The 144,179-nt window shown below is 48.4% G+C and overlaps 2 protein-coding genes across 2 annotated transcripts in view; both read right to left on the bottom strand.

The window, feature by feature from the left end:
* The window catches only part of Crispld2 (cysteine rich secretory protein LCCL domain containing 2), a 55,889-nt gene extending 1,890 nt beyond the window's left edge, over positions 1-53,999 (bottom strand). The window contains exons 1-14 of the mRNA XM_036188218.1: positions 53,949-53,999; positions 39,063-39,379; positions 36,160-36,278; positions 34,261-34,393; positions 33,783-33,898; positions 30,835-30,935; positions 26,223-26,366; positions 24,782-24,842; positions 21,612-21,678; positions 21,072-21,202; positions 20,006-20,049; positions 19,085-19,157; positions 16,428-16,503; positions 9,624-9,757 (exon numbers count right to left, since the gene is read on the bottom strand). Of these exons, the coding sequence (XP_036044111.1) occupies positions 9,624-9,757; positions 16,428-16,503; positions 19,085-19,157; positions 20,006-20,049; positions 21,072-21,202; positions 21,612-21,678; positions 24,782-24,842; positions 26,223-26,366; positions 30,835-30,935; positions 33,783-33,898; positions 34,261-34,393; positions 36,160-36,278; positions 39,063-39,302 (1,439 nt within the window). The 5' untranslated portion in view covers positions 39,303-39,379; positions 53,949-53,999. The remainder of the gene's footprint in view (positions 1-9,623; positions 9,758-16,427; positions 16,504-19,084; positions 19,158-20,005; positions 20,050-21,071; positions 21,203-21,611; positions 21,679-24,781; positions 24,843-26,222; positions 26,367-30,834; positions 30,936-33,782; positions 33,899-34,260; positions 34,394-36,159; positions 36,279-39,062; positions 39,380-53,948) is intronic.
* Positions 54,000-84,067: 30,068 nt separating this feature from the next.
* Usp10 (ubiquitin specific peptidase 10) lies at positions 84,068-142,002 on the bottom strand. Its single transcript, XM_036187757.1, has 14 exons — positions 141,443-142,002; positions 121,867-121,935; positions 116,025-116,082; positions 110,574-111,602; positions 99,994-100,085; positions 99,361-99,470; positions 98,670-98,725; positions 98,351-98,454; positions 95,854-95,953; positions 94,154-94,331; positions 90,734-90,899; positions 87,340-87,484; positions 85,338-85,403; positions 84,068-85,043 (listed from the first exon to the last, which is right to left on the bottom strand). Exons 1-14 carry the CDS (start codon positions 141,461-141,463, stop codon positions 84,856-84,858), a joined length of 2,382 nt encoding a protein of 793 aa, XP_036043650.1. The 5' UTR covers positions 141,464-142,002; the 3' UTR covers positions 84,068-84,855.
* Between the last annotated feature and the right edge of the window lie 2,177 nt (positions 142,003-144,179).

Genomic DNA, 144,179 nt, shown 5'->3' with positions numbered 1-144,179 from the left:
ACCTCCTGAGTGCTACCACACCCAGTTTATGCAATGCTGGGGATTGAACCCAGGGCTTTGTGCACGCTAGGTAAGCACTCTGCCATTGAACTACAACCCTGGCCCCCAACCAGATTTTTACTTATTTATTTATTTTTATTTATTTATTTATTTATTTATTTATTTATTTATTTATTTATTTATTTTGGTTTTTCGAGACAGGGTTTCTCGGTGTCAAAATAGCCCTGGCTGCCTTGGAACTTTCTCTGTAGACCAGGATAGTTTACAACTCAGAGGTCCGCTGGTCTCTGCCTCCCGAGTGCTGGGATGAAAGGTGTGCACCACCACACGCAGCTCCTAGTCAGGCTTCTGCTGCCACATAGATTACTCTGAGCACATGAACACTTGGTATCTATTTTTCTTTCTTCTTTTAAGACTTCCTTATTTTTATTTTATGTGTGTTTCTGAGTGTTTATATGTGCACCATGTGCCTGCAGTGCCCATGAAGGATAGATGAGTCAGAACCTCTGGAACTGGAATTATAGGCTGTTGTGAGCCTCTCAATTTGGGTGCTGGGAACCAAACTTGGGGTCTTCTGCAAGAGTAGTGAGTGTTCTTAACCACTGAGCCATCTCTCTATCCCCCTTCTCTTCATTTTCTTAGTGGTGTCTTTTTGTTTTTTGTTTTCGAGACAGGGTTTCTCTGGGTAGTTTTGGTGTCTGTCCTGGATCTCACTCTGTAGACCAGGCTGGCCTCGAACTCAGAGATCCACCTGCCTCTGCCTCCCGAGTGCTGAGATTAAAGGTGTGTGCCACCACCATCTGGCAGTGGTGTCTTTTAAAATACAAAAGTTTACAATTACCCAATTCAGGGCTGGAGAGATGACTCAGCAGTTAAGAGCATTGATTGCTCTTCCAGAGGACCCAGGTTCAATTCCCAGCACACACATGGCAGCTCATGGTTGTCTATAACTCCAGTTTTAGGAGACCGGAAACTTTCACACAAACATACATAAAGGCAAAACACAAATGCACATAAAATAAAAAATAAATTAAAAAAATTATCCCATTCATCAATTTTTCACAATTTCACATACTTTTGGTGTTGTACTTAAGAAAGCAATACCTAGCTCATGCTCGTACAAGTTTGAGCTTACCTTCTTCTAAGAGCCTTTTAAGTGTTCCATCTTCCATCCATTTGAGTCTGTCTTTATACATAGTGGGAGGCTGGCCCCACTTCACAATTACCCTCTGAACTCCGTGTCCATACACTCACACCCACACCAACACACCCACACCCACCCCACACCCACACACCCACACACACCCACACACCCACACACACCCACACACACACACCCACACACACACACACACACACACACACACACACACACACACACACATACACGCACAACTATTTAAAGGAAAAAGCAAAGTCCTCGCTGTTTCGTGGGAAAGCCTGTACACAGCTATATACTGTAAAGGAGAGAAACCCTCCTTCCAGCCTTGCTGCTCTATGGTGAGCTCTGCTCCTCTAAGGCCTCTGCTGCTTAGGTTGCCACACCCACTACCTTCTACACAGACTTCTCATGGATGTGACCACACACACACACACACACACACACACACACACACACACACACACTGAGCCGAATCTTGCTTTCTTCACTTAATAACATAACTCGGAATTTTTTTATTTGTTTTTGGAGATGGGTTCTGGCTATGTAGCCCAGGTTGGCCACAAACTTGTGGCAAATCCTCCTATCTCAGGTTCCTGTGTACTGGGATTACAAGCATGGGCCACCATACTTTGCTAGAATGTCCATGTACTGTTTTCTCAGGTGCATAGTATTCTGATAGGTTTAGATTATATTTATCTGGGACTCTACATTGTCTAGAATTTTCATGCACCCACTTGTGAGTCCTGAAGCCCCTGGGAATGGAAATGCTGGATCAAAGTATGGATGTGAGCTGAATGTGGTGGTACATGCCCATAACCTAGAACTCGGGAGGCTAGGGCAGAAAGATCATAAATTCCAGGCTAGCACGGGCTACAGAGCAAGATTCTGTCTCCAAAGGGTAAAGGAAGCTTGAGTACTGGGCTCATGGCAACATAGCTAGTAACAAAGTGCTTACTTAGAATGTGCAAGGCTCTGGGTTCCATCCTCAGCACCACAAATAATAACAAAATGATAACGACAATAATAATAAAAGCCTGGGTGCATCTGAGATCTTGATAGCTGCCAAAATGTTTCTTGTAAACATTGCACTAATTGATACCTCCTGGAGGAGGCGTGCAGGGTGGCCAGTTAACCTTCGAGTTCTCAGTGAGGGAGGGCTTTCCATTCATAGTTACAGCATGCACACTACAGATTATGGAAATGCCCAAGCGTGATCTGAACAACCCAGCCATGATTTATCAATGCCATTTCCTGTAGGGTCTCTGCCGGGAGTAGGAGATCCCAGACTGGACCAAACCCCTAGAGCTGACAGCTGGCCAGGCCCTGGGCGGCCCAGGGAGCCCCAGTCCTGCGGGAACAGCTGCTTGGAATTCCTGCTTGTTTGTCTGCCTTCCTCGTGGCAGCCTCATGCTCTTGGCTACCCCAGGGTTGAACCCTGGAAAAGCATATCCGCTAAGCACGCTCGGTGACATGGTGCTGCACAAAGGTGTGAGACCAGGACATGGGGGGGGGGTGCTCCTAGAGGTTGCCAAGGCCAAGCAGAGGGAGACGGGCAGTTGCCCAAGGCCAGGCTTACCCAGCAGCTGGGCTGGTTTCTGAAAAGTGCCTTCTGCTCCTTGGGTTTCAGGCTGAAGAGCTCCCGGCTCCCGGGACTCTGTCCACTGAGTAGTAGCTGGGAGAGAACCACCCAGTGCCACGTGCTCCCTGCCTGCCCCGCACGTGAACAAGCCACGTGGGGGAAAGAACAAGGGAGCTGGGAAGGGTTCTGGTAGGATGCTGGGTGCTGGCACGCACAACCCTGACGAGAGAGCCCGAAGGCTGCCAACCAGGCCGGAGGCTCCAGGCTGGAGTACCTGACATCTTGCCTGGAACTATGGGGGCACTTCAGAGTAGTCTGGCCACCTTGCAGCAGGGAGCCCCGAGGGGGGTCCAGGTGAATGCTGGTCCCTCCATTCTCTTCCTGAAGCCATGACACTCACTGAGCAGGCCCGTTGCTCTCCAGCCCTGTGTGTCTGAGGAAGGTGTGTAGGGTGTGAAGGTCATAAAGTACTCTTCCCCCAGCCCTGCCTTTCTTACTCGACCCTCAGATGCTCTTTATGAGTCAGCTCATGACCCCCACACATGACTGGAGACAGTATAGACTTCCAGGTTGTTTCTATGTAACTGGGGAGGGGGAGGCGGGGGTTCGGGGGTGGGCAGGAACCAGAAGTTGACATCAGGTGTCTTCCTCAATTGTTCTCCACCTTACTTTTTGTTTGTTTGTTTGTTTTTGTTTTTTTGTTTTGTTTTGTTTTGCAGAACAGGGTTTCTCTATCTAGTCCTGGCTGTCCTGGAACTCTGTAGAACAGGCTGGCCTCAAACTCAGAGATCTACCTGCCTCTGCCTCCGGAGCACTAGGATTAAAGGGGTGTGCCACCACACCTGTCTCCACCTTACTTTTTTATACAAGGTCTTTCCCAGAAGCTGGAGTTAGCCCTTTTGGCAAGGCAAGGTGTTTAGCAAGCCTCCAGACTACATCTGTCTCCACCTTCTTTAGAACATGCACCACCATGCCCAGCTTGATGTGGGTGCCAGGGATCTGAACCTAGCTCTCATGCTTGCACATTTTACCAACCTAGCCATCTCTTCAGTCCTTGGGATAATTGGCTTTCATAAAAATAAAATATAGCCAGGCAGTGGTGACACACACCTTTAATTCTAGCACTGGGGAGGCAGAAGCAGGTGGATCTCTGAGAGTTTGAAGCCAGCCTGGTCTACAGAGCGAGATCCAGGACAGCCAGGGCTGTACAGAGAAACCCTGTCTCAAAAAACCCAAAACAAAACCAAAAAAAAAAAAAAAAAATTCAAAATAATTTGATAAAAGCCATCAGAAATCTCTCAGCTAGTTCCAAATGGCTTGCTAGACTGAACAGTTTATCTATCGTTCAACTACTGTTTACTGCGGACCTAGGACATGCTGGACTCTGGTTCAGTATGTTGTGGGTAGGAACAAAACAGATGGATTCTGGCCCTCAAGGAGCCTACACCAGACAAACAAGGAAATTCCACAGAGTGATGACTGAGGAAAGAAACAGGCAGACCGGACCTGAGGAGGGCAATGTCAGGAGGGAGGGGAATGTCTCCCAGGGAGGCAGCACGTGTCTTTAGATCTGATTGGCAGGAATGGTCAGCCACAGACACACAGGGAGTTGAGAAGAAGGCTCGGGGTCAGAAGACAGCAAGTGCAAAGGGCCTGGGGGAGAAATGGCCTCCGAATGTTCCAGAAACAGAAAAGACCACAAGGTGGAAGTGTGGTGTGAGGTGGCAGGTGGAGCAGGCCTGTCTGGGCACCAACAGGTGGGTTTTGGTCCCCGCACAGCAGGAAGCCATTGGTGGGAAGGGCTCCACAGGAGGTGGGTACAGACAGGAAGAAGGTGGCTGTGGTTGCTATCTATAAGGAAGTTACCCGAGGGACCTGCTGGGAGTGTGTGGGATTGCACAAAGATGTTTCTCACCGCTTAGTGCGGTGAGAACAAGGAAGGAAACAGCTGGATATGAGGCCATCCTGGTAAACAATGAGGCCATCCTGATAAGCAAACAGCTGTCTGTCCACAGCATGGTGAGTGCCCTGTGCCACCCATAAAGCAGGATGGTGAAGTATACCCACAGTGTGCTCAGCCATGCTGCCAGTGTGGTTCCCCATCATGGTGGCACACCCCTTTAATTCTAGCATTCCAGGGGCAGAGACAGGCAGATTTCTGAATATGAGGTTAGCTCGGTCTACACAGAGAGTTCTAGTCCAGCCAGGGCTACACAGTGAGACCCTGTCTAAAACATAAAAAGTGATTTTCACTACCAGAGCCCAGGAGATGAGTCAGCAGGTAAAAGAGCTTGCCACATGAGCCTGAAGACCTGAGGTTGATCCCTGGAACCCAACTTAAGAAGCCAAGGTGCTGGAACTCATCTATAACCCCAGCACTCCTACAGTTAGATGGAAGGTAGAGACAGGAATTCTCTGGAAGCTCACAGGCCAGCTAGTCTGGGGTATACTACTCAGCAGAAACAAGTGAGATCCTGGCTGAACAAGGTGGAAGGAGGGAACTGACTTTCCACATTTATTCTTTTAACACACACACACACACACACACACACACACACACACACACACACACACCACTATTTTTACTACCTCTTAAAAAACCTCTTGGATCCTCTGAAGGAGAAAAGAGGAGGTGGGAGGGGGCAGGGAGGCTCTCTTGAAGGCCAGGGCACAGCTGGTCAGGGGCTCTGCAGAGGCACTGGGAATCAGGCCTTCCTCAGGGCAGGCGGGGCAGCCCAGCAGAGCATCCTTCCACCAGGAAGAGCTCTTGCCATCTGGAACCTTCCAGCAGAGCCTGGAGTGAGAGAGGGAACAGCTGGTTCTGGAGCAGCACAGCCTGTGCCTCTACTGGTTAGCAGCTGGCCTCGGGGAGTCACGGAATCCTGGGATGCAGAGGGGTCCATGGCTCTGGCCATGGAAAGGAGGGGTTGTGAAGAGACACTGAAGTTGGGCCTGGTAGTACAGGCCTGTGTTCCCAGCTACTCGGGAGGCTGCAGCTGGAGGACCCTTGTCTCAAACCCTATCTGGTCTACACAGCATGTTCCAGCTCAGCCTGTAAAACTTAGTGAGATCCTGTCTTGAAATAAAATGCAAAAAGACGGGTTGGAGATGTGGGTCAGTTGTAAGAGTGCTGGCCTAACATGGCGAGACCCTGGGTTCAATAATAAGGAAGGGAAGGGAGGAAACCGTTGCTGACTCTAGGCACATACATGCAGCTCTCTCCCTGGGCAGACATGTGTGCCCAGGCCTGCTTTGCCAAGTCTCAATTCTGTACTGATGGAGACTGCCAGAGTGTACACTTGGGAGGCTGAGGCAAGAGGACCACGAGCTCAAGGCTAGCCTGGGCTACATAGTGAAGTCCCGCCTCAGGGGAAAATAACAAAATAAAAGAGGCAGACCCAGACTCCACCCCCATTTGGATCCCTTTGCCTGAGTCTGTTTCCACACTTGAAAATCCAGGTTTGCCCCAATACTCGCTCCTGAGAGACATTATAAGCACTGATCTTAAAATCAAATGCAAGCGACCATCTCTCTTCTTTATTTTTTGCTGTGGCTACTTACTAGTCCTGTGTGGCTCAGTGTGGATGTCTGTTGGCCCTTAGGATAGAGATTTTTATCTCTATTATGCATGCCTGTCCTCAGCCGCCAGGTCAGTGCCCAGAGTTGCTCATACTGAACAATTCCACAGCCAGGTGAAAACCCACCTGAATACACCCTCTGCCAAAGGCTTACTGTTCACAATGACTGGGAATGCTTCTGTCGCCATAGTCTAAGAAGAGCCCTGGCTGACAGGCATCTGTCTGGGTGTCTGCTCTCTCTGAGGATGTGGCATAGCCAATCTAGTCTGAGAGAGAACAGGCTGTCCTGGAGAGTCTCACTTCTACACACACCCACCTTTCACAACTTCCAGGAAACCTCCTTCTCTAAGAAACAGTTGTGAAATCAAAACTGCCACACCAGCCAGTGTGAGCAGCATCCCATGCCACTCAGGATTTAAAATACCAATTGCCTCCCTAGGAGTGGTGGTGGCATAGGCCTATATAATCCCAGGATTTGGGAAGGAGGGGCAGGAAGATTAGAAATTCAAGGACATCCTCAGCTACACAGTAAGCTGGAGGCCAGCCTGGTTTACCTGAGACCCTATCTCACGTAAACAAAATGAAAATAACAGGGACTAGGGAGATGGCTCAGCAGGTGAAGGCGCTTGCTGCCAAGCCTGATGAGAATTCCATCCCTGGGACTCACATGATGGAGGAGGGAACTGTCTCTTGCAAGTGGCCCCCCAACCTCCACATGCTGCTGTGGCACATGTGAGTATGTGTACACACACAACAAACATAAAAATAAATACAGTTATTTTAATTAGCAATAAAACGCTATTTGGAAAACACTGGCCATAGAATGTCCTATGCCTTAATGACCATTGGGACCATCTGTGACCCCTCCAAGTTCTCAGCAGCCTCTGGGAACTGATCCACTCTCCTGCTCTGACACTGGTTCCTGCAGCTCACTGGTCCGGTTATAGAGAGTCCCCAGCCACGTCACTTCATGCGTCAAGGGTGGCTGAGGCCTTCAGACACAAGAGGAGGCCAGAGCACTGCCACACTCAAAGAAAGTGTCTCTGCTGGAGTCTTGCTGCCAAGGAGGGCCCAGGCTTCTCATTCCTCCACAGCAGACCTGCTCTGCCCCTGGGTCTCACTTCTGTCTGTCTCTACCAGGTGTCCAGGCCTGCATCACAGGACAGAGGTCCAGCTTCATGCCCCCTTGCTGGATCCAGTGCCTGGGAATGTGAGGGCTTCCCATGGGGAGGAAGCCACAAGGGTGAGAAGGGACTAAAGAGCCCACTGGTAGCTGGGCGGTGGTGGCGCACATCTTTAATCCCAGCACTCAGGAAGCAGGGGCAGACAGATCTCTGTGAGTCTGAGGCCAGCCTGGTCTACAAATTGAGGTCTGGGACAGCAAGAGCTAAGCAGAAAAACCTTATCTTGAAAGGAAGAAAAAAAAAAAAAAAAAGCCCAAGTATGTGTAAGGGCTTTGTGCCACTCTGAGAGCCAATTCACATGGGTGTTTCCTGAACTAGAGACATCCGGCCCTGTGAAACGATCCAGTGCCTCAGGGTTCAGAACAGACTGGAGTAGCCAGGGGCCTTGGAGCCCATCATCCACTCACTAAGGGCCACTCTGCTGTAGCTTTTATTTCCCAATCAGAACTTTCTCTCCTGGAAGCAAGAAGGAGCCTCACAAGGCTTAGGAAGCTCCTGAGAGTTACAGGATTCACAAGACCCCTCCCACAGCCTGGGAGAAAGACAGGCCTGGGACACATGAAAACACAAGAAGCAACTAACTATCCATGGCCTCACAAGACAAGGAGTGTGCTCACACCTCTGTGGCCTCCAGAATCATGAGAAAGAAAGGTCATGGCAGCCAGAATGTAGTAATGTGAGCCAGGTCCTCAACTCTATCTGCCCCAGGGATAGAGTATCCCTCCCACCTTATAGGCCAAGGCTGGGTGGGGGTGGGGGTGGGGCGTCTCTGAAGTTAGTGCCCTCAAGAGGAAACCACAGGGGAAATGGGTCTTCGAAATCCATTTCCACGGAATAGGGTCACATGAACAAAACAGCCTGGCAGCCTGAAACAAAGGCTGTTCTGGAGAACATTCTAGAAAGCCATGATAAGGACTCCGAGGTCAGCAGGGGATCTGAGAGTACACCTGGGGGATGTGCCAGTGTCCCACAAGAAGGGTGCTTATCACTGTAGCTCAAGCCTCAAAGTGGAAACAGCCCTAGACCTCAGTGGTAAAGTGCCCAGAGCCATGTGCGCCTAACACTGCCCCATACTGCAGCCAACAGACACAGCAGAGGCAGGAAGTCAGGCCAGTGATTGCACAAGAGAAAACCCAGAACCGTCAGCATGGCCCTTACTTCCTGCCTGTCACCACCAGGCCCTCCCTGTCAGTGACTCTTATCATCAATCCTATGAGGTGGGGGAGGCTGGCAGAACTGCTGGGCATCACAATTACTTGGTCCTGTTATACTCACTTCACAGAGATAAAAAACAAACAAAAAACTTAGCAAGACCAGCTCCCAGGCTGAGGTGACAGGCCAGCCCCCAGGCTGAGGAGACAGGCCAGCCTCCATCAGGCAGGTATGGGTTACAGACAGGGCTGGAAATAGTGACAGTCCCCAGGGCGCTGCATTCGTGTGCAGCTTTCAGAGCTGTTGGGAAACTAGACCTGGGCGCCCTATGTCTCGTGGAATAAATATGCACACACACACACACCCTCACACACACACACATACACACACACACCCCTACATACCCATGCACATATGTGCACATATACACACAGACACACACATACACACACCCCTACATACCCATGCACATATGTACACATATACACACAGACACATATGCACATGCAGTGCACACATGAGGAGTAACTAGAAGCCCACACACCAAAAAAAAAACAAAAAAAAATGTGCAGCAATTTTCCTAGGTGATGGACAGCAGATGGATGTTTTGCTTTGGACATATCTAAAATTTCTACACTTTTCACAAAGTATGCATCAGAAATAGGAAAAGAAAACTTCTTGGAAAACAAAAGAGAATCGCCGGGCGGTGGTGGCGCACGCCTTTAATCCCAGCACTCGGGAGGCAGAGCCAGGCGGATCTCTATGAGTTCGAGGCCAGCCTGGTCTACAGAGTGAGATCCAGGACAGGCACCGAAACTACACGGGGAAACTCTGTCCTGAAAAACCAAAAGAGAGAGAGAGACAGAGAGAGAGAAAGAGAATCCCAGACTCGACCTGGACACTGTGGCAACCAAGACCAAACCAGCTTTGAAAAGTAAGGAGCCGCTGGGCCCGAGGGCCAGCCCTACCTCTCTGACTGCACCCCATTCCTGAGCGAGCCCACGTAGCTCTTCTTTTTGTCCACGGGCATCACATCTGCATAGCCACCACTCTCGTCGCTGATGACACCTGCATGCACGGCCGCCTTGCAAATGCTGGAAGTCTGCAAGGACAGGAGGCTGCGGTTAGTGCCAACACCTGGGCACCTGGTGCCGCCGACCGCACTGACTCCAGGAAACAGCCCGTACCACCTTGGCTCCTGAGTGCCCCTTAGAGAACTGCCACTGTCATCCACAAACTCCCCTCTCTTTCCACAAGCAGCTATCTGAGCAGCCACACGGTGCCTGACCCTGCGGGGTTTCACAGACCCACCAAGCGAAGACCCTGCTTCCATGGAGTCAAGGGAGCGAATAAACGCACAAGTGAGGTCGACGAGGAAAGTCAAGTTAGATTAGGGGAGGTGGCTGGCTGGAAGAAGCCGCTTTAGAGCAGCAGTGGGCAGGCTGGTGACAGAGAAGCTCCAGTCACAGCTGTGTGGCTATCGGTAAACATCACATTCTAGGCAGAGAGCGCAGACTGTGCAAAGGTCCTGAGGTAGGGGTGAACACATCATGTCCCAGGAGGAGAAAGGAGCCTAGGATGGCTGGGATGCAGTGAATCAGGGCAGTGTGGACACAGATGGGCACTCTCAGATGCCTAGGACACACTAGGGCTCAGGCTGGTATGGGGGTCTTCTGTTTTCTTTCTTTTTTTTTGGTTTTTCGAGACAGGGTTTCTCTGTAGCTTTGGAGCCTGTCCTGGACTAGCTCTGTAGACCAGGCTGGCCTCGAACTCACAGAGATCCACCTGCCTCTGCCTCCCGAGTGCTGGGATTACAGGCGTGCGCCACCACCGCCTGGTGGGTGTTCCGTTTTCTAGACCTCGGGTGACTTGGGGCTGGGTGATGAGGCTCTGAGTTCAAGGTCCATCGGGGTCTTGGCACATTGGATAGAAGACAGGCAGGACACATCTATCCACTTTTCATCCAGAGGCAGGACCATCCAAGGTGGTCCCAGCCAAGGGTCCATTAAGGCTGAGAACAGCCGCGTCACCTCCCTAGCCATGTCCACGGTGTTTTCCTCAGGCTGCAGCAGCCTTGTGGTTTAGATTGTGGATTCCACCTCTTCTCCCTATGTGCTCCATGGAGATGGAACCTGAAACCTTGCATGTGCCAACCAAGTACCCTGCCCCGGAACTGCACCCCAGACTGTGGTCTTTGTCTTGGCTGTACCACGAGACCAGCTGCAATCTTGTGGTGAAGATGATGCCCAGGGATCTTAACCTCCTTCCTGGAGGTCTCAGCTGCACACACTGAGGCTGAACTATCTCCTGCCTGGTGTGAACACACGCTAGCCCTGAGTGAATCTCAGTTCTGGCTGTGGCCTATGATCCCATTTGATCTAATGAGGCAGGTGGTAACCATTCTTCCCATTTCTCAGGCCAGCAAGCTGGGCACATGGGGTCAGTCACTTTGCCAAAGCCCCTTGAGAACTGTAGGCGCCAACTAAAGCCAGGGTGAGGGCAGGGTCTGCTTCTGTGGTCAGCAAAACAATGGTCCCCAGAGATGACCACAGCCTAATCCCCAGACCCATGAACCGCAGAAGGGGCTTTGCAGATGGGATTAAGTTAAGGGTGTTGGGATGGGAGATTACCGGACTTATCCCAGGGGCCCAGTAACATCGTGGAGTCCTGTAACAGGGCGGGGGCCCAGAGCTGGAGCACATAAGACTCCTCTGGCTTTGTTGATTTTGAATAGGCCGGGAGCCAAGGCATGTAGGTGGCCTGGAGAGACTAGTAGAAGCCAGGGCACTGGCTCTGTTGTCCTCTTGCCGCACTGAAAAATGGAGTCAGCAACACAACCCACAGTCTCCAGAGGTATGTGAGTGGAGGGTCACATCCTGGAGTTTGGCCTCCCAGAACTGTGACCAAGGACTCCTTGGAGACCCTTTTCCAGGCTGGGTGATGTCCATCCTCCAAAACATAGACTTCCAAGAGTCACTGATGCCTAAGAAGGTGTGTGGTCATTTCCTCCAGGTTGGATTGACCATGGCCATCTTCAGTCAGAGCAGCTGTGATCATTACATGAGACCCTCACATGATCTGGCCTGTGAACATTCCCAAATGAAGGGAAGGAGACTCCCAGGATCCTTCAAGAACCCCTGCTTCTTGAGGTTATTCAGAAGATAAAGAGTGGACTGGGAGGGGTCTCTTCCTGTATAATTGTGAGTCACCCAGGGGGACTCTTCACTAGTATGGCTGCCTAAACACCATCACTGTGACTTCCTGGTGATTCGTGAGTCACCCACAGTGCCATAAGTAACCCAAAAAAACCTCACTGGTTCACCAGGCTGAACCTAGATGTAATTCTTTCTTTGGTCTATGGGTGACCTCTCCATTTTGGGGAGTCAACATCACATGGTCTCTTCAGGAAAAGTCACCCTCCCTGCTGGCCAGTTCTGTAAAAAACTGAGCAGTCCAGGAGTCCCTCGGACACTCCCACATCCAACTCAAAAACCAAAGGCCCGGTCTTTAATACTGTGGAGATACTTCATGCCTTCTTCAGTCAAAAAATGGTGCAAACAGAACGGTTAGTCCCAAGTGGTCCTGGGAAGAAGCTTTGAGGCCAGGAAGAGCTGATTGGCGATTGGCAGGGTCTGGTTCCAATCCTGAACACGGCAGGACGGCCGGTCATCCTGTCTTCATGGAGAAGCATTTTTTATTTTCTTCCCTTGAAGAAGGATCCACAGCTTCCAAATCCCAAAGAGATTTGTGCTTTGAAAGGTTAAGAGGCAACAGACCACATTTGCCTCCAAAGGGACACTTGTGACATCAAGTCATTCAGTTTCAGAGTCCCCAGAAACTACTTCTCGGAGGCGGACATGAGTGGACACAAATCACTTATTGTGCCGACTGACAACGGCCAATCACTATGTCTCTCCCTCATTGATGCTCATCTTGTCTAGGGACTGCCATTTCCAGAAGCAAGGCGTCAGTTCTCACTGGGGCAAATGCCAGGAAAGGCCTCTTAGTATTCCCCAAGTCCCCTGGGGTTGCACACTTACCCCAAGGAGGCCAAGGGGCTATGGCTGCAGCCTCAGGGACAGCCCTTCACCCCCTCCCTGGAGGGTTCCAGATACCATGACGCCCACATTTCCTGGATGAAACATTCACGCATGGCAGGCTGTCCTCACATCGCACGCCTGGAGATGCTCACATCTCTGACTACTGATAGACAGACACATTCCCTCTTCTTCCCACTCCCCACATCTTTCCTGCCCCTGCCTTTCCCACCACATGTAGGGGGTGCTCACTATCTGCTTCAACAATAATTCTGGGCCATTTCATAACAACCCCTGTGAGCCTAGAGGCTCATCAGCCTGTCCTGGTATTTGGTAGCTGTGGGACCCAGGATGGCCTGTACCCATTGCTCACTGTGACACTGGAGCTGTGCCCAGCCTGTCACTTACTCTGACTTCATGGGCCCTCAAGGTAATGGTCTCAGCAGATGGGAGATGGAGGGCCAGGAGCTAAACAACCTCCCCACACTCACTCAAGAAGGACAGCAGAGCCATGATCCCACAGACATGGACAATAAAGAACAAAGGCTATGGTGTTCCTCAAAGCGAGGTTCAGGACTGCACATGACCAGGTGCACAGGAACTGCCATAGGCAAAGGACAGGAACTGCCAAGCCCATGGTCACCATCCCCAGGACCCCAAACTCTCAAGGACTATCCTTGACCACCAAGGACCTTCAGCAGCAAGCCATAACCACCAGCAGCCATGGCCCCTGGGAAGGTGTTCAAACACAGATTCTGCAGCTCTACTCAGGTCCACTGGATCAAGACAGCTGAGGAGGGGATGGGAGACCCATCTAAACACGGCTCCTCTCCGGGATCCTGATGCCCACACAGCAGGAGTTTGCTTGAGCAGTAGATGAGGCCAGAAGGATGGGTAAAGGAAACTGAGGCTCAGTGGGGAAAGACTGTGGAGAACTCCCCTGGCTGGGCCAGCTAGGGCCTCCAGACCTCGGCTCTGCTGTCTGAGCCACACCCGGACAATCCTGCCTGCAGCTCACCACAAAGGGAGCTGCCGCCAGGACAGGCACTCTGCAAAAGGCTGTATCCGTGGCACTCGGAGGCCCTTCAAAGGTCTGGAGACTACACTCCCAAAATAAATCTCTTAGCTAAACAGACATTTTCCAAGAGGCAGCATCATTTCCCAGAATACAAAGTGACCTAGAAACACAGGCCAGCAGAGCCTGGGGATGGAGCTGTTCTTCCTCCCTCCTGCCTGAAGCCCTCTCTCTGTCTTCACACACACACACACCCTTCCCTTACTACCTTCTTTTCAAAGGGTTTTTAGCATCAATGACTGCAGTATCTTTTTCTGTTGTTGTTTGATACCGAGCCATTACTGAGTGCTAGGCCAAGACAGAAGCCCCGCCGCTCCCAAGGCTCAAAGCCCAAGCAGATACTCATTAAAGGCTTCCCTCAGGTAGGTGCCTGCTCCTGCTGCTGGAGGTATGGGAAGCAGAAACAAGGCAGAATAGGAGGAGAGGGAGAGTGAGCACAAACCATCTCACTTTGCCATGTGTTCGTTCGAGGTGGGACTTGAGTCAGGCTGTTCGGAGCCTTATTTTCCCCCTTGGCAAAATGATAAGGATTCTTAAACAAAGTATTTAAAAAAAAAAAAAAAAAAGCTTGAAACACAGCAGGTACTGAATAAAAATCTTTGCAGCATTATCATCACACAGCCCCATGTACGGGAGAAGAGTGACGCACCCTTGCTTTGGATTTCTAACTTTTTTTTTTTTTTTGCTTTATGTGTTTAGTTGCTATGTTCTTTGGTCCCTACAGATTTGATTTTCATATCTTCATAAACTGCCTCTCTTGTGCTCTTGCATAAAGGATTATTTATTTGTTTGTTTATTTATTTTGTCGGAGCTGAGGACCAAACCCAGGGCCTTGCACTTGCTAGGCAAGCGCTCTACCACTGAGCTAAATCCCCAACCCTGAAGGATTGTTTTGTTCCATTCAGTATGTTTAAATCTGAGTTTTATTTTGTCAGCTAATAACATGGCAACTTTTTAAATGGTTTGTATCTGGTTGAAATAGTTTGCTCATTCTTTTATTTTGAAAACATTTTTAAAAATCACAATCTGGGGCTTATTTTGCTTTGTTTTCTCTTTTCTGTTTCTTTTCTTTTAGTTATGAGGATGGAACTCATAGCTTCATACTAGGTGAACTACAATAATCAACACACATTTTACGTCTACATAAAAATTCTAGCCTTTAGAACTTAATTTCAGCTAAACAGCTTTCCAGAAGTTTTTTTTTTTTTTAAAGCTCATAAAGAAAAAAGAAAAAAAGACAAGGGAAAAAGCTTAGTCATGAAGGCCACTCTGGCCTTATGGAACCAAGTGACTTCACAGTTACAGGAATCTGGGACAATTGAAGGCAGCTGGACGTAAAGATGGCGGTGATGGGAGCAAACCATTGACAGGCTGGGGAAAGTGTGAGCCATGCATTAGCTGGAGACAAATGATACGACCAGCTGACGTCACCTTTTAGCGCTAGAAGATGCCCTGGGCTGAGACAAGTCTGGCTGGCTCTAGGATTTCCACTCACAAAGAGGAAAAGAACTCAGAGGGATTACATAGCCTGTGGGCAGCCGGGGGTGGGGGGCTCGAACCTTCTGGGTCACTGTGTCCCTAAACCCTGGACACCAGAGGGAACAGGCTGAGCTCTGAAAGTCAACAAAGGAAAACTGAGCCTTTCCATCAAAGTTAGGAGAGAAGATGGGACAAAGGGGCCAACGAGCGTTCTAGGGTCTTGCCAGAGCAAATTTGTTGTTTGTTTTTTTCCTGTGGGCTTATAGTTCAGAGCCTGCAAGGCCAAACAAAACAGTGAGGGGCTAACCAACACCTATCAGAAGAGTACAGACAAAGGGAAAGGTGACTGAGGTGACTGTCCTGGCTAGTTGGCTGCCAACTTGACACAAGCCGGAGTCATCTGGGAAGAGGGGCCTCAGCTGAGAAGCTGTGGGCAAGTCTGGAGGGCATTTTCTTGGTCAATGATGGATGTGGGAGCGCCCAGCTCACTAGGGTCAGTGCCTGGCCCGGGCAGACGGTCCTGAGTTATATAAGAAAGCAAATGAGGGGCTGGAGAGATAGCTCAGAGGTTAAGAGCACTGAATGCTCTTCCAGAGGTCCTGAGTTCAATTCCCAGCACCCACATGGTGGCTCACAACCATCTGCAATGAGATCTGGTGCCCTCTTCTGTATACATAATAAATAAATAAATCTTAAAAAAAAAAAACAAAAAAAAAAAAAAAAAACCTTTAATGTAAAAAAAAAAAAAAAGAAAGAAAGCAAAGGAGCAAACCATGAAGCCTGTAAGTGGTAGTCAGTTGGCTCTTTCTCCAGATACCTGCCCTGACTTCCCTCTGTGACAGGGTGTGACCTGGGAGGTGTAAACTGAAATAAACCCTTTTTTCCCCAAGTTGCTTTGGGCAGCAATAGAAAGCCTAACTACCGTAATGATTAAATATCTGAGAAAGTAAAGTCTGTGGAACACAAAGACCTTCAAACCAGGAAAGACCTTTTCCATAAGAGGAGACGTGTGCTTGAGATGGGTGGGAGTCTGACCCGTCTGAAGGGGACACTGAGGCCATGGCTGCAGGGACAGGTGGGCTGCATGTAACCAGAGGCCGTGTCAGGGACTCTCAGGTCACGGCTTCCACACCTTGGGACTAGGTTTCTGAGGCGACGGCTGAGGAAGCTGGCCTACTCACATCAGCATAGATGTTGGTTCCGAACACAGGGGCCCAATAGGATGGCTCTTCTCCACAGCGTGCAGGACACTGGACTCTGGAAATGAGAAGCGATATAGGGAGTGAGGGCCAGCAGGAGATGGCTTCCTGGACTCACTCCTTGTCTGAGCTTTCAGACTCATGTCCTTTAAATGAGGAAACAAAACTACCATACTGTCTTGCTCTTTCTCTTCATCACATTTTTATTTGCTCTGTGTGTGTGTGTGTGTGTGTGTGTGTGTGTGTGTGTGTGTGTGTATTGTATGTATGTGTATATATGTGTGTGTGTATATGGGTGTATGGGTGTGTGTATGTGTGTGTATATATGTGTATGTATATGTGTGTGTTGTATGTATGTGTATATATGTGTGTGTGTATATGTGTGTGTATATGTTATGTGTGTGTATATGGGTGTATGGGTGTGTGTATGTGTGTGTATGTATGTGTATGTATATGTGTGTGTGTGTATGTGTTGTGTGTATATGTGTGTGTATGGGTGTGTGTATGTATGTGTGTGTGTGCTGTATGTATGTGTATATGTGTGTGTGTGTGTGTGTGTGTGTATGGGTGTATGGGTGTGTGTATGTGTGTGTATGTATGTGTATGTATATGTGTGTGTGTGTGTATGTGTTGTGTGTATATGTGTGTGTATGGGTGTGTGTGTGTGTGTGTGTGTGTGTGTGTGTGTGTGTGAGAGTGAACTCAAACATGCCATGACATATGTGTAGAGGCCAGAGGACAGCCCACAGGTGTCTGTTCTCCCACCACATGGGTCCTGGGGATCGAACTCAGGTTGTCAGACTTGGCGACAAGTGCCTTTACCCATTGAGCCATCTTGCTAGTCTCCAGCTTGCACTTTAGAAAAGACAGCACAGAGGCCTGGGAATCACAGCTCAGGGGTGAAGCATTTCCTCGCACATACAGGGCACAGGATCAAGCCCAGAAGGGAAGGAGACGACTGTCCCCACGGCAGCCATGGTAAACACATCCTTGTCTTTATTTAACCATGCATGTAGAACTTGAGAATCCCATAGAGAAGGTCACAGAGAAATAAAGCAGAGGAGTTAGGCCCCAGGAGAGGCGTGTTGGGCTATAGGATTGCACCTTCTTTCTCTGGGTGTTGGCGGGGTGTGCTGTGGGTGTAGAACACAGATCGTTATCAATGGAGTTTTTAAGGCCACTTCCCTATGTGGGGAAGGAAGAAGGGTGGAGGGCCCTCACCTCAGTGACTCCGAATATTCCCAGAAGGGCACAGATAACGTGAGGCAGAAAGGGTTAGATTTCCATGGCACTGGTGGCCTCAGCCCAACGGATGGCCCTCGGGGAATGAAGAGGGCTCCTCGGACTGGAAATGGGCGGGCCCAGGTGGCTGGCAAGCCCCATGCCAGAGAGAAAAGCATGAGCTTGGCCTAAGAAAAGGCCTTTTGTGTCTGTCTGCAACAGTTTACCACAGGCTGAGCCCAGGGACCAGGAAGCTAAGATGGCGGCTGAAAGCCACTTGGCCCAGAGACAGGCAGGATGCTTGGCAGGAAGGAAGCCAATCAGCCTGGCTGAGGCAGCTCCTGAGGAGAAAGGGAAGGAGCAGGCAGGGAAATTGTGTGTTTGGGGGTGTGTGGGGGTATGGGGTGTGTGGTGTGGAATGTATGGGGTATATGTTGTGTAAGTTTGTTTGTGGTATATGTAGTATGTGTTGTGTGTGTGCACACGGGGTGGGGTGGGGATGGGGGTGTAGATTTAAAAAACAGTTTGTGAGTCTAAGAACTCCCAATCCTGCCGACTCCTGGGGGTGTCAGGTCAGAAAGTTTCATGGACACATGATTTTCTTTATTTGTGTTTCCTGCCCTCTCCTTCTGTTTCTCTGTAACACTCAAGGAATCCACTAAATTGCTGTGATGTTTCCTTGACTGCTCGAGCCAGAATTGTCTCCCTAACAGCATCTTTGTAGGCTTTCCCCCTGTGCAGACCCAGAGGTGGGGGTAGGGAGATGCTCTATCCACTGTCCCTTCCAGAATCCAGTCTCCAGGCCCCAGGGCTCCTGGGACAGCATACTACCCTGCGCTAGAGGCAGCTGTCTATCTCAGGATGTTGGACACCACCACACTGTAGCTACTGTGGGGCTGAGTCCTGCTCTGGCTGGAGGTCATCCTCTCTTGGCTGTATTTTCTAACATGGAGCAACTTGTAACAAGCAGGTACATCCAGGCTCTGCTGAGTGGGGGGGGGGGGGGCGGGGCGGGGCATACATTTCTGTGTCCCTGTCCAAGGGACTCTGTGGGAACTTTAGAGATGTGAGTCCCCAGGACCAGGAGACCCCTTTCTGGTGAGTCAAGGCTCAGCCAGATACGGTTGCTTTCTGTTACGTTCACCAAAGCTGGGGTAGGGAGGCTCCCAAGCTGAAAGCTCTCTCCACTGAGGCTCTGGTGTCTGTGGAAGGCCCCGGTATTTAGTGATCTTAACCTGCCCCTCGTAAGGAGCAGGAAGACTTAGGGTGGGTGTTAGCTGTCTCCAGCTTAGATAAACAACTGAGTTCTAGGTACACTTCGGCACACAGCCTTCTACTCATGCCTGGCATAGACAGAGCCATACCCCAGGCAGACCTGTAGGAAGACACCTCAGGAGAGAGGCCTCAGTCCCTCTTACCTCGGGCAGTGGGTGGCCGGCTTCTCAAAGGGGCAGAGTTGTGCAACCGTGGTGTGGCAGTCCACACCCTTTTCTGAGAACAGGAGACAAAGTGTCAGGTCAACAGAGGTCACAGGTCAACAGAGCAGAGACAGCCCCACAGCCCAGGGTGTCTGCAGGTGCCTACATCTCTCCTGCTCTCTCCATGAGAGTCTCATACTTGCCATTTGAACACTGAATCTTGCTTGCGAAACCTGCCCCCTGCTCAGCCAACTTTGACCATCCCAAGTGTGATTCTGTGTCTACACGTGGAGAAACTGGGGGGTCCTAGTGGCCACAATGGCCTGATCGCTAGCTCCTGCCTCAGATTCTGACCTCCCTGATATCTATCCCTGCCAGGATAGTGATTCTGCCCATCGAGGACTTTAAACAGCAGACCTGACGCCAACCATGACTATGGTATTCATGTAGCTGCCATGCCCCGTGTTTCTGGCTCAGCCTTTTAGAGCCAGGTTCAAATCTAAATATGCTTAGAAACCAGTGAGAGACCAAGGGGTGGTGGAGGCAGAGCCAGGCAAATCTCTGAGTTCAAGGCCAGCCTGGTCTACAGAGTGAGTGCCAGGACAGCCAGGGCTACGCAGAGAAACCCTGTCTTGGAAAACCAAAAAAAATAAAAGAAAACAAAACAAAAAAAGGAAGGGAGGAAGGAAAGAAGGGAGGGAGGAAGGGAGAGAGGGAGGGAGGAAGGGAGGGAGAGAGGGAGGGAGGAAGGAAGGAAGGGAGAGAAATGGCCTCTCTGAAGCCTCCTGACAGAGCCTTCCTGGGAACCATGGCTCAAGCTGAAATAAGTACAAAGCACACACCAAAGGGAGGGAGATTCCCTGGGAAGTCCCAAGCACCCCCCACACATCATTCTACTCCCTCGGGGCCTGGCTTGCTTACCTTTCACTTTCGACACCGTGAAGGAGCTAGAAGGCTTGTATTTGCTGAAAAGAAAAACATGAGTCAGTGCATACAGGGTACTCCTACCAGCCCACATGCCTCACACTGCCCTGTCTGAAGCATGCATGGGAACGTGAAGAGCTTAGAGTATTCTAGAGTGGGACTGTATAATCCTTGTCACCAAGGACTCTTCCAGCAGTCTGGGGAAGGCTTCAGAACTCTTCTCTCTTTCCTATTTTTTTGTTTGTTTGTTTGTTTGTTTTTCAAAACACGGTTTCTCTGTGTAGCTTTGGCTGTCATGGAACTCGCTTTGTAGACCAATCTGGCCTTATTAACTCACAGAGATCCACCTGCCTCTGCCTCCCAAGTGCTGGGATTAAAGGTGTGCGCCACCACTGCCCGGCCAGAACCCTTCTTGGAATAATACATTTCTTTTCTGGTTTCTTGATATATGTTCCAGTAGGGTTGGAATGTATAGTGTGGGCTAGCCTCAAACTCATGGTGATCCTGCTTCAGACAGAATAAAGGTTTTTAAATGCATAAGACGAAGCAGAGCCAGTGGTCAGAAGGCTAGAGAAAGATCCAGAATGGAACAGGTGACCCAACTCTTGGAGACCTCAAGAGTTAGTCAACTATACCACATGGGTTGTCTTTTGTTTTCCCATTTCCTTAGATGATTCTCAAAGTTTCAGTAACATGTGTGTGGGGGGGGTGCATGCTTGTGGAGGGCGCACTTCTTAGTGTGTGCATATATATGTGAAGGCCAGAGGTTGGCCTCAGGCACCATCCACCCTTTAGGGGTGAGGGGTGGAGGGACAGGGTCTCGTACTTACCTGGAACTCAGCAGGTAGGCTAAGCTGCCCCTGAGCTCCGGAGACCCTCCTGTCTCTGCCTCCCCAGTGCCAGGATCACCAGTACATGCCCCCACACATGGTTTTTTACACAGATCCTGGGGATCAAACTCAGGTCCTTGTGTTTGCATGGGAAGCACTTTACCAATGTGACAGCTCCCTGGCTCTCTACACTAAGAGAACCCTGTCAGGAGCCCCACACACAGGACAGGTACCTCAGGGACTCCACGCCATTTTTTTGAGATTTGACAAAGAAGGGTACCATCCCGTTCCTGGTGACATCCACCAGGCCACCTCGATCATCAATGACGCCGTAGTGGACAGCAGCCCGACATAAGCTGGAAGACTAGAGAGCAGAAAAGAGACCACACGTGTACAGTGTTCCTCTCCCAGAACCATCCGAGACACTTGTCCCTGGCTAACCAAAAGCCAAAAAGTTGGACCAAAACACACCCCTACCCAACCATTCACTGCCGTCCTGAGCCACACCTTTGTTCATACACGGCTCAAGGGCTCAGCCTAGCTGCTTAAGCCCTTCTAGCCAAGCATGCTGACCCTAGTCCTGCAGCGACATTCAGTCCTGGTTCCCAGAAGTGGCTTCAGCAGCATTTGACCCACTAGTCCATGCGGGTCAGTCCATTCAGGCATTCCAGGTTGAACCAGGACAGAACACCCGTCTCTATGGATCTCATTCGCTGTAAGCCACCTGCTGGAGTTCCCCATATACCGTGTATAGTAACACTGGACACACTCACACTTTCATAAAACAGAGATCCAAAAACCTTCGCCTTGTTGTTCAGACAGCCTGCCGGGCACTGGTACCTGATGCGTGAATAAAGAAAAGCTCGCTGGTAAAATCGCCCAGTGACATTGCCGTGTTTCCTCACTAGCTTTCTTACCGAATTCAGAAATGCCACCGATGGATCCCACTGATATGAACAACTATGTGTGTTTCTGTGTGTATGTGTGGGTGCCTGCAGATGCCAGACAGCTGGTTAGATCCCTTGGAGAGGCAGTTACATGTGTTTGTGAGCCACCAGTATGCGTGCTGGGATTCAAACCCTGGTCTCCATGTACAGCAGCCATTCCTAATGCTGAACCATCCTCTCTCTAGCCCATCTGTTTGTTTTGGGACTGAGTCTTCCCTTGTGGCCCAGGCTGGCCTGAAACTCCTCAAATATGTGATGATCTCCTGCCTCTGCTCCTCAGGATTAGGATGACAGATGTACACTACCGTGTGTGTGTGTGTGTGTGTGTGTGTGTGTGTGTGTGTGTGTGTGTGTGTGGTGAGCGAGAATGGTAGCCAAAGGTCAATGCCAGATGTCTTCTTTGATCACTCTCCACCTTATTTTTTGGGACAAGTCTCTTTGAACCTGGGGCTCACCGGTTAGGTGGGAAGACTAGCTGGTAAATACTTGGAGTCCCCCTGCCTGTGCTTCCTCCCTCCAGCCCTGGGGTTACAGACCCACATCCAGCTTTCTCATGAGAACTCTGGTTCTCACACTTGCACAACAAGCCTTCACCTGTACTGAGCTGTTCCCCCAGTCCAAGGTTTGCTGTTTAATGAGGTTAACAAACAATGAGGCCCTGTTCACCACAGACCAAAAGCTAACCTACAGGAAAGCCTTCAAGTTCATGTCCACAGACCCTCCAACTTCCCTTGTAAAGATGTATAAGCCGAATAAAAAGTAAGCAAGTTTGCAGGCGGTGGTGGTGCACGCCTTTGATTCCAGAACTCGGGAGGCAGAGACTGGCGGATCTCTGTGAGTTCGAGGCCAGCCTGGGCTACAGAGTGAGTTCCAGGAAAGGAGCAAAGCTACACAGAGAAACCCTGTCTCGAAAAACAAAACAAAACCAAAAAAGTCAGCAAGTACCCAGCCGTACATCAAGTGTACCAGGACTTTAAGGACAAAGGCACAGCCAAACATAGCTTTGTGTCACCATGTGTCAGCTTGTTCAGTAGCTACTTACAGCGAAGGGTCTGAGGAATACTGGTGGACTTTGGAGAATGATCAGTGACCGCATGAACAGGACTGGCCTCAGCCATATAGATGGGGAGGGGGCATGCCAAGCTCAGGAGTGTTGGGGATGCTGGTTTTCTTTTTTTTTTTTCCTTTATGGATTATTATTTTCTGAATTATACAATGAGTTAAAATATATTTTAAAGCCAGGGGTTATGGGGAAGCCCAGTGGATGTTACTTCTACAGTAAGGCTGGGCTGCCACTGTTTGTGGTTGGGGTTGTGTTACCCTGGCTGACTGGAAGCCTCTGGAGCCTCTGTAGACAGATGCTCAGCTTCTTCCTGCCCAGGGAATGCAGCCTCATCTTCTGCTGAGCTTAGACAACTCCAGAGCTCTCATAAGATGTGGTCCAGGCGTACCTGCTCGCTACCCAGTTCACCCAGTGCAGACAGCAAATACCGCCTGGGGTTTGGGTGTGTCGTCCCACCACATCTGGCTTGTGTCACTAACGCTCAATGGTTTCCTCCCGGAGGACAGTACTGCAGAGACTTTCACAGCTGGGCAGGACACCCAGTGAGTGTGCCCCTGGGAAAGCCACATCCTGGCTACTGTTTCATGTCACTCCTTGTGTGAGTGAAGGACTCTCCCACAGAATGGACTTCAGGTCCATTGGGTGATATGGACCTTCTCCTTTCAATGGGTGCTTCAATTAACTCCCCTTAGCTCTTGACAGACTCAGACTGTGCCAGCACCCCTGGGCAGAGGCCTTGAGTGACACTCTCTAAATACTGCCCTAGATGAGACTAACACCCCTCAGGGAACAGGACTCATGTTCTGTGGGGGAGTCCCCCCCCCCATCCTTAGAGACTACAGGCTGCTGGCTAAACCTGGGTTGGCTTGAAGCCAGCCCCAAGGGCAGGATTCACACCAAGGGGTCAGCCACAAACTGAAGTGAGAGCTGGCTTGCGGGCATCCATCAGGATTGAGATACACTGGTGACAATAAGGGGTTTCATGTCTACTATTCCCATAATGCACTTCATGAGATCCCCTGCAGGGTGTAGCCCTTTCTGGGCCAGAGACAAAGCACTCGGCAGTAATGTGTGCCCAGCAGGGTTATTTTAGGATAGACTGGTTATTTTAGGATACTATCCCCAGTTTTGGTTATTCCCACTGGCATTTGATAGAGATCAAGGTGTTGGAGGTTGCTCAAAATTCCCTAATATACAGGGTATCCCACCTTAATGTCTCATGTACCCTAGGCATGACAGATGAAAAAAATCTGGTGACATGTGACAGAGATAGATCATTCGTCAGCCAAAGGCTCAATCTGAGGCGGTGACAGTGGGTGACAGTGGGTGTCATGGTTGGGGATAGCAGAATGCCATAGTGGGGGCGGGGGGGGAAGGGGGCGCAAGAAGTGTCAGGGTCAGTCTGGGTGCACACAGTAACTTCTAGCTCAATCTGGTGTGTGTTTGTGTGTTGTGCTAACGGTATGAGTACCATTGTCCCATGTTTCCAGGAGGCTCAGTGTAGGAAGCAAGGCTTTGGCAGATCATGTGACTGATTGTGTCTCAGGAGGGTCCCTAGGGCAGCTAGCCCAGCCCAGCCCAGCCCAGCTCAATCCAGCCCAGCCCAGCCCAGCCCAGCCCAGCCCAGCCCAATCCCAGCCCAGCCCAGCCCAGCCCAATCCAGCCCAGCCCAGCCCAGCCCAATCCAGCCCAGCCCAGCCCAATCCAGCCCAATCCAGCCCAGCCCAGCCCAGCCCAGCCCAGCCCAGCTCAGCCCAGCCTAGCTCAGCCCAGCCTAGCCCAGCTCAGCCCAGCCCAATCCAGCCCAGCCCAGCCCAGCCCAGCCCAACCCAATCCAGCCCAGCCCAGCCCAATCCAGCCCAGTCCAGCCCAATCCAGCCCAATCCAGCCCAGCCCAGCCCAGCCCTGCTCAGCCCAGCCCAGCCCTCCTCACCTGTTACACGTGGAACCCTTGCATGTATCCTTCATCTTGGTGTCACAGCGGACTACTTGGGCTAGGAGAGACATGGGAAGGGGGACCATGAGACCAGGAGAGTAAATCTGGGTTAGAAGACCGCTCCCCCATTCCAAAGGATATTCTGGAATGCTCTGGAATCCATACCATAACTAGAGCAAGAGCAGTATACCTCTTGGCTGTGGGCTTCCGTGGGAGGCTTGAACAGCAGAAATAAATAGATTTTATTTATATTTCTTTTTTTTTTTCCCTCGTCATTTTTAAAGACAGGTTTTCACTATTAGTCCAGGCTGGCCTCAAACTTGAAATCTTCCTGCCTCGGCCTCCAGTATGCTGGGATGACAGGCCTCCATCATTATAGAGCTCTAGAGGCACTGTGACCTTCATAAGTTATTTCCACTGAGATCCAACTACCACCCTTAAGCAGGGGAGACAGGGGCAATGTCCCCCCCCAAAAGGTTCTTGTGAGCATTAAATAAAAAAATCATGTGACCATGAAGGTTGCCTGATACACACTGAGTCCCCATAGCCCCACCTGGCTTACAAAGGTTGGGATATACAAGGGGCATGGCTTGTGGAGCACGGACTATACCCAGGGGTGGGGTCTAAATAAGGTCTAGGTGTAGGGGGTGGACTCCTAGGCAGCAGGGCCTGCAAGAGCCCTCATTGCAGCCTGGATACATGGATCCTGGGGATTGGGAGCAGTTTGCGCTGGTCTCAAAGTGCGGGAGCCGTTTGCTGACTCTGGGTGGCTCACTCATGGACCTCCAATCCATCTATTCGGTGAGCCCGTCACAGCTATCCCCCATATGGTGGATGAGTGAATGGAGCCTTAAAGAGTCAAGAAAGGGACTGATCTGAGAGGCAGAACCTGGGAAAGGATGCATGGACCATGCACCGACCTAGATGGCGCACTGATTTCTGAGTGGCCAGGATATCCAGGAGAAGCCCAGCTTCATCCAAGAGTTGAAAGACTCGGGGGGGGAAATACAGCATTAAAGTATGTGCCTTGGGGTGGGGTGTGTGGCTCAGTGGGTACAGCATTTGCCTTGCGTTCAGGAAGCCCTGAGTTATGTCCTAGGTACCACATAAGTGAGACGTGGTGGGTGTAGAAGAAGAATGAGGGGTTCAAGGTCACCCTTGTCTACATACCAAGTTCAAAAGCAGTCTGGGCCCCAGGAGACTCTGCCTTCAAACAAATAAACAAACAAAAACAACAACATCCTGCCTGGGGAAAAGCAGCAGCCTCCTGTTTGGTTTACTTCAGTGACTGAAAAGCATCATTTTCAAATAAGAATTGGTGTTGCACCCCAGCCAGCTCCGCCCCACCATCTACCTGTTGCCGGGTACACAGCTCCCCTTCTCCACCTAGCAAAGGTGGCTGGGGCAGGTACCCCAGAGGTTGGGAACATCGACTCACTCATGAAGTTGATGGTTGGGGTCTTCTTGGGCTTTGAGGGTCTGACCACCCTGGGCTGAACCCAGACGTGTGTTTCCTCAGGAGCAGGGGCCAATTCCACCTCGTTCATCTCATCCGCCTCCGGTTTCTGACTGTAAGGCTCTTCTGACAGAGGTAAGGGAGAAAGAGAACATTCTGGGTTCAACCAAGATGCTCTTGGGTTTGGTTTTGTTGTTAAGACTGGGTTTTGCTGTGTAGAGCAGGCTGGCCTCAAAGTCATAAAGATCCACTTGCCTCTGCCGCTCACATGCTAGGATTAAAGGTTTGCACTATCACCAATGGATGGATCCGTCTGTAAAATGCTCTTTGGAAAAAGCACCCTACAGACTAAGCTCTGAGATTTGGCTTCACAAAGAATCGTTTCAACTAGAGAGAGGAGGTTGTGCTGTGGACAGGCCTGCCCAGGTGGAATTCTACCAGCCATGTGAGGACGGATGGTCAGCTCACATCCATGTTTACTTTGGACCTTGGAGAAGTAGCCCTGGGTGGGGGTGGGGTGCAGCACCCACACCTGGATGCCAGAATGGTCACTTGTCTTACCTCCTCTTCCCCACAATCATCTGCCCCTGTCCCTAATCACAGCCTCAAAGCTGTAGCTGACTCTGAGGTCCCTCTGATTTCTGGTTTTGTTGGGGCACAGTCACAGAGACTGGCACCACACATCTACCCCTAGAGACAGGAACCACTCACCTGGCTCAAGCCTCAGTTCAGCAATGGAGATTTACTGTCTTAATGTTGGACCTGGCTAGATAGAGTGGCTCATGCCTGTAACCTCAGCATGCAGGAGGCTGAAGCAGGAGGATTGCTTCAAGTTCAAGGCCAGCCTGGCTATAAAGTAAGTAACATGACAATCTAGCCCACATTATGAGACCCTGTGCCCTAACTGGCTTTCTATTGATGTGATAAACACCCTGACCAAAAGTAGCTTAGGGAGGAGAGGATTTATTTGGCTGACAGTTCAGTGAGGGAAGCCAAAGCAAGAACCTGGAGGCAGGAGCTGATGCAGGGCCCATGGAGGAGTGTGGCTTACTGTCTTGCTCTCCATGGCTTGCTCAGCCTGCTTTCTTATACAACTCAAGACCACCAGTCCAGGGGTGGTACCATTCACAGTAGGCTGGGCCTTCCCACATCAATCATTAATCAAGAAAATGCCCCCACAGGCACACCTACTGGCCAAGCCGACAGAAGCATTTTCCCAATAGAGGTTCCCTCTTCCCAGGTTGTGTCAAGTTGACTAAAAACAAAAACAAAAAACCCTAACCAGTATACTCTATTTTAAAGAACTCCAAGGGAGGGACATGTGGCACAGACCTGCAATCTTCACATTACAGAGGCTGAGGAGGGAGAATTGTGAGTTCAAGGCAGCCTGGACTACATAACGAGATCCTGTCTCAAAAAGCATTAGACCAGGTACACAGAACTCTCCAAAGCCCCAGCCCCTTCCACACACCTCAAAGGAAGCTCCCTGACATCCAATAAACCCACTGAACACACCTCCCTCACTGCCTCTTTGCAGCTCAACCCACCCACCTTAACCTCGTTTATTAACACTCCTTCCATAGGCACGCTCCCGAAGCTGGCAGTCTCCTTCATAAGAAAATGTCATCTCTGGGGCAGAGTTGGATATCAGTGTATGTGCTTGGGCCAAGACTATTTCAAGGAGGGAAAACGAAGCACCCACAGGCCTCTCTGATTCCACAGAGGCCCATCATCCTCAAGGGCTACTGTCTCTCCTGGAGCAAAGCACCGTCTTCACAGAGGGGCAGCCTGGGTCTTGATGTCCCCTGCCACCATGACAGGTATCCAAATGAAGGGCCCCTGCCTTTCTAGGTAGAGAGCACTGGGGAAGTGAGTGGGGACTAACTCGTCCCAGGCTAGCCCTGGCCTGAGAGGAGAAGGGATAGGAAAAAACAGAAATAAAAAGGCATGCATAGGGCTGGTGCTACCAGGAACCCCAGCTTCATGGTCCCACTGTACCCCCAACACCCCATACATAGGAGAAGTTCAACAAACAAAATTCCGAGTGAACGAGTGACTCAGACCCCACCCACTGAGAGCCAAGGAAAAAGAACACCCACCAACAAGGTCTGAGGCTGCCAAGGCTGGAATTCCCAAGGCACAGTAGCACCAACTCCGGGCTGAACCTCCACTCAGTCCCTAGGCTACACAGGCAGACTCTACACCCGTCCCATCAGTGTGGCCATTCACAGCCTGTTGCTCACAGCCAGGCTGTCTGGGGGTGAGCTGAGTTTCTTCCATTGGCTTTAGGATCTGATGACTTTAAAGGCAAGCTTTACTGAGAGAAATCTAGTTTGGGAGGGTCTGAGGTGGCTCGCTCTTTCAGAGCAAGGGCAGGTGGTCCTGGTCCCCAGCCCCACACATGAAAATGGAAAGCTGAAAAACATGCACCCAATCCCCTCTGTGAGATACCCTAGGGATGTGTGACCCATAGGGACTTGGGTACTTCCTGGTAACCATCCCTGCACAGACCAGGCAAGCTCTGTTCACTCCCAGGATATTCAACAACACACCGTCTGCTCCAAGCCAGTGGTCTCAGGTCCCCCTGGCTCTGTGAAAGGTGACATCACATCTGAGCAACCAGCCCTGCCCCAGTTCTTCATCTTCCTGTCATAAGGGACACGGCAACCGCTTCACATAGGAGGAAACTGAGGCTCAGAGAGGCAAGGGAATGTAAAAGAGACCCATCTGGGGTCACAGAGCTGGGATTAGCTGGACCGGAAGTTGAGTACCTCCCCAGCCTATTATCCTCCATAGAGAGGTACTGGATAGAATGAAACTTCTGTCCTTATCCTTAAATCCTCGTGTCCTCATTATAGGTCATGGCCTTAAGGGTGCCACGGCACACCCTTATTTAGTGGCTTATGTAGATAAGCTGAGTTAGGGGAGGTTTTCTGCATGGTTAGCTAAGAAAACAAGAATGTCTGCCAAGTCAAGTTGGGTGTTTTCCACCACAAATAAAAGAAATAAGCACACGGGCACCGAGGGACGGGTAGGCTAGTGTCTGGGGGCTCTGTGTGCTCTGACTTCTTGAAAGAGCCCTCTGTGGAGGGGAGGGTCTGTTTATTCCCCAGCATGCAGGACACACCTGCCCAATGCCCCGAAGTGTGCCAGCAGCTGTAATAACAGGGCAAACAAGTTCCTGAGGAGTTTGGGGGGTCATGAGAACATGGTGGCAGGTGCATGTCTGCCTGGCACCCAGAGACTCCCTGGAGACAAGGACATCAGAATTGTATCCAGGGAAGAGCTGTCATGGGAACTTGGCACAAGGCAGTTCATGGGACAGACTACAGGTAGACCCACACACCCAGGGGTCTGAATTGTCCCGCTTCTGTGCCAGCCCTCTGGTAGTGCCATCAGCTAGCTGGAGAGGCAGAGAGCCTGGTCTTCTATGAACTAGGACCTCTGCTATTCCACATGCCAGAGCTCCACGGACTGACCCCGTGTCCATCTCCGGGACAGGACAGGAAAGAGGGTCACCGCTGCACACCCACCCTCCCCTGCAGCAGAGCCTGCCCACTCCCTACCTTGTCAGCTCTGGCCAGTTATTGGAGCCAAACAGAACATAAATCTCAGCCACAGATATTGCTCAGCTGGGGAACCCCTCCCTCAGACATTGCTCAGATGAGGAGCATCCCTCCACTTCTGAGACACAACTTCTGAGAGCCAGAACTATTCCAGGATGTCAAGTGCACGTTAAGTGTGAGAATGTGTGGTGTCCATGGTGAGAGGAAAAATGGATGCTTTCTAAGCAGCCCTGTGTGAGCCACCAGAGCCACAGACAGAAAGAAGCCTGTCCCTCAGGCATCATTGACAGCAGTCACTCTCAAAAAGATAAGGGAATACGTCGGACAAGGGTACCAGTGCCTGTGTCTGATTGGGTGAAACTCAAGCCAAGCTAACTGCTTGTTTTGAGTTCCATGTTAATCATCTGGATTTTGCTGGGCAGTAGTGGCGCAAGCCTTTTTTAATTCCAGTACTTGGGAGGCAGGGGCAGGCAGATCTCTATGAGTTCAAGGCCAGCCTGGTCTACAAAGTGAGTTTCATGATAGTCGGGGCCACAGAGAAACCCTGTCTCAAAAAACAAAAAAACAAACAAAAAAATCACCTGAAATTTTTGTGCGGGACGTTTTGGGGAGATCCCAGGAGGTCAACACAGAGTACTGCTATGTAGCCTAGGCTGATCTCAAATTCGTGGCAATCCTCCTGCCTCAGTTACCAAGTGCTGGGATGGCAGGTGTGAGCCACCACCTCTGACTTACAACCCTCTGTCTTAAGCAGACCGCACATGCTAAGGAAGGCGAGGAGGGAGTCTGAATCCAGGATGTCCACTGTCCACTAGGGCCAAGCCAAGGAGTTGCCTGGGGGCAGGGTGCATCTCAGGACAGTGGGGTCTGCAGGGGCCAAAGGCAGAGAGCAGAGGGGCACAGAACTAAACAATGGCAGGGGTGGCTGCAGGGGTGAGTCTGGGTCTGACTTTATTTCCATTTCAGCCATCACCATCTGTGGCCCAAGGGTAAAGCCACACCAGGGCTGGGGCCCTCGCGACACCTACCTTTGAAGCACAGGTTGTTCTGGCAGCCACCTCCATAGCTGGGTGGGCACTCAGAGCAGGGACGGCCATGCTTGTAGGGAGCCTCACCAATCCAGTTTCCCCTGGAGACAGACCAGGAACACCATGAACCCCACCCATCCTTTAGGCCCCGGGGCCTACTAGGGAACCTCAAACAGAGCCCCCGATGCTGGGAGAAGGACACAATCCTGGTACAGGAAAGGCAGCTTCTTGGCCTCCCCTTCCAGTGCCAGTCAGCCAGGGGGCTCTGGGCACCATGATGAGACCCTGTCACTGAGCACTGTCTAAGGAAGGGCTCCCTGGGTGACTCATCTGAGCGATCTCAGACAGTGTCCCCTACCCTGAGGTGGCTCATTAATCATACAGTGGGTAGCCACCATTGGGCAAGGCTCTTGATAGTGTCTTTAAAGCAACGAGCCCACGGGGGGGGGGGGGGGGGGGGGGGGGGTTCTGTGGTTGCTTTCTAGGGAGGTAGGGGTTCCTGCTAGAGTCACCGAGAGACTGTACAGACTCCTCTATGCACCCTGTGGCCCACTCCAACCGCCCAAAAGTGATGACCTCACTGAGCGAAGGAGGGAGGTGGTCCACACTGGGGGAGGGGTCCTGCCCCCTCCTCTTCCACGCTCACAGTCCACCCCCACCTCTATAGACCCATCTGGACAGTTGGAACAGCCTCTGGGCATTGGTGTGGACCCCACAGTTCTAACCATGCAAGTATTTGAGCTGGGGACACACAATGGAGAACACTGAGCTGAACCTCAGTGGGACATCAAGCATGGACTGAAATGCCACCCACTGTTCATGGGAGAACCTGATGGTCTCCTCAGAAAGCTGAGTCTCCACAGGGGTTTGTCCTGCTCTGCAAGACCAGTTCTCCTCAGTACACTGGACTCTTTCCTCAACAATAGATCATACCTCTAGGCTTTCAGGCCCATAAGAACAGAGACCAGTCAGTATTCATAGGGACTGGGTGACCTCTCTAGCCAGGCAGTAGATAGCCAGGCTTCAAAACCTCCAATGAGATCATGGATGGCACTCTCCTTACAGAGGACGTTGGGGCAAGAATCAGGCTCATCTTGTACCATTCCCAGCTCTTGGTCATTGTTCCCTCCCTAGTTCTGTGATGGTGACCTGACCATCTCAGAGACAGGGAATGCCTCTTGGAAGGAAAGGCCCTGGACAGCATGGGATATCATACAGCAGTCAAAAGTGACTAGGGAACAAACTGACCAGGCAACGCCTCCTCCATTCACAACAAAGCCCAACCTCCCCTGTGGCCACATTTTGATACGGGCCTTTAGGAAAGTAACTAAGGTTAATGGAAGCAGGAGAGTGGAGCCCTGCTCCAGTAGGACCTGTACCCTCTCGAGAAGAGTCCCAAAGCACATGCTCACATTTTGCCGTCTCTCATGGCCACGTGTGCACACAGCAGGAAGATGAGTACCTATAAGCCAGGGAAGATCTCCCCAGAATCAGTGCCTCCAGGCCTTCATTCTAGATGTCTACCCTCTCCAACAGGCCATGACATGAGCAAGTGTTTGCCATCAGGGCCTAGCCTGAGGTGGTCACTACAGGTCCTAGGCTGGTTAAGCAGAAGACCATGATGCTATGGTGCCTTTACCAAAAAAGGTGAGTGAACAGTGCCAGGGAAGGGAAATTTTTTATTTCTGTTAAAAATCTTTTTATGGGATTGGGGATTTAGCTCAGTGGTAGAGCACTTGCCTAGCAAGCACAAGGCCCTGGGTTCGATATTCAGCTAAAAAAAAAAATCTTTTCATATATATATTTAGTGTGTGTGTGTGTGTGTGTGTGTGTGTGTGTGTGCGCGCGCGTGCATGTGAGAGTTGGTTTTTCTCCTTCCACTATGTGGGTCCTGGGGATCAAACTCAGGTCCTCAGACTTCAAGGCAGGTCCCTTTACCTCCTGAGCCATCTCACTGGCCCCAAGAGTTATGTTTCTGATCAGAGCTGCCAGCGTTTTTAAACATAAAGATTTGTCCAAGTGGTCCCTCACTTTCTACCTTCAACGGTGCTAGGCATCGCCTTGGGGACCAGAGCCTGCTGGAGTGTAGCGCCTGCTCAGCCCCAAAGCCCCACGCTCCATGGTTCTCCACAGCCTTTTCCCTCTCGACCCCACAGCTCCTGACCCCCCACCTCACTCCACCTCCTCTGGCCTGCTTCACTCCTCCAGTAAGTAAGCATGTCAGAGAAGCCACCACAGTGCCTGTGCCCGTGCAGGGATGGCGGCCAGCAGCACTGTTCAAACCACAGACTACAAATGGGTAAGTGACTTTGTGCTCTGCACACATCTGTGCAGTGAGCCACTGGGTGAGTGACACACTGTGACAGGCATGCTGAGGAGAGAGCCGTATCCTGGGCAGACCTGGTGTGGCCTCTTCAGGAAGGGAAGTAGAAGCCAGTCTGGTAGGAGGGCATGTCTTCTGGGACTCCATCTGTGGCTCCATTTCAGAGAAAACAGCACTACTTCCCCCCCTCCCCTTCCCCCCCCCCGCCCCCCCCCCCCCCCAGCCTTTATCTTTTACTTTCTCTTGCCCTGCTCCTCTCCCCGTTCCGTCTCTTCCTCCTGCCAGACAACAACTATTCTTGCTTGTACTGCCTTGGGAGATGACTCATAAAACCAGGGAGCCATTGTGGTCCCCCTTGTCTATGATTGATCCAATTCTGGCCACTGACATTTTGTGGGGAAATGCCGATGGTCACAAGTATTTCTGCATTTCTACTATGTGAAGTAGAATCGTATGGGAAGACACAGTGCTGGAGCTCTGCAGCCACCTTGGGGCCAGGGGGGCCTTCAAAAGGGCCCAAGTCCTTGTTGACTCTCCTAACCATTTAGACCAGTTTTAGCTAGTTCCCCTGTGGTAAACAAGTGCATCCCAGCCAGCTTGTAGGTCCAAGACAACGCAGTCTTACTTTGGAGAATAATTGCAGACGAGATACACAGCATTCTCCCAAATGTCTCCCCAGACGTTCATGCTCCGACAGGTGTGCACAGCACAGCCAACCTTGTTGGTGGTGGCCCAGACCATCTGAAAAGACAGCACTGTGTTACAGCGCAGGGACAGGCTGCCCCGGGGCAACTCTGGTATATAGGGCACCAGAGAAGGGCAATCCACTGGGGGAGAGCACATGCCTTTAAAAAACAAGCTATATGCACACAATGGTGAAAAGCCTCAGCCATGTAAATTGCCATAGAAGTTTCCAGAGCTTACTCCAAGTTTCTCATCTCATGAACTCATCCATAGCAAGCAGCAGGACCCCAACCCGTGTGCTCTGAGAAGCGCTGAATTAAAGCAAAGGCCTCAGGCAGTAAGCACACCAGCATTCACATTTTCAAACACACTCCCCAGGTCTGGGGCACAGGCTGAGTGGAGATCAGCACCCGAATTACCTGTGTGTAGTGGGTGCACATAGCCCCTGAGCAGCGCTCTGGGCACCACGGGTTGCACTCGTGGGGGTAGGGGTAGGTGTAATCCTTCACCTCGTCGTACCAGGACTGCACGTGGAACCCAGGAGAGCGGTACCTAGAGAGACAGAAGCGGTGGGTAGTCCACAGAGCCAGGCTTCCAGCCCTGCCAGCATCTGCCTGAAACTACCCCGTCTTGGGTGGCCTCCGAGGCACCTGGGTGTGCAGGATTTACATTTGTTACTCTAATGATGTATGCATTTGCATGCACACCAGGTGAAATGCAAGCAGCTCCAGAGCTCAGGGTTTCAGACACGCTGCAGCCAAGACCACCTTGATTTAAGACATGAATGCGTGCAGGGCAGGCGAGGGGCTGCAGGCTGGTCATCTCAGCTACTCCGGGGGTTAAGGTAGGAGGCTGTCAAGTCCAAAGCCAGCCTGGGCTTCAGAGTGAGTTCACTGGACAATTCAGTGAGAACTTCACTAAAATAGTGAGAAAAGGGGTGGGGTGTGGTTCAGCAATAGTGATTACATGTGGGAGGTTCCAGAGAAAGAGAGAGGGAGGGGAGGGAGGGAGGGGGGAGGGAGGACAAACAGAGTTGGTAAGGGCCAAGCAGGGGGACGGGACTTTGCAAGGAGACAGAGAGGAGAAGGATAGACATGCTTTTTTGTTTGGTTTGGTTTGGTTTTTCAAGAAAGGGTTTCTCTGTGTAGTTTTGGTGCCTGTCCTGGATCTCCCTCTGTAGACCAGGCTGGCCTTGAACTCACAGAGATCCACCTGGCTCTGCCTCCTGAGTGCTGGGATTAAAGGTGTGCACCACTGCTGCCTGGCTAAACATGCATTGTTATAGGCTCACTTGAAGCTGATATAAAGGCCAGCAGACATTAAGTAAATTGCTGAAGAGTGACACACAGCTAGGACTAGGTGGTGAGGCCACTGATCTGCGGCTACTTCCCCAGGCTGGCCTTGAACTCGAGATTCTCCTGCTTCCTCTTCCTGAGCACTGGGATTCCAGGTGTGAGGCACTATGCACTCACTGTTCTATTTTGTGTCAATCAGGAAGAAAAATAATAACTTGTCTGTGAACCCGTAGTCCCTTGGTCACCAGCAAGTGTAAACAGAGTGGTTGGTTCATAGAGAATGACCCTTTGTGACAGCATTGTGGTCAGCCAAGCAGTTTGAGGTCTTGTAACAATTACCGCCTGGGCCCAGCACCAGCAGCCGCGGTCAGCAAGTCCCCAGGACACGGCCTCCCACCCTGGTCAGCCTCTTGGAGGCACGTGCCATGAGGAGCTAGGGCAGAAGGGAGCCTGCCTGTCATTCCTAGGAACACTGTATGCATGCCAGCATGCCTAAGGGAGGGAAACCTACCCATCAAGGATGGGACACTCTAAGCCTCTAATCCCATCACCGGCCCAGGGCCCCGGGAGGGATGACCGGAAGGCCTCAGAACAGGACCCAGCACCAGGCCAAAGCCATGGGGATAGAATGGCTGTTTGTGGGTCTGTCAGATGGACAAGCCATCTCAAACAAGGAGACACCATAAATCTAGAGGGAAGTGGGCTGATAGAAGGAAAGGGGTACCATCCAGGGTGTCAGTCTGGCTGGCAGCTAGAATTTTGTATAAATACGTTGCTGTCTGGCCAAGCAGTAGGCCATAAACAAAGAGCTGGGCCTGTCAGAGCTGTAGGATGCCCCATTAGGTGGTTGGTTGGTTGGTTTATGGTGCTGGGGATGGAACCCAGAACCTCGAATCTTCCAGGCAAGTACTCTACCATTCCACCTCTTGACAACACACAGGAACACCAAACCAGTTACCCTGCAGCAGCCAGATCACACTCAAGTGGGGGGACACTGCAGTTCGGAGTGCCGGCCACTCTTACCTGCCCCAGTGCACAGCCAGGTTCTGCCCAATGGATACCAACAGGCTGGCGGGCCCATGCTCCCACAGGCACTCCTGTGCCCACGCTGCCGCAGACCTCTCCAGCTCCTCATCCCAAGTCTGCAGGGGAGAGACGGCACAGGGCACAGACGTCAGGAGGGCGAAGCAGAAACCCCCACCCCAGGGCTCTCAGAGCTCCGACTGTGTCTCTGGCAGATGCCTGTGAGCCCAGCTTCTCTCAGCCTCAGTGAGTGTGAGACTGGAGGGGGATGCCAAATGACAGCAATCAGACACATAGAGGGCAGGTGAGAGCCCTGGTCACCTTCAGGCTATCCTGAGAGCCCACCCACACCCTCAGTGCTAGCCTGGATTCATCCAAGTCCTCACCTTCCTGCCACAGTCCTGGAGAATGCCCATCTCATTTCATTCTACAGAAGAGAGGGCCGAGGCTGTGAGAAGGCAGGCCATTGACTCACAGTCACATGCCCAACTAGTCTAGAGCTCGACTCTGGCTCCAAGTCTGTGGGACCCACTGGGGATACCCGACTCTTCAGGAGCACCATGATATGTTGGCAAAAAAAAAAAAAAAAAAAAAAAAAAAATCAGAAATCCAAGCACCACACAGCTCCTCAGAGGCACCTCACTTATTTCCTTTTTAGGGAGCAAGATGTGGCAGATGGTGAGTTTTCATGGTTCTGTTCCCTCACATCCTTCCCTGTCTACAAGCTCAGTCTTCCTACTCTGACTTGTGACCCCCTCAGCCCTCAGCTTCTGCAACTGCTTTGAGTCCTTCATCGGCTTTTTGGGTTCCTTCCACCTCCGGCTCTGCTCAACCTGTCACCATGTTACCTCAGCCTCTAGAAGCCTGCTGACCCACGAGGACAAGCTCTTCCTCTGTGCATGCATGCAGCACATGCACAATAACTCCACAGAACTCACCCATTAGCAAAGCCTCAGGCATGCAGAAGGCTGAAAGGTAAAGAAGGGGGCCTGCCCTCCCCACTCTCTCATGTTTACCACACACCTCCTTGGAGCAGCAGGTATGGGAGCAGGAAGCCTCATCATGTATGTCAAGGGCCAGTCCCTTCCAGTTCAGCCTCTCTGAGTCTAGTTTCTCATCTGCAGATTGGGGTTAATACTTCCTGTTCTCCCAGGTTCCCCCAGGTCCCCACGCTCACACCTCCAACCCCGTTCACTATGGTATCTCTGGTGGTAAGACACACCCACCCAACCCACCTGCCCAGGGAGTGCCCCTGGGGCATGGTCCCCCAGCAGGAGCTGTCTCAGCCTTGGCAAGGAGTTATGAGGACAGTCTGAAGCTACCATCAACAACATGACCTCTCTGAGATATCACTGGTCGCCCCATCCATGTGTGAGTGGTACCCAGCCACCTTAGGCAGTGCCTGGGAAGCCAAGGACCTCAATCTCTGAAGGTTTAAAAGCTATCAAGGTAGAGAGGGTCTAGGCCAGTGGGCAGCAGTGACCCTGTGGGGTGTGATCAGCCTCTCCTCATCCTCACCCCCACCCTGATTCTGGAAAACCAGTCGAAGGGGATGTTTCTACTTTGGAACTCAGGCACAAATGACCACTTCACCTGGCTACCCCAAACAGCTTGTAGGAAGAGCTCAACAGGGATGACCACCCTGGCTTCTGTCATCCTTGGGAAAGGGCAGGCAACAGACAGAACAGAGGAAAAGGGAGTCTACCCAGACCCCAGGTGCTGTGAGATGTCTTTCTGTATGCTATGAATATATGTTGCTCCCATTGGTTAACAAATAAAGCTGCACTGGCCTATGGCAGGGCAGAATGGAGCCAGGTGGGAAAATCCAAGAGGGATAGAGAGAGAAGAAAGGAGACACCAGAGGAGACAGCAGCCTGCCGCCCAAGGAGCAACAAGATGCCAGCAGACCGGTAACAGCACGGCCACGGTGTTAATGGGTTAATTTAAGATGAAAGAGTTAGCTAGTAAGAAGCCTGAGCCATAGGCCATACAGTTTGTAATTATTATAAGCCTCTGAGTGATTATTTTGTAAGCAGCTTCAAGAGCTCGGGTGGGAGAGGTTCGTCGGGACTGTGGGGCTAGGTGGGACCAAAAAACTTCCCCGACACCCGGGGCGCCTTTTTGTGTTTTTACCCCACCCCCCAGAAAGCACACAGTCACCTGTGGGCTGACATTTTGGAAGTGTCCAGCTTTTCCAAGGGAAAAGATGGGGGTTCATACTGTGTTCCCCAAAGGTAGCCTTGCTCAGGTCCACATAGCTGGCCACTCATTCCAGACCTTGAGACCGTAAAGACCCATTAGTACCACAGTGGTCTCTGAAAGTCAGTGGCTGCTTGGGGGAGGAAGTGGGACTGTGGCCTGGGGGACAAGGACAGAAACAGGGCTGAGCAGGGAAAGAAGTCAGGCCTTGACTCCACTGAATGGAAGAGAGATGAAGGAGAGAAATGGGGCATCAGAACAGAAAAGGTGAGGCAGGGGTGTGGTTCAGTGGGTAGAGTATAACTGAGTTGGTAGAGAGCCTGTAGCTGAGTTGGTAGAGAGCCTGTAGCTGAGTTGGTAGAGTGCTTGCCTAGCATGCACGAAACCCTGGACTCCATCCCCAGCACTGCATAAACTGAACGTGCAGGTGGACACCTGGAATCTTAGCACTTGAGAGATGGCAGAAGATCAGAAGTTCAAGGTCATCCTTGAGTATCTAGCGATTTTGGAGCCAGCCTAAGCTGTCAGAAAAGGAGCCAAGAACACCAGTAACCCCGCCCCTTACGAGGCTGGATGCAGACCAATCAGAAGTTGAGTCATCTTCAACATAATAAGTTCAGGATGGTCTGTGCTACATGAGAACTCTAAAAATCATAAGATAGTGCTCTGGCCCTTGTCTGCCATCACCCCTGCGGGCCACTCACCATGTACTCCATGTTGGAGGCAGGGGGATACACCTGGCCTCGAAGTTTGTTGTGAAGCATGAGGATTTCCTGGCGGTCGGACCAGGGGATGGCCCTGCGCACCCGTGAGTGTGGCTCGGCCTGCTGGTACTTGCTCAGCAGCTTCTCCAGACTTGTGGTGTTGGGGAGGAAAAAGGCCTGTGTTCCACAGACCAGCAGAGCCAGCCCCATTAGGACCATACTGCTTAGAAGACAGCTCATGGCCCCACACCTACAGCCACAACTAAAGGGAAGAGGGCAGCCTGGGCTCCTGAGGCAGGGCTGGGTACCGGAAGGTTCTGGAAAGAAAAGAGGAAGCAGGAGACAGCAAGTTAGAACTAAGTCAGCTCTGCCCAGCACAACCAAACCAGCTGAGGTGGGGCTCTGCCCCTTTAGCTCCCTAGTCTCCCCGAGTCTTTGCTCCCACAGAAAAGCCCGGTGTGTACTGTACCTGTCACGTGGGCTTGGAACTGTCAGGGGCAGGGTGAACAGAGGCGGGGAGGGGATGGAAAATGAACCAGAGTTCTAGAGAGAGCTGCCGTCCCAGGAGGCAGGGCAAAGTCAAGGTGCCCTGAGAAAGCCACAATTCTCACCTCCCACCCTGGAAACCCTCCAGGGTCCCCACTAAGCCTACGTGAGACCAAAGGCGCAGCATAGAGAGAGAGGCAGGGCTCAGCTGCTCTCTTGTATGCCAGAGTTAAGCCCTGCCCACCCTGCTCCAAGGGAGGAGGCCTCAGGCCGGAGCCCAGGGGACCATGGAATGCCCACTGTGTGCAATGGCCCAGCCAGAAAGCATACCAAGAATGTAGAACGTTCACAGTGCCCAAATTCCCTCAGGTCGATCATACCACTATCTAGGCACAGCTCCAGCTGCACAGAGTCAGGTCAAAGTGACACCCCAAGGCATGTCACTGCCTGTCCACCCTGGGATCACGGCAATGCCCCACCCTGTGTTACTTTGTGCTTGAGTAGCGAGAAGGGCATGGCTCAAAGGCCCAAAGCATCAACTGTCGTATGACTCCATGATCAACCAGATGAAAACCTAGGCCTAACCAAAGCTGATGCAATCAAAGTGTGATCAGCAGGGGGAATGGTAAATTTGCTGATGATGGAAAGGGAAAATGAGGTGGAGAGTTAGACAGCAGGTAGAAGGGGCCATCCAGGGTTCTGCTTTGGTCTTAATAAATATGGCATGGTGGTAAGCTTAAAAACAACCGGTAGAAGATGGAGCTGGTAGTGCTGTACGTATTTTTGAAACATGGGTCTGGGGCTGCAGCTCAGCAGTGGGCCACCTGGCTGCCTTCCATTCCTAGAGCTGGAAAAGGGTAAACAGAGAAAGACAAACACATATGCACACATGTACACACAGAGAAAGAGACACACACATACATACACACACATATATAGACACACACAGACATATACCCATAAATACATGTACACTTGTACAGATCCATACACACATATACCATATACATATACAAAATATACACATCATGCTACAAATAAATAAAGAATAATTTTTTTAAAAGGGGGCCAGGTATGGTGGCACACACCTTTAATCCCAAAATTTGGGAGGCAGAGGCAGGTGGGTCTCTGAGTTTGAGGCCAGCCTGGTCTGCAGAGTGAGTTCCAGGAGAGCCAGGACTGTTACACAGAGAAATCCTGTCTCAGAAAAAAAAAAAATAGAATAAAATAAAAAAAGAAGAGATCAGGACACAAACACACACAGAGGGACAAGCATGGAAGAACACAGGGAGACAGTGCCACTTGCAAGTCAGGGGAGACCTCGGGAAGAGCCAGCTCCACCCACGGCTCCATCTCTGGCTCCTGGTTTCTGGCATTGTGGCTGACATGTGACCTGTGGGGCCAGGCCAAGTAGACCAACCACACACTAGGCAATACGGGAGCAAGAAGAGGTGTATCTCAGGTGTTGCTGGCCGGTAGTTGTAAGGACCAAGAGGGAGGGAGAAGACCTGGTGCTTGCTGTCCAAGAGTTAGCCACAAGCATGGGGCACAGGGACACATCCAGCATCCCAGCCTGTGAGGACCATTCCCCATCCACTGGCCCCAACAGCTGCATCAAAACTAGCACCGAGGCCAGATGTGGTAGCACATTCCTGTACTCTAAGGCTGAGGCCAGAAGATCACGAGGTCAAGGCCAACCTGGAGTACATGTTGAGTTCAAGGCCAGCCTATGCAACTTGGCAAGGTCTCACGTCAAAATAAAAAATTAAGGGGCTGGAGAAATGGCTCAGTAGTTAAGAGCACTGGCTGCTCTTGTAGAAGACCCAAGTTCGACTCTAGCACAATATGGTCACATACACTCACCTATAACCCAAGTTCCAGGTGATGTGATGCCCTCTTCTGACCTCCATGAGCACTAGGCATGTTCATGGTGCACAAACATACACAAAAGCAAAACAAATCTAATTTTGAAAATTGTAATTAAAAAAACTGAAAGGTCTAGAATGCATGGGACCAAGCTCGTTCCTCAGCACTGCATATATATGTCTGTCTGCCTTTTCTACCATTTAAATTTGTGTATGATAGGTGCTTGCTGTGGGGTGCATGTGGAAGTCAGAGGACAACTTGCTGGAGTCAGTGTGGGCCCCAGGAATCAAACACAGGTCATCAGGCTTGGAGGCAAGCACCTTTACCCATTTCCTAAACCATCACACTGGCCCGAAAACCTTTTGTGAAGGAGGCATACGTGCTGCCCTACATGCCCAGAGCTTAGCAATGACCGAGCTGATCCTGACACAGAGTCTTGGTGGCTTCTAGAAGGGGGTCCTGCCCTTCTCTAAGTTCCCATGGGAGCACCTTGCTGCCTTGGCCCTGCATTACCCAGAGCTGCGGTCCTATGGCTCCCATTCTACAAATGGGACAGAGCTTGAGTTAAGATGGCCGCCCAACATTGGACAGCCAGAGACAAGAGCTGAGGCTAAAGGAGTGCTCATGCCCTGTTTCATGGTGTTCTCCAGAAGGACCCCCTTTTGACTGGCACATACCAATGTACCACACTCAGGGACAGGGACATCCAAAGCACAGCAACAAGGTCTGGCTCTGGAGTGCTGGGACTCTGTGCTGCCTTCTGGGAAGGAGGCTGGGAGGCTGGTCAAGTGGTAACTCTGTAGATGAGGACTTGCTAATGTGTCACCCCAGGGAAATGAACAAAGCCTCTGGGGTACTCACCCAGGACATGCCCCTCCTTGGCAAACACATGCGCAGTGCCATGGGTGCTGTGTCCTTGACACATGGTATGAGCTACCCTCTCCAGCTGCAGCCACATCTTCATTTTCCTCAGTCTTTCAGCTGGTCACAGTGGGGGACTGAGCCCCAGCTCCCCCAGTTTCTGGGATAAAGCCCACACTCCTGCTCTCTCACCTGCTTCTCCTTGGCCTTGCCAAATTCAACTCCCTCATTTTTTTTTCTACATACGATGTGCATGGGTGAATATGTATGTCCCCATACATTTGCATGTATACCTATGCAAAGGTGGATGTCAGGTGTCTTCCTCGGTCACTTATATATATTGAGGCAGTTTCTCACTGTTTTGTCTGGTCTATGTAGCCAGCTTGCTCTGGGGATTCTGCCTCTTACCTCCTTCATGCTGGTATTACAGGGGGCTGCCGCACCTGCCCGAATTTTACAGTGGTTCTAGCGATCTGAACCCTGGTCCTGACACTTGTACAGGAATTTATTTACACCCTTAGCCATCCCTCTAATTCTCAACACCATTTCTAGAGGAGCCTCTCCCTACCAACCTTCTGACACTCCATCGCTCACCAACTTGGAGCCACACAGCCAAGAAGGGCCCTTGCATGATCTTGTTCTCTTTTGCTAGAGTTACAGAACAGAACTCAGGAGACCCCAGGTAACTAAGCATCCAGCTCCCACAAGAACAAGGCAAGAGGGTTACAGGAAGCTTTGACGATGCTCTTGGATCCCAGGGTTAATGGTGAGACACAGATTGTGAAAGCAACTCTCCTGGAGTGCCAACATTCCCAGGGCTGCGGCATGTGGACATGACCGTGGACCGAAGATCTGCAGCCCCGTTTTACAGCAGACAAAGCTGAGTCCTATTCACATTAACGGCTTGGGAGTCTGCGTGGCCAGTTGGAGGGAGGACCAAGGCTGGAAACCCAGCTTTCTGAAGGCTTGAGGACAATGCAGCTGCCGTAATGTTAGCCCTCCATTGACCCCACCAGTCCTGGATGGCACTTGATGTCATTTAGAGGTCTAAAAGCAGTTTTGTTTTAAAGCTAGCAAAGCCCCTGGTCCAACAGAGAAGGTGGTTGCATCATGTGGCCCAGCTGCTCTGTGTTTGAGGAAGCCTGCCAAGAAGATGTCAGAGCTAAGACAGCAGCTGCTGGCCCAGCCTCTGCACACGCTGTTCCTAAAGCCCAGCCCCTGACCCCAGAGTGCCCGCTGCCAAGCCCGCCAGTGAACCTCTGCTCACCATGGGCTCCCCTTCCTGGAAAGCCTTGTGGGAATTAATCACTCGGCAGATCTGTCAGCCTACTCACCCCTGAGTCCCAGAGTCTGTCTGACACATCTCTGCTCAATAAATATTTATGGAATGAACGGGGAAGGGCATGCCTTCTCTGTTCTGGATCAGAGGAGCCATATAAGGATTGTGGTCCATGGTGGCCTCTCTGTTGGCTGCATCCTGGGCTTTCAGGGAAACAGAACCTGGGTTCAATCCCTGATATTGCCCCTCACCAGCTGTGTGGCCTCAGACAGAGCATTCAGTTTCTCTGGGATGCAACTACCTATGGGGGGGGGCACTCTAAGCCCCATGGTTTTGAGTGATAGAAATAATGAGTTAGACCTGCTGGAAATGACATTGCAGGAGGCTTTCAACAGCTTGGGCTAGGGCTGGGGACTCAGCTCAGTTGGTAGCGTGCCCAGCCCTCGGTTCTACCACCAAACTCTGGTGATGCACTCAGGAGGTAGAGGCAGGAAGATCAGAAGTCCAAGGCCATCCTTGGACACATAGTGAGTTTGAGGCTAACCTGCACTAAATGAGACCCATTCAAACAAACAAAAGAGGGGGGTTGTGACCAAGGTCATGGAGCTAAGAGGAGGGCAGGTCTTCCCACAATTATTATTTCAAGGTCTAACCTTTGCCTTAACCAAATAGAACCTTAAAATGTTAGACATCTCACCCTTGGGAGAAATGAAGCCCCAGGACACTTGACTCAGCCGTTAGCTCAGGATGGCCTGGGCTACTTGACTTTCTGTGGAAGAAGGTCCCAGGATGTCAGGCTGGGGGTAGGGGGGTTAGTGTCAACCCTGTGGCTGGGAACCACCCAGACAACTGTGCATGGATATGCACATCATCCTTCTGAAGGCCTCTCTTTTCCGTGTCACAGGCCTGTCTGTCTGGGAGCTGCCCGCCACCCCACTGGGTTTGCGATACACACCTCTCCCTCTAGCTATCCACAATGGGCTGCTTATGTGTTAGAAACTCAAGAAAACAGCCTGCTCTGTGGCGCTGACCCATCCCTTTGGTGTGCACGTCCCGCTGTGGCCAATTTCAAGCCCCCAACCCATGTTATGTCACTAAAGACAGTGTCTTTAGGAAAAACCGCCACAATTGTTCACTGGCCATCCGCCACCTGGGGCACAGACAGAGCGAGATGCCGTCCTAAAGGTCTCTCAGCCTCAGACTCTGATGCCTTTGGTTCAAATGGGACTTCCTATTTTCAAGTCTGTATGAATTAGCCTTAACAGAGGTTCTGTTATCTGGTTGGTGACCTATCAGAAAATTGAGCTGTCAGCCCTCACAAGCTGATGTGTCAGTCCTGGCACACCAAAGGCTAGCGAGTCCACATCCACGGTGGTGACCTGGCCAAGGTGTGACAGTGGGATGGCCCAGCAGTGTGAGCTTCCTTCATTCCTGGAATCTCATGTATCATCATCTCCACAATGGACAAAGTCACTGATTTTATGAGCCCATTTCACAGAGGAGTAAAATAAAGGACAGTAAACAAGCATAGTAAACAGGCTGGCCACGGTCAAAGAGAGGCCTGGGGGCAGGGCCAATATGCTCCTTATACTCCAGCTTCCCTTCTGTCCATCTCACCCAGGCAGCAGCAACTCTGCCCCACTGCCCCACATCAGTGTGATGCCTCAGCCCAGAGCCCTGCTCACTGGATAGCCACTGACCCCCACATAGCCGGCTCTGCTCCTCCTGAAATTTAACAAAGGGAGAGCTTACGTCTGAGTAAGAAGCCAAGGACGGATCACAGTCATACCCACAAACCACCCAGAAATCCTGGGAATGAAGTGTGCTGGGAGGAGGGACACCCTCACCCCCACTTCCAAGCAGTGATCCCAGGGCTAAGCAGAGAACGTCCCGTTCCGTTACAGATGCCTGGGTGAGCAGCAGACAGCTGCGGCGTCTCCCCTCCTCACTGGATCCTGTCTGCTTTTTGACAGGATCAAGGTCAGACCCAAGGGAGATGACAGGTTGGCTCTGTCCCTGTTGGCCACCCCATAGCACCCAAGCTCCCCACACCCAGGTGCTGGCCAGCAGCGCACTCATCCTCACAGTATCTTGTGTCCTCTGTTCCTCTACCAAGAGACACAGTCCTTAGGGGACTCGTGGATCAAATTCAAATGCATAATAAACACAATATGCTGAGCCATTTTGATGGAGTGTGTGTGGTGCTGGGAATCAAGACCAAAGCTTCTATCATGGCAGTCAATTGCTCGCCCTACCATAGAACTATATCTCTGGCCTTCTTCCCCCTTTTTATTTTGAGCCAGGGTCTCTCTAAGATGCCTAGGCTGGGGTGTTGGGGATTTAGCTCAATGATAAAGTGCTTGCCTAGCAAGTGCAAGACCCTGGGTTTGATCCTCAGATCCAAAAAAAAAAAAAAAAATGCCTAGGCTGTCCAGTAATTGGGATTCAAGGCCTAAAATACTATGCTAGACTAATTCTGGACATAAACAATACTCAGTCAACAAACATTTAAACCAAGCATGTTCCATGCAGGCCAAGATAATATGTCTTGTTTTAAAAGCCAAATTAAGTGCCCAGATAATAAATTAAGATATTCTTAAAATAACCCATGCATAACTCCTAGGTCTGACTTCTGCTGATGTGTGAAGGTTTCCCTGGCAACACTTCATATCAAACTCTGGATAAAGAAAGGGAGCCCTCCACCTCCATGGAAAAAGAAATGATTGGTGCCAGAGTCATGAGCAGTGCGGGAAACATGTCTGAGTCAGGCCTGGGTTCAAATCTTACCCTCTGCCAGAGCTGAGGTCACCACCTTTCCATGCCTCTATTCCTCAGAGATATGGCAAGGCTGGGCCAGGATGGGTGCAAAGGAATCAATGCCTATCTGGCCAGCGGTCACTGCCATCTCTTTCTGTGTTCCTTCTGGGTAAATTTTGATCCCAGGAAGCCTTTCCTCCAAGAGACAGGCTGCAACCTGGACTAGCCTCACAGCCCTACTGCAATGCCCATAGAAGGGTGGGACAGCTTCAGCAGGCCGAGCAAGGGCCTGGACACAGAGTCTCCTCTGTAGGGCTCCACAGATCCCAGGAAGTCCCGGGATCCTGTCCAGGAAGGGAAGTAACACATAACCAGCGCTGGTGCCAGAGCTAGGCTGGAAAAGGTTGAGCAGTGGTCCCTGTGGTTGGGGTGGATGAAGGATGAAGGTGTGGAGGTGATGCCACCTGCACATCCCAAAGTCAAGCACAGAAAAGAGGCGGGGTCAGAGGCAGCCAGGAGCTTTGAAGGCCACTATGGGGAGTCCTGCTTTCTGCCTAATGCAGAGAGGAGTCTCTGTCAGATGGGAAGTGCTGGGCGAGGCCTGGCTTAACTTTGAAAGCCTGTCCCTGTGCAGCAGACCAGCAGAGTCTCACCTTTGCCTGTGGCTCCAGGCCAGCCAGACTCTGAGGATTAAACACACACAGTTCCTTCATGTGAAGTTCAAACCCATCCTGTGCCATTAGAAGTCTGGAAATGGTTCCCCTGGGGGTGGGGGTGCCAGGAGGGCCTGAGAGACTCTGTGGGCTGGCTGAGCTCTGTAGCCTCTCTGGGAGGAGATTTACCTGACAAAAGATGAGTGATGGCCCATGGTCTCTTAGACGCTGAGCTGCAGTGAACGCCAGAGTTTGTTTAAGTTTGCTCAGACTGTTTGAAGGATGAATTACGAGAGGCATGAACGGCCACTCAAGAACCTCACCAGCACACAGGAAAGAACTGCACCCACCCCAGACTGGCCCCTCAAGAGTCTCTAAGCTGAGACTGGCCCCGACAGCCCTGAAAAGTAAACGGAGAGGAAGGAGTCCAGATAAGGGCCCGCCAGGCAGCATAGAACCTCACCCAGACAGGGCTGGGTTCATCTCCTAGCTGGCAGGGCACTTTGTCCCACATTGCCAAGGCCCAGATGAAAATATCCCTTGGTGTTAGCCAGGCTGCCAAGGTCCCGGGAATAAATAGTGTGTTCAGCCATGGAGGAGGACAGCCAGGATGTGTGTGGAAGCTATGTGTGTGTGGTGTTGCTGATATGCCTGAAATAGCATGTGTGTGTGTGTGTGTGTGTGTGTGTGTGTGTGTGTGTGTGCCTGTGTGTGTGTATCTGTGTGTGTGTGCCTGTGTGTATGTGTGTGTGTGTGTGTGTGCCTGTGTGTGTGTATGTGTATGTGTGTGTGTCTGTGTGTGTGTGTGTGCCTGTGTGTCTGTGTGTCTGTGTGTGAATGCTCTTCAGGAGTCATATGCCTTATTTGTTTATTTACATTTTTGAAACAATGCTTCTCACTGGCCTGTGACTTGCAGATTCAGCTAGGCTAGCTGGCCAGCAAGCCACAGAGCTGAGACCACAGGCACACACCACCACACCCAGCATTTTTACATGGGTTCTAGGGATTGAACTCCGGTCTTTGGCCTTGTACAGCAAGCACTTTGCCGACTGAGCTGTCTCCACAGCCCTGCAGCTGGAGCAGCTCTGGATCGGTGTGGGACTGGCTCCAGAGCAGGGAAGTAGGTGCACCCAGCAAGGTCCCTGTCACTCAGAGCCACTCCACATGCTCTGGAAAGCGCCAAGCTCCTTGTGACGCTGGTTGGAGCTCCAGAGCATCTGGAATCAACCCTGCGCATGGTGCGCCACCAGGCGGGGCATGCTTCTAAGAAAGGTTTTGGTTTGAGCTTATTGGTTGCTGCTAAACCAGGCCTCCCACGTGCTGTACTATTAAGGGGAACTCCAGCCCCAAACACCCTGCTCCTTGGCTTGGGGTTACAAGAATGTTTCAGCAACCAATCTCCTCCAGAGGCAGAAGGATTAGCAGATTCAAGGCCAGCCTGGGCTACATAGTAATATCTGTTTCAAAGACAAGAACAGATAAATAGCAGCTGCACTCCCTGGTTCGGGTCTGGGCTGAGACCTGGTCACCTATGTTTCTACTGAGGTCACATGGGATGCTGCTGGTCTGGGGACCCCACTTAGGGAATCACTGCTCTAAAGAGCCCACCTGTCACCTGGTGGAGGTGACGCACACCTTTAATCCCAGCACTCGGGAGGCAGAGCCAGGTGGATCTCTGAGTTCCAGGCCAGCCTGGTCTACAGAGCGAGATCCAGGACAGGTACCAAAACTACAAGGAGAAACCCTGTCTTGAAAAAACAAAAACAAACAAAGTCCACCTGTCTCCTCCTTCCCTGCCTTCCCTACCTTTAGTTTTGTTCTATTATTTGTTTACTTGGGACAGGACCCTCACATAGCCCAGGCTAGCCTCAAACTCATTATGTAGCTGAGGGATGACCTTGAATTGTTAAACCTCCTGCCTCTATCTGTAGCACTAGAATTAGAGGTGTGTGCCACCATGCTCTGTTTACGGGGTGCTGAGAATGGAACCCAGGGCACTGTGCCTTCTAGGCAAGCGCTCTGCCAACTCAGTCATATCACCAGTTTACCTTCCCCTACCTTAACCGACATTTCCCAGACCCCAACACTTCCAGAGTTTGGCTCACCTTCTTATCACCTGCCTAATCCTAGAACATACTTCATATTTCGTGCAGGAAGGATTGCTTTGAGTGTGTCAAGAAATTCCTATTTTCAAGTCATTTTCTATCCCTGGCATTCATGAAGACTCTGGTAACTTCTGCTAGGAAGAGTCATTGGGAATAAAACCAGACCAGAGCAAACATACAGTGGCCACAGGTCAGCTGTGCACAGCACAGGCTGGAGGTCAGTGGCAGAGGGCTTGCTCTTTGTTGGCAAAGGAGGTCAGGGCATGGCACGGTATGATGCCAGATAGCCCCACCCGATGCTTTTACCGTGCACCCCACGCCTCTGCCTGTAAGCACAGAGCTCCAGAAAACCCCATGAGTAGTTCTCATATCCCCAGAGTCCCTGGGGTACCCTTACTTTGGCAACACAACTTAGTATAGAAAAAGCGATATCCCAGGGCAAATCATCTTCATGACTTGCTCCTAGGTAGTGGTTGCTTAGTGGTACAGCCCATGATGGCAAGAGAGACACTGTTACCCTGAGCTGACCCTTCACTCTGGCCATTCCCAACCCAGGCCTGTGGACCTGTGTGGTGCTGTGCCTGGTGCAGTCAGCGGCTCCCCTCAGCTCTCTTTCCCTCTTCCCTGCAGCTGAAACATACATGGCCTCTCTGGTCTGGTGGCCTGGGCCCACTCCACGAAGGGTCAGAAGACAGGCTTGATGCCAGCTCCCAGTCCTCGAGAGCAAGTGGAACTCTTCCTGCCTGAAAGAATTTTGGGACAGGGTTAGCTAATGGGATCTCTGGCCTCCAAGCAAAATGGAAGCGTGGCTGCCTTTTCTTCTGGAATGTTGCCATTCAGGATCAAAACATGACACATTCCAGAAACTGGATTGAAAATTCGGGCTCTCATAGTTTGTAAATTTTTTTATGATGGTCCAGAAGTTGCAAAATCCCTCATTAGGCCTTTCCCCCCCAATTTTGTGGGTTTTTCCTAAGCTGACACAGCGCTGGAGGCCAAGCAAACCTCCCACTGGCTAGATCATCATGTCCCCATGGCCTGGAAAGGGGGGTGTCTGCCCGAAAATACCACAGTTGCAATCTGGGGGTGGGGAACAGAGCAGGGCTCCCCCAGGGCAATGTCTGAGACAGGAGTCTCAGTGGGTTGCTGTGACTCAGGACAAGACGTCAGCCCTGCCACAAAACTCCAGGCAACAGTGTCTGTCTGTACCCACCACGGAAGAGCTCACTGTCATCTGGGTGAAAGTAGCCAAGCTGATGATGCTTCCTTACAGAGGATGAAGGAGTCAGCTTTCTCACTGTTAGACATCCAGTGACCACATGACCTGCTGTCTCCTCTGTGTACACATCACAGAACCATATGCATAGTGTTCCCAAAACACTAAGCGGGGCATTGGTAGAAGTATGAGAAGAAAAATGTGCTCTACAGAGGATGGGATTTATGACTCAGAGGTAGAGCAGGTACCTGCCTAGAAGCCCCCAGTGAGGGGTGGTGTGTGTGTGTGTGTGTGTGTGTGTGTGTGTGTGTGTGTGTGTGTGTGTCTTACATGCCTTGTTCCAACTCCAGCACAAAAATAAGCCATGGTAGTGGTACATTTATAATCTAAGCAATAAGAAGATGGACCAGCCTGGGCTATATTGTGAGTTCCAGGCCAGCCAGGGCTACACAGTGAGACCCATTTCAAAACCAAAAAGAAAGAAAATGCTGTAGAGGTGAGCAGCTGGAGGAGAAGCCTGAGGCACAACTGCTCACGGACACGAGATGAGAAGAATGTTCCAGAATGAGGTAGTGGCATTGGCCATACAACACTGCCAATACACTAACGGCCCTCAGCTGTGCACTTTAATATGGTAAATTTTTGGAGGGCTGGAGAGATGGCTGAGCAGTTCAGAAAGAGCACTTACTGTTCTTGCAGAGGACCCAGGTGTGGTCCCCAGCACCTTCATGGGATGATTCACAACCATCTGTAATTCCAGTTCTGGGGTACTGATGCCTCTCGGCCCTCCTTGGGCAATACAATCATGTGCACAAGCACACATGCAGACAAACATACACACAAAAATAACTAAATAAGTATGCTTTTTTTAAGTAGTGTATTTTGGGGCAGTGAGATGACGCCATGTGTAAAGGTGCTCGTGGCCAAGCCTGAAAACCTAAATTCCATCACTTGCTTGGAGCTACAGTAATGAAAGGAAAGATGGAGACCTATGAGTCATCCTCTGACGTCTACACATGCACCCTAGCATGTACATGCCTACCTACATACACGCACACACACTCAATAAATAAAGATGATTTTTAAATAAAAATGATAAATTTGGGTTGGGGATTTAGCTCAGTGGTAGAGCGCTTGCCTAGCAAGTGCAAGGCCTTGGGTTTGATCCTCAGGCCCCCCCCCACAATGATAAATTTTACATGGATGTGTATTTTATAGTTTTTCAAGGAAAAAAAACTGAACATGACTGGTTCTGAAAACCCTGGACTCAGCACCTAGTCATGTGACTGTGCTGGCTTGCTCTGGAGCAGGGTGCTCTGTTGGGGACATCATAAGGTGTCTTCCGAACCCTAGCTGATGTGAAGTGATGGCCTCCTGGCTGCCCTGCGGCTTCCCTTCCTGAAGAGCCATCAAGCCATCAACCCTTTTGACTGACGCGGGATCTGCACATCTGGGACTCATCAAATGCAGTGAATTTAAAAAAAAAAAAATTTAAGCTTCCAGTTCCCAGAGCAGCAGACACAGAGGCACCTCCCCTATGCACAAATTATACTGGTGACGGAGAAGAGCCCGGCGCCAGCTCCCACAAGGCCTACGTCCTCACCAGGGTCCTGCCTGCAGACACTCCAGTGTAGTCCATGCAAGAAGGGTGCCCTGTGGGAGCTTTGAAGAGCCTCACACTCCCCTTGGTCCACCTAGGGCCCCCCACTCCTGCAGATCAACTCCACCCCTCTGCAGCAGAGCAGCCAGGATCTGGGAGCACCATGGACCCAGGCCACCAGGCAAGGCTTTTACTTACTGACCACATCCTGGTAAAGAGCCCTGTCAGTACAGCCCCTTCTTGCCCTACCCCCCACCCCACCCCACCTACCTAGGGCCAGGTGCCTGGAGATGCTAACAACATCCTGATGGCATGAGAGAAGCCTTGTGGCCACTCTGCTCTGGCAGCCACGTTTGTCACTTGGTAAAGCAACATTTGTCCTTGGAACCTGGTGGGGGAGTCAGCTAGGGGTACAGTGCTCCCTAGGCCCAGCTGGTTCACGTTCTGCACATGTGTGCACTTTACGCTTCAGTGAATGGAGCATGCCCACTCACCGAGCAGTCTGAGATATTACTACTCAAGGAAGCCCTGGACATAGCTGGTCACCAGTTGTTTCAGAGAAGTGTCAGGTGCGGACCTTAGCGTAACCGTCACTTCCCTGTAAGAATCGGAACCTCCCTCTCCGTTTCCTCTGTCTGTTTTTCCTTGACCCCTGGGATAAAGCCCCCCCTTGAAGGTCAGGTCGAGAAGCAGAGGCAGCAGTGGACAGACAGCTGTCTTAAAAAGGGCAGGACTTCAAAGTCATGAGTGTTCATGTCTAGACCCAGGCCCAGCTAGGGTGGTAATATCATGAGCCACATTCCGACTCTAGCCTGGAGGCAGGACTCTGAGCTAGCACTGACCGAGGTCCCCAGGCACCGTCTCCAGGCACAGCCCCCAGCACAGGCAATATAGCCCCACACCTCGGTCTACGTGGTGCAGGGGATGTGGCCCATCCTTGTTCTACAAGGCTGTCAGACTCCAGACCTGATGTGTGGAGTGTGGGATTATTGGAAAAGGCAGGCCTACTCTACTTCACCAGGGCTAAGGAGTCCAGGGCTAACGGTGAACATTCAGAACCCACTCTTGGCTCCAGAAGAGCCAGGCATCCAGACAATGTCTGGCACAGTCTTAGTCACCCTAGCAACTCACCTTTCCCTGGAAAGATGGCCAGTTCAAATTGGACTGCAGGAGCAGACATCTGGCTTTGGCTTGCCTCATCTGGGGCAGCCAACCTGCTAAGTTCCTGGGGCCAATTCCCCTGACAGGAGGAATTATTCAAGATGCCCACTCTAGCAAAAACAACAACAACAAACAACTGGAATATGTTCCCTAAAATACTATCTAGAATAACTGCCTGTAATCCCAACAGTCAGGAAACTGAGAAGCAGGATTAATTTGATTTGGAGGCCAGACTGCGTTATACCTGGACACATCCATGCGAAGCTTTGGAAGCAGTCAGAAGTGGGTTCCAGTCTTGTCTGTGCTGGGACAGATCACTTTACCTCTCTGACCCTCAGTACTTTTAACTAAAATAGGGAGAGGAGACCTCACCGCAAGCCTGTTGCCAATGAAACTGTAAAGGGGCGTGGCTCTATAACTTGGGACAAAAGGATCTTGCCTCTGTGATCCCCTGGATCCTATCCATACAGGATGAAACACCCTCTAATGCAACCAGCTATCGATGCCCTCTGACAACACACTACGTCCCCAAATGATGGCAAAAAGCACTGGGAGGGCAAAAGAGCTCGGAGCTGCCTGCAGCCAGGCTGGGGATCCTGGCTCTTCAGCCTTCCTAACTGTGAGTCAGTCAGTCCCAGCCAAAAGGCTTCGTGGCTGAGCCTCAGTTCCTTCATCTGAAAAGGGCTTTGCAGGTAGGGGCTCGGCAGAGCGCCGGCCGCCGCCGCCGTGCAACCCTAAAGCACCGCCTCAGCCCCAGTCAGGGAAAGAGCATCTCAAAAGACAGAAAGAGGGTACATCACCGCTGAGGCAGGGGAATGGCTGAGAGTTTGATGACAGCCTGGGCTCGCGGAGAGACCTGTTCTCATACAAATAAAAGAGCGGCGGGACCGAGTCCCTCTCACCTGCGCAGGACTCTGGCCTCAAGCTAGGCAGAGCTGAGCGAGCAGATTGCGGCGCTGGGACCCTGCGGATGCTAGACGCTGCGAGTGAGTCCGGGATTAGGCGCGCTGCCCCTAGTAGTAGCTGGGAGCTGCTTGGGCCACGCCCCCAAGCCCACAGGCGGCGCTGATTGGGCTGCGCCGCCCCGGCCCCGCCCCGCCTTGCTGCCTTCGGGCGGGTGGAGGCGCTGGGGACCACAGTGCTCAAGGAGCGCGCGGCCCCTAGCCGTGACCATAAAAGTCGTTTTCATTGAGCATTTACTGTACGCGACGGGATAGGCACTTTCGGCCAGGCGGTGGCCCACGGACCCCACCCGGCTCTGCCACTCAAATGGAGAACCGGACAGACCACCGAGAGGCACGTGCAGAACCCGGGTATGCGGATTTATCTGCCACTGCGGGTTCCTAGGCTAGGAGATGGAAACACTGGATCTCGGGGTTCCCAGCAAACAATACAGAGAGCAGGCAGCATCCCACTTCGTGTGAAGAGGCTGCCTGCCTACTCAGGAGCCCCGGGGCAGGTTCCAGCAAGCTTAGTATCATGTGTCTCAGGGCATTTGGTACCTACCAAGAGCAAGTATCCAGAGGTCAGAATCTGGGAAATTAGGTATGGTCGATTTCCTAACCGTGAAGGGCAAGTAAGGAAATGGGCCAGAAGAGCTAAGAGGAACCCCAGACTGCAAAAGACCACCAGCCCAAGAGGCTGGCATTCTCCCCCTTGCCAATAAGGCCTCCCACTAATACCTCCACAAACACCGCCAGGAGCAGGTGCAGAGGGCCCCCGCTGGCATCTCAGATCTGGGGTCCTCAGGGACCTAGACATGTTGGGGAACCTGAATTCTGACCAGAGATCTTTGCCCAAGTCCTTGATGCAGCTCTGTACAGATAAAGATTCAGATGTATGTTAATATTTTTCTTTTCTTTCTTTTTGTTTTCTTTTCTTTTGTTTTTTTTGTTGTTGTTTGTTTTTGTTTTTGTTTTTGTTTTTGAGACAGGGTTTCTCTGTGTAGCCCTGGCTATCCTGGAACTGGCTCTGTAGACCAGGCTGGCCTCGAACTCAGAAATCCACCTTGCCTCTGCCTCCTGAGTGCTGGGATTAAAGGCATGAGCCACCACCACCCTGCATCTTTTCCTTCCTTCCTTCCTTCCTTCCTTCCTTCCTTCCTTCCTTCCTTCCTTCCTTCCTTTCTGTCCGTCTTAAATCTTCTTCCTTTCTGCTCAGTTTCGGAAGCATCATAGTCTGAATGCACTCAGCCATCCAGTACTTAGTAAGCAGGTAAGCACCTGATGCTACCTCTAGCCCCGGCTGTGTTCTCTTCTAAGTACCAGAGGAGTCAGTGCTGAATAACTGGGCTTCAGAACAGTCCTTGGTGTGACCAGGACAAGGCCAATGGGAGCAGAACTGTGTTCTACATGCTGCTCTCAGGTGCCAAGTACCCCAACCTGGCCACCCTCAGACACTAGTGCTGTTCCCAACATCCCCATTTTCCCAAATGAAGGGACTGGCCAGCATGGAAATCCCTGGGCACATTCCTGAGTCACAGGCCTCTGTGTTCATGCCCACTCTGTTGAAATTGCCTGTGACCATTAAGCTTTGGATGCAGGGGAACAGGATAAACTGGGTCCTAGTTCCGTACCCACCCAGGAACCAGAAGTAATAAAGGACAGGGTTCTTCTGCAGGCCCAACATTTGGGTGGGAGGAGCTTGTTAATAAGAAGTCCCAGGCTCTGGTGGGCCCTAGCACATCTCCCTACTGATGCTATTCATGGCAACCTTGTAAGGTTCCTTGATGGCATAGGATGGTTCTTAGGACACTCCTCACCCAAGTACTCTACAAGTCTGTCATCTTCAGGGCAAATTGCCATGCTAAGTCTTCCTCAGCCTGACCATCCCTGTACCAGCTCCAGAACCTTCAGCTCTCCCTCTTGCTCTCCCTCAGTTTCCCCCTTCCCTTCTCTCTGGCCTTCTCTCCTAACCTACCCCCTTTCTCGTCCTTCACCAAAACTTGTTTCTGTGTGTCAGGAGCTATGCAAGGAAACTTAAGGAGAAGCTTCTGGTCAGGTTCTCACAGCCCAATGGAAAGTAGGACTCTGCTTATACATAGAGACACTGAGGGACAGGTCAGTGAAGGCACTTGTCCAGGGTCACCTGGTTGTCCATTTGGGGAGCTGGCATCCCAACCTAGGTACCCTGTGCCAGAACCCCTGCTATGTCTTAATGTATCTCCTCAAGATTACTGCTTTGAGACCTAATTACCCAAGGAAGATATGAGGACAGAGTTGGGATTTGGTGAGATTCACAAAGACTTGTAAAGAGAACCAGAGAGCTCCATTGTTGCCCCCTCCACCTCGGGATGGGAGGGAACAGGAAAAGGCCATGGATGAATGAAGGAAAAGCCTCACCTCCCAAGCTCCACTGTGTACAACCCCATCAGCCTGTGGCATTTTGTCCTAGTAGCCCAAATGGGCCGGGAAAGCTCATGACTTTGGCCTGTAAGTGGCTGGAACAGATGAGGGAGTCTGTGTCTGTATAAGATGAACACACTGGATACTTCAGAACTATTTCCTTTCTTGCTAATATATCAGGGGAGCTAAACAAATTTCTCAAATAGAATGTCACAGTTAGTACTACTGTGTAGCAAATTGTCCTGTATTATAGTGGCTTGGGTGTTCCAGTTGTATAGTGGTTATTTGTTGCTAGTGATTCATGTGTGTATTCATATATATGCTTTGATACCCAGCATTATGATTACGGTACACACACACACACACACACACACACACACACACACACACACACGTCTTTTTTTTTTTTTTTTTTTAGGTTTTTTGAGACAGGGTTTCTCTATGTAGTTTTGGGGCCTGCTGCCCTGGAACTTGCTCTATAGACTAGGCTGGCCTCGAACTCACAGAGACCCACCTGCCTCTGCCTCCAGAGTGCTGGGATTAAAGGCGTGTGCCACTGCTGTCTGGCCACATACAACATCTTTAACAGCCCCCTTTTTTTGGCCTATACTGGACTAGGTGGGGAACCTGGGAAGGTGTAGTCAGGTCCTTCCTTAGGGCCTCTCCTTAGCTGCAGTCCACTGTTGACAGGGGTAGACATTGACGATGGCATTCAACACTGGCTGCAGGGTGGGAGGGGCCCAGCTGCTGCCTGAAGTGGCTCCATCCAGCCTTTCCAGTGGACAGTGCCAGGTGGTCATACTTTTCCCGCGGTACCTACCTGCCCCTAAAGCAAGTATCCTGGACAGCCGGGTGGCTTGGGAGGCCTTTGATGACCTGGTGTTGGAGGTATGCCTCTCTCTGTTGCTGAAACCATAGAACCTAATCAGCCTTAAGGAGAAGGGCACAGACCACAGCCCCGCACAAGTGGAAATGAAAGAACTTGCAGAGCTCTTAGAAAAAGCTCCACAGATGACCAGGCACCATACAGCCACTCAATTAAAAACAAGCTGTCATTCCTAGGGGCTGAGCACCTAGCCTAGTAATGAACACCATCTAGGAATCATGACAGATTTAAGCTTCCATCCTCATCACATGCCCCAGCTGTGTGTCTTTGCGCAAGTCACCTGACCTCTCTGAGCCACAGCTGCGTCCAAGACAGGAACACCCATGGGGCAAATGGTGTCTTTGGTTTGCTGGTTGGTGTCGTCCTGATCCAGTGAGTTCAGAGCCCAGCAATTCCCATTTGTTGCCTTGAGAACATGGCGAACTTCTGTGTTCAAGGTCCATCTGTCCAATGAGGACCATCACAGCCACCACCCCCCTTTCTTAAATTATTAAATGGTTAGTGTGGAAATCACTGGAGCAGAATGACACATTGGGAACTAATATAGGTGCTGCCCCGGGCCACAGGGAGTTCAGCTCTGATCAACTTTCCCCTCATTTTGCAATCTCCGGATGTAATCTCTTTAAAAAGGAAAAGAGAAAACGTACAACCTTTGTATTTGAAAAATGGTAACGTAGGCGTTGTGGATGCCTGGGAGGTTCCAGAAGAGAAAGATCCAAGAAGCAAGTAGTTGTCCCTGGGGGAGGGACTGTCCACAGACATCCTGAGAAATCCGAGCAGGCGTGCCCTTGTGACCCGGGAGAGGCTTGGGTTCTGGAGAAGTTAGGACAAACGGGAAAGTCCTTCCAGGCCTAAGGGAGCAGGATCTGGAAAGATCTGCTCAGGCCTAAAGGGGAATGTGGGGCCATCCTGAGCCCATTCTCCCCTCCCAGGGGCCAAGTGGGATGATGAGGGGCCGCACCAGGCTGTAAGATGAAGGTGGTCAGTGGTCCAACGATCTGATCCTTTGATGCGAAGATGCAGGCTCTCCTGACCCTGGTCTCTGGCTGCTGGCTCACATCCCACCCGGAGTTCTTACTCAACGGCTATTTTTATCAGCGTTTGTGAGCTGGGCACGGAGCACCAAGGCCAGGGAACGCCACCGCTCACTGGTTTTTGTGCACCAACGAACAGCTGAAGAACGTCACCAGGCTGCAACTGCGTCAAAGACCATTAATGATCGGCACTAAAGAGACATGGGGTTCTGCTTTGTGATGGGCACAGCTCAGGAAGAGCAACTGAGATGATGAGATGGTGACCCTCAGCACCCACGGTTGTCATCCCTCTGGGTGAGACTGGCACTGGCTGGGTGGGGAGGAGGATGCATGTGGGGGTCCGCAGCTCGCTCTAACAGGAACTCTGAGGACACTGGGGCCAACAGCCTATGAAATCCACATTTCAACGGCCACAAATCTTCCGTAGGCTTCACAGTGGGGCTATGGGGAGGACACAGGACAGCAGGGAGCCCCAGCCCACCAAGACACTCTAAGGACTAGAGTCCCAGACTGGCCCCAGGGGCTCTGAAATCCTATCAGATGCAGAAATTTAAATCAGCAAGGGGAGAGAATTATGCAGAGTCACTAGGGGTGAGAGCAGGGACCTTCCGAAAAGGCTGAAGGAGAAGGTTCAATCCTTTTGCCATCAGGAGTATGAACATGGCAACAAGTTACCTCAGAAGCAGCATGCAGCCCTCACCAGACAGCCTTGACCTTGGCCTTCCTGGACCTTAGAACTATGAGCAAAATGTATGCATACTGTTTGCGGGCCTGGGAGTAGAGTTCAGTGGCAGGGCACTTGCCTCGTATTCCTGAGGTCCTTGGTTCAATCCCTAGTACCATAAAAACTTTTTTTAATTAAAAAAATAAACTTCTGGGGCCTGGAGAAATGGCTCAGAGATTAAGAATACTTACTGCTAGCCGGGCAGTGGTGGTGCACGCCTATAATCCCAGCACTCGGGAGACAGAGGCAGGTGGATCTCCATGAGTTCGAGGCCAGCCTGGTCTACAAAATGAGTTCCAGAAAAGGCACAAAGCCACACAGAGAAATCCTGTCTCGAAAATAAATAAATAAATAAATAAATAAATAAATAAATAAATAAATAAATAAATAAGAAAAATATATAAAAAATATGAATAATGAAAAAAATGAAAGAATACTTGTTGCTCTTATAGAAGACCTGAGTTCTGTTTCTAGCACCCACATCGGTGGCTCACGAACACCTGTAATTCTAGTTCCAGGGGAATCTAATCCCCTCGTCTGATCTCAGGGACACCTGCACACAAGCACGTGCAGACACAGACACATAATATTAATAATACAAAATAAATCTTTAAAACATTTAAGTGTCTAGTCTCCGCTATTTTTGTTTTAGCAGCACGAACAATAGAGGACAACCCATGGCATGGTGACCCCAGTGCCTCGGGCTTACTTTTCCCTGGAACCTTAACAATGGTCCAACAACACGGGTGTACATCACTCAGACCCTTGGCCATGGCTGGAGATGTTTCCTGAGTTCTCGGAGATTCCAGAGCGAGGCATTCCATCACGTCAGCTCCTGTTCACCCCGTATCACTACTCATCTCCCCATGCCTTGTGCTTCTCACCAGTGACCCCCGCATCCTCAGCTCCAGGTCTGCTACTGGAATCAGAACCAAGAAGGGGACCCAGAAGTCAAGGGATGTTCTGAGGACACCCAAGGAGACATCCATGTTCCAGATGAGCATTTGTTGAGTATGTGCTGGGTGACTCTGGCAAACACCAGGGAGAAGTGAGAAAGGCCAGGAGGAGTGTCAGCGGTCACACAGAGAGGGTGGCTGGCTTCTTACAAGGGACACCAGTAAGACAAGCGTGAGACTTAAGATTATGCAGCTACATAAATATTGTGACACCGTCCCCACACACAAATAAGTGACTGACTCCAGAGTGAGTGGCAAGGCTACAAGGGCTGAGTCTGGGATATTCTGCCCATTTCCTGGCTTACACACACACACAAACACACACACACACACACACACACACACACACACACACACACACCCATCTGGTCACTTGATGGCCTTACAGCTGCTCCCATCTCTAAAACTGTTTCAGTGAAAGAAAAAAAAAAAAAAAAAAAAAGAATGAGACAGTTGTGTGTGACTCTACAGGACATCTTGGCTTTTTGTTTTGTTTTTGCACGTGTAGTGTGCATGTTTATGCATTTTGTGCATATGCATAGTGCTTAAATGTGTTAGGGCATATGTGTATATGTGTGTGCACTCGTGTGTGTGTGTGTGTGTGTGTGTGTGTGTGTGTGTGTGTGTGTGTTAGAAGTCTGAGGTTGATGCCGAGTATCTTCCTGAATGGGTCTCTCACTTGAACCCAGTACTCAAAGAGTTGGGGGTCTAGTTGACCAGCCTGCTTGGGGCATCTCGTCTGTCTGCTGAGTGCTGGGATTACACGTGACCTGCACGCCCACCTAGCTACAGCTGACCCATCTCTCAGAACTGTGATACGTTCTATTTATATTTATAGACAGGGTCTCACTGTGTAGACCTGGCTGGCCTGGAACTCACTATGCCAACTATGTGACCTCAAACTCACAGCATGCCAGATTAGAGGCATGCACCTATGCCCAGCTCTCTATTGTGGGCTCTCGAATCACCCAGCTTTTTAAAAAATGTTATTACATTTTGTGTGTGCATGACTGTAACACACACGTCACAGTGCTCACGTGGAGATCAGAGGACCATATGGGCTCCCAAGGATTGAACTCAAGTCATCAGGCTTGGTGACAAGCCCCCTTAAGCTCTGAGCCATCTCACCAGGAGGGATTTCTCCTCAAAAGAGAGGAGGCAACATTGCCTTTATTGCTTCCTAAATACCTGGAATAGACATGTGAGGGCTGAAGCAGGGCAGCCACATTGGTCCATGAGGTGCTGGAGAACTAGAAGTCATAAAGAGGGGGTCATCAGTCCCTGGAACTTTGTTCTCTGTATCTGCCCCACTGCCTGTGGTATGTAAAGCGGCGTGGTCAAATGAGGAAGAACAAATGTCTGCCCCTAGTTGGGTGGAGAGGACAGGGAGGTCTTTCTTATTCAACGTGACTAATCCAGACAAACCTTTAGAAGTGAGAGTAGGCCAGGGTGTGGCTCAGTCTGGAAAGTGTCTGTCTAGTGTACTTGAAGTTGGGTTTGGTCTTCAGCACCTAGTAGACTGACTGTTGGTGCTGCCAAACTCCTGTAACCTCAGCAGCCGAGAGGCTGAGGCAGGAGGATCGCCATGACTCTGAAACCAGCATAGACTCCACAGTGAGTTCAAGGACAGCCTGAGCAACAAAGTGAGATCCTGTCTTCACAGAAACAAAAAGTGATAACTGGGGCTGGAGAGATGGCTCAACAGTTAAGAGCATTTGTTGCTCTTGAAGAGGACCCAGGTTTGGACTGGCACCAACTGGCAGCTCACAGTCACCTGTAACCCCAGGTTCAGAGGACTTGACACTCTTTCCTGGCTTCTGACACCCCCACACCTGGCATACACTTACCCACATACATACATACATACAAACACACATACATAAAAACTCTGTGTGTGTGTGTGTGTGTGTGTGTGTGTGTGTGTGTGTGTGTGTTGGTTTTTTTGAGACAGGGTTTCTCTGTGTAGCCCTAATTGTCCTGGAACTCACTCTGTAGACCAGGCTGGGCTTAAACTCAGAGATCCACCTGCTTCTGCCTCCCAAGTGCTGGGATTAAAAGTGTGTACACACCTCCCACAACTTACACATAATTTTTAAAAAGCTGTCTTGTGTTTGAGCAATGTTTTTCTTTTCCTGTTTCTGTGTTTTCTCTTTGACTCCTCAGTCTGTGTTTCTGTCCCCAGGGGAAAATCACAAAGCGGAAATCTGATTGTATCTCCACAAAGAAGGATGGTGACTTGGGAAATCCCAGGATCCCAGCTCATGCTGCCTCTGGCCATTCCCCTGGCATGGCTTCAACCCCTACAATAGATGCACTTGGATGCACATCTTCCTGCAAGCTCCCTATCCTGGCCCTTGAGCCCCAACACCTGTCAGGCATCCGGTTATAGGCACAGAGTCCACTGGAAGGCACCCCAGCCTCTCTGGCCAGCCAGCATGGTGGTTGCAGCCCTGCCTGGGACCAGCAGGAGGCTCTGCTGGGGGAGGGGGCAGTAGCCTTGGGTTGATAATGAACTCTAGAAGATTATAGACCTGAACCTGTAACTCTGCAGCTCTGGTCCCATCTTCAACCCTAGGGTATGAACCAGGCCTTCTGACTGATCAGCCAGAGCACTTCCCACCCAAGCTTAGGGTGGGAAGGAAACATCTCCTTCAAGCTGCCAGCCAGATCAGTTCCCAGGTCCCTTAAGGCCTGGACAGAGTTTGACCACTTCCAGGCTTAAGACAATGACCAAGCCTTGTGCTCCCTCCTGCCACCCCCAATCCCCATCTAGAAAATGGACCGAGTGTTAGTATGTGCTTCCCAGAAGCCAGGCATGGTGTACACTTTTTTTTTTTTCTTTTTTGGTCTTTCAAGACAAGGTTTCTCTACGGCTGTCCCAGAACTCACTCTGTAGACCAGGCTGGTCTCAGAGATCTGCCTGCCTCTGCCTCCTAACTGCTGGGATTAAAGGTGTGCAGCAGCAGCAGCACCCGGCTGGTGGTGCACACTTCTAATCTCAGCCCTCCAGAGGTGGAAGCAGGCAGAGCTCTGGAGTTTGAGGCCCGTCTGGTCGGGGCCAGTCTCAGTCTACAGAGCGAGTGCCAGGCTAGCCATGGCTACATGGTGAGACACTGTCTCACCAAAACAAACAAAGAGGCGCACCTCTCAAAGCCAGTGTGCTGTATGAGTTACCACTGAGGATTCTTCAGCCTTGTGTGTCTCCTCCCTCTCTGACGGCTGAGTGGTCAAAACTCTAACACTAACTACCGAGACTATTTCCTCTTTTTTGTCTTTGTTTGATTCTTTGTTTGTTTATTTTTGGTGGGTTTTGTTGTTGTTGTTGTTGTTTTGTTTTGTTTTGTTTTTTTGAGACAGGGTTCCTCTGGGTTGTTTTGGTGGCTGTCCTGGATCTTGCTCTGTATGTAGCCCAGGCTGGCCTCAAACTCTCAGAGATCTGCCTGCCTCTGCCTCCCGAGTGCTGGGATTAAAAGCATGCACCACCACCACCCGACTTCCAAGCACTACTTCTTGGGAACCACCCTGAGCATCCCACTGCAAAGAAAGGTATGACCAGCACAGCCTGTGGTCTGAGACCACCCCAGTCAGCTGACCAGCATCCACACTGTGGTACACACCCCAGACCCAAAAGGCAGCACACTCGTGCTTCCTCCCAGTTCTGGGACCAGGAGCCTACTCTCAAGTTGTAGGTTGGGTCATTAGTGGGGCCATACTGAGAGGGCTCCAAGGACACATCTCTATGAGTTTGAGGCCAGTCTGGTCTACATAGCGAGTTCTGGATCAATAGAGCTACACAGACCCAGTTTCAAAAGCAACAATAAACAAAAGAGAAGTTAGAGGCAGTTATGTGACTGGAGCCATATGTCAGAAAAGGAGCCCCAGGATATATGTTAGATAAGGCTTTGCATCCTGAACCAATAGGATAGGAAGTTGGGGGAGGGGGGACCTAGACACAGGAAGTTTGTACCTCCTGAACTAAAAGGAGGCAGGGACATGCAATTAGGGTAGTCACACGGGCTCCCCAGCTTTTTTTGCCTGTTGCCCAGACTGACACCAGCTTCTGCAGAACCCAAAAGAAAACTCTGTTTCACAACTTGAAAGTCTCTTAAATTTGTCATTACACAGAAGGAGAGTCTTGTTTCTCCTGTCACTTTGCAAGGACATCTGTCATCCCCCCCACCCCCAACCCCCATCAACTTTAACCCTAACTCAGCCTGAATGCATTTCCCTCACCCCTTCTCCACCTGTGAAGATGGTGTCTGGACAAGGCCACATTCTGAACAGGGTGCCAGAAGGACATGGTTATGGGGGGGATGGATGGACTGGTGCCTGTACGGCCTCACACAAGGGCAGAGGGGAGCTGTCGTGACTAGAGTCTCAGGAGGGTTAACTGTCGCAGATCCTAACCATCTGGAATAGGAAGCAGGTGGCCTTCATGTTCCCCTGGCTTGGAACTCCACGGGGTGGGGGTGGGGTGGCAAGAATTGAGCCCCAGGTCTGAGTTGCCTGGGCAGGAGGAGAGAGTTCCTGCACCCGCACCCACACCCACAGGCAGCTCCTTCCAGCACAGAGGCAGAAGGGCTGACACTGCAGGGATCCCACCAGGACAGGATGGAGCCCAGGGCCGGGTAGAACAATGGGGAGGGGACTCCCACTGCAGAAGCAGATGTGAGGAGAGTAGTGGGGGCCTCACACCCCAGAGTCCAGGTCCCACACCTTCCTTAGCCTCCTTCCATTGTGTGGGAATATTCATACAGTTTGGCTAGCTCGCCTATGAAAGCCTTTGTTCTAGTTTTTTAAATGGCCAGAGGGACTGGGGAGATGGATCAGAGGTCTAGAGCACTAGCTGCTCTTGCAGAGGGCTAGGGTTCTATTCCCAGCACCCACATGGTGACTCACAACCTTCTATAACTGTAGTTCCAGGAGACCCAATGTCCTCTTCTGGCCTCTGCGAGCATTGCACACACGTAACACACAGGCATGCATTCAGGTAAAGCACCTACCTATACATATAAAATGATCATTTTAAATTAAATCAAAAATGTCCCCAGGATGTAAAATGGTACAGCCACTACAGAAATCAGTGTGGAGATTCCAAAAGAAAACAACTAAAAATAGAACCACCCTTGACCCAGCTACCAATGCTGGCATGTACCCAAAGGGCCCAAGTCAACGAAACACAAGGTACCCTTCACCTCCTGCATGGTCACTGCTGCTGTATGCAGGGTAGTTGAGAAAAAGAACCAGCCTAGAGGGCTATCAACAAGTGACTGGAAAAAGAGAATTCGAACATGTAGACAATGGAGTCTTATCCAAGAAAATCCCTGTCATTTCCAGGAAAATGGATGGAACCAGAAATCACCAAGTTAAGAGAAATAAGCCAGACTCAGAAGGGCAAATGCTCATTTCCTTTCGTAAGAAGTGTGAGCAGAGCCAGGGAGATGGCTCATATAGCTGTGAATGTTTACTGCCAAGCCTGATGACCTGAGTTCAATCCCCTAGAACAATGGTTCTCAACCTTCCCAATGCTGAGACCCTTTAATACAGGGCCTCATGTTGTGGTGACCCCAACTATGAAACTATTTTTGTTGCTTTTTGATAACTGTAATTTTGCTTCTGGTATGCATTATAATGTCAATATCTGATATGCAACCCCCCGTGAAAGGGCCATTCTGCCCCAAAGGGGTTGCAACCCATAGGTTGAGAACCACTGCCCTAGACCCACAGAGTGGAAGGGGACAGAGTGGAAGGAGAGAATCCATTTCCATAGTTGTCCCCTGACCTCCACACAAGCTTCCCTCCTGCCTAAGCCAAGACAAACTAACACAGTACAGCTTTGAGGAAGCAGAGTGAGTAAATGACCTGTGGCCACAGGCCTGGCCATGGACAATATAGGATGACATCACCTGACTCATCCTGTGTGTTTACTACAGATTGTCACCATCAGCCATGTAGCCCACGGCTGGCTCTGTGCTCACTGTGTCTGGCGATGGCTCTCCCAGAAAGCAGTGATCACATGGTCCATCAGAGCTCTAGCCCTGGGTGATTCTGCCTTTACTCCCTTGATCCTTTGCTGTGACACCCCCCTCCGTGTGCCCACAAAGGCCGTGTGACTTTGGCCTACGGAATGCAACGGAACTAACCATGCGTCAGTTCCCAGCTTGAAGCAGGAGACTCGAGCCTTGGCTTTGGCTCCCAAGGGACCTCTGTGACCATCTAGCCAACACAGAGCCTGAACTGACAGCCAGAGCCAACTCCTGGGTGCAGCAAGTCACCTTGGGCCCTCCCACCCCAGCTGAGATGTCAGCTAAGGAGCAACAGCAGGAAGGAACCCTGATGAGACCCGCAGAGCGACCACCCGGTTGCCAGTCTCAGAGCATGAGGACTTGTTGAGGTTTCAGTATCTACAATCTGGGAACTGAGACCATAGCATGTCACCACAAACCACACTGAGGACAGAATGCTCTCGAAGCTACATGTCCCTTCTCGCACAGCCAGTTCTGAACGTTAAAACTCTGTGGAAGGTCTAAGGAGAGGGCTCGTGGGTAAAGACTTGTACAAGCATGAGGACTGAGCGTGGATTCCCCAGAACCCACAAAAGCCAGGCTGGCACAGCTGCTGACTTGCTCATAATCCCAGCACTGGAGAGGTTCCGACAGGGGATCCCCAGAGTATGTTAGACTAGTGCCAGCGGGGGGGGGGGGGGGGGGGTGGGGGTTCCAGGCTCAGAGACCCTGCCTCACTAAATAATGTAGAGGATGGAGAAAGATCCCCGGTATCAATCTCAGATCCCTCTACACACACTTGTACACACATGAATGTGCCCCCCACATCTACATGTATACACACAGATATATATACACACATACACACATACAGATACATACATCACACACACACACACACACACACACACACACACACACACACACACACACACTTGTACACCCATGCTCACAAAAAAAACATCCTAGAGAACATTCTATATTTCTGTTATGACTGACTTTGAGTTCTCAAACTTCCTGTTCATCCCCAGGAGCGCAAGATGTGGCTGTTTTCACAGACAGGCACAAGGCCAGAAGTCACATGTGGGCACCTGGGCTGAAGTGATCAGTGTCTTACAAGGGGGTCAAACCCAGGGCAAGGACAGGTCACCAGCAAGTCCAGATGGTGTCTTCACAGCAACCTGCCTGCCTGCACCCTGCTTCAGACTTCTGCTCCTCAGAAGTGAGGAGTGTGATAGTGCTGTTAAAGGGACAGAATCCAGAACCTCTGGTCATGCCTGGGGTGTGTGTCTTGATTACATTAATTCACAAGGGAAGACCCATTTTAACTGTCATGGGCTGCATAACCACAGGAGAGCAGAGCATTGGTCTGCATCCACTGCTCTGCTCTGTGACTGTAGATCCCTGAGCCCAGCTGCCTCATGTTCCCGTCTGCCGCCTAGACTTCCCGTCCACGACGGGCAGTACCCTCAACTGTGAGCCTTTCACCCTCCCTCGGGTATTTGAGTGCAGCATCAGGAAACCAAGCCAGGACAGGAGGGTCAGTCTCTGAAGGATCCAGGCTGAGGCACTATGCTGCAGTGACTCACGCAGAGAACACGGTACATTGTGTCTCTGGCTCAGGCCTATAGTGGAGGCAGCCTTCCTGCCTCTGTGGTACTGCGCCTTTGAATGGAGGCTGGTGTCATCCTAAACCTGATGAGGACAGACAGCTGGCCCCAACATAGCTCTCCCTGCTCCCGGCTGGACTGTCCCTGCCATGGCTTTATCTAGGTGTTATCGCTTTCTCAGAGCAACTGATCACCCACAAGAATAGGAACACTTGCTGGGTGGTGGTGGCGCATGCCTTTAATCCCAGCACCGGAGAGGCAGAGCCAGGCAGATCTCTATGAGTTCAAGGCCAGCCTGGTCTCCAAAGCAAGTTCTAGGAAAGGAACAAAACTACACAGAGAAACCCTGTCTTGAAAAACAAAACAAAACAAAACAAAACAAAAGAATAGGAACACTTAGTTGACTGGAGACTACCAAACACTGTAGATGCTCACCCACTCATTGCCAGCATGCTCCAGAGGCCGGGACCTCTGTGGGACTTCCCAGCCTGAACAGCAGGTTCCAGAGCAGGGACCATTCATCCCCTGCCTGTGACAGCCAGGCCCCTGAGGGTCTGCCCTGCCATTCGTGACACACAGCTGGGAATGGGGAGGCAGGAATCCAAATGAACAAGCCCAAGGCAGAGGTCACCTTGTCATGCAACATCCACAGATGAAGCCATGTTCACAAAGCCACTTTCTCCTCTAGGTGTCCAGAGGGCTAATCACGTGCCAGACACTGTCCCCATGGAACTGTGTCAACATGATTGAGGTGAGCAGCCCCTCCCCAGCCAACCTGCTTCTTCCCCATGCCCAGGTCCCCTGCTGAACAATGGAAACTGAGTGTGTCGTGCACTGTCCCTGGAAACTGTGGCCATCACCTGTGATGCACTGGGCTCCGAGGATCCACCAGAGCTACTGGCTTTTCTCCTGGTCCTGAAGGTCACAAGCCTGGGCGGAGGTGTCGAGAGACCCAGGCTCTTCCTAGCCTTCAGGCAAGAGTCAATGGTGAAACCAAAACGCGAGCCACATTGTTGCTAAGGGACCACATTGTCCTATGTTGCTATTAAGTCTCCATACCTTACAAGAATGAGTTTGTTGACTAAGCCTAATGTATCCTGCAAACCATGTTTTCAACCTACACTGATCTTTTGACCCCATGCTGTATACCTACCCCTTTGCCTTGCTAAACTCCTGTACCTGTGATATGATTGCCCTTTTGCCTTACGAAATTTTGTCTTCATGACCCCCTTCCACATGATGTGTTCTTGCACTTGTCTACCCCACAGACAGCTTGGAGCCCTGAGTTCCCCATTCTCTTGTCCAGGAACTGACAGCCAACTATCCTAACAGCTGTTTTCTATCATACAAGGGACCTCAAAAGCCAGTGAGGGGCTGCTCTCGGAAATCCTGACTTTGGGAGGCCAGTTCTAAATACAGCTTGCTTTAATCAGACATCCATCTCATAAGTATAGAAATTTACTTTAGTCTCTAATGGTAAAACTGTGTGTGTGTGTGTGTGTGTGTGTGTGTGTGTGTGTACACCATGTATATATATGATATACATATATACCAATGGGTTGTTTTATTGTTTCAGTTTCTAATTTTATTTATTATCAGTGTGTGAAGGTAGGAGGGGGCTGTGCCACAGTCACAGGACAACTCTGTGGAGCTAGTTCTCAGTCCTCTGTCTTCATGTGGGCTCCAGGGATTAGACCCAGGTGGCAAGGCTCGCATGGCAAGTGCCCTCGCTGCTGAACTGCCCTGCTGCCCCCTATAAAAACTTGTTTCAGAGGGGCTGGAGAGATGGCTCAGTGGTTAAGAGACTGGCTGCTCTTCCTGAGGACTCAGGTTCAATTCCCAGCACCTACATGGCAGCTCACAACTGTCTCTAACTCCAATTCCAGGGGTGTCTGATACCTTCGCATAGACATACATGCAGGCAAAACACCAATGCACATGAAATAAAAAGATAATTTAAGAAATTGTTTCTTAATGATTCTTTATGATCTTTCGTCAGTATATTTTATTTGTAAGCCTATAATATATACATAGCTATGAAAGTTGAAGAAAAATGTGTTAGGGCCAGTGAGATGATTCACCGGATAGAACTCCAGATGTCGCCTTGCAAGCCTGATGACCTGCGTTTGACCCTGGATCTCACACATCTGTAAACCCAGCACTCCTATGGAAAGATGGGAGGTGGAGATGAGAGAATCATCCAGAAGCTTGGAGTACTGCAGCAGAAACAAGAGAGACACCCCCCACCACCACACCCCTGCCGCCATGCCAAGGATTCCTTTGACTTCACATGTGCACTGTGCTACAATAGCATGCGTGTGCATACTCAGAGGCACTCACACTTGTGTACACACACACAAAGAAAAACTCTGGACACAAAGTCTCTTTACGTGTGCAGAACTTAAGGAGCCCTTTGCTAAGTAAGGTACCCACTGGATGCAAGTGTTTGGAGACAGCATTCAGTCACTGTGAGCAGGCCTTTACAGATGTGATTCTGCTAAGAATCGTAAGGACAGTGTCCTGAAGGAAATGGTGGGCCAGACGAAATCATATACATCACCTCTAAAAGGGGAGTGTGAGGGAAGAGTCAGGGGAGAAAGATGTGATGGCAGGAGCAGGGGCTTGAGGGAAACACTCTGAGGCTAGAGAATGAGATAGAGGCGGACTCCAGAGCTGGGAAAGAAGAGAAATGGCCTGGCCGAGTTTCCAGGAGCCAGCCTTGCTGCACCTAGACCTTCTCCACTAGGACAGACCTGAGACTTCTGACTCTGGGACTAAGGCAGTAAGTTTATATTGTTTAAAGCAACTCAGCTTGTGGTCATTTGTTATAGCAACCACGGGGAACTCATACAGACCGACAGCTAGCTGTGTCTGTGAAAGGGTGGCAGAGAGGCCGCAGACTGGGGCCTTGGGCTCCACAGGAAACCACCATAAATCAGCCCACAGCCCTGCCAACAGTTTCTGGGCAGAGTCGCACAAGGGCAAGGTAACCAGAGGCTCCCAGACCACACACCACTAGGCGTGGCCCCAGTCATCTGGCTCCAGAAGGGTACCTATTCAAGCCTCTTTACCAGAAATGCCCCCACGATTACCCTACTTATTTTTCTAGACATCAATTAACACATCCCAGATGTATAAATTTCCTGGTGACCAGTCTCAGGCCGCCAGGTAGGGGCAGCCCACACAGGAGACTTGGGGATGACCGGAGGGGCTGTGGATGCCTGCAAAAGCCCCGTAGGACTGACGAGGGGCTTAGGCCACAGACAAGAGGCACTTGGGGCCACTGACGCTTCTGTTTTAAGTCCTTCGATCAGGAAGGACATTCATCCCAAGCCTAAAATAATCAACGCTTACTCTGCCAGCTTGTCTGAAGCCTCTAGATTATGAAGTGTCCTTCCCTCAGTACTAGAGATGGGACCTAGGGCTCACTCATGCTATGCAGGTGCCTAACCACTGAGCCACAGCCATGGCATTTCTGTGTGTATATGTGGGTGTGGGTGGTGGTGGTAGGTGTATGTGAGGAGCGTGTGCATGCCCATGGATGTGCATCAAAGGAAGCCAGGACAGGAACTCAAACCAGGCAGGAGCCTGGAGGCAGGAACTGATGCATGGAGGGGTGCTGCTTCCTGGTTTGCTCATCATGGCTTACTCAGTGTCCTGACTAGTTTTATGTCAGTTTGATACAAACCAGAGTTACCTGAAAGGAGAAAACTCCAATGAGAAAATGCCTCCCTAAGGATCCGGCTGTAGGGCGTTTTCTTAATTAGTGATTGAAGATGAACAAAACTATGTATGGAAGTGTAAGCCAAATAAACCCTTTCCTCCCCAACCTGTTCTTTGGTCATAGTGTTTCAGTGCAGCAATAGAAACCATAACTAAGGCAAGTTGGTACCAGGATAGTGCAGTATTGTTGTGACAGACCCGACCATGGAAGGGCTTCGGAACTTTGAACTAGAAGGGCCATTGAGTGTTGGCATCTCAGTGGGCTGCTCTGTAGGAGCTTGGAAGATAAAAATGTTGAGGACAATGCAGAAGATGGAGGCCTGGCTTGCGACATTTCAGAGGGTAGTTTAAAGACTACTGGAGCCATTTGTTATTTTGAATTAAGTTAGCTGGGGCTGAAGAACCAGCTATGGTTAACAAGATACCAGAACTATTAAAGTGAAACCTTTGCTTTGCTGGGATACTTGATGCTGGTCGCTGGAGAAATTAGCAAAGAGACCAGCATTGTAGAGGTGAAATCTCCTGGGAAGTATTTCCTGAGAGCACACAGAAGCTGTGTTCCAGAGGCAGCCAAGGTTGTACCTCGTGCTGGCAGCTGAACTTGGTAATGTGTAAGAGTCTCCCAGGTGGAACTGGTTTGGAAGGCATGAAGGGGTCATGAAGAAAAGTTGAGGCTTGGCACCATGAAGAGAATGTATGAGAAGCCTCTGGTGAAAGTACAGCCTAGCTACAGCAGCAGACCCCAGCATTTTGGAGATGCCAGCCATGGGATGATCATTAAGAACAGCAGCAGCTGTGGATTGGAGCCAGCCCGGGCCTAGAAGACAAGCTTCATGTGCTGCAGAGCCAGGAAAGTTGCTCAAGCCCTTCAGAGGAGCCCAGAAGATCGTAAGTGAATCCCAGATATTGGACATTGAGTTATTTACACTGTTGGAGTTTGGCTTTGCTTTGTTCAGATGTGACTCGTTCTCTCTTGAAGAAAGTATTTAGCTTAATTTTGATTATTACAGGAGCCCAGAGCTGAAAGACTTTGAACTTTTAAACAAGATTTTAGATTTTTAAAGACTGCAATTTTAGTGTGTTTGAATTGGTAAAGTTATTTTATGTTGTTAATGTGAGGCCCTGGGGGTGAATGAGAAAGGAAGGTGTGGCTTAATGTGTCTGTGTGTCAGGTTGACAAGAGTCAATTGTGCTGGCTAATTTTGTGTCAACTTGACACAAGCTAGAGTCATCTGAGAGGAGGGGACCTCAATTAAGGAAATGCCTCTGTAACACTGGGCTGTAGGCAGGCCTGTAGGGCATTTTCTTAGTTAGTGACTGATGGGGGAGGGCCCAGACCATTGTGGGTGGGGCCACCCCTGGGTTGGTGGTCCAGAATTCTAAGAAAGCAGGGTGAGCAAGCTGTAAGAGCAAACCAGTAAGTAGCACCCCTCCATGGCCTCTGCATCAGCTCCTGCCTCCCAGTTTCTGCCCTGCTAGAGTTACTGACCTCAGTGCTTTTGATGATGAACTGTTATTTGAAACTGTAATTGAAATAAACCCTTTCCTCTCCAAATTGCTTATAGTCATGGTGTTTATCACAGTAATAGAAGCCCTAAGACACACACAAAATACAATTAATAAATTTTTAAAAAAGGAAAGGAAACCAAAGGTATACAGATAGGACAGGGAAGAAGCCAACTCCCCAGGCCCATAAGCCACACATGGCCTCTACAAACTAAAATCCAAATGATAGTGATCATAAAGAATTCACTGAGAGGTGGTTCAGCAGTTAGAGCAATGGCTGCTCTTCCAGAGAACCCGGGTGTAGTGGGCAGCCATTCCAGCTTTGACCTGGAAGCTCCAACCCCCACTGAGGCTTCGGTAACTGTCACACCTACAAGGCGGGGCTGAGAGAGGACACTGAAGACCTGGGTTCCAGATGCGCGGGCCCTCTTAGTTCCTGGACCCTGGCTGCTGGAGGTAGACCGAACAGAGTTCTCCAGAGAACACCGCCGGACTGCGCAACGCCTTTCCCAGACTCTGTAAACTACCCATTCAATTGTAAGTTACCCCCACAAAATCAACCTCCCTTTTAACTGCGTGGAGTGGCCTTAATAATTTCACCAGTACCCGGGTTCTGTTCCTAGCACCCACATGGTGGCTCACAACCATAACTCCAGTTCCACAGGATCTGATGCCCTCTTCTGGCCTTTGAGGGCACCAGGCACACACTTGGTGCACAGACAGGTGTGCAGGTGAAGCATCCACACACACAATATAAAAAGAAAGGAACCACTGGCAACCCAGAATCCCCATGGAAACACGTCTGGCACGTCTGTGAGGAGTGTCTGGCCTGGGTTAACCGAGCAGGGAAGGCCCACCTTGAGTGTGAGTGGCACTGTGGGTTGGGGTCCTGGGCTAAGTAAAAAGGAGACCAGGAGCTGAACACAGGCGTTCATCTCTCTGCTTCCTGACTGGGGGTGCCATGTGGCCAGCTGCCTCCTGCCACCAGGCCTTCCCTGCCTCCATGAGCTGCACCCTCACTCTGTGCCAAAAGGAACCCTTTCTTCCGTAAACTGCCCCTGTCAATTTAGTCACAACAATCAGTTAACTAAGACAGACATTGGTACCAAGAAGTGCAGTCACTGCTTGACAGACCCGACCAGGTGGCTCTGAGGCCTTGCAGGAGTGAGCAGGAGCTTGCAGCGTGTGCCAGAGAAGCCCCGGAATGTTACACACAGAGTTTAGTGTGTCTTTCTGGTGGGAGCTTAAAGGAAAGGTGACATTCCTCATAGTCCTAGGTCCCTGGGCCTCCCCCACCCACTACCCACTGTGAGCTTTTCAAAATAGTAGCGCAGGTGGTGGCTCAGGCCATCATCCCAGCTATTTGGGAGGCTGAGGCAGGAGGATCAAGTCCAAGGTCGCCATGGGATACAGGGTGAGTTCAAAGCATTCCTAGGCAACTTAATGAGACTGTGTCTAAAAGAAAGACACAGAGAAAGATCTGGAGACAGCTCAGTGTCAGAGCACTTGCCTCACTTGCCAAGGCCCTGGGTTCAACCACTCAGTGCTTGGGGAAACCAGAAACGGAGGAGGAAGGGGAGGAGGGGGAGGTGAAGAGGAGAATGGCGTAGTCAGAATTCTCATCTCCTGAGTTTCCTTGCAACTACAAGGCACAGAGAGGGAGGGGACTCAGTCTGTGCTGGATGACTGAATAAACATGTCATTTGAAAGTGAGTCACCACCTGATTCGAACATCAGATTTGGGGCAGTCATTTCTGCAAGCTCAGGAGTGTGTGCTGGAGCCTGCCAGATGGACCATGGGAGTCCTCAAGTCAACTCATAGCACCTTGAACTCTCAGGAGAGCCACCTCCTCAGTCAGTCGTCATAACAATAATAATAACAGCTATGGTCATGAAAAACCAAGTAGGATTTGGGCTGGGACCACGGAGGGCTCAGAAATATGTTTTCAGAGTCTTTTCCAAGTGTTTGATGAAATCCCAAGACAGCATTCCCAGGCAAACCTCCCCGTGAAGTTCAAAACCCACAAGTATTTAAGGGGGAACTTAATCCTCAGGGTTAGGATCTGTTTGTGCTTAGATCACCGGAACGGAATGGTACTCGGCGCCCAACAAGTCTCTGTGCCCTGTGCTTTACATGTGGAATTAGACCCTTGTATCTTATGGGCCCAAGACTGCCATGCTAACTCCCAAGCCTGGAATTGGTGCTTCCCTTTCCAGATGGGCACAGACTTGGTCAGCAGGCTTCCCAGTCAAGTCTCCTGGGTTTGTGGCACAGTGAAATCTCAGGCCTTGGAGAAGGGTGACAGATCTCCTGCAAGAGGGTGGGCAGGAGGGTAAACCAGCTACCCTGGGCATGGAAACTGGGGAGACAAGCTTTGCAGATCAAAAAGTGAAAAATGGCTGGGTGTGGTGGCACATGCCCAGAACTTGGAAAGCAGAAAAGCCAAGATCATCCTTAGCTTTATCCAAGTTCAAGGCCAGCCTGGGTTACTTGCAACCCTGTCTCAAAAAACAAATAACTGAGAAGTGCCCATCATGGAAAATCTGTTGCACAGACAGAGTGAAACACGGTCACCCTGGCTTGGCTCACATTGACACTCCACTTTTGTAGTTGGATTTTTCTTTGGGCCACCATCCAGCTCCCAAATAAAGACATGGAGACTTATTATTAATTACAAATGCTCAGTCTTAGCTTAGGCTTGTGCGACTAGCTCTTTTAGTTTAATTGAACCTGTTTCTATTTGTCTACATTTTACTTCGGGGCTTTTTACTTTTCTTTCATTCTTTATGCCCTGCTTTCCTGCTTCCTGTGTCTAGCTGGCTGGCCCCTGGCTCTCCCTGGCTCTTTTTCTTTCTCCCTTCTCCACCACCTCCAACCTAAATTCCTCCTCTTACTTACTCTCCTTGTCCGGATGTCCCACCCATACCTCCTCCCTCGCTATTGGCCGTTCAGCTTTTTGTTAATCAGGTACCTTAGGCAGGCAAGGCAAAACAGCATCACATCTTCACATAATTAAACAAATGCAACACATCTTTACATAGTTAAACAAATATTCTGCAACACACTATCCTCTACACCCTGAGAAGTGGCTCTGGAGGTGCCAGACATGAAGCTGAAGGGAAAAGTGGATCTCTGGTATGTTACCCACTGGTCCTCCTGGTAAACCTTCCAGGGCACAGGGAGGGGCTGGGTGGCCCAAGCCAGAGGTGAGGCCCACAGGAAACAGCACCCACATGCCAACTGCACCTCTGCTCACAGACACCTTCTCCACAAACACACCTGAGATCTTTGCTCTTTTTGCAGAGGTGGCAGTTCACCGGAGACAAATCAAGGAGGGCAGTGGGGGACAAGGGATGGTGACTTTGAAATCTACCATTGTTGCAAGTGATGCCTGCCCCTCTGCTGTGCAGATTCAGCTGCCCAGCCTGGCACCGAAATGCTAGGTGACAGTTAGTGTGCGGCAGCCAGGAAGAAGGGATACTACAGTTCAGAACCAAGATACTGCCACCATACTGGCAAACTTGGGACCTGTCCAATAGCTAGACCTGACAGTCAAACTGACCATGTGTAGTTTGTGATTTTTTTTTCAGTGCTCTTGCCCCAAAGGAAAAGTCACGACACATGACAAAATCCACTAACAAGAGTTTTATCAAGACAAAGAGAAAGGGATGCCTGTGGAAGGACACGTGTGAGAAAGAGACCTGGCCTTATAAAGACCAGGACTCACCTGCGCACATAGGCCCACACGCAGAGATCATGGGGTCACGTCCTACCTTAGCTAGAAAATCCCTTCCCATTAGAGACACAGGGCAGGTTGGCACCACTAAGAATGTGTGTGTAAGAGGGTGCCTCTGAAAATACAATTAAGTGGTAGGGTCTGGTGAGGTAGGGTCCTGACAATAGGGAGACAAGGAGAAGTAGCCCTCCAAAACTCTCAGGTCAGGACAGAGCAGGTAGCTCTGGTGTCCAGAAGGAGATGGGGTGCCCAGCTATTATTATTTCTACCCTGGGTTCCCTGTGTAGGATGGAAATGGCTGGGGTGGGACCCAGGCAGCTTCGGTCATCACAGAAAGCCAAGCCTACAAAGTCAGCCGGAGGGTGGTCTTCATCTAGCATCTCTAGGTGCATTAGGACAGTCAGCTGACCAGTGACCCTTTTGGCAACATTTTGGGTAAGGCCCTATCGGTGCCCCTTGTGGGGTGGTGGTGCAAGCCCGGGCCCAATGGCCGTCTTTTCCGCACTTGAAACAGGGACCTGCCAGCTTTTGGGGAGCTGGTCAGACAGCATGTGCCAGCATCTGGCAGTTCCTTTTTTGGGCTTTCTCATCTCTCCCATGGTAAACCTTGAATGCTAGCACATCCGCCTATGGGGTCAGAGGGCTGTTCTCTAAGCGTTTGAGTTTTGCCCTTACGTCGGGAAGCTCTGTAAGACAAAGCGGATCATCAGGAGCTGCCTGCCCTCAGGGCTTTCAGGATCTAAGCTAGTGTATTGAAGGAGGGCCTTAGTGAACCATTCTAAGTGAGACGGATTTTCGTCCTTATCATCTTTAGTTTTTCATAGTTTACTGGTTTTAGGGCAGTCTTATGGAGGCCTGTCAGGAGACAGGTAATAAACCTATCCCTGGCTAGAGAGCCACCCTGGGTGTTATAATTCCAATGTGGATCCTGATCAGGAACCACCTCAACCCCTGGAGAGTATACAGGGTTAGTTTGGTGAACCTCATCTGCATGCGGCCTAGCCTGCTTCCAAACTCGTCTGCACTCCTAGGTTATTAGCAAGTATCATATATGCATCATGAAAAGTGAGACTATAAGATTGAGTTATATACTGAAATTGTTTAATAAAGGAAGCAGAATTAGAGGTATAAGAACCCAGTTTCTTTTCTATCTGAGAGAGTTCTTTGAGAGAGAATGGGACATGGACCTTAATCAGTTCATCCACTCTGGCCACTTCTCACAAAGGGACAATGGTTGGCGGGTTTGAATGGCTGGAGTCAGGCCCTTTAGCAGTCAGAGAGCAGGTAGCAGGAGGAGTAAAGGTTGGAGCCAGAGCCGGGCCTTTGGAAATGCCTGCTGCTGCTGCTGCTGCAGAGGAGGGGGAAGCCAGAGAAGGTACCGGCACCCTGAGGGCAGGTTTGGGAGCGGAAGCCAGATAGGTGGAGGTTCATTGTAGGATCTAGGGCCAGAGATTCCAGCATCAGGGAATCATCTGGTTTGGGCATAGCTAAGAGCATATGGGCAGGAGAGAAGGAATCCAGAAGAGACGGTGGAGCACTTAGATAGAAGAAAGCTGTGATATAGGGCAACTCTTTCCATTTGTTTGTTCGCTGACAGAAGTTAGATTAAATTCCCGTAAAATATGGGGATCTAAGGAACCACTCAGCAGCCGTTTTTTGTTATCATCTAAGGCATATTGGGGCCATCTCTTAGTACAGAGACAGACAAGCTTAGGAGTCTTTAAGCAAGGCATTAAGGTGAGAGGTTGTAAAGCTTCAAGGCATACTAGGGGAGGTGGGACTGATGGGGTTGGAAATCTTATTTCCCATGTCTGCAGCAGAGAGGCAAAAATAAAAAAAAAAACCATGTTCCCAAACCAAGGCCCCCAGGTGTCCCTAAGGCCAAGGAAGGATCTGTACCATGCACAAGCTGCCAGACAACTCAGCCAAAGGCCTGTGAGGCAAGGACTCCCCCCATCAGACCATACAGCATTTACTGCTTCCTCAAGCCAGAAAAATGTGTCGGCCTAACACAGCCTGAGGATGCACCCGAAGACGGGGATCCGGCCATGATAAATATATCTCAAACTGCAGACGTAGGAGATGGCTAGAAATTTTAGCCTGCGATAGGGACCAGCCATAGCCAGTGAAGACCATGGTTGGGGGTTACCCCAGTTTCAAGAATACCAGGGGGATGCCGGACACTCAACAGTCATTCCCACAGATCCAGGAAACCATTTAAGCTGGTTGAAAAGTGGGGGGACTCACCGATGGAAGTTGCCGGTGTTGTGTGTAGGATCCTGTGGCTAGGCAAATGGACAGTGGGCTGTCACGGACCGAGCAGACTTCCTGGTTTACAGGTTTCTGGGTGCAAGGTACCTGGGAGTGCTCATTGAGTTACAGCACCATATGATGTTTTGTTTTGTTTTTTGTTTTTCGAGACAGGGTTTCTCTGTGTAGCTTTGCGCCTTTCCTGGAATTCGCTTTGTGGACCAGGCTGGCCTCGAACTTAGAGATCCACCTGCCTCTGCCTCCCGAGTGCTGGGATTAAAGGCGTGCACCACCACCGCCCGTTTGTTTTGTTTTTTGCGGCGCTCTTGCCCCAAAGGAAAAGTCACAACACATGGCAAAATGCACTAACAAGAGTTTTATCAAGACAAAGAGAAAGGGATAGATGTCATCAGGCCTGTGGAAGGACATGAGTGAGAAAAAGGCCAGGGACATGGCGTCGCCTTATAGAGGCCAGGACGCACCTATGCACACAGGCCCATGCGCAGAGATTACGAGGTCACATCCATGCAACTACGTGACTGCACGTAACCATGGGGCCTGGGTCACACAGGATGTATAACCTGGAAATGACTAGGCAGAGATGACTAAGTGTCCCCACCGGGCATGCACAACCATGGGGTGTGGCTGGAATTCCTATCAGTTTGCCCTATCCTGCAATACCCTACCGGGTTTCAATTCCTGACCAGAGTTCCCCATTGCAGATGTAAGCTAGATGAGGTAACCAAGCAGCATCAGCCCTTGCTGAGGCTGCAAGCCCCAGGTGCTGTGGGTCCACTCCTGAGCATGCCTGAAAACATGCTATGTGCGCCATACAGACCTCAAGACCATCAGGAGCAGCCATCACTGGGAGCAAGTCCATCCACACACAGTTAACACAGAAGTGTGGGGGCATTCCTCGGCAGCCAAGAGGAATGCTATGAATGTCTAAGGAACGGTAGGTGTGCTGGCTGTGGATGCTGCCGGTGGAAGTTCAAATCCATTTTAATGGTTACCCTGAAAGGTGATGGGGGGTGGGAACACACACAGGAGAGTGCTCCTAAAGCCAACAGCACCTATACTGAGTGCTCAGAGGTCAGGCAGCCAGGCCTGGACTTGGGCAAGGCTTCGGGGTCCTGCAGCCTGTTGAGTAGGACGGGACACCTGAGCCAACTTACTGCATTTACTACATGAAATGGAGGTTCAGACTCTGGTTTTCCCAGGTAGACGGGAACATGAACACGTGGAGTCAGGGTAGCTGTGTGGTCTTCACAGTATTTTCCAAATCACTTCCTTGCAGCCAGCAGGCACACCACCACCCTGGCAACAAACCTTGCAGAGTTTGGCCTTTCCATAAAAAAGGTGCCAGCCCCTGGCCATAGCCAATGGTTTCTCAGGAGTCTCAACAACGGCTTAATGATCAAAGACCACATAGGTCATCTGCTTAGTGGGACAGTTGGCCAGTCCCTAAAAGCCAAAACTGTAGCTTATGCCTACATTCAACCATTCTTTGTAGCTCAGGGCAAAATGGGTGATGTGAAGCCCTGGCGAGACCTGGCAAGAAATACCATGAAGAACAAGTTTAGCTTTCTGCCCAAGTAGGGACAAGCACCTATCCACTGATTTTGTGATTTCCAGTGGGGCCTGTTTCCTCCTTGGTTGGCATTAAATTACCATTAGAACCAAGATCAAGAGCCAGGTATGGTATTAAGCACCTGAACTGGCGTACGAGGTTGAGGCTGGAGGATCATGAGTTCAAGTTCAACCTGGGCTACACAAAGAGACTTTCAACTCTAAACAGGGGTGCTGTGCCCCTAGACATGAGCAGTCTCTAAAGCACAGAGGCCTGAGTATCAAGGACCTGCTATGCTCAAAATGGTATCACAGGAGGTGGGAGGGGGGTGCTGCTTCTGGCTGTTTAGATGAAACCAAGTAGTACACCCAAGCTCACCAGCTGTATGTGGGACTGTCGCAGCTCTGGAATTGCGGCCCATGTCTTGTTTCTCTGCTACACCCACCAGCTTCTGAACACCATTTGACTCATGGCAGTCAGTGACTAGCTCCCTTAACAGTCTGAGGTCTTAAAGGGTGTGAGGACCTGCCCTCATCACTGCAGGGATGGCCGGCACAGGCTCACAGGCAGGCCAGTGCCAAGTCTCAAGCAGATGCTACTTGGGCTAACAGCCTTAGGGCAGGACTGATCCCAGCTCACAAGCCTCAAGCCTGCTTAAAGGAACAAACATCATAGCGCTTTTAGCCAAAGCAGCAGCGATGTCCTGGAGTGGGAAGGGAGGCAGGAAAGCTGGCAGGTGCCTGCTGAAACAAGAAACACACTGCAGGCGGCCAAGGGGGAGGCTGGCAATTGTTGCGCTCTGACCCACCTTGCCAGCACTGGAGGCAGTATCCCAGGACTGACCTCACAGGGCAGTACCTGAGGGTTGCAGTAGCAGTCTGGGGCAGCAGCTGCCAGTAAGCTGGACCACCCCAGGTGGTCCCTTTCAAGTGCACCACTGGTAGCACAGGGTCAGCACATGTCACTGGAGAGCTGAGAGGTGGCATCCTTTCTCTGCAGAGTGCAGAAGCAGATGGCTACAAACCACACAGGAGACTGTAAGCCTAGGATGTGGAAGCCTTCCAGCCTCACAGGAGCAGACAGGCTTAAGGAGCAAGAAATGCTCACCCACAGGAACAGCCGTGCGGTGCTGCCAAGTCCAGAGGTGCTGCTTCAGGCAAGAATCCGGGCACTCCGATCCACTTCTCATGCAATTTATTTTAACAGAAAAAGTTTATCTTACATGTAAAAAGATCGGAATATTGAGGAGAAGCTATGAGTTGCTGCTTTATTTGACATACAGGTTAGGGGGGAGCTAAAGAGCAGGCTCAGCTCAGTTCGGGAACTGGCTGCTCTTACAGGTTTGATTCCCAGAACCCATGTGGCAGTTTACAACCATCTGTAACTCCAGTTCCAAACGATCTGATGCCCTCTTTTGGCCTCTGTAGGCACCAGGCATTCATGTGGTGCAGGCATACATACAAGCAAAACACCCATACACAAAAAAGGTAAGTTTTTGTTTTTTAAAAGCACAGGCTAGGGCCGGGCATTGGTGGCGCATGCCTTTAATCCCAGCACTCGGGAGGCAGAGCCAGGTGGATCTCTGTGAGTTCGAGGCCAGCCTGGTGTACAAAGTGAGTTCCAGGAAAGGCACAAAGCTATACAGAGAAAGCCTGTCTTGACACACACACACCCCCAAAAAAACAACACAAGCTAGGAACCCAAGGTCAGATTTATAGACCCTGATCTAGAACTCCAGGGAGCATCCTAGAGCCCCTACCATCTGGCCTACACCGTAAACCAACACACCCAATGGGCTTTGAGGCTTCCAAGTGTTTAGCTTCCAATCTTGAATGCCAGTCCCAGAGAGACTGGTGTCATCTCAACATTCACCTTGACTTAAAGACATTGACACACTGCAAACTAAGGAAAATGTCTACATCAGAAGTCCTGACAGCAAAGTTTGCAGGGAAGTTCTGATATGAATGACCAGAAGCCAGGGAAGCCCACCAGGAAGCGAACAACTAACACTGTGACAGGATTACAGACGCTAAAGTAAACAACATCGGAGTTCTCTACCCATGGACAAAATGCTGACAATTCTTCATTCCAGACTGGTATGCCTCATCCGCTTCAGTTCTGCTTACCCATCTGCAACTGGCTGTGTATTGATGCAGCTTAAACAACATAAAACTGGGATGAAGTAAAAAACCCAATCTGGGGTGGAAAGACGGCTCAGGAAAGAGCTTGCTGTTCTTGCAGAGGACCTGGGTTCAGTTCCCAGCACCCACACGGTGGCTCACAACTATCTGTAACTCCACTTCCAGAGTTCTGGTTTCTGACTGATTTAGTCTTCTGCAGTACATCAAGTACCAGGTATGAATTTGGTACACATAAATAAACACAGGCAAATAAATTAATATGCATACAAATGTTAAAAGAATCGAGTTAAGCAGTGCAGTCTACCACCTACGTTCACCTCTCTCCAAATGCTAACATGCCATAATCTTAAACCCCGGAGGAACCATTAGGGTTAGATGGGGTCAAGAGGGGAGAACCCAGAAGGAAAGTACGGCTTTGTAAGAGGCAGCTGGAGTTCACACTGCCTCAGGAGGATGAATGAAGTGTCTACAAGCCAGAAAGCAGACAAAGGGTCTGCCCCTAACCCTTGGACTCGGCTTACGGCTGGTGTCTAAATATACTCTATGGTATCTGTTACAGTAGCACAATCAGGAATGAGTTAAATTAAGCACACTGCCCTTCAAAGCCAGTGTTTTTCCTAACAAACAACACTGACTTTATAAAGGGACACCACACAAGGGACAGCCCCCTGAGAAGGGAGAACACCACACGCCACTAGCTGATCAAGATGTCAAGTGCCCTACCCCACTGGACTCACTCCATCTCTGTTCACTGCTCAAAGGTCTTCAGATGGAGTCCCAAAGTTCAGTCATTTCTAAGCGTTTGTGCTAAAGGAAACACACACAACTCGGACAACACAACACAAACCACACTGAGAGGAATGTCTCCTGCACAGACACAGGACATCTATACACTTGGAAGTCAACTAGGGTACCCGGGACCGACTCCATGAGCCTCTTGCCCTGCTTTCTAGACACACTGCCGAGACAGGGCAAGCACAGGTTGTGGAACACAGGTGTGCTGTGGCCAGATTTGTCAGGAGTACAGCAGAGGACACAATCATCCCAGCAACACCACACAGAGAACAAGCTGCTGTGCTTCCCTCTGGCTGTTGACTGATTTCCAGAATGCCTAGGAGCCACAATTCCAGTGGCTCCACGTCTTGATGGGAAGCTGAGCAGGACCTGGGCAGGCAGCTAGTGGCTGATGAAAACATTGCCACTTCACAAAAGGAGCTTGAGAAAAAAGACTTCATCCACTGCAAGCCCTGCCCTGCAGAGCCTGGTGCACAGGGCCACACGTCCAGCAGACTTCCTAGTGTTGGCGGCCTCTTCTCCATGTCTATCAGGAGCTGAGGGTGTAAGACTTGGCCTTGACCTAAGCCACAGGATCAGAGGGAGCAAAAGTGAAAGCCAGGCCCTCTCACACTTATCAATACAGCATTAGCCCAGCACAGCCAGAGTCCCAGCTGAGTTCCCAGAGGCTGACCAGCAGGCTTGCAGGACTGGAGGCCTCTTCTAGAGAAGATGTTTTCATACCAAGAAATACACATAGCTTTAAACCAACTCTGTGATCTTTATTGACGGGTGACAACTTTATACTCCTAGGAATCACTACACTGTGTACAATTAGGGACACGGCATCAGAGAGGCGCGACAGGAGGTTACACAGCAGACATTGGGAAATGTCAATCTTCATTATTTACCCATTTTCTTCATGTGTACACAGAGCATGAATGTGATCTAAAATCTTGTCATGGTAATAAGTTACAACCCCCCCCTCTGCAGCCTGATGTCTGCACTCCAAATGTCTGACCCGCAGTGTCTACGTCAGCAGTTTCATCTCACAATTGTTCAAATTGTTTCCTTCTAGGAACCAGCGACATGTTTTGTGTATTCATTTCCTTTTGAAGTAAGAACTCTCTCATCTCTGATAACTGGCTCATTTTTATCGTTTATCAAAAACTAAAGGGTAAGGGAGGAAAGTGTGATGAATTAAAAAAATTATTTTTTAAGGAAAGATAAAATTCATTTTCACAGATTTACAAGAGCTGCTGGTGCGGACTTACTCCACTATGCAGCCAGACTGGGCACAGTGCAAGCCACCTCCCCGCCCAGGAGCCAGCAGTTCTTCAGCAGCGCTGCCACACCTTGTGTATTTCCTCAATCAAGCGGCAGTCTCTGAAGCTAAGCACACCCTCCCCACAAGACATCCCCTTTCATACAAGCCCACTGTGCAGAGGGAGAGCTTCTCTCTAAAGAGCCACTAGAGAGGTGGGAAGAGTTAGTAAGTTGGGAGTTGTAGGAAGCAGCGTCAGGCACACACACAGGCACACAGACATGGCTACAGCAGGTCCACACGGCGGTAATACAGGAGGTAGGCTGTGCGGTCAGCAGTTGGCTTCACCACCTGGTACTGGTTAATAACCTTGACCGTTTGGTCATCGATTCGCAGCCAGCCATTAAGACCAATCTGGAAGACGTCCGTAGTGTAGTGGCCGCCCGTGGCACTGTTGCCGTGATGGTAGACCACTGGAAGACAATGCCCAATGGGCAACCCATGAGAAAAGCCCCTCACCCCCACTGCCACAGATTCCCACCTAATCCCTCCAAAGGGAGTGTCACTGGAACCCACAGGCCACTGACTTGGGGACACTAATCCTTGTGAAAACCCTTCCTCATGTCAGACCCAACTGCTTTCTAGAGGCTCAAGCTCTCCCAGGATCCACTTTCCATGAGAGTGTACTCCAGCAGAATTCTGCCTAGATACCATGCAGGCTCACTGCTGGCTCTGTTTCTGAGGGAGCAGTGGACAAGCATACTCACCTGCGAACAGCCTATAGGTCCTGTGGCATTTAAAATTCTTATTTTTGACTCCTGGAGAAAGTAGTTCTGAAAAACAAAACAGCAATACTTCAACAGTCTCTGCAGAACAGCAGCACTGATGGTTGAGTTCTGCTTACCACCACCCACCCACTTAGAGGGACAGACAGGGATGGACCTGAAGGTGCCATCACAGCCAAAGGGGGTTGGAGGTAACTGCACACCCAGCTCCTAGGTCAGGACACAGGAGTCCAGGTATGCAGTCCTGGGGACAGAGGACTCGACTCTGGAAGATCTCTCCAAGACCGGGGTGGAGGACAGCACTGTCTTTCTGCTCTCCACACCCATGTATTCTGTGGACCACCTTGGCTTGCCACATTCCTAGTCACACTCTGGCAGTAAGATGCTTGTCACAACTGTAAAGCCTTCAGAGGTAGTTGCTCTGTGCTGGTACCTGCACCTGGAGTCCAGACTCCAGGACCCACATGGTGGACGGAGAGAACTGACTCCTACAAGATGTCTTCTCCCACATAAACGCCTGGGCATGTGCACAGGGACACACACATTCTTTAAATACAGAGAGAGGAAAATGGAGGGGAAGCAGTGAGATAGCTGGCTCACCAGGCAGAGGTTCTTGCTATGAAGACAGGTGACCTGAATTCAACTCCACGATCCCAAAGAAAAGGTGAGATTTGACTTCCTGAACCTGTCCTCTGACTGACTTCCCTGTGCTCTGGCATGCATGCCTACCCACATGTACAATAGCCTTTTAAAAAGCAAAAGGTTTCCTGCAGATTTATAGTAGGGTACCTTTCTCTGGGGCTCTTTAAAACATGCTGTCAGAGCTAGACAGAGGCAGCTCAGCGGTTAGAGCATTGGCTGCTCTTTTGGAGGACCAGGGATGGTTCCCAGCACACACATGGTGGCTCACAACCATTTTAACTCCACTGCTGGGGGAATTGACAAGCTCTTCTAATCTGTGGGGACACCAGGTTGCTGTGGGTTCCAAATACATACAGATAAAAAAGACTTATACAAATAAAATAAAATAAATACAATGAAACAAAATAATGTGCTGTCATCAAGTCGCAAAGGCCTATGGAAAGCAATGGCCAATACACTGCTGCACAGACGCCATGTTACTGTCTAGGGGCACAAGGCAGACACTGCCAGCACCTGTTCCTCACAGCTGCCCTTCTCCTACTTTTCTGATCTAGTTGAATTATGTTTTGCTTCAGTTTTATCTCTATCTTTGAAAAAGCTTCTCTAAGCCAGGGGTGGGCACATATCTTTAATCCCAGAGCTCAGGAGGCTGAGGCAGGCAGGTCTTTGTGATAGTTCATGGCCAGTCTGATCTATATAGTGAGCTCTAGGCCAGCCAGCACTACATAGTGAGATCCTACCTTTAAAAAAGAAAAAGAGAGTGGGGTGGTGGTGGCGCACGCCTTTAATCTCAGCACTTGGGAGGCAGAGCCAGGCAGATCTCTATGAGTTTGAGGCCAGCCTGGTCTACAGAGCAGGTTTCAGGGCAGGCTCCAAAGCTACACAGAGAAACCCTGTCTTGAAAAATGAATGAATGAATGAATGAATGAGAAAGAAGAGAGATAAAGAAAGAAAGAGGAGAAAGAAAGAAAGAAAGAAAGAAAGAAAGAAAGAAAGAAAGAAAGAAAGAAAGAAAGAAAGAAAGAAGAGGCAGGCTGGAGAGAGGGCTACTGGCTGTTCTTTCAGAGGACCTAGGTTTGATTTCCAGCACCAACATGGCAGCTGACAGCCATCCGTAACTCCAACCCCAGGGGATCCAGTGCTCTCTTCTGGCCTCCACCAGCACCAGGCATGCGCATGGTACACAATCATACATGCAGGCAAAACGCCCATAAATCACATTTAAAAAATAAGTTTAAAAAATAATTACTTAATGTAAATTTTAGTATAAAAATCCACAAATGTCAATAAATTTCAAGCAAAATAAGCTCTGACTTGGTGCAAGCACAGGGCTAGGCATTACCTTTGCTGATCTCCAAGTCCACGGGGTAGTCAATGTTCTTGACCAGCTTCTGACAGCCGCCCGTCTTCTCGTAGACGAAGCGTTTCAGATGTAACACAAGGACAGGAGGGAGCTTCTCCAGAGTCACTCTCCGACTGACTTCAACCTGTGATATGATGTGCAGGGCTCACAGGCCTGCCTGGCTGCAGCAGCACCCTGTGGGGCTCCACAGCTGCTTCCCAGCCCTAGCCACACCTGCAAGGGAGCCCTTGGGTCTGAAGCCCATCTGTGGCCTCCACACGAAGACCAAAAGACTGGGAACACAAGCAAACTGAGGAGAGGCTGGAACTGGTGGGCACTGGCCTGTCTTTCACTTTCGTTCCTAAACCTATCTAGTATCTTTTTTCAGACAAACACTGAGTAATCCTCCAGTCATCTGTCCCTGTCACTGACTCGCTGGTTCTGTCAATGTGCCCCTTTAGTGCTTTCACAGGTCTCTTGAATGCCTTTAAAAATCCTTAAGAAGCATTAACTCCAAGACTTAATGGAGTGTAGTTCCCAGGTGAGTGTGGCATGCCCTGCTGACCCAACAATGTGCCCTGACGGATGCCACACTGTTTTGCCTGCCTTGCCCGCCCAGTACTGTTGCCAGCCTATGCCTGGTGCAGGGGTTAATTTTGTTCTGCTCCATTAAGTGCACCTTCAGTTGGTCACTCCTCTCCTTAAAGTTCCACTATGTGCTTGAAAACGGAGAGAACTATAAGTAATAATCTAAAAGACAGCAAGCAGCCCACTAGGAGCTGGACCTGGCAGGACCTAGGGGAAGGTAGCTAGGCGCTTGTCTCTCCCCAGGTAGGAAACTGAACAAACACCTCACACAGACCTGTGAGCTAACCAAAGGCTGGGAAGCTGAGAGGGGCACAAACCAACAGTTTTAATCTCTAGATGACAAATTCCAGACTCATTCCAGGTACATGATGCCATGGTTTTGACGTTTTAACTTCCAGCCCATTGGCCAGGTGGTGGTGGCGCACACCTTTCACCCCAACACTCAGGAGGCAGAGTCAGGAGGATCTCTGAGTTAAAAGGCCAGCCTGGTTTACAGATTGAGTTCCACACAACCAGGGCAACACATAGAAACCCTGTCTCAAAGAACAAAAATCAAACAAATCAAACAAAACAAAACAAAACAAACCCCAAAAACTTTCAAAGAAACATGGTTACTAAAATTCTCAGTTCTGGAGTTTCAACAAACTAAGGAATAATTTCTTTTTCGATAGATAGATAGATGATAGAGTGATTGACTGATTCTTCTCTCATACAATGCATCCCGACCAGAGCCTCCCCTCCTTCCACTCCCCGCTGCCAGCTCCCCATTTCTCCCCTCAGAAAAGAGCAGGCCTCCCCAGAGACATCAACTGAACATGATACAAGATAAAATAAGACCAGGCATACATACTTGAATCAAGGTTGGGCGAGGAAACCCAGCAGAAGAAAAGGGTCCCAAAAGCAGGCAAAAGAGTCAGAGACACCCATTCTCACTGTCAAGTGTTACAGAATATTTGTTTAACTATGTAAAGATGTGCTGCATTTGTTTAATTATGTAAAGATGTGTTGCCTTGTTCACCTTGCCTGTCTAAGGCACCTGACTGGTCTAATAAAAAGCTGAATGGCCAATAGTAAGGGAGGAGGTATAGGTGGAGACGCAAGGGAGATACCGGGGCCAGCTAGCCAGACATGGAGGAAGCAAGAAAGCAAAACACACAGAATGAAAGAAAGGGAAAAAGAGGCAAAACGTAGATGAACAGAATAGGTTAAATTAAAAGAGCTAGTAGGACAAGCCTAAGCTAAGGCACAGCATTTATAGTAAGTCTCTGTGTCTTTATTTGGGAGCTAGTTGGTGGCCCAAAGCAAATTCCAACTACAGTCAGGAGTCCCCCGCCCCAAATACTAAGCCACCACCATAACACAAAAGCAGAGGTCCCAGCACAGACACGCACAGGCACCATGACTGCTGCCTCAGTCTCGTGAGGAGTAATTTCTAATTACACAACAGAAAGTAGCTAAAAACTATCATAATCTATATTGTCACCTAAGGTACAATAAGGTTATTTACTTGTTTGTTTTGGTTTTTTGAGACAGGGTTTTGCTGTGTAGCCTTGGCTATCCTGCAACTTAGTCTGTAGACCAGGCTGGCCTCATACTCAATAGATCTGCCTGCCTCTGCCTACTGAGTGCTGGTATTAAAGGTGTGTGCCACCACTGTCCAGCTTATAATAGTTTTCAATTACAGCAGAAATTAAAAAGTAAGAAAAGCCACAAAGGAGTCTTTTCTGGTTGGCCTAGGGAGGGCTGGGAAACCTCCCAACAGGACATAGGCAGAAGACCATGTGGCCAGCTTAGCAGCCAGGGACAGCAATCCATTCCTCAACATGATGTCTCTACTGCCCTCTCCTGTGTGAAGGTCCTCAGCCAGGTACTCCTTACTCAGGCCAGCTACCAGGTTTCCTGGTAGTTAACGTTTTTTAAACAAAACTGATCACCAGAAACAAGTCAGACAACATGGTGGAACCCTCGATCTTTCTTCTGCAGATCCCCAGATGTGGCATTGCTGCCCACAACAGGAGAGCTCAGAGGGTCTCTTGGCTCCTCTCTGCTCAGTGTACTAGGCACACAGACATTCCTGCAGGGCCACACACAAAGAAGACAGGGTTTGTGCTGGGACCTCTCACTTAACCATGAAACCACTCCACTAGGTGCTTACAGCTTTCCAATCCCAGGAATTCTTCAGAAAAGTGACACCCCAACTAGCCAGCCTAATCCTAACCTTGCCACGACAGCCTTGTGACCTCAATGCCACAGACTATAAAAGACATGATAGAGAAGATGGCCTCCACTGCAGACCGAAAAAACAGGCACACCGAGAGCCAGATAACAGCCTCCTCTGATCAAAGTACAAACCTATATCATGGCTATTGAGGACAGAAAGACTCAAGACTTAATCCTTGTCCAATCACATCAAAGAGCAGCATGCATCTTAACAGTCTGTCCGTCTGTCACTGTTCCTAGTGATCTATGATAAATGCAACACAGATGTGCCCAGAAGCCACTTTACACCCTAACTCAGCCTCCACTGGAGGTAGGCTGACTTCAGGATACCAGGATTATACTGCCAGAAAATGAAATGCAGAGCAAGGTCAAGGACAGAAAGGAAAGCTCAGGCTACAAGAGTAAAAGCAAAGGAACTGTGGTACCATCTGTTTCTACTACTCCATTCTGAAATTCTGGGACTTCTCAGTAAAGTTAACTGACTGGTATGGGAGATGGATTCCAATCAGCTCCCTGTACCCCGATTCTGTTCTGTTCAAGTACCTAGAGGGCCTCCCTACAGGTTCCTGGCCAGTTGGGAACATACCTCCTGTTTGGTTTTGGTGGTGTAACCTTGGACAGACTCTCTTGCCACCAAGCTTTCCAATGCATCCTGGACTGTGCGTATCTTGTCAGACTGGATGTCCAACTGCAGAGTGAAAAAGGGCTGCAAAGTGGCGGATTCTTTGGAACTCTGCTGGTAAACCACAGACCTAAGAATTGCAATGGAAAACAAAGAAGATGTAAGAGGCAACTCTTTGTCACTTTCTCTTAAGATTAACCAACAGAGAAGGAATAAACATTCAAAATAAGTTTATTCAATATCACTCCCAGAAGATCAGAGACAACAGAAAAGCAAAAAGCACTCTAAGTTTAAAAAGAACTCTGATGACCACCGCCTTCTGTTGTTAGCAACTGATCAGTACATGGTCCCAAGCTTCACTCAGATGTTTCAACTTCCAAATTCTGATCTTGCACACCTGAATACAGTGTGGCATCAGTTAACCAATGTGACTCCCCAAAGGGCTTTAACAAAGTGTTGCCACAGCCTGTTCTAATGAAATGGAGGAAATCTCCAGGGAAACAGGACTTTTAATATTGTTTTTGTTCTAAAAACATGAGGAAGAAGAGGAACAAGCTAAGGATAATTAAAAAAAAAAAAAAAAAACAGGTTAGCAATCCAGGAAAGAAGGCAACCAGCCTTGTGGGTAGGACGCCAACTCAACCATGTTTTCTTGGGTGTTTTGTTTTTTTTTTCTTTTTTCTTTTTCTAAGTTCTTCAGAGTAATAACTGCAAATTCATCTCATCTCTCATTTAACCTCATCCAGGAAACATTTCAAGATTCAATTAAGGATCTTGTTTGTGCAGCCTGGTGTCCTAGTTTATGAGCAGAGTAAAGCTGGTGGGACAAGACTTGGACTTCACGGCCCAGATACCATGAGAACCAGCAGAAAGCCTTTCTGTCGAGAGATAATGCTCCAACCTTCCTCCTGAGTGTGGAGGCAATGACTGATGCTCCTTACGTTCCCAAGAAGTTGAAAAACATTAATGGAAGTAAAGCTGGACGGTAGTGTGCACGCCTTTAATCCCAGCATTTGGGAGGCAGAGGCAGGCGGATCTGAGTTCCAGGCCAGCCTAGTCTACAGAGTAAGTTCCAGGCCAGCCAGGGTCACACAGAGAAATCGTGTCTTGGCAAAACCAAAAGTAAGTGCAGAAATCCAGATCCTCTTGACTCCAAAGTCCTGCATGATCAGAAAAGGACAAAAAAGAAGTGTTTTCTAATGGGGTTGGGGATTTAGCTCAGTGGTAGAGCCCTTGCCTAACAAGCGCAAGGTCCTGGGTTCAGTCCTCAGATTTAAAAAAAAAAAAAAAGTGTTTTCTTGAGGGAAACTGAAAACCCACAAGTGTGAGTGAGTGAGAGAGAGTCTCTAGTCAGAATATTATTCTATTTTAAAAGCACTTCTGTTAGCAGAAATCCTCATCAGCCAGGCACTTGTAAAGCTCAAGCAGAGGACCGCCGTGAGTTTGAGGCCAACACAGGCAAGTACAGAGGTCTTGTCTTAAACAAACAAAACATAAAACAAAACCAGAAAAGAATTCCTTGTCTAGGCCTAGGGATGTGGCAAGAGATGGAGAGTATTTTGCTGGTCTACATGGTGTGCTAGGTTCTATGCTTGGTATATCTGTACCAGGCCAGGTTACACTGTACATCCCTATAATCCCAGCATTTGGGAGGTGGAGGAGTGAGGAGCAGAAACTTGGTCATCTTTAGCTATGGTTACACCTACATAATGAGTTCAAGACCAGCTCAGCATACATGAAACCCTGACTAAAATAATAATTAATAATAACAGTAATTCCTTATCTCTGCTTTATTGTTTTTGAAGAAACAGTGAACTTCAACATAAAAACCTCCACCCACTCACTGAGGCCAGGGACCCCCACAGAGGCTGAGGTAAGCAGCCATGATGCAATCTCTTCAAAGAGAACCTGGTTTTCCCCACTGTCACTCTGTCGTGATGGCTGTGGCCCTACAGCTTAACATTGTCCTTAGTGCAAAGGATACGCTCGCTTTGGCTGCCTGGACTCACTATCCCCTTAAAACCCTCTGAAGCATGTTCAACAGTCCTAACTCCAGGCTGCAGCAAAGGGCACAGTCATCTTTTGCTATCCATGTCACCATGGCTCATCTCAGGGGCAGGGACATGCCTGCCAAGACAAGTCACAGTGACAATGAGCAGGGCATGGCACTCCCCAGACCACACCTGATGGCCTGGCCACACAAAGACTCCAGAACCTTAGAGAAGGGGCCTGGGCAATGTCACAGGGCAGCTCAACCGGCTCCTCAGCCCTCCTCATGGGGGCCACAGAAGCACAAAGCAGCTTCTGAGGCATGGAGTGCAGACTTTCTGCTTAGAGCTGCTTAATCTGCTGCTGAGCAGACAGAGTTGGCTCTGGATACCTGAGAAAAGAGCTGTCTTTCAAATACAGCACCCAGGAGATGCCATTGAAGTCCACTAAATCACCCTTTGGAGTTATGTTTGGAGCTTTTGGAGAAACCCTGAGTACTGAAATGTTCTAATGTAAAGTCTTTTAGAAGGATGACGTGAACAAGCAGAAAACTGACTGAAGAACTGGCACAGACCAGGGGTTGTATCCTCCTGCCTGCCAATGTCTCCCTCTATTCACTTTATTTTCTAGCTCACAAGGGCCTGCTATCTAAATTCGTCTAGTCCATTCATAATTATTTCCTACATAAACAACCTATGTGTCCACTCAAAAGCAAATGGAAAAATGGTTATACTCAAGGAGTATTACTCAGCCTTGGAAAAGGAGATCATGACATTTGCCAGAACATGGATGGACCTGGAAAACAATATACTAAATGAACTGAGCTGGACATAGAAGAAAAACCCTATGTGCTCATACTGCTATAGATTAAAAGTCAATCACAAAGACCCATCACCAGTGCAAAGTGGCGGAAGAAAACAGGAGGAGGTAAAGGTCAGAGGGCACTAAGCCTGAGACCTGTAGGGTGCACAGGTCTAGGAGCTGGTAATAGGTGACTGCAGCTGCTAACAGTTTGTGTGATGGACTTACACTAAATGAGTAGGGCACAGCTGCTCCTGTCTAAAAGGGATAGAGGAACCAAGAAGGTGGCGGGATGTGCTGACCACCACTCCACTATTTTGTTCATAGCCGCATGCTATAGACTTTAAACACAAGCAATCCACTCATCAAAATACAGCAATACAATGCCTCCAATCAGACACATGATTTTCTTTCACCAGAACAAAGTCAGTAGGCTTTCTATAAACACTGAGAGATAGGAGAGACCACAGGAGCACTGAGGCACACAGCCCCTGGGGGCAGGACAGTAGGAAGAGCAACTGAAAAGCAGGCAAAGAGGATGTCAAGAAGCTTCCAGACCCCCACCCCACCCCAGCAACATGGAAAAGCATAAACCTGATGTGTCCACCAAAAATGCCGGTGATAGGTGTCTGAACAAAATCAGCCTGCCGAGTGACGGACGTCTTGTTCCTGGGACCCACTTGCTCCCACTCATCCTCACTCCCTTCGCCTGTGTCTTCCCGCTCTTCGTCCTCGATCAAGTGGCTTCTGGGCCCATTGGAAACGGTGAGTTCTGAAAGGAAAGGGTCTGCTTAGGCTACTATTTTCAGGAGCAAAATATCCAAGCAAACGCAGATTCTGCAAGAATTGTCTAAACCAGTGGTTCTCAACCTTCCTAATGTTGTGACCCTTTAACACAGTTTTTCATGTTGTGGGATCCCCCCAACCATAAAATAATTCTTTGCTATTTCATAACGGTAATGCTACTGTTATGAATTGTAATGTAAATATCTGTGTTTTGTGATGGTCTTAGGTGACCTGTGAAAGAATGAGTAGTCCAAACCCCAAAGAGGTCACGACCCACAGATGTGAAGATTTGTCAGGGTTCATCAGGTGAAGTCACATGCCCTAGGCCTGACAACATGAGTTTGATTCCTGGTACCACATGATGAAGAAGACCAACTCCTACAAATTATCCTGACTTCCACTTTGCCATGGAATCCTCATGCACTGCACACACACAACTGCACATGCACAAACTCACACCCACCCCTCCACACACATACACAATAAATAAATATAAAAAAACAAAACAACAACAGCAAAAAACCAAGCCTGTCAACTACTTTTAAAAAAAGCCTAGCAGCTGTGGTGCACACCTTTAATCCCAGCACCTGGGAGGCAGAGGCACATGGATCTCTGAGAATTTGAGACCGGCCTGGTCTCCAGAGTGAGTCCCAGGACAGCCAGGACTGTTAGAGGAAATATTGTGGGGGGAGGGGAGATGGACCCCCCAAAACAAACAAACAAACAAACAAACAAACCAGGGGCATTCTTTGGACAACAACTGGAGAAATTTGAAGACACTCTGGGAAGTGGCTTTAATCATGCAATTATAGCAAGTTTGGCTAATTAGTGCTGTAGTTATGGGGGGCGGGGCTTCTTCCTCAGAGGATGCTTTTAGCACCAAACAGCAGCTGTAACTATTTCCTCCAACTTTGCATCATTAAGGAGAAAGGCACACACCCCGAGTGAGCCCATACCTGCAGATGCTCCCGCTACTTGTTCTGCTTTTCTGTATTTCAGATGTCATGTGAATATGAAGTGTACCCCACAGGCTCATGTAGCTGAACACTTAGTTCTCAGCTGGTGACATTGTTTGGAAGGATCTGGAACCTTTAGGCAGTAGAGCCTTGCTGGAGGAAGTAAGGTTTTGAGGGTCTACAGCCTGTCTCTATGTTCTGCTTTCTGTGTATGAATGAAATGCGGTTGTCTAGCTTACCATCATGCTTCTCCACTGTGATGGACTCTATCTATCCCTCTAGAACTGTAAGCCAAAGTAAACCCTTTAGACCCACTGCTCTGGACCCATGTTTTACACAGCAAGAGAACAGTAACCGGGGCCTCAATCTCTTTGGAGTAAAAGTTAAAGCAAAACAGCATGGAGCTGGATAAATTCCAGTTATCCAAACCTAACTTTCTTATTGCTATACTAAAGGTAATGAAAAACACTAGTTATTAACATCCTCCAAGCACTGTTCACAGACATGTGACTTCTTCCTTTCTGCTGTCGGGCAGTCTCACACAGAACTTACTTTCATGAGTAGGGGAGAGGAGCTTCTTCAGGCTCAGCATTTCCTCATGAAGTCCATTAAGAATGAAACCTAAGTACTCCTCGGCATCTTCCTGTCGGCCCTGAGGAGGTCAGACATGGTCACATTAATTCTAACTCACCACAGGACTCAGCACCTGGATCACACCACACCTCTGATGAGACATTCCAGACTGGTGCAGGCAAATGCCAAGAGCTTCTATGAGGTTTGTTCTGTGCTTTTCTTGTTTGTGTAACTGAATTCCTAGACATATATATTACTTTAAAATGCTAAAAATAATCTAACAACATCCAGGCTTGGTGGTGCACACCTTCAATCCCAGCATTCAGGAGGCAGAGGCAAGGGGATCTGAGATTGAGGCCAGACTGATCTACACAGCAAGTTCCAGGTCAGTCAGGACTACACAGTGAAACCCTGTCTTGGGAAAAAAAAAAAAAAAAAAAAAAAAAAACAACAACAAAAATGCAGCCCAGGAACAAGACATTGAGGGCCACTTCACAACATAAGCTCTGAGTCACATTCACTCAGCAGTGACTGGTAGCCCCCATCCCCATCTACACTCTCTAAACAGAAACCACTGAAAGGACTCAAGTCCTAAGTAAAAAGCTACAGTTCCAAGTAATCAGCTGACTGTTAGAGACATTCTACCAACAAAATCATTCAGAGACAACACAGTCACCAGTCACACACCACACAGCTCTGGTGGATTCTATCAATCAGTCGGGACTCACACAGCCAGCCAGTGCCTAGGGTTTCTGGGCAAAGCACACAAGTTTACTACACACTCTCCAAATGGATCCACAGACATGGCAGCACGACTGTGGCACGCTATGCATACATGCAGCGAAAGGTATGACCCACCAGGCATGAGGGCACAAGCTACTCAGGAGGCAGAAACAGGAGTGTCATGAGTTCAAGGCCAGCCTGGGCAACTCGGTGAGACTGGGACTTGGGGTGGGGTGGAGCTCAGGTGCTACTGCTTGCTTACACTTATTTAGCACAGCTGATACTCAAACTAACAAACCAAACACAATAAAACACACACACATACATACACGTTGCAGCTGAGTTTACACAGCAGGCATAGGGCTGCACTCCCAGGAAAGGCCTGGGCTGGCCACTTGGCTGGTATCTGAGAACCTGGACTTCAGAAAGAGTTCCATCACTCCATGAATGGATAAGGGACTGTGTCTAACTCTATACAAGCAAAGCAGTTTTTTGTACTGAAGTGCTATTTTCTCCTCGGCATTTGTAATTTCCTGAGCCTGTGACACAGGAGTTCCTGAGTCTCTACCAACCACATAAGCCACCATGCAATACTGGAGGAATCCATGAGCAGCAAACGCCTGGGCATTGGGGTGGCACAAATAGGGGCATCCAAGGTTTTCCTCTGGATCTGTCTGCTGCAGTACTATGCCCACACCACCAGATGACCCAGCTCCTACTAGGAAATCACCAAGCTTGAGGTTGGTCTTCAAAGTGTCAACTCCAATGTAACTTCCAAAGTGCTTTATTCATAAACATTCTTTTGGAACACAAACTTAAGAGGGGCTCAGTTTCATGAGGCTGTCCCTGAGCGCCCCTCTACCTCCCACCACTAGCACCTAAGTCTCATCCATGTTCTACAGCATCTACGGGTTGTCATCCTCACACTTCTCTTTCTGTTGCCTAAGCTATTTCTAATCTCAACCCTTGGTAGGGCATCCCTAACACCCTGAATCCCAAGTAGTGGGAAATGCAAGTCCAAGCCAACAATAAAAGCTGTGACATAGGCATTTAAAAAGTTAAAGCTGTGCAGCTGGGGTCTCTGCTGTGTACCTGGACACTCACTCTATTTAAAGCAATGTATCTTTCACACCTTCATTTAAATGGCATCTTCCTAACTGTTTTTCCCATCTGAGTAAATTTCCTTTAACAGCATCTGAACTGCTCATGCCAATGTACTACAGACTTGGAACTGAAAAGACCAGCTGACTGCTCTAGACAATGCCTTGGTCACTCTTGATGGTTCTCAGGGCCATCTAGAAGGGTTCCTGGCTCCTTTGCTCACTTGCCTTTAGTAACACAACATGCAATATTTAGGAAAAAGCAAAAGGACCAGGAGTCTCCGCTCTACCCAAATGCAGTGCAGCAATAAGGGACAGACTCTAAAGCCAGCTCTGCCCATTACCAGCTTGAATTCACAGGGTTGGCAGAGCTAGCCTGGATTGAGATTCAATCCTTGGTACTTGGTGCCATTAAATGTGGGTAACTGGTACACACCGCCTTAAGCAACTCCACTCTAAACCTCACTACCAAGTTACAGCACGGGGCATGTGACACACACTAACAGGAGCAACAACCACTAAAAGGGGTTCAGGCTCTTCTGCAACTTGCTCTGTAGCCCAGGCTAGGCTTGAATTCCCAAAGGTCCCCTTGGCCTCTACTCACTAGAACTACAGGCATGGGCCCCTCCCAGCTACCACAGAACACCCCAGACCTTTTCAGACAGGCTCGACTTGATAACTGTCAGGAGTCTGTAAATGTATGTAGGTTCAAAAGCAGCTCCTGGGCGGATATCTCTCACCATTTTATCCCCAAGAGCTACAAGAGAAACAGACATGTTGGTAACTAAAAGGACAGCATAGAGGACAGAAAACAAAGCCACCCAAACTCCCACCACCACCCAGGCAGGAAGACTAGAACAGGGCAAACACCTCGATTTAAAAGGACATTTTCTTTCCAACAAGACCACATCTACCACATTTGCTCCCTGGCTCCGTGTTCCCAATGACAAGGGATCACAGCTGCTCACTCACCTTGGCGGGGTTTGGGAGGTACTGGCATATTAGTAAACTCGTTCATTAGCCGAACACTAAATAGAGAAAAGTGAAGCAGAATACATGTTAGGGACAGGCCTTGGCACAACAGCACATTAACCAGCAGCTGTGCAGCCCATGTCAGTTGATGTGACAGTATTCAGTGGGTTCTTAACATTAATCTACATATATTTTGGGACCATTTTTAAATGATATTTTAAGCTGGCAAATAATACAAGGTTTTCTACTGAATGTGAAGGGCAGAGAAACACAATGTTTAGTTATACTTCAGATTAACTTCTATATAAAATCCCATCAGTATCTTCCTTTAAAAGAGAATTCCAGAGGCTGAAGAGGTAGCTGGGTGGTCCAGAGTACTTGTTGCTCTTGCTGGGAGCCCGGGCTCAGTTCTCAGCACCCATGTGGCAGTTCACAACTGGCTGTAACTCCAGTCATCTTCTGACCTCCGTGGGCATTGCATACATGTGGTACACTTACATACATGCAGGTAAAACACTCATACACATAAATTAAAAGGGGGCAGGGGACTATGCCAGCACTTATCTGTTGAAAATCAAGAGCAGAGGGCTGGACTCAGCTCAGGGAACACCTCCTTTACCAAACTGTTCGAGTTCCCATCACCACAGGATGCCCCCCAACCACTGGCACATGTGATGAGCACTTTACTTACAAGCTATCTATCATGGGCGTTGATGTGCAAGGCCTTTGCACTTTTGAGTACAGAGGAATGAACTTCATCAGGTGATACATCGGAGGGCAAGCCACCAATGCCTGCAGGGTCTAAATGTCGCAGTAAGGAAGTGTAAAGGAAATGAAACAGACACAGCAAACTTCCTAAAGGCATATAAAAATGAGATAAGCCAAGGACACTCAACTACTTTGATATGTAAACACAAAAAGAAATAAACCAAATAAGAAGACAGCTGCCTTGTAATGGCCATGTAAGGATCTGCTGTGGGCCAGGGTGACATTCAAGAACCTAGCTGAGCAAGATTCTCCCACTAGTTAGAGCAAAGCTTCCAGTTCTGAGTGGTCATTCTATCCTACTATCTACAACCACTCCAATGAGAATAGAGCATGCCTGATTTCCTGTCCTTCACAGGTCAACAGATCCACCCTCTTCCAGAGGGTGGAGAAGTGGGGCTCAAGAGTCTGACTCTATAAGGTAGTCAGACCAAGTGATGGCCTAGTCTATGTTCAGAGTCCAGGCCAGCAGCCCTGTGGGAGCTTCACTAAGTCAGAGGCACCCAGAGAGAAGAGCACCATGGTGGCCAGTCCTGGGGATGGCATCCAGGAAGGATACGGCATTAATGTAGCACCAGTTTCCTTTATTGATCAGCCCACGCGGTTGCAATGACACTGGCTTATGTATTAGGGTTACAGTCTCCAGGAACTCTGCAAGAGTCAAGAAGCAAATGAAGGCATTAACAACACTCCAGCAGCAGCAGCAGCAGCAGCAACATCCATGCCAAGGCATGTCTGAAGTGCTGAGAGCTCGTCAGGAGAGCATGTGTACTCAGAAAGCCCATGTTAGTAAAGCCTCACTTAGTTCAACATCAGCTTTGTTACTGAATGAGGAATTGTTTCTTCAAATTAATATTTTCCTCCAAACATCAACACTTACTTATCTTCCTGTGAGAATACATTAGGAAGCACAAGTGACAGAAACTCACATAATCATTAGCAGCAGAGAGCAGATGTGGAAGACGCTGGCCTCCCCCACCAAGGCTGACAGTGTGCCTCATTGCAGCAAGGTGTCCTGGATACGTCAAAGGAACTCCGGAGTAAAAGTGTGTCTTCTGAACTCACATAAAACCTGGCATGTCACAGTGGGTGCTTGATGACCACGCATTAAATGATAACAGTTCTGCTAGTCAGTTTCCATCAGAGGTCAAATCAGCAATCCATTCATTCTGCACTCACTCCATTCAGAAGCAGGTTTCTCTATTCAGATTCACCCCGAAACCACTTTTTCCCAGTCTTAAGAAAACTATGAAGCCAGTCATGGTGGTGCACAGCTAGAGATTGGCAGATCTGTGTGAGGCCAGCCAAGGCTACAAAGACCGTCTCAAAAAGAAAAGGAAAAAGAAACTACGAATGTCATTTTCTACAACTACCCATCTTCACCACCATTGGATTTTTCTGTAGCTTTGACTGGCCTGATACTATGCAGCCCAGACTAATCTCACACTCACAGCAATCCTTCTGCCTCAGCATTGGGATTACAAGTACATACCATCAGGCCTATCTAGAAATGCATTTTTAAAACAAAGACAAGAAGTAATGAGTGGTGGCACATCCTCATAGTTGTAGCACTTGGGAGACAGATACACAAGGATCAGGAGTTTAAAGTCAGCCTCAGCCTTTAGAGTAGGTTCTAGACCAGTGTGGACTTCATGAGACTGTCTCAAAGACAAAAACAAAAACAAACCTAGCCTTACAAGGCATTGCACCTTCTAATCCAAGCACTCAAGAGGCAGTGGCAGGCGACCTCTGAGAGTCTTAAGGCCAGCCTCATCTACATAGCAAGGTCCAGGCTCTTCCCACATCCCATAATGAGTCCTGTAACAGTAATGGCTACAGTGAACATACTCCCTCATACTCAGTCTGTTGTTTACAATGTTAACTGGCAGGACCTGGTTTTCAGTCATCTAGGAGCACCCTGTCTGCTTTGCTACAGGAACAGCATGCCTATGATCAACACACAATCTAGGCTCCAATTCAGGGTCATGCCATGATGCCGCCTTTACCTTTAAACTGTTTCACAGGAATCAAACACTAATAGGCACATGTGACAGTCACTCCCATGCATGACAACAAACAAGAACCAAAACAGTTGTACTGGCAGGTCCTAGACTAGTGTCCAAAAGTCAAATGACAAAGTTAATTTGCATTGTTCAAATGTATACGTGCATGTGCGCAAACACATACAAACACATACTTTCTTCTCTTTGCCTCCAGCGGAAGCACAGAAAGTAATTTTACATGGCTCATCTTTTTGAGAAAGTAAACTACTATAGGCTCCAGAGAAGCAGCAGGATGCATCTAGTGAGACAAGCATGTAAAGCTTGCCACCTCTTAGTAGAAGGCATAGGCTAGGACTTGAAGACACATGCTGACACCTCCCACCGGTACCTGGAGCTGCCCATTGACATTCAAATTGACAGCAACTTTGCCAAAGAGGCATCTGACACCCCATCTTAAAGATGAGAAAACTGAGTCACAGAACTGAACTAGATGAAACTTTGGATCTACCTACCTGGCTTTTGCCTCTCCACTAAGGTGAGTTCTACTGAAAATTCTTTCTATGGACTAGTGAGGTGGTTCAGCAGGTATAGGCACTTGATGTTACTAGCCCCAGTACCCACATGGTGTAAAGAGGATTGACTCCTACAATCTGACCTCACAAACACACTTGGATATGCACACAAACATGCTCACAAGCACAAAAGGAGTTTTAAAATATCTGTACTGTAAGGCATCACTCGCTTTCCCCTTCCATCCTGTTCCCAATTGACCCTGGGCTGTACCACAAGGATCCACACCTTCCACTATGTGCCACAGTACTGGGGTGATCACAGTAACCTCCAAACCTGTGCATGCTCAACAACCACACCCCAACATAATGGCACAGGATTTCAAAGCAGCAATCAGTGGCAAGATTTTACAAAATTTGAAGGTTTAGTCTTCCTGTTGTGGCTGACCTCTGGACAAACAGCTATCTTGTCCTGTGTGGCACCAAAGACTACAGTTGGCCCCGCTCTAGGCTAGCAATGAGCAGGACTCACTGTCCCAGCTGAGAGCATCACACACTGCAAGTTTAGCTGAGGAGGTCTGAGAGGTGTGCTTCATCCAATCTAGGTCTGCTGACACACCAAGGGAGCAGCTAGAGGCTAAGGAAGCACAGACATCGGACAGTGAGGAAGAGTGTCTACTAGGAGTAACAGAAAGCACACTGTCATATTGTTGGCATAGTGATGTAATGGTGAGCCTAACCTTGGCTCAGCAGGAGGTGTTAACACTGTGAATGGTGACTTACAATCAGGAAATCAGTGTGCCATAGTCCCAATACTTCCATAGTAACACACACCTCAAATTCAGAGTACAAAGTGCATACTAATGGCATTAACAGGGAGGAGCCAGAGGTCTGGGTAAGAGTGGAGAGCCATTGTGAACTGCTCAATGGGATGCTTGGCCAAGAAGTTAGACAGGCACATGATGGGGGAAACTAAGATAGGAAGTGGCCAAACACTCAGGTTTCTGAATGGGAGAAAATTCTGTTTTCCTGGTGGTGTGAGAGGCAAAGTCTTCTCGGGCTGGCTGAAGGTGGAAGAAGGGATGGGGTACATTGACATTTACACCTGTTTGGACACAGGCACTTGAGAAAGTGGAAAAGACCAACGAGGGACAGGCACAGAGACCCACAAGACCCTTCTTCCCTCTCATGCCCACTGTTCTGAGCAGCCTCAACAGGGGCAGGGAGAAGGTGCAAGTCCAGTGGCCTGAGTTCAGATCCCCAGAATCCACATTTTAGAAAAGTGAAGCAGAAATCCACTTTTTTAAAAGGTAGGAGATGGGAGGGGTTGGGGATTTAACTCAGTGGTAGAGCACTTGCCTAGCAAGTGCAAGGCCCTGGGTTCGGTCCTCAGCTCCAGAAACAAACAAATAAATAAAAAGTAGGAGATGGAGACGCTTGCCTTTAACCCAAGCACTGTGGAGGAAGAGGTCTGTAGGCCTCTGGGAATTCAGGATAGCTACACAGCAAGTTCCAAGTCTACATAAAGAGGCCCAGCCTCAAACAAACTAAAACAAAACAAATCCCAGCATTTCTATGGAGAAACCACAGGCTGAGAGGAGAATTACCCCAAAGCCAGGGGTCACCAAACCTGGATATAGTATGCAGTGAAGGGTCAGAAGCAAGACTCTGCTCTAAAAACAAACAGGTAAAGATAAGAACCAACTTGCTAAAGTTGTCCTCTGACCCCAACATGCTTTAGCAGGCATGCACACCTATCCACACATACCATACATGAAGACACACTATAAGACCAGACAGGGGCTGGAGAGATGGCTCAGAGGTTAAGAGCACTGACTACTCTTCCAAAGGTTTTGAGTTCAATACCCAGCATCCACATGGTGGCTCACAACAATCTGTAATAAGATCTTGCGCCCTCTTCTATGTACATAATAAATAAATAAATCTTAAAAGGAAAAAAAAAAAGACTAGAGACAGTGCTATAAAAGCACTGCATCAGTTAAAAATAATCCAGCATCTATGACAAAGCTGATTCCTGCCAGGTGGTGGTGGCGCACTTGGGAGACAGAGGCAGGTGGATGGATCTCTGTGAGTTCGAGGCCAGCCTGGGCTACAGAGCAAGATCCAGGACAGGCACCAAAGCTACACAGAGAAACCCTGTCTCGAAACGTCCCCTCACAAAAGAAAAAAAAAAAAAAAAAGCTGATTCCTTTTCAAAAGGGAATGAGACAAGCTGCTTGCACTAAGCCCTAGGAACAAGCTTCTTTCGCTTTCCCAAGAAAGAGCACCGTGGGTCACAGTGACTTCAACAGCCTGGGGGCTTCTACTTAGAGTAGAGAGCTCTGTGGACGTGAGAACACATCCAACCAGAAGCCAACTATAGTGACACCTTTTGGACATTTACTCAGAAACCACATGCTCGGGTTGGTTTCTACACCGCCCTTCCCTAAAGAGCCAGCCGGTCAAAAAGCAGTTTCCATTGTCCTTCCAAGATAGTAAGCTTATCTCTTAGCACCATCCAGTGGCTTGTTCAATAACTGCAAGCATACAGACAGGAAATACAAAGCAAGATGTGGAACAGACAGGACAAGGCTAGACACTTGCTTCAGGGAGCGCTCAGACCTCCTTTGTCCTCTGGTACAATCCTCGGGTGCTCCTTACAGACACACACAGAAGAGATACCTAGACTTTTCCTTAAAGATTATTCTACTGTTCTCTTGGGGCTGGAGAGATAGCTCAGTGCCTTAGAGCATTTGTTGCTCTCACAGAGGACCAGGGTTTGGTTCCAAGCATCCACATCACCATCTCACATCCATCATTGCCAGGCTCACAACCATCCATACCTCCAGTTCCTGGGAATATGATGACCTCTTCTGACCTCCGCCAGCACCACACAAACTGTACGAGAATAAAACAAGCAGGCAAAACACCCATACACATAAATATAAACAGCTGGGACTGGAGATATGGCTTAGTGGTTAAGAGCAAAGGCTGCTCTGCTCTTTCAGAAGTCCCGAGTTCAATTTCCAGCAAACACACGATGGCTCACAACCATCTATAATGAGATCTGGTGCCCTCTTCTGGCCTGCAGGCATACATACAGGCAGAACACTATATACATAATAAATATTTAAAATAAATAAATAAAATGAAAATGAAAATAATTATTCTATTTTCCCAGAAAAGGTTTCTCTAGTGGTATTTCATAAAGTAAAAAGCAGCACCAATCTGTTACTCAGGTCTTCTCGCCACCCTAAGTCCTGCTCTCTAAGACTGACTGAAAAGTCCCACAGCAGGTAATACTGTCTGCCTTTTTATCACTAATGGCAAATTTCTTCCTGGATCCAAAGTTCTTCGAAAACAAGACCCTAATGCTGATAATTCTCAACAGAATTCTCCATGCCCTTTGTCCCCAGACTGCAGCCCCAACCCTGCTGGCTGCCTGAAGTCTTCCCTCCTGGCTAACAGGAGTTCCTGCCTGTTCATTTCTTATCTCATCCCTTAAGCAATGGACAGCCAATCAGCTCTCCCTGCCCGACCCAGTACATATTGGCTAGACCACCATGATGATTTGGTATAGCCACCCAAATTCATTCCAGATCATCAGAAATGGCCCAATGATCTTAAACCAAACTCATTTATCTCCCAGTTAACAAAGCTCAGGCTGCTGCCACTAGGCCTGCTTACCTAAGATGCATATCTGGAACCACATGGTAGAAGGAGAGCTGACTCCCGAAAGTTGTCCTCCGGCCTCAATACATGTGCCGTGGCATGTGTGCATGTAGGTACACATATCCTCCCATAACCACATACAAATAGAAAGGACAGGCGACCAAGGAACTGGATTCACACCTGGCACTGCCACTTCCTTCATTTTGTAATCTGAAGCAGTTGGTGCCTTAAATTCCTCCTTCAACATGTGCAATGAGCCAGGACAGTAAAAATATAGAGAAATGCACGGGTAGCCCCTGACATGGTCAGCCCCTTATAGACATCCCATAAGCCTCATTAGAAAGAGGCAGAGCAGAACCTGGGTGTTGGTGGCTTATACCTTTAATCCCAGCACTAGGGAGGAAGAGACAGGAGGATCTCTTTTGAGTCTGAGGCCAGTCTGGCCTACAAAGCGTTCCAAGATTGCCAGGGCTACAAAGAAAAACCCAGTCTTGAAAAACAAAAAAAGGAAGGGGGAAAAAAAAAGGCAAAGCAGAGCCAGCAGATGGCTCATCTGCCATCAAGTCTTAGTTCATCCTCAGGACCCACACAGTAGAGCAGTGAACCAACTCCCAAGCTGTCCTCTGATCATGACATTGTGTTTGGGTGCTCATAAGCTTGGATGTGTGCACAAACACAGAAAAATAAATAATGAGGTGTAATTTTTTTAAAGAGGCAATCTGCAGACTAGAGAGATGGCTCAGTAGTTAAGAACACTTGCTGCTATTGCAGAGGACCCAGGTTCAGTTCCCAACCACATACATCTAACGCCTACAACCAGAGTTCCAGAGGGTTCCACACCCTCTTCTGGCCTCCTTGGTCACTGCACACATGTGCACAGATACTCATGGAGGCAAAACACCCATACACATAAAATAAAAACTAGTCAATTGAGTACACACTGCTAATGCCAACTCACAAGGTAGAGGCAGATGGATCTCTGAGTTCATTGCCAGTCTGGTTTACATAGTGAGTTCCTGGACAACCAGAGTTATACAGTGAGCCCCTTTCTCAAAAAAAAAAAAAAAAAAAAAACCTTGGAAAAAAGGCAATCTAAGTGGGAGGAAAGGAAAAGTAAAGACAAGAGTTTGAGAAAACACCTCATCATTCCAAAAAGAAACAATCTATATTTCCTAAAACCAGAACTTTTGAACATTTTGTGACTATATACCAGTAAGTTCCATTTCAAAAGAAACGAGCAGCTGTAAAACTGATTCCAGTTGAATATTTTAAGGTTTAATAAGATCAAAGCCTCCGGTTGTGGATTTAGCTCACTGGTAGAGCTCTTGCCTAGCAAACGCAAGGCCCTGGGTTCGATCCTCAGCTCAAAAATCATACCCTGCACAGGGAAACCTGCTCCTTCAGTGACTGCTTCATAGCCAAAAGGTAAAGCCTCACCCTTCTCAAATGACAGAGAAGAGACTGCTGAAGCCCTTGACTTCCTCCTGCTCAGTTCCTTTACTGGGGACTGCACTCATTCTAGCCTGATCCACAAGCCAACAATTATGGAGAGAGGGGGTTGAGCACTGCTGACTTGTGCTCAGGTCATCACTGCTAGCTTCTAAAGCTTTATCTTCCCTTAGAGCCAAATACTAGAAACTGGCTGCAACACCAAATTCTCCAGAAACTTTTTATTCAAGGCAAATTTTGGAAACATGGCCCCAATGCATCTTTCTCATAGAAGTTGGTAGAACTATCCAAAACAATGCATATGGAATGGTAGTGCCAAATGACTCATAAAATAAACTAAAAATCAATGTCTCCACTTTGGTAAAACTGCAGGCATTAAACGGATGAGCAGAGTCCAGCTTTCTTACGCAATCTGTTGACACGAGAAAAACTAAATCAATATTCTTTTTAAATATCAAGAAATACAGACCTCACAAACTATAAATGATTCAACACAGACCACCTACAAATGGATAATAGTTAGCACTGAGTTTTCAAGGCAGATCAAGCTTGAGTCTTAAGGGTTTTCTTATATGGTTTGTTTTCACAAGATCTAAGGGTAGAAGTCATACTTGCACTGGTTCTGGAAGCCCAACAGCTGCCTAGCCATCCAGGATCTGCCACACCCCAGTGCCTAACCACCCAAGTATGTAACCATACTCCCGTACCTAGCCTAACCATTAATGCCTAATCACTATCACATTTCTAGGCCTTCCTTTCCTCACTCTTACCACTTGGGAAGAACTTGTTTCGTTCCCAGGTACAACAGCAAAGTGACCTAAACTACAGTAGTACAAGGTCTCAAATCAGTTAAGCCACCAAAACAGTAGTCCTAGACTGTATTGTCATTCACACTTAAAATACACGGGAACAATTCATCCCTCTGGGCAGCCTCAGCTTACAATGGCTGTCCAGCATCCATGAATGAAGCAGCTAGGTACCTACCCCACATAGCTGGATAGACTTCAAGACCTCAGCTTACCAAGTTCTCTTTCACTGGATTTAATGTGGGTACTTGGCAGGTTTCTCTTTGCCTGGAGTTATTTATATTCCTTGAAAGCTGACGCAAAGGTCAAATATGAAATTGGGCTCGGAAGTCTTTCTTAGCTGGGATCTAAATATGCTCCTCTAAAACCCCAGAAAGACCAAGTGCATTAAAAGCAGGGGTGCAGTGACAAGCAGCACACAGCAGCTTCCCAAGGCCTGGCTCACAAACAAGGGAGTCACAACAGTCAGCCCTCATGACCTTGCTGTCCCGCTTACTCCTGACAGAAGTGTGCAGACACTGCTCTCCAGCCAGCAAACACCAGCTCCGTGGATTCTCAAGTTTCCTTTCACTGCTTTCTTGATTCAGTTACTCCTACTAAAAATAGCCAATATGACTGCGCAGTGGTGGTGCACACCTTTAATTCCAGTACTCAGGAGGCAGAGGCAGGTGGATCTGAGTTCGAGCCACCCTGGTCTACAGAGCATGATCCAGGACAGCCAGGGCTGTTTACACAGAGAAACCCTGTCTTGAAAACAAAAACAAAAACAAAACCATCAAAAAAAGGCGAGGAGGGGCAATATGCATTTAGAATGATATAAACGGAAGCCTCTCTCTCCATCCCTCAGACTGTCTGATTAGAACTGGTAGTCTTTTGGTGTAAAGATTTAGCCTGGCTGGCCTAGAAGTCATAGAATCCACCTGGTGGACTAGGTTGCTGGCAACAGGTCCCAGAATAGACTTGTCTTGAGCCTCCAATGATATCGAGTTACAGGTACACAGTCCACATCTGGCTTTTTTTACATGGATGCTGGAGATTCAAACTCAGAACTTCATGATTGCATAACAAGTGCTCTTATCTACTGGGGCACCTCCCCAGTCCTGCAATGAATACATTCTAGGAGAAACACACCCAATATATATTAAAGAAATCAGGCAGGGCACACGGGTGTGCAGCTAGAACCCAGCACTTGGGAGACTGGCAAGACTAGAATCTCTGAAAAGCTTTGTGCTACAAGTGAAACTAAAAAGAACAATGGACTGGAGAGATGGCTCAGAGGTTAAGTGCACTTGTTGCTCTTAAGAAGATATGGGTTCAATTCCCAGCACCCACACATGGCGCACATGCAGGCAAAACACACGTAAAATAAAATGAGTAAACATTTAAAAAAATTTTTTTAATTAAAATAAGAAGAAAAAAAAGTACAGGGGGGAGGGGGATTTGCAAAGAAGAAAATCACTTTTCTTTAAAACTATGGTCCCAAAGGGCTGGAGCGATGGCCTAGCAGTTTAAAAACACTGACCACTAGTCCAAAGGACCTGGATTTGATTCCCAGCACTCACATAAGGGTTCACAACCAATTGTACTCTAGTTCCAGGAGGTTTGATGCTGTCTTCTGGCATCTGCTGGCACTAATACACAAGTGATGCCTAGACATACATGAAGGCAAAAGACCCACACACATAAAACTTAAAAATTTTTAAAAGTAATAATTATTCCAGTGGCGTATACTGGCACACCTTGTGATCCCAGCACTCAGGAAGTGGAAGCAAAGGAAGAGCCACTTTGAAGTTAGCCTGGGCTAAAGTGCACCTTCAAAACCAGCCTGGGCTATAATATGAAGCCCAAAACATTAAAAATAAAAAGATTCTATCCATCTTCTCACTTGAAGAGACTTGAGAACACAAAGAATACTCAGAGTAACATACCTCATACAGGAAATAAAATGTCCCCTTTGTTTTGGCCTTTCTGGAAACAAGGTCTTGCTACTAAATAAAGCCAGGCTGGCCTCGAACTGCCAGTCCTCTTGCCTCAGCCTCCTGAGAGCTGGAATCACAGGTATGTGTTTCCACACACAGCCATAATTGTGATATTTCAAAGCCAAGACTTGCTGTCACCCCCAACCATCAAGAGGATACGCCTTAACATCTGTTGGGACTCTGAGCACTCCAAGGACACACTGCAGCAGTCTCGGGAGCCCAAGACCTGTTTTTGCACCTAAGCACCCAGCTTGTGTCTCTTGACTTCCCACCTTCAGCTTGGTTGCTGAATAAAACCCATCACTCAACCCAAAGTCATTAAGGGAAGGGAGGGGGGTTGCATTATTTTTTTAATGCCTTTTTCTATACTGATAGAGAACGAGAGTACAAATTATACAAAAAGTATACCCTAATTACAATACAGGACACATCTGTCACACATTCCAACACTACAACACCACAAAATGGAAATGAAATCTGTCAACAAGAACTCATTTTTTAAAAAATGAGGTTTTCCCACTTACATAAAGGCATGGCACCCTTTCCTTCCATCTTTCTTCTTGTGTATATTGTTTTACAACTAGATAATGTTAATGCATGCGTGCCCTTTACTTCCTGTTACTACACAGGTCAGCTACTACTGTTGTGGGTACCAATACACTTCACAATGTGTCCCTAAGACCTGATCCCATCTCCATTCAGCCTGTCTGTTTAACTGTACCTGCAATCTTTATGGCTACGGGATCCTCTGAAACTGGAACAAGCCCTTCTTTGACTTCCACCTGCTTTTCAGAGGCCAGGGGAGATGGGACAGGGGGGGAACACTTAGTTTCCACAAATGCCATGGGTGAGGAGGAAGAGGGCTTAGAATCATGAAAGAGGCTAGCCCAGGACTTTGTGGGCTGGCTAATGGGAATGGCCCCAGATGCAGAGAGCACACTGTCAGCAGGAGGTGACTGGCTCTCAGGCTTTGCAGGGTCCAAGTCTGTGCTTTCCTCAGTGTGCAACTCTACCCCATTGGCAGCAGTGTCCTCGCCCAAGGATTCAAGTATCTTTCCATTAGCAACAGCAAGATTCTCAGTAGTATCGGTGCCAGCGTAGGGCTGAGTCACAGCTGTCCTTAGAAGGCTGTCTGCAGGGAGGCAGGGTTGCTCCAAGTCAGTTCCATGGCAACCCTCGAGTAGCCCTGCAGTCCTGCCATCACCACCTAGTGTTCTGGGGAAAGGACTGTCAGGCACAGAGTCACTGATGAAGTCCATGGGAGTCTGAGGGCTGTCACAAGTCCTAGGCATAACTGAAGGAAGCATATCAACCATGAACTCTGCATCCTCCACACCCACGCTGTTTGTGACTGCTGAACTGGCATGGCCGTTGACCAGGGCAGCTGGGGAAACACCCTCATCACCACCATCTTTCAGGTAACTGTAGTATCCAGGGGGGCGCTTCTTCTTCTTTTTACGCTCCCTTTGACCAAGACCACCAGCACCACCATCATTCTCCAAGGTTTCTGCCTCCACATTAGAGCTGTTTTCCAGAGCCAGGGCTGAGCCTGGGTAATGGTCAATGGAGCTGTAGTTCTCATCTTTTTCTACGCCCTCAGGGGTCTTTTTAGAAGTTGTGCAACCAAGAATAAATTCAGGTGCCTGAGGGTTCAAGGTGCTTGAAATACTGTAGCTAGGGGTTCTCAGCAAACCATCACTTGGTTTGATGACTTCATCAACACCGAACTCAATCCTCTGATGTTCTTGTCCTGCCGAGAAGAAATAATCAGTCAATGTGCATCCACTCCAAGCACAGGGTGCAAACTAAGTAGTATCAGGATCATTTGTCCTCTTTGAGAGGTGACACCTTGTATTCTTTTCTAAAAGAGTTATGATAGGCTTTATGCCTATCTTAATAATCTGTTGAGAATGACATCTATAAAACAAGAGTAAATTGGGGATATGAAAAGTAGAGGTTTGTCCTTACCTGTGGTTATCTAGATAACTAAGACTTTCAAAAGACAAAAGGTAGAAATTAAACTAAACTTCTAATTAAAAAATTAGTGGGACATGCGACTCCAGTACTGGAGTGGTAGAGGTAGGATTAGGAATCCAAGATCACCCACCATTACATGGCAGTTGTACTATATAAACACATAAGTATCTGATTGCTTAAAAATATTCCTCAGACATACAGTTCAATGGTAGATAGCATCCTTACTTGGCTTTAATAACATCTTGTTTAAAGAAAAAAGAAAAGCATGTTGGCTCACACTGTAATCCCAGCAAGCAGAACTGAGGCATGAGAAGTCCAAGTTCCAGGTAGAACTACCCAGTGGGTCCATGGGCCTCCCTGCGAATAGATTTACTCGTGCTTGCTTTATGCCCAGGCTAAAAAGGTGTGGGCTCTGGGGGCACAACCTGAGACAGTAGTACATCAGCTTCTCCTTGGAAGCTGCAGAGCCATGAGCTCTGAAGCAGAGCCCTGATGCAGTCTGTGTGCAGTCAGGCCCTTCCAGTGTCTTTCTCTTGGCTCTTTTGGATTCTTCCAATGAACACCGTAACTGAGGTCTAGATGTGGCCCTTGCCTCAACAGCAGCTAACTAGTAACTAAATTCACACTGCATTGACCCCCCCCCCCAAGTGGTAAAGATACTTTCAGACCTAAAAAAACAAGTTAGGAGTGAAGTAAACTTTGAGTAAAATCTGAGGCAGAATTCACTGTGTAGCCCAAGGATCACAGGTATGCAACAATGTACCACTGCAAGCTCCAATATGCACTATTTTCAGTGAACCTCACCCTGAACCCCCGTAAGTGTCAAGGTGAACAGTGTATCTTAGTCCGTGCCTCTGAAAGAAGTCACTACAATCAGCTGTGTCCTTTCACATGGAAAACCACTGTTGTTTGATATTTTGGTGAAATGGTCATGTATGTGAAATTAATGAAAGGAAATATGCCTTCAAGTCTGGTATAGGGTAGCAATAGTTTTCAAGTCCTGCATTTCAAGGACAGAATTATAACCCCAAAAATATGTTCAAAGTATGTTTTATTCTAGAGGGCTTAAGACTTTTCACAGGAAGGGGAAAAAAAAGAAAAAGGATTCAGTGAGAAGCCAAGACATGCTAATCAGATAAAGGAGGAAGAGGATGCCCATAGCTGGGATGGGAAGAAAGGCTACCCTGTCCCAAACAGTGACTCTAAGAACACAACAGGTTTGCCTCTGTTTGCAGCTGGCCAATGAGCAGTTCTTTTGTCTCCTCACTTTGAAATGGATTCCAAAGTGTAAAGGCTTCTTTTACACCTGGGACAGCAGTCTAGTCCATAATGTTCCAAGGTACATCTAATCCACAATGCTTGGAGCTAGCTACCAGGTACAAACACTGAAGTCTGTGTGTTTGGAGGAAGACTACCCTTTGAGACATGTATACCATGAAGTCATTCAGAATTACTGTGTTCTGTGCTATGAAGCTTACACAATTTGCCTTCCACATCCATTCTTAACCTTATCAGAGAACACTATTCTAGGATGTGACATGGTATCAGTGAAACACTCCAGCATCTACCCACCATGGTACTTCAGGATAGTTCTTATTCTCACAAGGGGCACACTGACAGTAGAAAACTTAGACTGAGACCCTCTTTCAGGTGAAGAAAGGAGAGGCCTGCCAACATGACTTTGAATAGGAGTCAACCCCCTTGGTGTGTGGGCAGAATGTCTGCCAGGGAAGGAGAACAGCTAGTGAAATCAGGGGTTCCAGGCTGGGGATGGATTGGTAGTTAAGAGCACCGGCTGCTCTTCCAGAAGACCCAGGTTCAGTTCCCAGCACCCACATGGCAGCTCACATTGTCTGGAACTCTAGTTCTAAGAGATTCCATGTCCTCTTCTGGCTTCTATGGGCACCAGGAATACACTTAAAAGGTATGCCACACACCTATTCTTAAAAACAAAAACAAAAGGGCATCTTAAAGAACATTTCTCAAAGTGAGTTCCTTCAAGTAAATATACCTCCATGGTGTGTTAGAGATTTCCTAAGCAGGGAAGACAAGGTTCCTGCTTAGGGAGTTTACATTTACAAGACCAACATGAATTATCAAAGATTAACAGGGCAAAAGAAAGGAAAGAAGGCCAGGCAGAGCCAGGCAGATCTCTGTGAGTTCGAGGCCAGCCTGGTCTACAAAGCAAGATCCAGGACAGTCACCAAAACTACAGAGAACCCTGTCTTGAAAAAAATTTAAATTTAAATTTAAAAAAAAAAAACCCCCCCCCCCCCAGAGAAAGGCAAGAGGGATTGCAGATGAGGTTCAGTGGGAGGCTGACTGGTCAGTACAAGAAAAGACTGTGAAAGCTTATGAATATACTGCTCCAGTTGGGTGGGGTGACAGCCTTTAACCACAGCATTTCCATGGAATCTATGCAGAAAGCAGCAGAATTTCAACGGTTAACTTGATAGATAGCAAGGACACACTGATTCAAAGTTCAGCAACTGCCTAGAAAGTGGCAGATAAAGTGCAAGGCATGATAAGGTGCCCTAAGGTCACCTGCTGTGACTGCCTATGCTGGGAGGCAGAGGAGAAGGAAGCACTTAGGTCATGCATTCTCACACATACTGGAGGGTCACAGCATTTTAAATAGACACTAGGCAATGTCAGACATTCAGAAAGGAATGTGGTCCCTGTCACCTCTGCTGGGCAGTCTTAAAGGGAGGCAGATTATTACAGTGGTAATGGAAGGCTCTATGGCAGTGCTTCTCAACCTTCTAATGCTGTGACCATTTAATACAGTTCTTCATGTTGTGGTGACCCCATCCATAACATTATTCCACTGCTACTTCATAACTGTAATTCTGCTACTGTTATGAATTGCAACATAAATATCTGATATGCCGGATATCTGATGTGACTCCAAAGGGGTCATGACTCACAGGTTGAGAACCACAGCTCTACAGTGAGAAAATTGAACAGGCTTTAGAGAAAAGAGCCTGTGAGTGGTCCTACCAATTAACTGTGCAAAAAGGCATTAAGACTCTGGAAGCAGCCCAGCTTTAATCCCAGCACTCAGGAAGCAGAGCCAGGTGGATCTCTGTGAGTTCAAGGCCAGCCTGGTCTACAGAGCGAGATCCAGGACAGGCACCAAAACTATAGAGAAACCCTGTCTCGAAAAACAAAAAACAAAAAAACAAAAGGGGGGGGGGGGGGCCTGGAGAGATGGCTCAGCGGTTAAGAGCACTAGGTTTTCTTCCAGAGGTTCTGAGTTGAATTCCCAGCAACCACATGGTGGCTCATAATCCTCTGTAATGAGATCTGGCGCCCCTCTTTGGCCTGCAGGGACACATGCACACAGAATACTGTATATACAATAAATTTAAAAAAAAAAAATTTTTTTTTTAAAGACTCTCGAAGCTTTTTCAGCAAAATTAAAGCCAGGCCTGAAAGAGAGAGCAGAGAATGGAGACAAGGAGCCAGGAACAATAAGTGGGCAGAGATGGATACAACCCAACACCAAGGCAGGGGACAAGGCCACTGACAAGAGAGAAGAGTTAACACACGGGAAGGAACAGACCATTGCAGACCAAGGGACCCAGACTCCTGGAGTTGGACACCAGATTAAAGAGCAGGTCGCTTCTAGAGCTCTGTTCGATTTGCTAATTGTACTAAGCTATTATTAAACCTGCCCGTTCCCTTCAGATCTCCTATTACAGCTCACTGCAGAACTGCTAATATTTCTATTAGTCACTTTCTGAGATGTTACTGTAGAAAAGGCCAGCTAAGTCTTTTCAAGCTTATACGTCAACCCAATTAACACACTATCATGAATCTGACATGCTAACTAAACATGGAATCCAATCCCTGGCTCTTAAAAAATTGATTTTCTTTTAGATCCTTTGAAGCCACCAGGAACCTTATCTGGTCTGGTTGAGTTTGGGCCTGTGGTGACTGCACAACCAAGATGCGTTAAACATCAGTGCTATACAGTCACATATGCAGGCCTCTCCTTTCTTCACCTGAAAGAGGATCTCAGTTTGAGCTTTCTGCTGTCAGTGTGCCCCTTGTGAGAATAAGAAGAACTATCCTGAAATATCATAGCCCCACCTCAAATAAATGAATAAACTCTTAAGTGGGGGGGGGGAAAAAGATATGAACCAATGGAGGACATGTTTGCAGGTTTCATGCCACACGTGATTCAGCTTACCATCTGGTAGTTCATCTTCAGCCTCTATGCCACAAAGAGTTCCACTGTATGGAGGGAGCTGCATAAGAAATCAGAAAGCAAATCTTAACAGAGGATTAAAACTCAACATAAGTCACTGCATTAATTCAATACTTCCTTAAGTTCCATCTCATGACATCACTTTCCCAGAAAGACACACATAAAAATCTGGTAAAATCTGAATCCAACAGTTTAGGAATACTTTCAATTATTTACCATTACTAAATACACTAAATAATATTAAATAAACCATTACTAAATACACTGAAATGAGGCTGGAAAACTGAAAACAGACTCCTGATGTGTGTATAGGCTACACTGAAACCCTTCCAACACATCCTGCCTGCCTTTCTTCCTTCCACAGGATATATGTCAGTGGTGAGCCCAGATCCTGTGCTGTCCGTCCACTGGTAGAAATGGCCATTCTTGATTGTTGAGTGGCAAACAGCAACACAGCTGGCAGATGTAGAGCCCAGGCTCTGGGCAGATGGCAGAAAGAAGCCCATAGGAAGAAAGGGCCTGGAAACTGGCTCCCTTCTTATACAGTGTCCCATGCAACTAAATTAATGGTTGGAAATCACCTTTCTTGTTTGGAAGAAAGAAAACATATGCCTGGATACTTTGTGAAAACCATGGAGATTTTATGAACCTCTCAAATACTTCTTCCTGCCAATTCCACATTATGTAAGAGCTGGGGGTGTCTGAGAGGTGAGTAGACAGAACAAAACAACACCTGCTGCAGCATTTTCTGTCTGGTCACTAAAGTCCAGAACATAGCCCAACAGTCTGTAGAGCCTAGGGTGTGCAACTTAAGGTCTCTAGCTGTGCTCATGCCAATCAATCACTATCTGCTGTTTTAGTGGTCTCCAATGGACTCTTGGAGGTAGCCAACGCAATGGTTATAAGAGGTAAATTTACTCCTCCCACTGTGCCCCCATGGTAATGACAAATAACAAGAAAAACACAGTGACTGGAAAGGAACCCAGCCACCCAGGACTTGGCGCCAAGAGGCAGCCCAGTACCGAACACCCTGACACACAACAAACCCCTCATGTCATCACTGACAGCACACAGAAGCTGTGTGCTATAGCAATCTCAAGGAAGCTTCTATGTGGGGGAATGTCTTTCTGTACACTGTGAATATATGTCATTCCCACCGGTTAATAAATGAGCTGCTTTGGCCTATGGCAAGGCAGCTTAGAGGAAGGTAGGAAATCCAAGGAGACAGGGAAGAGAAAGGCAGTGTCTGTGGAGAGATGCCAGCCTACGGCCCAAGGAACAACATGCCAGCTGACCAGTAAGCCACAGAACAAGGAGCAAAACACAGACTAGTAGGAATGGGTTAATTAAAGTTATAAGAGCTAGTCAGCAAGAGGCCTGCCATAGACCATACAGTTTGTAAATAATATTAAGCCTCTGAGTGATTATTATGTAAGAGGCTGCAGGACCTCGGGGCTGGGTGGGACCAGAAAAACTTCTGGCTACACTTCTAAGCAAAGTCCTTTCTCTCTACAATCACAGAAAAAAGACCAGACACCCTTACATAGAAAGTCTGCTCTATCACTGGTACTAGAATGACCCCTGGAGACAGAAATCTATGAGGCACAGAAAGGTGTTAAGAATCAATCCAGGGGCTGGAGAGATGGCTCAGTGGTTAAGAGCACCAACTGCTCTTCCAGAGGTCCTGAGTTCAATTCCCAGCACCCACATGGTGGCTCACAACCATCTGTAATGAGATCTGGCACCCTCTTCTGTATACATACATAAATAAATCTTAAAAAAAAAAACAAAACAATAAATTTTAAAAATAAATAAAAAAGAATCAATCCATTCACACAAAAATCACTGTGACACTGGGAAACCTTTTGAATCCAACTCTGGGAGGGAGGACCAGTCAGTAGTAGTGCATGTGCCTACTGGGAGAGAGTGCATGTACACCCCAGGAGTCCACACAGCAACTTCACTTGTAGTGTATAGAGATGGGGTCTCTGGAATGTAGTAAGAGCGGATAAGACAGTAGGGTAGAGCCTCCATTACTGAACCCTTTTATAAGAGAGACAGACAGTAAACTACCCCTGGGACTATTCATCAGATCAGCACAACACAAGCCACCAACTCCTGCACCCCCAGACCTTGTAAGGCCAGAACTCCTAAGCTAGTTCTTCTCAAAACAGCCACCCCCACATGGGGCAAGTCATGTTAATGGCACTAGCATCATCAATAATATGGCTGAGAAGGGCAGTGATGTTCAAAACACTGAACAAGGGTTCCTAACACTCCTGTTCTCAAAGACCCCAGGAGGGACTTCTGTGACAGCAGACAAATAGGGAAGCCAGGCTACCTGTTCTAACCAATTAACAGATCACCATCAATGCTTGCCAAAGCTGGCCATATTGGGATCTCAATCCCCATTGGCATCAGAAGGGGAGAGTCTTTCACCAATATGTCTCTGCCATGTTGGGCTTCAGCTGTAGCCTTTAGCCCAGCTATGGTGGGTTAAGACTTCTGTCTGTTGGGCTGGGGATTTACCTCAGTGGCAGATCACTTGCCTAGCAAGCCCAAGGCCCTGGGTTCGATCCTCAGCTTTAAAAAAAAAAAAAAAGAAAAGGCTTCTGTTGGTCTTTTCTGTGTCGAACACACAGATTGCAAGCCCAGCGACACTTGGAGATCTTTGGCAACAGTTAACTCTGCAGCTCTCACAAGATTGAGCCTGTATGATAATGAGTATTCAGAGATGGGTAATACCTGGGGGGGCGCTCATCAACCTAAGACAGAGCGCCTGTGTGGCCTGGACAGGTGTCTCCATGACAGGTAAGGTGACCTGCTGACGTCCCACGCAACCTAAATCAGAAGCTAATTTTTTAGTAAAAGGGGGCGACTGTAGGGCCCTGACTCTGGTTTTGGGTAACTGTTGCCTTGCTTGCTGACCTTGACCTTGATATCCTCCCTATGCTAATTCCCTGTGAGATTCCACCCTCCTGAATGCTTAAGGGAAATTCCTGTGTATCCTGCAAATTGGGCGTTAACAGCTTAGATGCAAGATTGTAAAACATCTGAAAGCAAACTTCTGCCCTCCTGTAAGTCTGTATTTAAGACCTCCTCCCTCCTTCAATAAATGGCATTCGACATTCAAAAAAAAAAAAAGGGAAAGAAAGAAATTTTTGAAGACAGCGATGTTCTAAAACAGGAAGTGGAGATGGTGTCATGGGCTTAAGTAAAATCTATCAAATTGTGCAAACAGGAAAATTGTATACTATGTGAATTATCTGTCAATAAATATAAAAAATTCTGTCTCTTATACATCAAACCAAAAATGTAACTCCCCACACAAATGTGAGAAACTGGAGACAAAGTAGGATCAGCTTATTCTGTGAACTGTGTAAGCCTGGGGCCCTACACAGGGTAATGTTTCCAGTTTCCTCAAACATTCTCAAACTTCCTCAGTCAAATGGCCTCAGGAACACAACCCCCTAATCTGAAAGCCAGCCACTGAGACACCAATCAAGGGGGCTGAAGACATGTCTCAGCAGCTAAGGGAGCTTACCTTTTTTTTTTTGGGGGGGGGGGGGGTGTTTGTTTTGTTTTTTCCTGGATCTCGCTCTGTAGACCAGGCTGGCCTTGAACTCACAAAGATCCGCCTGGCTCTGCCTCCCAAGCGCTGGGATTAAAGGTTTGCGCCACCATTGCCCAGTGCATACTACTCTTGAAGAGGACTCACTGTCAATCAGTTCACAACAGCCTATAACTCTAGCTCCAGGAAATCCAACACCATGGGCATTGTACACGTAAGTACACAAACCACATCCAGACACACACATACATATAATTAAAAAAAAAAAAAAAAAATCAACCTAGCCGGGCGGTAGTGATGCATGCCATTGATCCTGGCACTTGGGAGGCTGAAACAGGTGGATCTCTGAGTTCGAGGCCAGCCTGGTCTACAGAGCAGGTTCCAGGACAGGCTCCGAAAGCTACAGAGAAACCATGTCTCAAAAAAAAAAAAAAAAAAAAAAAAAAAATCCATCTAAGGCGGAGCTTAGCAGTGCTCGCCTTTAATCCCAGCATTTGAGAGGTAGAGGCAGGCAGACCTGGTCTACATAGTGAGTTCTAGGACAACCAGGGGTACATAGGGAAACCCTATGCTCCCCCCAAAGAAAACCCTTAAATGACAATGAATAGCCTTATCTGTACCCCCCCCCCAACACACACACACTCCTACCTGTGCCTACAGTCTGAGCTATGGTGCTGGGGTGATCTGTTCAGTAACACTTGATGCGTGTGTTGCTTCCAATACTAAGATCTGAGCATCTCCTGGAATAAACACTTTTCAAGCACCAGTAATAAGATAATGACTGGGGCTCAAACACATCGACTAAAATACCTGACTATTCTCCACTAGGGAGATCTACTTTCAAGTCACTGCTCATAAACCAGAGCACAGCTCTGGAAATACGAGCAATCCTTATAAACAACATCAATATTTAAGATCACACAGAACTCACCTGTTTGTTTCTCCCTGGCACCCTATCTTACAGGGCAATTTTTTAAACAAGGACCTAAGATGAGCACAAAAGCTCTTGGCTGTGATGCTCACTTTAACTCTCCCTGTCCCCGCCCCACCTGCACCTCCACCCCCAGTTCTTGACCTGAGATACAGAAGAAAGTGATTCACTAAATTTTTATAGCCCTCAGCATATGGAGAATAGAGCCAGATCCTAAGCTATACCACAGTCATAGGCAGGAACATGAACATATACCATTTTGCTTGCTGGAGTGAGTGCACAGTGGCCCATGTCTTTAATCTCATCTCTTGGGGACAGACACAAGTTGATCTCTGTGAATTCAAGGCCAGCCTGATCTACTTAGCAAGTTCCAGGCCACAGTGAGACCCTGTCTCCAAAAATTGAAGAAAAAAAAAAACAAAAAAAAGCCGGGCTGTGGTGGTGCACACCTTTAATCCCAGCACTTGGGAGGCAGAGCCAGGCGGATCTTTGTGAGTTGTGAGTTGGAGGCCAGCCTGGTCTACAGAGCAAGATCCAGGAAAGGTGCAAAGCTACACAGAGAAACCCTCTCTCGAAAAACAAAAAAACAAAACAAAAGAAAAAAGTGTGTAGAGAGGGAATCTATGGGATAGAAGGCCAAAGAAGTGAGACACCATCACGTACTCCCTCAGGAACCCACTAACCCAAACAAGGAGTCCTACACTAAACTAACATAGTATAATAAATAAATTACAATGTGTGTGAGGAACCTACTGAGCAATTAAAATCAGAAAGCAGGTGCTGAAGAGGTGGCTCAGCACTTACAGAGTTCAGTTCTCAGTATCAACAACATGGCTCACAACCATCTATAACTCCAGGGTATCTGATACTCTGTTCTGATCTCCATGGGCATCAAGCATGCAAATGGTACATATAGATACAGGCAAAACACTCATACACATAAAACAATCTTTAAACAAACAAACAAATAGTAACAACAACAAAAGTACAAATGTATACTCGTAAACTCGGCATAAAGGGAACTGCAAAGGGACAATCTTAAAGCACACAGCATTTGACACTTCCTGTGGACACAGTGTGCTGCCCACCCTAGCAGTCACTACCTCTGGGAAAGGTAGGCAGGAAGAAGAAATAGGGGTTCAACTGGGTGTGCAACTATACTTAACATCTTCAAAATTTAGAGCAAATACAAGAGCTAACAAGTGGGTCCAGCACACTCCTGGTGTAGTCTCTACTCATCTACGCATTAGGTCTCTCAATTAAAGAGAAAGTGAACTGTCAATCATTTCAACACATGAGTGCACGAAAACAATTTTTCTTACCTCAACTGAAGAGCGAGGAGTCACAAAAAACTGATTGAATTCATCAGGGCTGAAATCGCCAAAAATATACTGAAAATGATAAGAATGCTTGATTACATTCAATATACACATTACTTATTTTTTTAAAAGCCACATATTATACAGTGTTTGTCCTATGAAACACTTGGACTAGAATTCCCCAAATCCTTTTCAAGTAAGAAATGAGGAGCTGAAAGCTGAAGTTCCCAGGGGTGGTATTTCCCCATGACATGCAAAAAAAGGGGGGGGGGGGGCACCTAACCTCTCCTATTAACTGTCGAAGAACAAGGTTGAAAATGCTTATTTTGAATCAAGTCAAGTGTGGTCACAGAGCATGCAGGCTCCTGCCTGTGGGAAAACTTCCTGGTTCACCTTTTCACCTCCATTTAGCTTTTAGCTGAGTCACATCATTACCCACCTTCATTTCATTTTTCTCTGCCAAAGGACAGCAAATTTCGTAGAAAAGTGTCAGTGATCCTGACTAACAATCTTTAAAGACATGTTATTTACTCTAGACATGAACTATAATAGGACTCAGATAGGTATTGTTAGAATTCCTAGCAGCACTCCCCCAGCTACATTATTGCACATGCGTAGTCCAGTAGCCAGGCAAGTTGCTTAGTCATCCCAGGGCCTATGTAATCCATGCACTGTGTGGCTTTTCTCACACAGTAAACAGCGCCGCTTATAATAAATGACACATATGGTAGACAAAACCCTCTATCTTCATAGAGTGCTGGGTGTGATCTTCCCTGACAGGATCTGATATAGCTAAGTCTGCCAGGAGGCCACCAGCTCCTAGGAGCTTTAAGAAGTCTACTACTAACAAGTATCATCATGGAAGATTTACACAGCATTCATTCCTTTAGCCAGTAACCTATGTGTAAAACTCAGGACTGAGTACAAGTCGAGCTGTGTCTTCAGCTCTATTGAAACTTTGAGTCTAGAAATGACTTACAGGGAAGTTTATAAACCTGTGTTCTATAACAAACAAAAGTATTACAGTAAATAATATTCATTATTTTGCAAAAAGCCACTGTTGGAAAGAGCATTTCCTAGGCCATTTGGCTGTCTACCAAAACCATAACAACCACTGAAAACAAAACAGTCCCCACATACCACTCACATATGACCAAGTCTACAAGGGAACTGGACTGATGGCGATGGTGGAAACACTGAGATTCGCCACGGTTTAGTCTTCTTGTGAAATGCTTTGGGACTCAGCCTTTTACCAATCACTTACAACACAGGAAAGCTTATATTAATTAACATCACTCCCAGTATGGCCGGTGAAAAACAACAGAAGAAACACATAAGAAAGGAACTATCCTATCAGAGAACAGAAGGGTGTGAAAACCAAATTAAGTTCAAAACACTAATTAAAAAAACTCAACTTGTTTTTTAGTGGCAGAAGCAGTGTATACAGCAACTGGCCAGTTTTGAAACTCAAGAAGTACTTTTACCTAGAATGCTATATTTATTTTCACAGAATTCCATCCTATAAATATTTTACACAAAGTATATAAAACTTTCTCAAAAGACCAGGGATGTGGTGGCTCAGTGGCAAAGCAAATGAAAGACCTGGGTTCAACGTCATCACCGCTAACATCCAAACACCTGTGTGCAGATTTGTAAATCCCACTAAATGAACTATGGTGACAGACAGAGATGGATACAGAAGTAGGATCCACGGAACTCAGAGAGAGTGAGAATTAAATCTGACATGTTGGATCTTTTGAAGCTAGAAGTTATGGGTGGCTGCAAGCTGCCTGATATGGGTGGGTGCTGGGAGCTGAACCCAGAAGGGCAGCAAGAGTGCTAACCATTGAACCAGCTCTCCAACCCAAAAATGTTCATTTAAATTACACTTCTAAACACAATTCCTAATGTGTCCATATGCAAGGAAGTTTTTTAAAGTGATGGCTTTAATCCATTAAGGGCTAAAATCTAAATCTTAGAAATGTACCAGTAGAGAGAGAGGAACCAAGATCACATGCCTTCCAGCCTGGACTACAAATCCAGGCTCCTTCACTGGAGGAGGAACTAAGTGCTTAGAAGACCCCAGTGGAAATCTCTCCTGATACTTTCATTTAGTTCATTATTTGTCCAGTATCACTTGAAAAAAAAATCTGCTCTAATGTTTTTCTTACAGATTCACACCTGGGCATAGTGGTATATGCCTTTAGTCTTAGCACTAGAGAGGCAGACAGGCATCTATCAGATCTCTGTTAGTTCAAGGCCAACCAAGACAACATGTTACAGACAGAAAGCTTCAATATATGACTGAACAAAGAAGCCCCCAGCACCACCATGTGACGAGAAATAAAAATGCACATTTTTGTTTACACCCAGTCTGACAGAGCTCTATGGAGGTGGACAGTTGCACATGGAGGTGGGGGTGTTTTGGAATTTTTGTTGTTAAATTATGTTTTATTCAAGAAACTACTTAGGGACTAAAGAGATGGCTCAGTAGCTGCTGTTGCAGAGAACCTAGGTTCAATTCCCAACATTCCAATGATGGCACACAACTGTATCCCAAGTTCCAGGGGATCCAATACATTCTTCTGGCCTCCATGGGCACCAAGCATGCACATGGTGCACAGAAATACATTCAGGCAAAACAGAAACTAATTAAGATGTCAATATAGCACTCAGGAGGCAGAGGCAAGTGGATCTCTCTAAGTTTGAGGTCAGCCTGGTCTACAAGGTGAGTTCCTTGACAGCCAGAGCTGTGTAGAGAATCCATCTCAAAAAAAAAAAAAAAAAAGGGAAAAGATGTGTTGGTATAAATAACAGAGTTCACTTCCAAACACGCTCAAATCTATCCCTGCACAGGCACTGACTGTCCATGAGTGAAGACTTCTACCATCAGATGACACTCCGCTGAAAACACTCAATCCATCTAAGGATACCATGAGAACTGTTAACTAGAAGCTATGTGACACCAAGTACCATTTAGTGAATGACAATGAAATGGATAGCCAGAGCTGTCTGTTTGCAACTCCATCCTGACTCCCTTCCCACTGGTTCGTGTACATCAATTGATTACTCCATCAAAACACATGAAGCACATCCTCCTGCTGTAATGAAATCTATTTTCATGCGTTTTTGTAAGTAAGCCATTACACCACTAATATAAAAGGTTTATTTCAGTTTTGTTGCTGAAGCCAGACAGTGATGTTCTGCCATCTGGAGCATCCACTTCAGAGGAGCCTGGGTCAGGGTCTCCACCTACTGTGAATATATCCACATAGGCCTCTTCTGTGCACCAGCTTTGCTCACACAAAAATCATTTTGATGGGACACAGTAAAGATGTGTAACAGAAGCCCTGATGGCATTGTCAAAGGTCGGAAAGATGAAGACACTGAGATCTGAGGCCAGGGGACTCATTAAAAATAGGGAGTGGGGGCTACAACTATACTGGATACACAAATACATCTGCCTAACCAAAGTGACTCCTATGTAAGTGGTAACCAGTTAAACATCCCCCAGGAAGCTGCATGGACAGCCCAGGAGTTAAAGAGCACCTGAATTCCATTCCCAGCACCCACATGGTAGTTCACAAGCATTGCCATGGAATTCTACTCCTTCTTCTGACCTCTGAAGAGCACATGGTACACAGAAACACAGGCAGGTACACATACGGGGCTGGAGAGATGGCTTAGCAGTTAAGAGCACTGACTGCTCCGGCAGAGGACCCAGGTTCAATTCCCAGCACCCACATGACAGCTCATAACTGTCTGTAACTACAGTTCCAGGGGACCCAACACCCTTCCACAGGCAAAACAAACACCAATGCACATATAAATAAATAGATATATAGATAGATAAATAATTATAAAAAATATCCTGGGTTGGGGATTTAGCTCAGTGGTAGAGTGCTTGCCTAGCAAGCACAAGGCCCTGGGTTCAATCCTCAGCTCCACCAAAAAAAAAAAAAAAAAAATCCACATATATAAAATAAATAAGAGTCACTCTGAAAAGCATTTATATCACTATCACTATTGCAGAGTGCTGCTCAGAGAACAAGCCTTAAAAATAGTTTACATTTATAGGAAGGAGAAAAAGGAAATTACAATATGCTGATAAAACTGCAAACAGCAGAGGCCAAGCTCCAGGGAGTGGCACACACAAACAATATAAGAGAAGAACTGGAAGAAAGACAAAGACATCTGCTCAGAAATAGTCTCTTGCCAGGGAAGGTGGAGAAGATGCTCCAGGTTCACCTGCAGAAGCATAAATGAGAATACAGGAAACTATCTGCCAGCAAGGGAAACTTAAGGGCTGCCATTACTGCATGGCACTAGGGGGCACCAGAGAACAGCATTCTCGGCCCCTAAGACTTCACCTCTAGAAATTCAACTGAATATGTCCACAGCCCTCAAATTAATGTTCTTTGCCTTTTGAAAAGGTTCCTGGTAATTTGAGGGGCAGCTCTGAGACAAGTAATCAGCTGATGCTTTGCTCTGTTCAGTACTTCTCAGTTTCCAAGGGAGATGGCAGTCACCATAAGCTCTTAGGACGACAGTCTCCCTACCACTGCAGTGTGCAACTATGCAGACAGGCTGAAGCCCGCCACAGCCAACAAAGGGGTTCTGGTCAGTCTTCCTGCTATCTGGGAGGTTTGGGCCATCCTTCAAAGCAACAGATACTGTGAGGGAGCAAAGCCTTCATTCTCCCTGCAGAAGATAAGCTGGGTCAGGTAGCTCCAGACTTCTCACCAACTGACAAAGCTCGTAGGTAGGACTGGGGTGGGGGATACTTGGCATTTGTGAGGCTCTGACCCGTGTCCCAAGCATGACAAACACAAAACAAAACAAGCAAAAACAAGAAAGAAGGGGAAACATGGACCTGGAAACAACACACCAATACCTGCTCAACAGGACCTTAACTAGAAAAAGGCCACCGCTGAAAAGGGGAAGTGAGCCGGGTGTGGTGGTGCACGCCTGTAAACCCAGTGCTCAAGAGGCAGAGGCAGGTGGGTTCCTGTTGAGTTTAAGGCCAGCCTGGTCTACAGAGCTAGACAGCCAGAGCTACACAGAGAAACTGTCTATACAATTTAAAAAAAAAAAAAAAAAAAAGAGGCACACTCTGGAGTGGTCTGGTGGCTTGGGAAATACCTGAAGGTGACACTGCTGAGTCCATGCAAACCAGGAGTCTCACTGACATAACAATATTTATTTTACTAAGCACCACCTACCCCAGGTGAACTGTGTGAGACTGAGGATAATCTGAGCAGATGCCAAGGATTCAGGACATCACGATATCCATAGGCTGTCATAATACAAGTGAACTGCAGGCTGATGAGTGCTACAAATAGCAGGGGAAACGCTATTCATTTCTCCCCTGACAGAACTACATTAATCCTGCTTTGCTTTCTGGGAAGAGGGTCCTGAGCAGAAGGGAACAAAGCCATTAGCATTACAAAGCCATTTTCCCAGACAGCAACACCCAGCTTTGGAGAGTAGTGTTTCAGTTTGGTGTTAAAGTAAAGTAGCTTTGTAGGCATATTTTATTCCAACTACTAAAATTTTGTCAGGCTTTAAACGGGCTAGCTGCATATTCTTGGTACTTCCATTGAAAACTTGAGCTAAGCTGTTGCTACAGATGCAATCTCAAAATTAGAAAGCATGATTCATGTAACAAAACCCTACTGTTATCAGCTTTCTAGTCCTTTCTATAGAACAGCAATGGCTGCTCACAAAACACACTCACTATGCTAGACCTCCTAAGACATACAACAGTGGACTAACTGGGAAGTGAGTTCCAACTATTTTCCTAAACACTACACTTACCTTGGAGCCAACCTTAAGAAAAGGGGAAATGGAAAAGAGGCAGATAAAGGACAAAAACAGTTTCGTCATTCTCCTGGGACAGGACTGAGGAATGAGCTCTGACCAGCAGGCACCAGTTCCCCTGGAAGGGTGAGAACTTCGGGGGGCATGGAAATATTCTGTAACTGTATGGGTGCTACAGTGGGCATGTGTACTGTACAGGACTGGAGCTCAGTACATTGCTGTTAGTTCACTGTGGTGGCCTGCTCCCCTTGAAATCTCTAACCCAACCCTTGGCCAAGACTTCACCAACTACTGACTAAGGCTGAGCAAATTACAGTTAATTACAGAAACGTGTAGGTATCCTGTGTTCTACAGGATTCCCCACTGAATGACATTGCTAGAACCAAACCAACAGACTCAACAGCTGAAGGTCAGCTACCAGGAAGGAAGTCACATCAATAAGCTTTCACTTGAAAGGCAGAGGCCATAACTGATCTAGCTTGCTGGCTTTCCCAGTGGTCTGCCTAAACACCCTGAAAATCTAGAGCACATAGTGAACTGTACGCACCTCTTTAAGATGGAAGTCGATATAGAATCTCCCCTAGGCTCAGCAGGTAAGGGTGCTTACTGCCGAGACTCAGTTCAATCATCCTAACCTTTCCAGTAGAGGGAGAACCAGCTCCCAGAGTTGTTCTTTGACCACTGTGGTACCAATAAATAAATGCCCCTCCCCCCAAAAAAAGATGTTTTCTATGGCCAGGGTTACACAGCTTCACAGAAAAATCCTGTCTCAAAAAACCAGAAAACAAAAACAAAACAAACAAAAAAACCTAACCAAAAAAAAAAAGGTTTTTAGGGGCTACAGTGAGGGCTCAGAGGTTAGGATCACTGGCTGCTCTTACAAGAACCCAGGTTGAATTCCCAGTACCTACAGGATCCCTCAAAACCAACACCTATGACTCCAGTTCCAGGGGACTGGATGACTTCTTCTGACCTTAGAGTACCAGGTACACATCTGTGCAAACAGAACAAGTATTTTTTTTTAAATAGAAAATATAACCTGAAACCTCAGAAATTCTCTACAGGAAGGAGTATGTGGGGCCCAGAATCTGGACATCCAGAAGGAAAGAGCCAACTGGCCATCAGTGCTGCTTGCTGCACAGAAGCAGAAAACCAGCCCCTCTTAGAGTTGCAGCACACTAGGGCCATGCCTGTAACAACTGGATCAGTGGCTGGGGTGGAGTCCAGCCCACAGAAGGCTGATGGATTCTGACTTGCTTGAGTTCAGAATCTCTGAATGGGGGCAATTCCAGGGCCTAAGAGAACGCTCTTCCACTGTCAGTTCCTGACTAAGAATGGGAAAAACAAAACAGAAAACAGGAAGGTAAGGAGTTATTTCTTTGTGTAGTTATATGACCCATTTATTCAATGAATGGATGGACTGACAAATGGAATCTTTGAGCCATACCAATCATTAGCAAAGAAAAAAATCACTTTTAAAGAGTGAGGTAAAAGGATTGCCAAGTTTCAGGCCAGCTTGGACTATATAGTTGAGTTTAAGGCCAGCCTGGGCCAACAGTGTGAGACCCTGTCATTAATTAATCAATAATGCCTTTAATCACAGTGCTCTAGAGGCAGAGGCAGGCAAATTTCTGAGTTTGGGGCTAACCTACACTAACTACAGAATTACAGGACACCCAGAACTATGTAGAGACCCTGTCTATAATAATGACAACAGTGGACCTGACGATGTCTGTATATTCTAGTGAGTGGGAACCATGCATGGTTCAGTCACTGAAGTGTACTGGCCATGCAAGCACAAGGGCCCATGGTCAGTCCCCAGCAGCTAAGTACAAAAAAGTTGGATGTAGGGCTGGAGAGATGGCTCAGAGGTTAAGAGCACTGGCTGTTCTTGCAGAGGTCCTGAGTTCAATTCCCAGCAACCACATGGTGGCTCACAACCATCTGTAATGAGATCTGGTGCTCTCTTCTGGAGTGCAGGTATACATGCAGGCAGAACACTGAATACATAATAAATACATCTTTAAAAAAAAAAAAAAAAAAAAGCTGGATGTAGCAATTGCCTGTAATCTCAGCTCTCAGGTGGGAGGTGGACAGGAGGCTCGCTGGCCATCCAGTCTAGCCAGAATAGCAAGCTCCAAGTTCATTGAGAGTCTCTGGCTCAAAAAGTAAGGAGCAGAGGGATAGAAGAAGACAGTTGACGCCAACCTCTGGCCTTTACACACACAAGAACTTGTGTACACATGGAAGGCAAAACACAAATAACAACAAAAGTTCATGCTCCCCACCCCCTTTTTTTAATGTCTTTGGAACCAACAGAGTTGGTGATAAACTGTTCAGGTCCATCATCCATCTGCCAACACTTTGTGAGTCTGTTAAGGGGCCAGGCATTTTGGTTAGTAAGAGGCTGCCAGCTAATCTGCTATGTCTAGATGTGAGTGGGATTATGAAAGCTGAAATAGACTCCAGCCATTGGATTGGAAATAAGAGGAATTAGTTTTATTTTTTTCTTTCTTTCTTTTTCTTTTTTTTTGGGGGGGGGGCGTGTTTTGAGATAGGGTTTCTCTGTGTAGCTTTGCCCCTTTTCCTGGAACTCATTCTGTAGACCAGGCTGGCTTCAAACTCACAGAATGTGCTGGGATTAAAGGCGTGCGCCACCACCGCCCGGCCTCTTTTTTCTTTTCTTTTTTTCAGAGCTGAGGACGGAACCCAGGACCTTGCACTTGCTAGGCAAGCGCTCTACCACTGAGCTAAATCCCTAACCAAAAACATCTTTTTTTGTTTGGTTGGTTTTTTTTTTGTTTTGTTTTGTTTTGTTTTGTTTTGTTTTGAGACAGGATTTCTCTGTGTAATTTTGGAGCTTGTCCTGGAACTCACGCTGTAGACCAGGCTGGCCTCCAACTCACAGAGATCCGCCTGCCTCTGCCTCCCGAGGCGTGCGCCACCAATGCCTGGCTTAAAGATTCTTATGTTAATGTTTTGCCTGTGTCTTTTCTGTTTCTATGTTAAGACACCGTGGCCAAGGTGACTTATAAATGAAAACATTAATTGGGGCTCATGGTTCCAGAGGGTTAGAGTTCATGATTATCCTGTCAAGGAGCAGGCAGGCAGGCATTCATGGTGCTGGGGCAGTAGCTAGGAGAGAATATCCTGACTTACAGGTGCAAGGCAAAGGAAGAGGGAAAAGGGAGAGCAAGGGAAGGAGGGAAGATACCTAAAGAATACACGTACACACATTTGGCATATGATTTCAAGAACTGTGCAGACCCTCTATTATTCCCAGAGTTCTACCTGACCACAGCTACTCAAGGGATACACTCATAGGCCAGCAGTGTTGGAATCGCCCAAAAACTTATGTGGCCCTGTGGCCCAAGCCAGACTTACTGAATCCAAGCACATACCTTAATAGGCATTTACCTTTTAGATGAAGCCCTGTTGAGCTATGCCTGTGTAACTCCATGGCCCTACTATAAAGGAGTGTTACCTTGCACTCTGCTACAGAGATCTGTCTCTATTCCTCTAAACTATTTGAGTGACCATTATCTTAGTCAAAGGTACATTTCAAAGCAAAAGGAAGATCTACTATTAATTGTAGTAGACAGGCGTAAACCAGGCCATAAAACCACTCCTGTGACATAGAAACTAGCTTGGTGTAATGAGCTATCTCTGTACCTACCTACCCAGCCTTGGGTCTCAGAAACCTCCTCTGCTTTTGTCCCTCAAACAGCTCTCCCACCCCTTGCTCTGATGAATTCCCACTTGCATAATATGCAGGAAGCCCTGGGTTCCATCCTCAGCACTATAGAACAGGACATGGCTACCCACACCCGTGATCCCAGCACTACAGAAGTGGAGGGAGCAAGTTCATTCTCAGGCACAGTTCAAAGCCACCTGGGCTTTAAGAGTCCCTGCCTTAAAAAATAAAAACAAAAAACAAACAAAAAAAAAACCACTTAGGTGACAGAAAAAATGTGTACACACACAACAGACATCCTTTGACCATGAGGAAGAACACATCTACATAATTTGCAGAAAAATGGACACTGGTGGAGATCATATAAAGCCAGTCTCAGAAAAAACATCACATGTTCTTGCTCATCCATGGTTCCTTGGCATTATAGATATATGAACCAAGGATGTGAAGGAAGGAAGAAGAGAAACTAGGAAACAAGGCACCTAGTGGGAAGGTGAGGGAGAAGGGGAGGCTTTAGGGGACATCTATGATTATAACAAATGAACCCCAACAAAGGCAGAGGAAAAACAAAAGCTGGGTAAATGTTTGCTAAAGGATATTAGTTACATAAAAACTCACAAATAAGACTGAGATTCCTGCTCTGAAGACAGTGGCAAGACTACAGGTTCCTCAGGGCCACAGTTCCAACTACTGCTAAGTGCACACTAGCACTGAAGGGACAAGGCTGTATTTTTATTGACATTCACACCTACCTCGACTGGAGGCATTAAAGCATATTTTGTGACAGGACATGGTAGCACAAGCCTTTAATCCTAGCACATGAGGCAGAGGCAAATGCATTTCTGTGAGGTGTGAGGTTATTGTTTTGTTTTTTGTTGTTGTTTTTCCAAGACAAGGTTTCTCTGTGTAGCCCTGGCTGTCCTGGAACTCACTCTGTAGACCAGGCTGTCTTGCTGGAATTAAATGCATGCTCCACCACCACTGGTTTTGCATCTGAGTTCATGGCCAGCCTAGTCTACATAGTGAGTTCTAGGACAGCCAGAGCTATATAGTGGAAGGGGGGGAGGGGGGAGAGGGGAGAGAGGAAACTCACAAACTACTACAGAAGCCCTAGTTTTGCATTTTACTAGAGTCAGAAGTAAATGTGCTGGTCTAGAAACAAGTCAAAGTTAGAGGGTAAGGAATGTTTTATTTATCTAACCTCTGCAGCATACTGATAAAGAGAAGAAAAGATAACAGTGGAGAAGACAGAAAACATTTCAAGTTAAGAGGCTGGAGAGATGGATCAGCAGTTAAGAACAATGGCTGCTCTTCCAAAGTACTGGGGTTTGATTCCCAGGACCCACATGGTAGCTCACCACCACCCACATGGTAACTCAGTCCCATAGTATCACCCTCTTCAGGTCTCCACCAGCACTGTATGCACATGGTGCAGACATACATGCAAGCAAAAAGACCCATACATATAAAGGAAAAGGAAACATGTTTAAAAGAAAAAAGGAAAAGAAACATTTCAGGTTAATTAGCAGATTCCTCTCTAGCCACTCAGACAGATACCTACCACTCTCTCCAAAGAATGGTCTGTCCTTCAGTCCCTCTAGTAGAGATAATGGACCAACAAGAATCTAACTGAGAATCACCTCTTTTTACAGTATCAAGCGAGAGCATGAGACTACAGTTAATAGTGTAATGTGGGACTGCAGAGGTGGCTTAGCTGTTAAAAAGCACTGGCTACCTTTCTGTTAAGACCCAACTTCAATTCCCAGCACCCACATGGTGGTTCACAATCATCTGTAACTCCAGTTCCAAGGTATCCAACGCCCTCTCTTGCCTCTGTGGGCACCAGGCACATGTGTAGTACACCACCCATACACATAAAATAATAATAAAATGTGCTGAAAACTCAGCACAGTTTCTAAATTGTTTGTTCCAGTATATGGCACACTACAATCCTAAGGTGGGGCCCCAGGATGGGGAGGTGGGGTAAGATACAGACTACAGAGACCCTGCCTTTAAAATACACACACTGAGTGTGGCAGCTCCAGGCCCTGACCCCAGTAGTTGGGCAACAAAGAGCAATCTAAATCCAGCGAGTTGCCCAGACTACCAACTCAGAGAGATCCTGTCCCTAAAACAAAACAAAAAGGTCTAAGCAAAAACATAGAAAAGACAAACAAACTGAAGATCAAGGCCCAGTGAGGAAAACTTTTTTATCTTTTACTTTAAATTCCCCCTATTCTTTGCAGGGGTTAAGTAGCGCACAAAAGACATGTCTTTGTTTTATAAGTAAAAGTAAAACCCAAAAGTGCTGTTATCAAAGTGTAACCCACACATTAGCTAGCACAGTAACACCTGCAAGCATGCCCAGCTTTATCTCAACCATTCTTTCATCCTACCTTTCATTTGAGAATCACTATAAAAGAAGTCCCTCCCTGGCCTAGTGTCCTCTATAAAAGCAATTCTACAAAGTAGGAAAATATGTACTAGAAGGCCAAAGACCTGCTTTTAAGTCTCCTGAGCCACTGACTTATCAGCCTCCTGACCTAGAGCCCTGCCTCTCTTCTGTGGTGTGTGTGGAATCGTGATAACAGTGTGTGACAGCTGACACGGGGCCATATAGACCCACATAGGACCACACAAACTACAGTGCCCAGCTGCTGCAATGCCCCTTCAAAGTTCAGTGTTGTACTGTACACTCCTTTCTACAAATGATCACACCTACCCAGGAAGCCTAATTTGGGTCTTAAATAGAGATGGCCTTGGCAGCCACCTAAAGGAAAACACTACTTAAAATACCAAAAGAAGGGTTATGTGGGAGCTGTCTTTATCTTCTCAGCTTTGTTATGATTCTAAAACTACACTTAAAAAAGTCAGCCAGGCAGTGGTGGCACACGCCTTTAATCCCAGCACTCAAGAGAAGCAGGCGGACCTGTAAATTTGAGGTCAGCCTGGTCTAGAGTTCCAGGACAGCCAGGGCTATAAAAAAAATCCTGTCTCAAAAAAACCAAAAAACAAAAAAATTTAAATATATCAAGATATGGGCTAGGATGGTAACTTGGTTCAGGGATACAACACTTGCTCCATCACAGAAAAAAAATAATTTTTAAATTTCAATGGGGGGGCGGGGTTTGACAAATGGTTTCTTTGTATAACAGCTAAGGTTAGAAGAGAGCATGGGGGGGGGGAGGCTGGGAAGATGGCTCAGTGGTTAAGAGCACTAGGTTCTTCCAGAGGACCTGGGTCTGATTCCCAGTACCCACATGGCAGCTCACATCTGTCTATAACTCCAGTTCCAGGAGATCCCAGGATCCTCATATAGACATGCATGCAGACGAAACACCAGTCCACATAAAACAAGTTACTTTTAAAAAGGGAGGGGGGCATGGCTCAGTGATTAAAGGGACCAGCTGCTCCAGCAAAGGACCCAAGATTCCAGGACCCACATGACAGCTCACAGCCATATCTGTCCAACTCCAGTTCCAGAGAATCCAATATGGTTTTCTGGCCTCCAGAGGTCCACAAACACATGCAGGAAAAATGCTCAAACACATGGGGAAGAAACAGACTGGACAGAAATCACAGAACCTGAAATTAAGCTTCATTTTCAAACTATCCTGCTTACCCCACAGCTTTGATGGGTCTACCATAAGGAAAAGATGTTGCATCTTTTTGCAACTTGGCCTTGTGTATAATTAGTGGAAGGTAAAGAAGGCAGAGCATGTATTTTAATATTAAGTCCTGGGCCAGCAAGATGGCTCAGCAGGGAAAGGCAGCTGCTGTACAAGCCAAGATGTGGGATCCACCTCTGAAATCCACATATGATTGAGTAAGTTTGAAGGCAGCCTTAGCTACATTTAAACTTTAAACTAACTAACTCTCTCTCTCTCTCTCTCTCTCTCTCTCTCTCTCACACACACACACACACACACACACACACACACACACACATTCTTGTCTTTGTTTTTGAAACAGGGTTTGTCTGTGTAGCCCTAGCTGTCCTGGAACTCTATGTAGACCAGACTGGCCTCATACTCAGAGACCCACCTGACTCTGCCTCCTGAGAGCTAGGATTAAAGAAAGGTGTTTGCCACCACTGCCTGGCAAAGTTTGAAAAACACATTTTGAGCCTAGCCAAATGGCTCAGCAGGTAAAGCCTGATGACCTGTGTTCCATTCTTATAACCCACATAGTGGAGAGAAATGACTCCACAAAATTACCCTCTAACCTCCACATATGCATCAACACACAGAAATACAGAAGAATTATTTTAAAGGAGCTGGGGCTGGAGAGCTGGCTCAGCAGTCAAGTATGTGGGACATGCACATGAATGTGTAGGTATGCATGCCCATGTGGACCTCTGCTCTTGCAAAGGAACAAATTCAGTGTCAGCACCCACAATGGATGGCTCACAATCACCTATAGCTTTCTTCTGGCCTGCACAAGCACTTGCACACATGTGTACATACATACCCCCACATACAGAGATATGTAATGTAAAAAAATTTAAATTATTTTTTAAAAGGACCATTTCTTCACAAAGAGCGATGCAGCTTCTGTTAACTAGGCACCAAATGAATGAAGGAGAGGCTTTCATTTAAGTCACTGCTTGTGAGACTCTTAGATATGGTCCTCAAGATGCCTGCCAGCAAAGAAGCATACAGACACAGCCTCCTAAAATAGGGTCCTAAGGATCCTAAAAAGTCAACCCCAGCATTGGGGAGGTTGAGACAAGCAGATCCCAGAGCCTGCTAGTTAACTAGCTTATCAGCCAGCCTAGCTGGAACAAAAGCTTTGGCTTCAGTAAGAGACCCTGCCTCAGTGCACTAAGGTAGAGAAGCACCCAAGTGTCTGGTCTCTACATGCACATGGCATGCACCTACACACAGGGAGCAGCCCCATTCCCATGTGTTCTGTAAATCCTCTCAACTCTCCTGGGAGCATGAAAGAGAAGTTCCAGGAAGAGGTCCTGGAGTCTTCTGATACCAGTCTAAAATCCCTCTTCTATACCAGTCTAAAATCCCTGCCCTGTTCCCAGGATTGAGATAACAATAGGTGTTGAGATGGGCTGAACAGAAGTGGGCAGCTTCTGATTTTCTAGGTCTTCCAATGAAAACTGGATCACTGCCAAAGAGTTTCTCAATACTAAGAAAATAACCAGCTCATGAACATCTATAATCTGAAGAGCCACACTCAGATTTACTATAAATCAAGCATTTTCTGGTCTTTGAAACAAACAAACATGTCATGTGGATTACCTTTATGTTCCAATTTATGTTCATTCTTTTTTATTTTTTTCAGATAGGATTTTGCTATGTAGCCTATACTGGCCTTAAATTCCCAACCATACTCAGCCTCCCATGTCCTGGGATAACTTGTGCACTACCAAGCTTTATCCATTACTTTTTTTTTTTCACTTTTATGAATATGGGTGTTTTGCTTGCATGTATGTCTGGGTATTGATTGTGTGCACTCAGTGCCTGAGAATGCCAAAAAAAGGGTGTCAAATATCCTGGGACTGGAGTTACAGGCAACATTGTGAGCCATCATTCAAGAATAAACCCAGGTCCTCTGCAAGAGCAAGAAATGCTCTTAACCACAGAGCCCTATCTCCAATCCCCAACACTAGTTCTTAATCCAGCCTGTCGCGACAGGATGGTCGCACAGGGCCTTTAGCAGATCACTTCCACAGACAGAAAACTGCAGTCCGAGCACATGCAAGTCTCAGAAATGAATAGTGCCCTGCTGAAGTGGCACTAAGAGACAAATGACGCTAATCCAACAGCCTATGGCCAGCAAATTCCACTGCAGACATGTGTCTGCTCTGCAACAGTGATTCTTCATGTGGACCAGTTGACTGCAATGCACTAGCCTAATTATAAATCAAAAGCAAGCTCTGCTAACCACTTCCCATAGTTTGGTAAGTTATCCGGGAGAAGTGTCCCCAGTCACATCTAGTGTACCCTGAAAACTTGATTCATTGCTCAGAAGTACTGACACACCTATAGTTCACACAACTAAAAATGACTTGATATGCGTACCTCATCCAAGTGACAATTGTTCCCCACTCTTGACCATCTAGCCTGCAGGAGGCAGTCACCAGATTATGGCATCTTTCTCCTTTCAATTCTCCTGTGCGCACCACTGTTCAAATCATTCTACTTCCACGTAACAAACTGAAATACTTACCCTAATGTCAGCCCTAGAAAAGAACCCAGAATGCAGTCTGTGCACTTACTGTCCACTGATTTCTGTGCTGAGTTCCCAACAGGGTGAACTGAAAGGACAAGAGGGTGAGGCCCTAAACATAGCAATTTGCATTCAGCAGACTACCAGCTCCTGGACTTCTCATAGCACACAGTCTCAAGATTGACAGAAATGTTTTACTGTTTTTATGCCAAAAAAAAAAAAAAAAAATCCTCAAATACTCTGTGATCACTTCAAAACTGTTATTTATTTCAGATGCTTATGCCCTGTAAGATTCTGTCTGATTCTGATCTCATTGCCGAGTGAGGTAGCTCAGGAGACTGAAGTAGGAGTTCTGCAAGTCTGAAGTCTGCGACTACCACTGCTACATAATGCAACATTGTATTTAAAAAAAGTAAAAAATCCTTTTAAAAATTATCCTATTCTAGCCATCAGTTACAAATGAAGTCCATGACAGTTTAACACTCTGCCATGTGCCATAAACTACATCCAAGAAATTCCAACATGAAAGATGTGGGGGTCTGTGTAAAGGAGAACAGAAACCAACAAACAGCAAGCTCTCCAGCCTAGGTGCAGAAACAACACTGGAATCAACATGGACTTTTCTTCCAAAACAAAGCATATTGGTAGCTTCAAATTAATCCCCTCAGCTCACTGAGCCAGTTCTGACAGCATGCATGCCAGATTCACTTCCACCTCAGGTAAGAGCTCCTCCTCTGAACTGGTTCAGCTGGGGAACAGGAACACATCCTGCAGTGTTTCCAAGTTCCTCGCTGTTGCCCTTCAATCCACAGAACAGGGTTCAAACACACAGTTCAAAACATGGCTACAATCTATATGAAAGAGTTAACCTGTAACTCTGCAAATCCACTGAAATCTGACCCTTAACTGAACCTGCGGAAGCTACTTCAACAAAAAACTAGAGTATTAGAATATGGAGGCTCCCGGCTAAAATCCCAGTCCTGGAGAAGCTCCCGGAGAAGCTCAGGCAGGAAAACTGAGTGTCTAAAGCCAACCTGGACTATACAGTGACCCTGTCTCCAAAAACATCTAAACAAAAACCACCCAGTTTACACATCATGGACTCCAGCACATGGTAAACTGCCAGTATTTCATGAATGAATGAACTAATTCATTGTTAAAATACTCAGAACTCAAGACAGATCCAAGAGTGAAATCCTGTTTTGTTTTGTGTGTGTGTACACAAGTGTGTGACAAGGACTCTCATAGCCCAGCTAGCCTGAGACTGGCTATGTAACCCAAGGCTGACCTTGTACTACCGATCCTCCTGCCTCCCCCTCTACCATCCTGGGCTTACAGGTATGCTCAACCTTACATAACTATTCTACTACTATTCTTTCAAAACTAAAACAGGACTCAAACTATCAGCTTTTCCCCTTTCTGCCACTAGAAGATCCAAGGCACTGCTAACATTTATGTTTAGCTAGATCTGCCAGTCTGACTCCTAAAGACATGCATATACTGTCCTCCTGCAAAATTAAATGCCAGGACAATGAACCCAAGACAAATTGCAAGTTTACAAAACACCACTAGCACTTCCATCAACTTGACATTGGACTGGTGACTGAAAAAGTGAATTATGCTTAAACATGTTCAGTTCATCTCAAAATCCAAAGAAAGCATTACATTATAGCTAAGTTCAGAATGAACCCTACAGACCAATTCCAAAAGTAAAACAAGGCAGTCAATGAGAATTTTTTGTTTGTTTGTTTGTTTGTTTGTTTTGAGACAAGGTCTCACTATATCCTCGATTTTCCTGGACACTCACTATGTAGACCAGGCTGGCTTCGAACTCAGAGCTCTGCCTGCTTCTACCACCCTAATGCTGAGACTAAAGGCGTATCTGAGTTGAGTAAGAGACTGAAATTTCTTAAAACCTCTGAGGAGAGGCTGGACAGATGACTCTAGGGTTTAAAGCCGTTAGAGGACTCAGGTTCCATTCCCAGCACTCACACACAGAGGCTAACAACCATTCTAATGCCAGTTCCAGGAGCTCCAAAGCCCTCTTCCTCATTTCAATAGGCACCAGGAAGGCACATTCATTCACATAAAATTTTTAAAAATTAAAAAAAAATTTAAAAAGGTCGGAATACAGCCAGGTGTGGCCAAGAATGCCTAAAACCCCCAGCACCTTGGAGGCAAAAGTAGGCAGTTGTCTGAATTCCAAGTCAGCCAAGGGCTGTGTAGTGAAGATCTGTCTACAACTTAAAAACTAATAAGCTGGGCGGTAGTGGCACACGCCTTTAATCTCAGCACTCGGTAGGCAGAGCCAGGCGGATCTCTGTGAGTTCGACACCAGCCTGGTCTACTGAGCCTGGTCTACTGAACGAGATACAGTAAAGGCCCAAAGCTACACAGAGAAACCTTGTCTCGAAAAAAACGAAACAAAACAAAACAAAAAAAGCTGGGCGGTGGTGGCACACGCCTTTAATCCCAGCACTCCAGAAGCAGAGGCAGGTGGATCTCTGTGAGTTCAAGGCCAGCCTGGTCTACAGAGCTAGTCAGGGCAGGCTCCAAAGCTACAGAGAAACCCTGTCTCGAAAAAACTTCTGAATGGCATTTGTCAAAAAATATTAAACAATTGCGAATTCCCTTTCTATTGAAAAGAACTATCCCAAATACAAAGGTAAATTTACGAAAGGAGGGAAAAGGTCAAACAGGCAAAGTTCTGATTTGATCTAGGGAACACCACATATTTAACAGAAGGCAGTTTCTCCTAGGATCTAACCTTTCATTAAAAAAGGTTTCGAGGTTTAAAACCCACATCATACCTTCATTGAAACCGTTATTAAAATAACCTTTCAAAGCCGGGCGGTAGTGGCACACGCCTTTAATCCCAGCCCTCGGGAGGCAGAGGCAGGCGGATCTCTGTGAGTTCAAGGCTAGCCTGGTCTACAGAGTGAGTTCCAGGAAAGGCGCAAAGCTACTCAGAGAAACCCTGTTTCGAAAAACCAAAAAAAAAAAAAAAAAAAAAAAAAAAAAAAACTTTCAAAATCACATGGTGGCTGGTGTCTGCAACCCCACCAGGCCGAGGCAGAAGAATCTCGTTAAAGACCAGCCTGGCTACAGAGGGAGGAGACCCTGCCCCCCAAATAAAGACAATCGTTTTTTCCAAAAGTGGTCTAACCAGATCGACCTCGCCTACCTGTATACAGACCCATCCATCCGCTAGCCTTGGAAAGGTTGAGATCTGACTACCCCATCAGTTTCCCAAGAGTCACTATTTCTCAGTCTGGCAGAAAAATCACCCAAAGATGATTATAAAAGGAGATTAATTTCTAGTCTAGGTCTGAGACCTCAACAAACGCCGGGCCCAAAGCAGCCCCGAGAAGCAGCACCACGTGCTGACTGCTCATTTCTCCGAAGTGCGTCTTATCAGGGGGTTCTGTGGGAGCAGCTCCCGCACAGAGAGCCAGGCGCAGCAGCGGGGGCCCCAACCCAGCCCCGGCTCCATGCAAAAGGTGTCAGTCCCGGGCGAGACCGTGTGCCACCCCAGTGGTTCCCCGTTTTCTTTGCAACAGAATCCCGGAGACGAGGGCCGGGTCCTCGCGCCGCGTAGCGCACCAGCCAGCCACCTGAGCCGCTTGGGCCAGAGCGTCGCTCCGGACTCGGCGGCTGCCGGCCGGGCACACGGAGGCCTTCCCTGCGGCCTCGGGAGCTCTCGGGGCAGTTCGGGCGGCCTCGAGCGCCGGGGCGCGCAGCGCTAAGGGGCGCGGCGCGGGCCTAGGCCGGCAGCGTGCCGGCGCCTCCCCCACCGCCGGCTCGCCGCGCACCTCGCGCTCGCCGCCCCGAGGCCTTTCCGAGGCCCAGACCTCCCGCCCTGGACGCGGCCCGCGCTACCTGCGGATTGTGGAGGGCCATGGCGGCCCGTCTCAATGAGGCTCGGCGCTGCTCCGGCTCCTCACGCCGCGTCCCCCGTCGCCGCCATCTTCTCGCCGCACAGACACACTCGCAGCGGCCGCCGCGCCTGCGCACTGACCGCGCCGCGGGAGAGCAGGCGGCGTTCTGCGCCTGCGCGCGACAGGTGGGCGTGCGCCCCAGCCTGCGACCCTTCCGCCCGCGGCGCGTGGAGGGCGGCCGCTCCCGGCGAGGGCGTGCGGATGGAGGTGGCCACGCTTCCCGCGGCTGCAACGTGGAGTCCCAGCGTGAGCTGCGCAGCGGCCGCGTCAAGTCGGCCCTGAGACTCTCCGCTGGAGACTCCCCAGGGATCCTTTACCTTGTGGAGCCGGCTCTTCTGACGGTTCATTCATTTCTTCACTCTTCATTCCCGTCACAAGCTTTGCCTGGCATTGGTGGGGGAAGGGAATGTTTTTGTTTGTAAAGCCTAGGCATAAACGTTGAAGGAGCCAGTGAAATGACTCAGCGGGTAATGGAGCCTGCCTCCTTTACCGTTGACGACCTGAGTTCCATCCTGGGGATTCACATGGCAGAAAGGGAAAACTGAGTTGTCCACTGACATACACAAGGGCACACACACAATAAACTAGTTAATTCATTTAAAAAAGATGTCGTTGATCGGGATTGTCCTCCTGTGATTTCAGTACATCGGTGGCAGAGGCAGGAGGATCATCCATGAATTGCAGACTAGTTTACACAAGTTACAGGTCACACTGAGCTACATAAGGTGACTTCTGTCTCAAAAAAAAATCATGTTGAGGTCCTAGCACATTCTGTTACCTACCTATAGCACAAACACGCGGGTGCATACAGGCAGGACAGCTGTCGACTCATCACAAAGGCAAGAAACCCCTGCTGAGCACTCCACCTGACTGCACACTCCCTGCTCATGGGTCCACCATCCCCATTCTGGGTGGCTTCAGACAAATTACTGCCCTTTCCCTCAGTCTCTGCACCTGTGACTGGATGAATAAAGCATTTTAACTCGAGGTCTTATTAGTATTTTTCCCAGCTCAAGCGTACTCCTCTACTGCACTTAATGCGTTACAGGGCATCCCGTTTCTCCCACCCAACTTTTTTCAAGCACTCTACCACTGAGCTAAATTCCCCAACCCCCCCCCCCCCCCCCCACCCACCCCTTTTTTTTTTTTTTTTTTTTTTGGTTTTTCGAGACAGGGTTTCTCTGTGTAGCTTTGCTCCTTTCCTGGAACTCACTCCGGAGACCAGGCTGGCCTCGAACTCATAGAGATCCGACTGCCTCTGCCTCCCGAGTGCTGGGATTAAAGGTGTGCACCACCACCGCCCAGCATTTTTTTTTTTTTTAAACTGAGGATCAAACACAGAGCCTTGTGCTTGCTAGGCAAGCGCTCTACCACTGAGCTAAATCCCCAACCCCCGAGACAGGGTTTCTCAGTGTAGCTTTGTACCTTTCCTGGATCTCTCTCTGTGTAGACCAGGCTGGCCTCGAACTCACAAAGATCCGCCTAGCTCTGCCTCCCGAGTTCTGGGATTAAAGGTGTGTGTCACCACCATCCGGTTTTTCCAGAGAGTTGTCTTGACCAATGTGTTCCCACAGGGTGCTCTTAAGAGGAGTTGGAGGCATAGTTCAGTAGGAGTGGTAGGTTCTAATGCCGGCACCACACACAAAGTAAGCAGATGTTATATTTGCTGAACAAATTTGTGCTTGCCTGTAAATCCTAGCACTCAAGACTCAAGAAGCTGAGCAGGAGGATCAGGGCAAGCTTGAGTACAGAGTAATAAGTCTCAGGCCAGCCAAGGGTAAAAGTAAAATCCTTGCCGGGCGGCGGTGCCACAGGCCTTTAATCCCAGCATTCAGGAGGCAGAGGCAGGTGGATCTCTGTGAGTTTGAGGCCAGCCTGGGCTACTGAGTGAGTCCCAGGAAAGGCGCAAAGCTACACAGGGAAACCCTGTCTCGAAGAAAAAAAAAATCCTTTGAGATTGGGAATGTAACTCAGTTAACAGAGTTCTTGCCTAGCACACATACATGAAGCGCTGGGTTCCACCATCTTCTGGTCTCCTTGGGCACCTATACTCACATTCACATACCAACACAGATGCACAGATATACACATAATTGAAAATAAAATAATAAAAGTAAAATTTAAAAATAAAACCCGTAACAATCAATATAACGTGTCAGCCTTGATGGGGTGGTAGTGTGCTTTGAGTTAGCTTTCCTTTTGTCTTGTTCTCAGAAGGGATCCTGTTGAACTGCCTGGGCTGCTCTCAAACTCCAGAGTTCAAGTGATTCCCCTCCCTACCCAGTGCTAGAACTAGAAGCAGGCACACCCAGCCAGGTTTACTTTACTGTTTCTTTTGTGACAACTCAAGACTTCAGATATGGATCCCTATGGGTGGTTGGTGTCTTGCTAATTTTAGAATGCAGAAGTAGTACTGTGCTGTCAGCCCAGCACTCCTAAGATTGAGGCAGGGAGATCATGAGTTCAAGGGCACCCTGAACCACAGAGCCAAATCCTGGCACAAAAGAAAAGAAGAAGAAGAGGAGGAAGAAGAAGGAGCAGAAGCAGGAGGTGGGTGCACCTTTTATCTCAGCACACAGGAGACAGAGGCAGGTAGATTTTGGGGAGTTTGAGGCCAGCCTGAGTCTACTAAGGGAATTCCAGGCCAGCCAGGGCTCTGAGATGCATGGTGAAGCCTG

The sequence above is a fragment of the Onychomys torridus genome, chromosome 5, assembly GCF_903995425.1.
Source record: "Onychomys torridus chromosome 5, mOncTor1.1, whole genome shotgun sequence".
Classification (NCBI taxonomy): Eukaryota; Metazoa; Chordata; class Mammalia; order Rodentia; family Cricetidae; genus Onychomys; species Onychomys torridus.
Note: the sequence above shows the minus strand (reverse complement) of the source record. Positions and strands in the feature narration are given on the sequence as shown.

Bases quoted from the DNA above. Each gene is read 5' to 3' on its own strand.
- Usp10 (XM_036187757.1), bottom strand. From the start codon at position 141,463: ATGGCCCTCCACAATCCGCAG. The intron at 94,332-95,853 runs GTAAGTTCTGTG...CTTTCCTTTCAG, and splicing joins CCTCTCCCCTACTCATGAAA to AACTCACCGTTTCCAATGGG. The intron at 85,044-85,337 runs GTGAGTATGCTT...ATTGTCTTCCAG, and splicing joins GACCTATAGGCTGTTCGCAG to TGGTCTACCATCACGGCAAC.